The sequence below is a fragment of the Rhincodon typus genome, chromosome 9 (genome assembly GCF_021869965.1).
Source record: "Rhincodon typus isolate 14 chromosome 9, sRhiTyp1.1, whole genome shotgun sequence".
NCBI classification, from domain to species: domain Eukaryota; kingdom Metazoa; phylum Chordata; class Chondrichthyes; order Orectolobiformes; family Rhincodontidae; genus Rhincodon; species Rhincodon typus.
Window position 1 is genome coordinate 86,097,063 of NC_063340.1, and position 111,756 is coordinate 86,208,818.

General features: G+C 42.1%; 1 protein-coding gene and 1 long non-coding RNA gene across 2 annotated transcripts; one reads left to right on the plus strand and one right to left on the minus strand.

Annotated features, from left to right (window-relative positions):
- Positions 1 to 47,982: 47,982 nt before the first annotated feature.
- nmbr (neuromedin B receptor) lies at positions 47,983 to 93,123 on the minus strand. Its single transcript, XM_020519963.2, has 3 exons — positions 92,720 to 93,123; positions 65,115 to 65,463; positions 47,983 to 48,369 (listed from the first exon to the last, which is right to left on the minus strand). The coding sequence occupies exons 1-3, from the start codon at positions 93,121 to 93,123 to the stop codon at positions 47,983 to 47,985; spliced, it is 1,140 nt and encodes a 379-aa protein (XP_020375552.2).
- A 7,444-nt stretch (positions 93,124 to 100,567) lies between these two features.
- On the plus strand, positions 100,568 to 106,434 carry LOC125484061. Its single transcript, XR_007262935.1, has 3 exons — positions 100,568 to 100,719; positions 104,838 to 104,896; positions 105,049 to 106,434. It is a non-coding gene; the product is annotated as an uncharacterized LOC125484061 (long non-coding RNA).
- Positions 106,435 to 111,756: the final 5,322 nt, after the last annotated feature.

The window sequence follows — 111,756 nt, forward strand, 5'->3', positions numbered from 1 at the left end:
GTCCAACTGTCTTTCTCTCTCTTTGGGCTCTATCCTATCGTTTACTCCCTACCCCACCCACCTCCCTATTTTCTGCATATAAACTGACGTTTTCCCAGCCACCATCAGTTCTGAGGAAGAGTCACCGGACCTGAAACGTTAACTCTGTTTTCTCCTCCACAGATGCTGCCAGACTTGCTGAGCTTTTCCAGCAACTTTGTTTTTGTTCCACTTATTACCATCCCACTTACCTTTCCCCAGCCCCACCCCCTCCTTCTATTTATTTCTGAGTTCCCTTCCCCCTTCCCCTCCCTAGTCTGACGAAGGGTTTCGGCCCGAAATATTGACTTCCCTGCTCCTCTGATGCTGTCTGATCTGCCGTGTTTGTCCAGCTCCAAGTTTATTGACTCTGGCTTCCAGCATCTGCAGTCCTTCCTGTTTCCTAGGATAGAAGCCATACAGTGCAGAAGGGGCTGTTTGGCCCATCGAGTCCACAACGATCCTCTGTGGAGCATCCCACCCAGGCCCAGCTCCCCCCACCCTATCCCTATAACCCTGCATCCCCCATGGCTAACACACCTAGCCTGCACATCCCTGGATGCTATGGGCAATTTATCATGGCCAGCCCACCTAATCTACACATCTTCAGACTGTGAGAGGAAACTGGCGCACCTAGGAAATTCTCACAGACATGGGGAGCATGTACAAATTCTACACAGGCTGGAATCAAACTTGGGTGCTTTGGCACTATGAGCCACTGGGCCACCCCCTCAACTTCATTTTTTTGCCTTTCCCCAGTGATCCTTGATTCTACAACTGATTAAATAATCTGTCCATCTCAGCCTTGAATACACTTAATGACTCAGCCTTGAGAGCCCTCTGCAGTAAATAATTCCACAGATTCATTACCGTCCGAGATAAGAAATTTCTCCTCATCTGTCTTAAATAATATGACACCTTATTCTGAGATTATACCTTCTGGTCCTAGACTAAGACATAATTAAAAAAAAAATGAATGAAAGACCATTAGACATCAGAAACAGATATAGATTGGAAATCATCTTAAGCACGTTTAGTAATGATGATATGACAGTTGATAGGATACAGACAAAGCTTAATAATAAGTGAGCTGAATCTCAACTGATTGTCTCAAAGTACCAGCCAACTGAATGAAGCATATTAACACTTTGAAAGTTAAAAATTGCCTTTGTTGGTGGAGTTTAGTGTCACGTAGCAATAAAAACAGTTCATTGAGGTACATAATGCTTTCCTGTTACTGGATGTAATGTAATTAAATCTTTCACTTGAAAGCTGCCAAGACTGAATAAACACAGGCTTCTCAAAAAATTGCAACAGCATACTTAATAGGACTTTATGTCGACTCCAAGTGGTTAGGGATCAACATTATGCTCCACTACCGCACCTTACATGTGGAATAATTTAGATAGAGACCGAAAAATAAATTACATGGCTCTTAGGAGCTGGAATGTACTGGACAAGGTAATGAACTATATTTTGACATAGAAAAAAAAGTCATTGATCAAAGGAGATTGATTGCGTGGATGATATTATCATGGTAATTATGAACAAGCTACTACAAAATCAATTTATTTTCTTTACTACATTATATGCCTTCTGGCAAGAGAGCTTTGCGATTTTCAAAGTTTCATATATTAACAAATGCTGATCACTAGATCAAGCCATACAAGGAAGAACAATTTCATGTTGGGAGGGAAAATGGTTTAATGTGTGTACTCGTCAAGCTGAGGGATGTCAGCAACTGTTTACACATAGGTGTGGGGATGCTTTTGGACACGAGCTGCTGGAGGATAAAGATCTGATTGGGAATCAGGCAATGGAAGACCGTGAGGGAGAATTGGTGTGAGGAGTGAAGGGTATCCTGTGCTAACACTCAGTCTCTGAAGGCTAGATACATCTTAACGATTTGAACCGGGTCAAATACGTGTTCCAAAAGTTCACCATTTTAACCCACATCTGCCGTTCTCAAACTGAAGTAAATTTACCATCAGGCCCAAAATGCTATGCTAGGCCATGCTAACGTGACCTGATAGTGGACCACCAAAGATTGATGCCTCTGACTTTGTACAGCAGATAACAATGTTGATGACAACAATTTAGTTTAATAACTTTTTTGTCGAACAACTCTGTGAAATTTAATCTCAATCGAGTCGATAGCATGAGCACAAGGTTCTGAGTTCAAATCCTAGGCTCAAGCATAAAAATCAAGGTTGATACTCCACTGCAGTACTGAGGAAGTGCTGCACTGTCAAAGGTGTCACCTTTCAGATGCAAGTTTGCAGCAAGGCCTTATCTGCTCGATCAAGTGGTTGTAAAGATCATACACTTGCATTTCCCACCATGGCATCCAATGGAATCTGAAGTCAATGAACTAATATGGAATCACAAGTTGCTCACAGCAATGGTGACCATTGAACCATGTTTCAATTGTTGTAAAAAACATGTCTGTTTCACTATGTTATGGCCCCAGCTGATCGTAAATACAGGACATGTTGTATTTCAGAGTGAAACCTGGCTTGTTAGGCCATTAGTTTTATTTCTGTGATGTTGTTTTTTTGTGGTATTCAGTCACTGAACATATTCACAAAAGGCTGCCAATGTTCTTTTAACAAATAAAATAATTAAATTTTATTGCACATAAAAGGGAAGAAGAACACGTTGGTTTTAACAATGCAATAGCTATTCAATGTGGATATATTCAAAATAACAGAAATAAAGATTCAACACCCTCACTCTCAGTAACATTCTTGCAGATACTCAAACTTTGGTGATGGGTCACCGTCTCTCCACTGTAAAGTTTATTTTGTTCAGACAGCACGGCTATAATTCGTTTCAGGAGATTTCTTTTTACTGACTTCTAAATACATTCAGAGCAAATGTGGGTTTTTCATGCCCTCAGCTGCCAGCAGCTTTCTGTTTTTGCAGTTTTCATCCACGTCACTTGGCACATTTTCCCCAGCCCCAACTGTCTGGAGACTGCTAAACACGTAAACAAATCTTCAGAAAACCCAGCACCACTCACTGAACTCAAAAATGAAACTAAAACTCTGTCCCTTCTTAACACACACAACATAGAAATACAATCAAACTGAAAGTGATACACAATTTCTCCACTTTAGAATCAAAATTCCCAATGGATAATGATATGTTATGATTCTTCATCACAAAGGAAAATCTGCCTTCCTTACCCAGTCTGACCTACAGGTGATTCCCAACTCACGGTAATGTATGGAACTCTTCGCTTCCCTGTGAAATGGACTGGAAAGCCATTCAGTTCAAGGACAGTTAGGGATAGGTAACAAGTGCTAGGCTCAGGTAGCATTGTTTGTGTCACATAAAAGGTATTTTGCAGAATTTATCCCTTAACCAATATCATTACACAATATATCAGCTCATTATCACATTGCAGCTTTTAGGAGTCTATTCAGTGCAAATTCACATCTACATTTCCTACATTACAGCAGTGGCTGCACTTCAAAACATGTCTGTAAAGAACATTAAGGTGCCAGTAGTTGTGAACATCACTATATAAATGCAAATCTTTAAATTTTCAGCATTCTATTTTCAAACACTTGTGCTGTCCTTTCAATCCCCATACAGCAGTTGCAACACTTCAAGTGCGCTTCATTGGCTTTGGAAGTGCTATATATTTATTTAGAATAGTTAATTTATTCTGCACTTGCATTCCGTCACCATATTACGTACTCGTGTTTCTACCTTGCTTTTTATTCAAAAAAATAAAATCCCTATAGTACAGAGGCAGGCCATTAAGTCCACATGAACCCTCCAGAGAGCATCTCACCCAGGCCCATCCCTACACCTCCCATGGTTAATCCATTTAACCAGGACATCTTTGGACTGTGGGAGAAAATCCATGCAGATGGAAGGTGAATGTATAAACTCCACACAGACTGTCACCTGAGGTTGGAATCAAACCCAAGATCCTGGTGTTGTGATGCAGCCGTGATAACTATTCAGCCACCAGTCCTTGCCTTGAGCAGAGTTACAAAGACATCTGATTGTACACTGTCTGGCATTCATATCTGTATGGCTCCACATGTAAAGATTATCTGCCTGTGCACATGCATTATCTCACAATACCACTGAAATGAACATGAATAATGAAATTAGGTTATCAGACAATCACGGACCCTTCTGTACTTAGCAAGATGGGTTGATATTATTTCAAGCAAGTTAGTTTAATCATTGTCTCTGACATGATTGAGTCACAACAATAAAAACAATTTAATATTCCTTATGAGATAGCAAAAACTGCAGATGCTGGAGTCAGAGATAACACAGTGTGGAGCTGGAGGAACACAGCAGGCCAGGCAGCATCAGAAGAACAGGAAAGCTGATGTTTTGGGTCGGGACGTTTCTTCAGAAATATTCGTTATCTTCTTTTTTATGGTTATGAGAAATGCGTACAATATCCATTCCAGATCTGACGCCATCCATTCCATCACCGCCACTGAGCCAAAATGTTGGAGCTCTCTTCCTAACAGCATATTGTGGTGCAAATACATTACATGGATTGCAGCAGCTTAAAGAAAATTATCAGCAGGTGCTGTAATTCCATAGATACAGCGGGTGCTTCCTGTTGCAATTTCCCTGAGTCCCATCAGAAATTAAAGACAGCTTGATGTGATCATCCGCATTTGGAATTGTGCCAAAATGGAGGGTGGTTAGAACAATGGGAGCACCCAAGTGGAATCACTGAGGTCATCCTGCTCCTTCTGTAATATGACCTGCTTAACAGGGCTGACATGATGGGCCAAATGGCCTCCATCTGCATTGTAAAAATTCTGAGTTGAAGCTTTGAGATACCAATGATGTCATGGTTGGTTAGGACAGAACTCTTTTCAACATGCATACATACATACGCAACAAACTGGGACCACCGTGAACCAAAGACTGAAGCCTTCAGCTCAGACCTGTATGGGAGTTAGATGTTCAGCAGCCACAGAGATTAGATATGATCATTTTACATCTCTGCAAACTAGCTTCCTATTGACGCCCAACAATTCTCCATTAGATGACCTGGCCTAGACTACAAATTGGGTGTAGAGCCTTTGCCAACATTAAACACATACCAAACACATGAAGTCAGGATTTGTTTTGTCACAAGGACGTGAGTAACAGTGAAATTATTTTTTTTTATTGCGACCATTTGTGTTCCCCTCATAACAGCTCACAAACTTTCAGGCTGGTCAAATCGAATTTCTTGCCTTCACAATCCCGTTTATATGAATTGAAGAGAAATATTTCCTATCAATCTATAGATGTAATTTCAAGGATTGTGAAATATAAGAAGCATAGTGAAAGTTTTCTAGAGGTTAGAGACAAGCTGAAAGACAGTTTGTAGCAGATGAAATTGAATAGAGAAGTAAGAAGCATGCAGTGAGTCAACATAAAGGTTGCAATTGTAAAGGAAGATGAACAGAGGGACCTGTGGGTATATGTGCATATCTTGTTGAAGATGACATAATAGATTGGAAGTGCAGTTAATAAACCATTTGGCATTCTGATCTTTAACAACATGGACACAGACCATAAAAGCAAGTAAGTTATGTTGAATCCAAATAAGCACTGGCTTGATCTCAACTGAAGTACTACATCCAGTTCTGGGCATCATGCTTCAGGAAGTAAGTTAAACCTTTAAGTAGGATGCAGGAGAGATTCGCAAGAATGGCTTTAGGAATGAGGAACTTCCAATGCGATTGAGAAGCTGGGACTGTTCTCTTTGGAGCAGAGGAGATTTGGTCAAGGTGTTCAAAATCATGAGCAGACTGGACAGACTAGATAGGGACAATCTCTTCCCATTAGTGGATGGATCAAAAACCAGAATACACACATTCAAGATGATTAGGGCCATGATCAAAAACTTTTCTCACAGCAAGTGGTTAGGATGTGGAATGCACTGCCTGCGGGTGTGGTGGAGGCAGGTTCAATCAGGGTTTGCAACAGGGCTGAATGGCCTACTTCTCTGCTAATGCCCATTCTGAGGCTCTACAACAGTGAAAACTAGGAGAGCACTGGAGTGCTAAAGAAACAATGAAAGAATTGGAACGATGCTCCCAATCTAATCCGATGGGACACAATCATGGAGTCATTGAATCATAAAGCACGGAAACAGACCCTTTGATCCAACCAGTCCATAGTGACCATAATCTCAAACTAAACTAGCTCCACCTGCCTGCCCTGGCCCTTATCCCTCCAAACATTTCTTTTTCATATAATTATCAATTTCAATCACAGAAACTCATCTGTTTTAACCAAAGAATGTTGCATTTAAGCACTTGAGAGAGAAATTCCTTTCAATTCACTCAGTTCCCTTGACAACTAATACCAGCTTACTGTTTTTTATGGTAATTTTTGTGAATGATTATAGAACTACATTTGTCTGAATGTGAGGTTCTTTCATGGAAGTTGACATAGATTCTGGTTTTCATGCAGCTTATCAGGAGATGAAAGGTTTTAATGCTTTAATTCACTAAACTACATCAACGCATGTGCTTAGAAATTCATAGCTTGACGAAAGCAGTTGAGTCTTTTATTTTTTGAGCACTAAGTTCTGGCAAACATGCTGCAAATCTTTCCACCTCTCTCTTTCCTCTTTCAAGAAGCTCCTTAAAATTTATCTCTTCCACCAAGCTGTTTGTTCGCTATCCTTGACATCTCTGTAGGTGGCTGGGTGTCAAATATTATTTGATGTTGCTCCTTTGAAGCCTCACAGACATTTTACTGCCTTAAAGATGCTACATCAATATATGTTCTTGTTGTAATGTTCCTTCCAACACATGATAGTGGATTTCCATCACAGCATTGTGGTATCTGGAAGCCTTTCCACACCAAAAAAGCACTGCATGTCAAGTGCAAATTTCCTAATTCTGTTAGACAGATTTGATTTTAAAGGTGGCGGAACCAATTGTAGGTATGGTAGGTCAAACATGATACAATTAAATACAATTAATAGACACAATAGATTGAATGGTGTCCTGATTTTAGAGAGCAGTGATTGTCCTTATAGATCCACACAACGGCCCTTTAGTGCACTGTAAAATTTAGTAGCCAGAAAAAGAGGTAAAAGATCAGCTCCTCACTTTCTGATTGATAATGATTCATTTTTGATTAGTCTGGCAAAGGACTGGCACAGACGTAAATTCTGAAAACCTCTGTGGCTTTCTTTGTCTTCACACAGACACGCATGTACAGGCTGAATGAAGCAGTACTCAGCATATATTAATCCTTATAACATGCTGTGCCTTTCACCAAATACTGGAATATCTTAACCTTTGATTTCATACAAATGTCAGCAATGTCTCACTGGGAGAGCTGTAATCTTTCTGCAAGAGAGAAAAAATCCTATCCCACACTTCCGTAATGTGAAGAGAGGAACTAATCTCAAAACAGAGATTAATTATTTGAGAACATTTTTTGCTGTCCATTGTAAGATTTGAACTTTATACCCTCTGTGATAAATTGTAACTTAAAAGTAGCTCAGATCTAACTCTTAACTTGCAGGTAGGTCTGGGAAGCTTCTAATCTCCATGAATTTATTTTGCCCTTGTTTGAGCATATCCACCGGCACTGGCTGAGATGTTAATGTCATTGAAGTGCAGGCTTTGGAAAATCAGAAACAACTGTGTTTCTAAACAAAACAAGAACAAACAACTGCGGATGCTGGAGATCGAAAACAGACACAGAAATTGCTGGGAAAACTCAGTGGGTTTGGCAACATCTGTGGAGAGAAAGCCGAGTTTCGGGTCCAGTGACCCTCCTTCATAACTCTGTGTCCATAATTTTAGACCAACATTGATTCACTTGCATCTATCTAATACTTATAGTGCTTTGTTTTGCTTCTTTCATAAGTCATAATTTTTTCTCTTTGTCTACTACCTTTGTAATTTTAAAAACCTTCTGTCAGGTCACCTCTCATCTTTGCTAACAAGAAGACCCCTGGCTGTTTCAGTTCCCAAATAACTATATCATTGTTATAAATTTTGTTTTACAACTGCTTCAAATGTTTTGGCTTTTGACTTACGTCAATAAAACCCAAAGACTGGTAATTCTTTAGCACTGACAAATTAAGATAGATTATTTTTAATGTAATTGTTTTGTAATGCTTTGCCTGCAGTTACTTTTGATTTTGATAGATTTAGCTGCTGTGAGGACTACATTTAGTTCTGCGACTGATGGCGTCGTAGAGTCATACAGCACGGAAACAGACACTTCGGTCCAACTAGCCCAGGCCGACCAGTTCCCAAACTAAACTAGTTCCACCTGCCTATTTTTTTCTCTTTCTCTTAGAGTCATAAAGTTTTTACAGAACCAGTAAAGGCCCTTTGGCCCATCATGTCTGTACTGGCCATCAACGGTGAACTTTTCTAATCCCATTTTCCAGCAGTTAGCCCATGACATTATATGTTATGGCATTTCAAGTTCTCAGCTAAATCCTTTCTAAAAAAAACTCTGGAATAAATGCCAAAAGTCTTATGTCATTCCTTTTGCTTACTTAAAAAAAAATCCATATTAAACAGGATTCTACAAGTGCATTAGGACAAAGGGGTAACTAGGGAGAGAATAGGGCCCCTTAAAGATCAACAAGACTGTCTATGTGTGGAACCGCAGGAGATGGGGAGAAAACTAGATGAGTATTTTGCATCATGGTTTAGTGAGGAAAAGGATATGGAAGATAGAGAACTTAAATGTCCACATTAGAGAGAGGGAGGAGCTGGACATCTTAAAATGCATGAAGGTGGATAAATCCCCAGGACCTGATCAGGTGTACCCTAGAACTCTGTGGGAAGCTAGGGAAGTGATTGCTGGACCCCTTGCTGAGAGATTTGTACCATCAAAAGCCACAGGTGAGGTGCTGGAAAACTGGAGGTTGGCTAAAGTGGTGCCACAATTTAAGATACATTTTAAAGAAGAGCTAGGGAACTATAGACCATTGACCTTACATCAGTGGTGGGTAAGTTGTTGGAGGAAATCCTGAGGGACAGGATTTACATGTATTTGGAAAGGCAAGGACTGATTGGGGATAGTAAACATGGCTTTGTGCGATGGACAAGTTGGATTGAAGGGTCTGTTTCCGTGCTGTACATCTCTATGACTTTAAGTGGAAATGGGTTTCTTGAAATTAGTTTAGAAGGCAACAGTCTGTTTAGGGTCAGGGATGAAGTCTCAGGGTAAGGGGAAAGCCATTTAAAACTGAGAGGAGGAGGAATTTCTTCAGCCAGAGAGTAATGAATCCGTGGAATTCATTGCCACAGAAAGCTTTGGAGGTCACTTTATTGAGTGTGTTTAAGACAAAGATAGATATGTTCTTGATTATAAAGAGGATCAAGGAATACAGGGAGAAGGCAAGAGAATGGGATCAAGAAATGTATCAGCTATTAACAAATGGAGGTATTGTTTTGATGGGCTGAATGGTCTAATTGTTCTCCTCTATCTTATTGTCTTGAGGTTGGGTCACCTACCTCAACACCACTTTCCTGTGCTATCCCTTAAAGTCAGTAGTCCTGACCATCTCACTGATGGAGGAACCCACAGCTCTCTGGGGTCAAAAATTCCAAAGCTTCACCAGCCACTGAAAAGTGAAGAAATTCCCCTTCATCTCTCTCTGAAATAGTTTGCCCCTTACCCTGAGACTACGTCGCTGGCCCTAAGCAGAATTTCATTCTCAATTAATTTCAAGCAACCCTTCACCCTGAGGCTATGCCCTCGGGTTCTAGTCTCTCCTACTCATGGAAACATCTTCTCCATGTCCAATCTATCCAGTCATCTCAGTGTTCTTTAAGTTTCAATAAGATCTCCCCTCATCCTTCTAAACTCCATTGAGTACAGACCTCCAGTCCTCAACCCCACACCTATGACAAACCATTCAACCCTGGGATCATTCTTGTAAACTTCCTCTGGACCCTCTACAATGCCAGCCCATCCTTTCTTAGATACGGGGTCCAGAACTGCTTACAATATTCCAAAGGCAGTCTAACCAAAGCCTTATACAGCCTCAGCAGTATGTTTCTGTTCTTGTTTTCTAGCCCTCTTGAAATGAATGCTACCATTCAAATGCATGCAATTCTGGTCTTCCTGCTATGGGAAAGATGTTGTTCAACATGTAAGGATGCAGAAAAGATTCACAAGGGTGTTGCTAGGGTTGGAGGGTTTGAGCTGTAGGGAGAGTCTGAATAGGCGGGGTCTATTTTCCCTGGAGCGTCAGAGGCTGAGGGGGTGACCTTATAGAAAGGTTTATAAATCATGATGGGCATGGATAGGGTGAATAGCCAATGTCTTTTTCCCAGGGTAGGTGAGTCCAAAACTGGATGGCACAGGTTTATAGTGAGAGGGGAAAGATTAAAAGGGACCTAAGGGTTAACTTTTTCACACAGAGTATGGTGCGTGTATGGAATGAACTGCCAGAGGAAGTGGTAGAGGCTGATACAATTATAACTTTTAAAAGGAATCTGGATAGATACATGAATAGAAAGGGTTTAGAGGGACATGGGCAAAATGCTGGCAAATGGGACTAGATCAGTATAGGATATCTGGTCAGCATGGACGTGTTGGACTAAAGGGTCTGTTTCCATGCTGTACAATTCTATGACTCTATGGTTCTAAGACTTTATGTAACTCACAACACTGATTTACAGCTGATTATGACTTATATGTGTAAAAAAAACAGGTGTTGGCAGTGATTCTATGTAGCTCTGAAATCAGTGAAGTTCCTTTCCAATCTTTAGATGTTTTAACAATGATCTTAAATGGTACTAAGACTCACCTCACCTTGAACGTCGGCACCAAATGTAACTTCAGAATCCAGCCCCAAGCTTCAGCCTATCACTGATTCCAATTCACCGCAATCCGCTTTCAAGTTCCAGTTGCATTTGAGCTGCTTAATGAATAGCCTAAAACTGAAAGCCTTAATTTTGTATTAAATGAGCTTTGTAACTAATTAATGACTAATTAGAACAGTAATTAATTGGCAAAAGTATGTCAAGAGACATACAGATGAGTATTAGAGATAATAAGGTGTAGAGCTGGATGAACACAGCAGGCCAAGCAGCATCAGAGGAGCAGGAAAGCTGACATTTCAGGTCTAGACCCTTCTTCAGAAAATGGGTATTATATTAGATGAGTATTATATTGGATATGATTTGTAGGATTGTCAAAAGCATTCTAAGGGATAACTATTTGATTGATTGATTTATTTATTGTCACATGTACAAAAGTACAGTGAAAAGCTTTGTCGACGAGCAGTACAGGCAGATCATAGTAAGCAAGGACGTACAGATCAAAAAGACTTAGGCAGAGGCATACAGGTTACATTGCAGAGCGCATACGCTAGGCGAGATCAATGTTAGCAAGATCAACATTATTTGAGGTTATAGTCCATTCATCAGTCTAATAATGGCCAGGAAGAAACTGTTCCTGAACCTGCTGGTGTGTGTGTGTTCTGCCTGCCAGAAGAGGTTACACACTTCAATAGGTTAAACAGAATAAAATGTAATTTTTAAAAAGCAGTCAATTAAAAGTTGAGGTTACCATGTAACAGAAATATGCTGTTGTTTTCTTCTCTACTTTTCAGTTTTGGTTCTTGCCTCAAAATTTTCTGAGGTGTGTTTCATATCCTTCACAGTATGAGACCCCAGTACGACAAAACAATTTTCATTCTGACTGATATGAGTACTTAACATGCAGTAATGAATTGCCAGGTGAATAAGTTTTCAACTATGTCTAAATGCTTATAAATTAGGAAGCAAAATGTGACATAGATTTTGTAATACGTTGTTACTGCTTGGGAGCTTAGATGTGAAAGTAAAAGAAAAATAGATTTTTGTTTCAGCTCTGTGAAGATTACTTATTCTTTATAACAGGTCAAAGAGTCATTATTGAACAGTGAGTTCAGGCAGCCTTTAGAAGTCATCATGTGACTCAAGTTAAAGGACTACCTGGAGAGTTAATTGGTTGAAGTATTTACTAAGTTGAACTGTTTTGGCATACAGGAAAATGGACCAGGGGCCACAATCAGACTTGTTCAGAGGAGAGGTCATACTAGCAGATGGGCAGTATTTGTTTCAGTTTTTGTTTAAGTCTCCAGACTGTGACAGTTTAGATTATAGAAGTCTCCAGGCTGTGAGAACTGGTAAAAATCTCTAAGCTCTCAGAAATGGAAATAAGTGTCCACACAGCCAGCACTAAACAGAAGTGTTAGGTGCTTTCAGCAATCCAAGCAGAAGGGCAAGAGGTAAAATAAACATGACATTTCACTGGGATTGAATGTCTTAAAGAACATTGTTGGGGAAAGGATTAAATTTTTCTTTTTGCTGTTTATGTTAAGATCCTTCTAAATTATCTTTTTTATGCAGATTTGAATTTTGTTTTCTTGTTGTGTAATAAACTTGCGTCCTTCTGTTGAAAGTACATTGGCAGCCTCACATGAACATGCTCAGAGTCTGACCACCACGATTAACAAACTGTAAGAATTAAACTTATGATCTTTCAAGCCAGGTTTCACTTTGGGATCTAACTTGTCCAGTATTACCATTAGCTGGGATCATTAAAAAATAACACAAGGGGAAATAACAGAGAGGAGCTGGAGGGATTTGATGAGTGAAGAACAAAAGGCATAATGGATGAGAGTAGTGCTCATGGTGATGTGTTGATGAGTTGAAAAGTGGAGACAATGTGTACTGTGACAACAAGGTGCAGGGCTGGATGAACACAGCAGGCGAAGCAGCATCATAGGAGCAGAAAGGCTGACGTTTCGGGCCTAGACCCTTCATCAGAAAAGTATCTGATCTCAATTCAAACAGAAAATATCACACCATTAGGCCTTTTATTTTGGGTGAGATGATTTATTTATATTCCAAATAAATTCACTGAAGCAACAAACAGAGGTAAAACATTATAGACTGAGCATAGTGAACCGCTGAATTCATTTCAACTGAGCTGATGCTTTCAGAAGTCTTCCTAGAGCAACAATTTCTTTTAATTCCTCTCTCTGAGGCCTTGAAAAGGAACCTGATGATGCAAGTGTAATCTCTGATTGTCGATTCCTTTACAGCTGAATAGCAAAGATGCAGGAAACAAATGAAGGAAGATCACCAAGCTTGACGTGTTATCTTCCTTTCAAGTCGTGTAACTAAAATGCCAATTGTCTTCCCACTTGGCAGACCATGAGATGATGACTTGCAATTCTGCACCGAAACAGCCTGCATATTTCAATGTCATACAGGGAGATTGGACCGCCCAATTCTCTCAGTAAGCTCCTGCAGGCCAGAGATGGTCTTAGAATCGCAGAATCATCACATCCCTATAGTGTGGAAGGAGGCCGTTTGGACCGATCTTCCAAAGAGAATCCCAACCAGACACGTACTTATCCTGCATATTCCTGGAATCTATGAGCAATTTAGCATGGCCAATCCACCTAACTTGCACATCTTTGGACTTGATTTTGTGATGCTGGCTGAGGGAAAAACATCAGTCAGATCACCAGGGGAAGGTAATTCAGAAGGCATATGGGATCCTTGTCTTTATTAACCAGGGTATACAAGAACAGGGAGGTTAGCTGGAGCTGAATAAAAAACTGGTTAGGCCACAACTGGAGTGCTGTGTGCAGTTCTAGTCACCACATTATAGAAGAGATGTGATTTCAGTAGAGGCAGTGCAGAGGAAATTTACCACTATGCTGTCTCAGTTGGAGAGTCTGAGCTGTGAGGATAGGCTGGTGTTACTTACTTTGAAGCAACAAAGATTGAGGGGGGCCCTGATAGAGGTGTACAAGATTAAGATGTGCTTAAATTAGGTGGGTAGGAGGGCAACTAATCCATGGGTAAAATGATCAATAACTAAAGATACATAGATTTAGGCAAGGAGGTAGAAAACTAAGAGAAAAGTTGAGGAGAAATTAAATCAGAAATAAGGCATTTTAGTTTTTCAGTGCTTAGGAAGTGACAGTCATTGGATTTTCTTGATTTAGGATGGAAGTCAGAAATTATCTGATGGACCCAACAATTTCTGTGCATGGAATAGTGGCTTAGTGGTCAGCACTGCTACCCCACAGCACCAGGGATGTGGGTTTGATTCCAGCCTTGGGTAACTATCTGTGTGGAATTTGTACATTCTCCCCGTGTCTGTGTGGGTTTCCTCCTGGTCCTCTGGTTTCCTCCCACAGTCCAAAGATGTGCGGGTTAGGTGGGTTGACCATGCTAAATTGCCCATAGCAACCAGGAGTTTGTAGGCTAGGTGGATTAACCATGGGAAATGTGGGAATAGGGTGCTGGGACTGGGGGGAATGCTTTTCGGAAAGTTGGTGCAGGCTTGATATACTGAATGACCTCTTCCCGTGCTGTAGGGATTCTATGATTTATGTTAGGGCAAAACGTCTGAAACTTTTTCCTATTTTGAGATTTGAGAATCGTCATGACCCCTCAGTGAGAGTCGTGTAATGGGGCACAGGGGTCAGGCTGTCAGGGAACGTAAATGGACAGTGTTGGTGGGGTGGGTGGTAGTGGCTGATTGGGTAGGGGGGAGCGATAGAAAGTGTATGAGAGTGGAAACTCAGAGCTCAATGGCAACCATTGTTGCTTCAGAGCTCAAGCACCGAAATTTCAGGTTGCAAACCTGCTCATGGTCTCAACCCCCATTTTCGGAAGATCCTTCTTAGTGCTGAATTTCCCTGAATAGTCTACTGTTCTGAAAGAACATTTCTGGTGGGAGTCTCATAGAGCAAAAGGGACCTCCTACTGTAACGAGGATGGGGCCAGTCCAAGATGGGTGTGGTGAGGGCCAGGCCTTGCTTTTCCCTGGATTCTATGGAATCTTACTCGGGAACTAGAGGACGATGACTTCCAGGAGAGTTAACAAAGAAGACTGACCTCACTACAGAAAGATAGCCTTTATTGTTATGTTTTGATGGACTGCTTTCTTTCATATATTGATCCAAAGCCTTCAATGAATACGATCCCTTTCTCGAGAGACGGGATCCCTGTGCCTCTATGTCTTCCACAGGGGACTGATGGCTCTGCGGTTCAACATCTCATCTGGAAGATCTGGCTCTGACAGGGGAACATTCCCTTACCACTGCACCCACAAGACAACCTGGGTCATGTGCCAAGATCCCCAGGGTTACGACCTGAAAACAGACCTGCCTGATCCGGAGGCGAGAGTTCTATCTACTGACCCATAATTGACACCAGAAGACGGGGAGGTCTCAGTCTACACCCTGGTTTTGTTCCTCGTGTGCCAGTCCAAAATGTGATATGTGTGATTTACAAGGTCTTTGTGGCATGAGGTCTATAGTTTACCATTATTTTTATTGTTCTGTGAGTGCACGTCAGGGTCAAAGTTGATAGCTAACAGCTCCAATTAGTCTGTGACTGATGATGCCATCACAGAATATTGTTGTCTGTGATAGACGATTACTGAAATCCAATCTGTTACAGACCTCAGTGCTTTAGCACAGGTATCTGCTTTGTATATAAATAGATGGTAAAAACATAACTAAGGTGCATTATGACAGAATCATTTAAACTGCCAACTCTAAACTGCCTTGGGGGACCAGTGAAGGTGAGGATTTACAGCAACCTGGCAGACATGTCAAAATATATAGTCATTGATGGAATTTATTGCTATTCTAAAGAGTATATTGCAGATTGGAGTCCCCAGCATGATAACATTGGATGCATCAGCTCAACATTGCTTGAGGCTAGAAGGCTGACAAGACTTTACAAGAGTGCCAATCACATGTCAATATCAATGGCCTGGTAGGATGTTTCAATCCAGTGTGTCCCTAAAAGATCCGTTAATCATCTGATCGGGATTCTGAAATACACTTTGACTGAGAGGATTTTAATATCCAATGTTTAAATGTTTACTGCTCCTTATCTGAAAGATTTGGAAAATATAAGAATTCAGATGTGCTTCTGAGTAGGAAAAGGATGACGGATGCCGAAATATAAAATTGTAATATGGTAGTATTATCAGGAATGTAGTCCTTGAAAGCAGATTTTTTTATTTTATTCATTTGCACGATGTGGGTTTCACTGTTTGGCCAATAATTGTTGCCCATCCCTAGTTGCCCTTGAGAAGGTGGTGGAGAGCTGCCTTTTTGAACCGCTGCATTCCATGAGCTGGATGTAGACCCACAAAGGTGTTAGGGAGGGATATGATCCAGTGAATGAGAAGGATATTGACATCTAGACAGCAACATAAGTAGGTAGGGGTGATCTGTAGGTGGATGTAAATAGATATAAGGTTAGAGAATGCAAAGTACAGATAGGTAATTACGGATAGAGGTAAAAATGTAGATAAGTTGATATAGAGATGGATGATGGTTAGATGGTTGGATGAATGGATAGATGGACAGACAGACAGAGATAGCCATATAGAACTTTAGATGGGAACATAGAGGTAAATGGTAGTTAGAGGGAAATATAGACAGAGAGTTAACTTGATAGATTGACAGACAAGGAGTAATATTATTCATTCATATGTACTCAGCCTGAAAGCTCATGGTGTGTTAATGCTTCATCGTGAGCTGTTTCCTTGGCAGCTTGTCACTGCCATCTATTCTCAAAGACATGAGGGCAAAGAACAGCTACCTCAGTTAGATTGGGAATTGAGCCAGCGCTGTTGATGTTGTCCTGAGCCACAGATGAGCCAACCGAGCAAAGTGGCTCTTCCCCGGTCACCTTCACCCACAAGCCCCACCTACCAAGCTCTAAGAAGGTTATATTACCCGAGAAACTGACACGATATTATCATGGAGTGAGACTGATCTGTGCGAAGGAGAAGCCGGGTGTGTGTGAGAGTATGTCAAGGTCCAGAAAGAGGTTTCCACTCCAAGCACAAGGGGGGCACTATAGGTTGCATTTTCCCAGCCACTGAACACAATGGGCATTACTGAGAAGGGACATCACTGAGAAAGGGCATTACTGAGAAAAGAGAATGACTAAGAAGGGGGCATTACTGAGAAGAGGGCCTTAGTGAGATGGGGGCATTACTGAGAAGGGGGCATTAGTGAGAAGGTTTGGAATATCACAGGAGGCCAGTAATGAGGACATTCTCTATGTCGAGATAAAGTGTCCCATTTTCCAACAAGTGCTGAATGATGAGATGATTCCTGGTTATAAACAGTGGGAGACCTATTTGTATGCAGTAGCATGCATTAATATCACATTATTACATAATCCTGCCTCACTGGGATGCATTTCCCAAACACACAGCCACCGGAGAGGAACTAGATGGCTACAATTCTTGGCATGGAAGTCAGAGCAGGCACCTGGCAACTCTAGCTCACTGCTCGCTCCTCCAGACCACCACCTTGAAAGCCAGGTGTGAACATCTCAGGACATGCTCCATGGGCAGTGACTACTTACCATTCACAAAGACCTCCAGGTCCCTGTTGAACAAGTGAGTAATGCTCATTGCTCTCATTACAAGTCTTGAACAATTGACAGGAACTGCACTAGGCAGCAGTGGGCAGCCTGTGCTGGACCTAGGGAACAGTTGGGATTCAATGATGGTGCTGGGGACAGGAATCTTGGGAGATCATGGCAGTGCCCAGTACATACTCTGGGGCAAATGGGAGAATATGACAAGTGGCGCGCCATAGGTGTATGGTGCCTTGTCAATGAGGTGAGTTTGGGATTGTGGGGGGATGAACATGCTAGAGAAACCCTCCATGAAACTCACCAGAAATCACACATAGCCGATTTCTGGTAATGTCCAGCCTAAACTGTAGAATCTGCAGCTGCACTTTCACTTCAATTGGCCCATATGGAAATCTCAATCAGAAACAAATTAAGGCTTAACTGCTTGGCTGTCATCCTGTTCATGTAAATCCTGACAAGTATGGCCTCAACTCATTGAAGCTCTATCTTCAGTCTTAAATGGGATCCCATTAGCTTGGGCCGGGCTCCCATGATACAGACTATTGTGGGTAGGCGAGATTTAAAATTGAGGCCATGTATTGACAGTCAATGGGCCGGTAGAAACAGTGACAGGAAACAATGCACACAGGGGAGCCAATGGTCTCCTAGTATTATCACCATATCATTGACCCAGGTAACGATTCAGGGACCTGTGTTCAAATCCCACCAAGGGCACGAGATGACAGCATGGTGGTATTATTATTAGAAACCAGACAAATGTTCTGAGGACCCAGGTTCAAATCCTGCCACGGCAGATGGTGGAATTTGAATTCAATAAAATAATCTGGAATTAAGAATCTATTGATGACCATTGTCGATTGTGGGAAAACAACCATCTGGTTTACTAATGTCCTTCAGGAAAGGAAATCTGCTCTCCTCACCTGGTTTGGCCTATATGTGACTCCAGACCTACAGCAATGTGGTTGGCCTTTGACTGCCTTCTGGGCAATTAGGGATGGGCAATAAATGTTGGCTGAACCAGTGCTGCCCTTGTCTCATGAATGACTACAAAAAAAAAGGTGTAATTTGAAGTCAATAAAGGTCTGGAATTAAGAGTCAAATGATGGCCACAAAACTGCTGTTTGTTGTACAAATCCTGTCTGGTTCCCTATTTCCTTTACTGAAGAAAACTACAACCCTTACCTGTTCTGGTCTTTCTGTGACTCCAGATTCATAGCATTGCGTCTGGCTCTAACTCTTAATTAGAGATGGACAATAAATACTGGGCTGGTCACGTTCTATGAACTTCTTTTATTCACTTGTGGGATGTGGGCATCGCTGGCTGAGCCCAGCATTTATTGCCTGTCCCTAGTTGCCCTTGAGAAGGTGGTGGTGAGCTGTCTTCTTAAAGTGCTGCAGTCCACAGGCAGTGGTTGACCCACAATGCTCTTTGGGCAGGAATTCTGGGATTTTGACCAGTGAATTTGAAGGAACGGTGACATATTTCTAAGTCAACGTGATGAGTGCTTGGAGGGGAACTTGCAGGGTGGTAGTGTTCCCATGTATCTGCTGCCCCTGTCCTTCTAGATAGAAGTGGTTGTGGGTTTGAAAGGTGCTGTCTAAGTATCTTTGGTGATTTTCTGCAGTGCATCTTGTAGTTAGTACACACTGCTGCTACTGAGCGTCCAGGGTAGAGGAAGTGGATGCTTTTCAATGTGGTGTCAATCAAGCAGGCCACTTTGCCCTAAATGGTATTAAGCTTCTTCAGTGTTGTTGGAGCTCCATCCATGCAACTAGGGAATATTCCATGACACTCCTGAATTGAGCCTTGTAAATGGTAGACAGCATTTGAGGAGTCAACAATAGATGCTTGCTGCAGTATTCCTAGCCTCTGATCTGCTCTTGTAACCATTGTGTGTATGTGGTAAATCCGGTTGAGTTTCTGGTCGATGGCAACTTGTAGCATGTTGATAGTGAGGGATTCATTGATGGTAACACCATTGAATGTTAGGGTTTGTAGGGGAGTGGTGGTGTGGGGGGAGCAGGTGGTGGTTAGAGTTAACTTAAAAATGGGTAGATACACTGATTGTTGGGGTGAGGCGTGGGTGTGCAGTGGTAATGTCTTTGCCTCTGAACCAGGAGACTTGAGTTCATGTCCTATTTACTCCAGCGATGTGTCATAACATCTCTGACAGGGATGACTGAAGATGTCTGGTTGCACAGATGGACCCAAAATCCTGAATTGCAGTTGACATCAGTGCAATCAGGGTAAAGGAATGGTCGACAATATTTGGTTTTAGAGCAAGATATTTCTCATGTTAATATTTCTCATAGAAGTCACACCAGGAGAGTCATATCTCAGGTCTGCATCTGTTAGGGGAATCAGTAGCAATGGGGGTCCCAGAAAGATGGATTGATAGACACTCACAGTCATAGACCTACAGGAATGTAGTTAGCATTGCTATCCAGGCAACCATGACAGAAAGCATGGCCACCCAACATTGGGCGATTAAAACCAGGAAGGCTCAAAAATGCAGACTTGAAGGAGCACAGGTTTCTCACAAGGCTGGAGAGCTACAGAAAAGGAGGAACAAGAGGAGGCCCCTCGGTCCTTTGAGAACCTGCTCCGCCATTCAATAAAACCATGACTATCTGATTCTAAGCTCGACTCTGCATTCCTGAATAGAACGAAGAGCTGGAGGAGGTTGCAGAGATGGAGGGTGTGGTGGGTGGGAGGGAGGTTGCAGAGATAGGGGTGCTGTGGGGATTGGGGTTAGGGTGTGACGGAGCTTGAAGCAAGGTCATGGAGGCATTTGAAAATAAGGATGAAAATTTTGCAATGGCAATGTTGCAGGTTCAGGAGCCATCACAGGACTCAGGCACAGAGGGTGGTGGGTGACTGGAACTTTGTACAACTGAGGCCACAGGCAAAGAATTGTGGTTGGGCTCAAGCTCACAGCAAGTGAATGTGGAAGGCCAACCAGGAGAAAATGGTGGTATTGTCTGCAGGATACACATTGATGAAGAAAGGTCTTCACATCTTCCAAAAATATGCAATGGGATATCATCCATCCTCCTGAAATGGAGGACAGGGCCTTAGGCTCAGTCAGGCCTATTGGCCTGGAGTATGTGCTCCATGTTCATGATGGGAAAATCCTTAACAGCATTAAGGCACAAAGCCTCGAGTTAAGAAAGCAACTGATTCTGAAGTGCCATATTCAACAACATGTTTAACGTTACCAAGGATTCTGCTGAAGTTAATTTGGGCAAGTTCCTCATAAAGACAACGGGCTCATGTGTAAAAGGGAGCACATCGTATAATAGGCAACAGGATTATTAGGCTGAATGTATTAAAGCTGTGGAGACAACAATTGAACTGATCTGCATATTGGACAGGAACTGTAAAGTAGGTGTGTTTTGGGGCAGGGTGGGCAGGATTTTTAAAAAAATATATCTTTGTTCTTGCTTGTAAACATCATTGCAAAGGCTTGCTTTGATCACTCAGTCCTGATTTGGCTTGAGAATGTGGTGGTGAGCCGCTACAATCATTACGCTGTAGGTGCACCCCACAGTCCTTGTTACTGCACTAGTTTCACACAACTCTTTACAATCATTTCAGAGAGAAGGCAGAGACAAACATTCTGCTGTGGATCCAGGACGTCATGTAGAACAGACTGGATAAAGACTGCACAAGTCCTCTTCTGAAGACCATTAGAGAGTCAGACAGGTCTTACAACAATCCAGTAGGTTCATGCTCACGATTAATGACACTAACATTTTGTTCCTCATTTAATCATTGAATTCAAATTTTCCTCAGCTACTGTTTTATGGATTTGAACCCATATCTCCCCATAGGGCTGCGTAGTGGTTAGCACTGCTGCCTCACAGTGCCAGGAACCTGGGATCAATTCCCTCAGGTGGCTGTCTGTGTGGAGTTTTCACATTCTCCCTGTGCCTGCGTGGGTTTCCTCCAGGTGCTCCGGTTTCCTCCCACAGTCCAAAGAAGTGCAGGTTAGGTGAATTGGCCATGATAAATTGCCTGTGGTGTTCGGGGATGTACTGGCTAGGTGGATTAAATAAGGGTTGTAGGGTTGGGTGGGTGAGGGTTGCCTTTGGATGGATGATTTGTGGATGGGTTGGTGTGGGCTGAATGGCCTGCTTCCATACTGTAGGGATTCTATGATTAGCGCAGGCTTCAGGGTTACTAGTCCAGAAAAATACCCAGGAGTAAGCTGGAAAGATGTTTAGGTAATAAGGAGACAAGTCAAGAAGGATGGGTATGTTGGCATCATTGATTTTGCTGCCTGAAAGCAATTGCGTGCAAAGTACAGAATAGAATTGTATACTACATCACAACTTCTTCTCCCTAGGCAATCCCATGGAATAAATGACGTCACTCTTTGATTATGAGATGGCTGAGAATCACAGGGCACAAACTGCAGGTTCTGTGACAGGTGGAACAAGGGGCTTGGACAGATGAATTATTTGAAGGCTTGTTCACTCCCTTGCTTTCACCTCCACACGTTTGACAAAGTCTCTTGATGTGTTTAGCTCCTTCCTGAAATTCAGTTCCTTCCTGCCTTCTTTATGTTGGTCAGTAACAGAGCAGGGTCTCTCACCAGGGGATATATCACCTCCTCAGGGAGGCTTTAAGGATATCCATTACACTGTCCTCCTGGGAATCTATTGCCGTGACTGAGCTATGAGCTATTACATAACACTACCAGTCAGCGTTTCATTGCACGAGTGGGAACGACAGTGTGGCACAGTGGCTCAGTGTTTAGCACTGCTGCCTCACAGCACCAGGGACCAGGGTTCAATGTCTATGTGGAGTTTGCGCATTTTCTCCGTGTCTGTGTGGGCTCCTGCTGGGTGCTCCAATTTCCTCCCACAGTCCAACGATTTGCTGGCTAGATGGATTAGCCATGGTAAATGTAAGGATAAGGTGGGATGCCCTTAGGAGGGTTGAAGCTGACTAGATGGATTGAATGGCCTATTTCCACACTGTAGGGATTCTATGATCCTGGGCCTATCCCTCTAATGCTGGTGCAGTGCCTGACCCAGCTCGCATTTCCACAGCACTGAGCTTGACAGCTCAAAATGGTCTGTAACAAATGAAAGGGAGTCCTGTGTTAACATCGCCAAGTCTAGCTCTGAGAACTCAGCCTGATTATCAATCAACCTTGAGCCACAAGGTTAACAAATAGGTGATTAAAGATTTATAGCCATAGGATTAACACATGACTAAAAGCAAATTTATTACTTTTGCAATGGCACTTTACTTTTGTCTGGTTAACATGCAAATCAATACTTTTCACTGTATCTCAGTGCATGTGACAATAATAAATCAAATCAAATCAGATACTTGCAACATAAATGAGTTCCATCTTGTCTGCTGTTTTCTGATCCATTAAAAATGCTTATCCAATCTTTCATTCAATTTTCTTTCTCAGTCTTCTTAATAGTTTGTCTGTTGTCAGAATTATACAAGCAGAACCTAATGGACATTGGTGTGTCTTTTGTCCTACTTGCTCTTTGAGGGAAGTTATTTATTTTCAATCGTTCCCACAGCACCCCACTAAAATCACAGTACAGGCATGTTGGGGTAAATCCACCCTGCCTTTCATAAAAAATGTTAATTATTCATGGTTATTTCTGTGAGTTTTTAAATTCTTTCATGTGTAGTCATGGAAGGGTAAAACCACAAACATATATTTCACACACGTGGTCAAGCGGACATTCTAAATTGATCCTCAGCCAAATTATTCACTGCTATTTCAAAAGCCTATTCAGATTATTTATTTTGATCTGATATTTGTGAGTGCTTTTGGGCTACTATTATTAGTGCAAGAGCAATGCAGTACTCAAGCCATGCCACACTGTTGGATCATCATCTTTTGGATAAAGTGTTGAACCTTCTCTGTCCTTCTGGGTAGATGCAAGAAAATCCTAGGGCATTATTTCCAAGAAGAACAGGAAAGTTATTTCTGATGCCTTTGCCAATATTTATCCCACTATTGACATCACAAAAATAGATTGTTCATTGGGGTATATGGTTCACGGGAGTTTGCCGTGCACAATTTTGCACCCATATCTCCTATTTTACAACACTTGAAAAGCATGTCACTGGCTGTATCATATCTCCAAATTAGATGCATTGAACTTTTAAGTGCAATTATTTTTTTAAAAAGGATGTTCCAGACAAGGGATGGTTGAAAACATAGAGGTAATGGCTGTTTATGGAAATTTTTGTTTGTATTACATTGAGTCCAGACAGGAACTCTGGAATATCACACATGAAGAGTGTCAAGGGAGCCCCAGGCAGTAAATTTCAAAATGCTGCACACTGAATTGTTATCTCCTTGGTTACAGATAATTGCCACCTATCAGGAGAAATCCACCTCCTGTGGATGTGGTCTCAGACTTCAGATATGCCATAAATTGAAAGAGGGGCATTTCTGGGGTGTTGTTCATGTTTTGGACATTTCAACAGGTTTATGTTGGTGAGGCTCTGGTCAGAGAGGCAGACAAAGGGATGCAGAATTCAGTTTGCTGTTCAACTCAATTTAATTAACAAGGCATTGCTTATTAAAAACACCATGTGAGCACTTGCTAAATTCCCACAATATTTACTCTCTAGCTAACTCTGTCTCAGAAAGGATATATACCTACTACGATCTACATGTTTGATCTGGGCTGTTGGATTCTTCTTTCTCTCCGATGTAGGGATTGCTCTCTTCCATGAAGGTGGGTCTCACAGGTCAGGGCAGATCTTTATCTCACTGTCTCTCCAATCTTCGCTGAGTCTTCACGGAGAATCTTCACTGAGGGGCTGCCTACTGGGCTTTGCAAAATGTTCTGTGGCCTTTGACCAGGAGGGTCATTAGTGTGGTTCAAATCATCCAATGGGATCATGCCAACACCCTTCACTGTTGCATGCTGGGAGGTATAAAATGCACATCCTCAGGCAGTCAAGATGCCAGACTGTCTGGTTGATACAACTCCCTCAGGCTGGTTGTAACTGGTTCCTTTTGAACCTTTGGAATGTTTTTGAACTTGGTTTCCATTATTCTCTATAGCTGATAGCTGGTGGCTGTCATTTAATTTAGTTTCACCAATTTTCTGTCAGACCTGATTTCTTTGGCTGTGGATCAATTTTGAATGCCCACTTGACCACATGCACGAAATACATATTTGTGTTTCATCCTTCTAAGAGTACACATGAAAGAATTTGAAATTTCACAGAATTAACCATGAATAATTAACATTTCTGTTTTGGAAGACAGGGTGGGTTTATCCCGACATGCCGGCATTGTGATTCTAGCAGAATATTGTGGGGACAATCTGAAATAAATAACTTCCCTCAAAGAGTAAGTAGAACAAAAAACACTCTAATGTCCGTTAGGTTCTGTTTGTATAATTCTGAGAACAGACAGCTAAGAACAAAATGTTAAGAAGACTGAGAAAGAAAATTGAGTGAAAGATTGGATAAGCATTTTTGATGGATCAGAAAAGGGCACACAAGATGGAACTCAGTTATGTTCCAAGTATTTGATTTGATTTGATTTATTATTGATACATTCACCAAGATGAAGTGAAAGTTATTGTTTTGCATGCTAACCAGACATGGTTTCTTTGCCTTAAACTTACTTGCCTGTTAATGTGATAGCTTGGGGTTCAAGTTTCACTGTGATAAATAATGCTGTGTAAAGTGATACATCTGAGAACTTCCACTGGACACCTCTATGTATGCAGGTAACAAGAAATAAAATCTCTCTCTCGTTCTCTCTGATTGCTGGAAACAAATCATCAGCAAAGCCACTGTTGAAGGAAACAGGACAAACTCCTTTCGGCTACTCCAAATCTCCAAACAGCTATTCAACTGCTTAAGTCCATGATCCCAGAATCACCCTCCTTGACAACTGTAGCATTTCACAATCTGTTCATTACAGACGAGTCAAAGACTGATTCATATATCTTGTTTTACCTTGTAGACTTATCTCTCATTTCTAACCCATGTGTTTTATTATCTTTTCCTGGGTTTTAGTAACTAACATGTTCGCTCTTGCCTTAACAAGAAAGCCTGGTTGAATCAGATCCTTTTAAAAAATAAATACATTTGGAATGGGTAAAGATACTCACAGGGGAAGGGATCCTTTCTAAACGAATCTTGTTGCAATAAATCAAGGGAGGGGGTTTTGGAAAGTAGGGGAGACAGATCACCCTCCTCACCGAGTATAATCATTTGGGTGTGATCCACCCAGAATTGTAACGAATTGGAGATCCCAACCAGGGAGCTGTTGTAACACCTGTCAAGTTCTTTGTGGCATCACGAGGTTGTGAAAGGCAGCACATAAATGCACCCATTTCACCTTTCTTCTCATTTTGACATCATTTGAAAATATCCTGGGATTGAAAAGAAAAACCATCATGCATTCAAAAATTATCCTCTGGTGTTTGGTTTTTAACTTGACAGTTCCCATAATATCCGATATTGATCTTTACAATGCAATCGAGGTGCTTATAAAGAGCTTTATCTCAGCTGTGATAGTAGGAACTGCAGATGCTGGAGAATCCGAGACAACAAGGTGCAGGGCTGGATGAACACAGCAGGCCAAGCAGCATCATAGGAGCAGAGAGCCTCTCTGCTCCTCTTTATCTCAGCTGTGTTGTTCTTCTTGAGAAGACTTAGGGGTTACAAATCTGGAGCAACAGAGGGCCGTTAAGAGGCTTGAATAAACATAACAGCTTTGATAATACGGGGAAAGCTGCTGATACAATCCTACGGCCTTGAGTCCCCATCTTCTGAATTTTGCAATACTGCAGACTAATCAGCGTAGTGGCTCAGTGGTTAACACTGATGTCTCACAGCACCAGGGACCTGGGTTTGATTCCAGCCTCAGGCGACTGTCTGTGTGGAGTTTGCACATTCTCTGTGTGGGTTTCCTCTGGGTGCTCTGGTTTCCTCCCACAGTCCAAAGATGTGTAGGTTAGATGGGTTAGCCATGGGAAATGCAGAGTTTCTGGGATGGGTCTAGGAGGGATGGTCTTTGGAAGGTCAGTCTGGACTCGGTAGATCTAATGGCCTTCTTCCACACTGTAGGAATTCTACAATAATCAAAGCATAATTTTCCAATTGTGTGGTTCCTGCACCATCATCATTCTGATTGTGATGCCATCAACCACAGAGCGAAAAGATGTGACCAGTTGAGGTAGGAAATTCTAATTGAGTTGTCTACAACATGGACTGATAGGGTGTGGGGGCAAGAGAAACAGAGTGAGACCCATTGGAAACCTTATTTCAAAGATCCTGTACATGTATAATAATCTGAATGGCTTCTTTCTTCTCCATTGAGAGTTGTGATTCAAGCTGTGAAAATACGTTTGTTTAAATAGCACCAACAAGAATGGTACAAACATGTTAACAGGGTTGTGAAAACACAGACAACGATAAAATGTGTTGAGCTAAAGATAATGTGCGAGGCGAATGATAAGGTGTTAACTCACTTCCTCAAATAAAGCTGAGTCCAGTCTCTCTGTACTTAAGACTGATTCCACTCAGTCCTGCAATTTGAAACACTATGGCTGAAAATTAGTTCAATGATTTTAGGGCCCAGGTATCTTTTCCCATGTTCTGATCTCATCCCCACACACCAGGCCTTGCCATCGAAAACTGGAGGAACAGCACCTCATATTCCATCTTGGAAACCTGCAACCCAATGGTCTCAATGCAGACTTTACGAGCTTCAAAATCTCCCTACCCCCGACCTCATACCAAGACCAGCCCCCTCTCGTCCCAGCCTCCTTGACCTATCCGTCTTCCCTCCCACCTACCCGCCCCTCCCTCTTCACTGACCAACCCCCATCCCAACTCTCTACCTACACTCACCTTTACTGGCTCCATCCCCACCTCCTTGGCCTGTCCGCCTTCTCTCCGCCTATCTGCCCCACTATCCACCTTCTATCACTGCCTCCCCCTCGCTCTATTTCAGAGCCCCCTTCCCCTCCCCCATTTCTGAAGAAGGGTCGAGTCCCGGAATGTCAGCTTTCCTGCTCCTCTGATGCTGCCTGGCCTGCTGTGTTCATCCAGCTCCACACCTTGTTATCTCATCACATCGGCTGCTTTCATAGCCAACCTTGAATGGCCCTTATTAGGACCTCCTTTTTCTCCCAGGCTCACTATTATCGATTGCTTTGTCTGACCAACTGCTATTTTCTCTCTCTGTCTGGGGTCCGCTTCCCCTTCCCCTTATCTTCAGCATATATACCAACCTTTTTCTAGCTACAACCCTGAAGAAGGGTCACTGGGTCTGAAACATTAAATCTACTTTCTCTCCACTGATGCTGCCAGACCTGCTCAGTTTGTCCAGCTAATTCGGTTTTGGAATCAGAAAGTTAATGTCTTTTTACTCAGCATATATACGGAAAGCTAAAAATACTGCAGGTGTAGAAGGGAGGTTTGTGCTCCCCTCTGGTCTCTGTTCACTATCTGCAAGTTCCCTTCCGAGCCACTCAAAATCCTGGAACTCACTCCCTCACAGCACTACAGGTGTCAATGAGACAGTTCACCATCACCTTCTCAAGGCAATTTGGGATAGGTATAGCCATCAGTGCCCACAACACACAAACAGATAAAAAAGTAATACAAATTAAATTAAACAACTAGCTCCCCTGCCTTTCCAAAAGGCTAAGTTGTTCCATGTGATACTTAGTGCAGTCCTGTCTCACCTGGGTCAGATCCTTGGATGTTTTGTATTGCTCTTTATGTGTAGGGGGTCACTGGCCATGCCAGTAGTTATTGCCCATCCCGAAATACCCTTCAGATGGTGGTGATGAGCGTTCTTCTTGGACCATTGCAGTTCATGTGACTTAGATACACCAACAGCTTCTTTCCTCTTTTTTTGGTACAACTCAGTGATTTGCCAGGTCTTTTCAGTAAATCTGGAGTCACTTGTTGGCCAAACAGAGTGAGGAAAGCAGATTTCCTCCCTGGGAGACACTAATGAACCAGAAACACCTTTATGACAACCCGGTAGTTTTGTGAAAATTATTGAAGCGCACATTTCTTCATTGGATTTAAAGACTCGTGCCACGGTGGGATTTGAATTTGTTTTTGGAGCATTAGTCTGCACCTCTGGATTCCTAGCCGCATTCCTTTTAATTTTCTTTCTGACTGCACGAGCCTCCGAAGTCTGTGAACGGCAGGAGCTCATGGAACATGAAGTCAATGCCATGATGAGTGTGCCAATGTTGATCACCCTGTACCAAACCTTACAGTGGGTGGTTTTGTTGGTTCCTCATCCAATATCATAACCTACAGCACTGGAGGAGGCCAGTCAGTCCATCAAACTCGTGCTAGGTCTCTGTAAGAGGCACTGATTTATCACATTCCCTTCATCAGCACCCTGCAATTTTGTCCCTTTAGCTGATATCAGCTGGGATAGGACCTCTGGGAGTTGCCACTGGCCTAAGAAATGCTGGCTACCCTGAGAAAGAAATATCAACTTGCTTTCCCTTCAAGGAAGATCGCCACAATCAAGCATCAGGACAGCATCAGGTTACAATGAAAATGCCTCATGGTTCAATAACCTGTCAAACTTCAACAGTGAAATATGCACATGGAGGTTGAAGGTCTCAGTTCAGATTTTGCAGGCACCTGTAACCCAGCCAGCATCAGGCAGGGACATGCATCAGGGCACAGGCGTGATGGGTTTTCCTGGTGAAATCACTCCACAGAGGCCGGTATCCCATCACCAAGTCACATCTGCACAGTACACTGGCTGTGGCCAACCAGCTCGGAGACAGATGCTGAAGTGAGAAAACTCCGAATCCCCAGTTTGTTTGTTTGTTTATTTTCTTCTTACTACTTTCCTCTCCAAACTACAGTAGTAATGCTTATTATTTTTTCACCTGTGTTGTGTGTATATAAGTGCAGTGACTCAGTAAAGACACCGTTATGCAAATAATTTTATTCAATATATCTGCCACCAGGAAGAACACCCATGTGACCAATGAACCAGTATCAAGCAAAGCCTGATAAGGGCAAGACACTCCTGTTTATCTATCTGTCAGCCAGGGCTCCTGATTGGACCAGATTAGCAGTCCCATTCAGGGAACTCATGTACTATGAGGGTCCATCTAGCTGACCTTGTTATAATCATTACATGTGGCACTGCATGTTTGGAGAAATCAGAAAACGAGGTATGCGCACACAGATTCAGAGATAATCACAAGCACAGATGAATGTGCATACAGATAAACACCCATACACACATCCACAGACACAAACGGAATTATACATATGCGCACAAACACACCATCAGAGAAATGCTATCCATTTAAATTATAATCAAGTGAGCTTTCCCGACCCAGTCACTTGACTTGATCGAAGCACTGCCCTGGAAATATTTTGCCATGGCAAGATTTCACTTTCATTTTTCAATGGGATGTGGGTAGCACTAGCAGGGCCAACATTTCTCACATATCCCTCATTGACAGCTTGCAAGTTCATTTCAGAAGGCAGTTAATAGTCAATTACATTGCTGTGGGTCTGGAGGATGAATTAAGTGAGATTGCCTTCCAATTAGTGAAACCAGCCTGTTTCTGCAACAGTCAATAACAGTTCCATACTCATCAATCTTGATGATAAACTTTCAATTGCAGATTTTAGGCTAGCTGCTATGGTGGAATTTTAACCCATGCTCTTAAAGCATTAGCTTAGAACTCTGGTCTAGTGAAATTACCATTAAGAACAAAGAACAAAGAAAATTACAGCACAGGAACAGGCCCTTCGGCCCTCCAAGCCTGCGCCGATCCAGATCGTCTATCTAAACCTGTCGCCTGTTTTCCAAGGATCTGTATCCCTCTGCTCCCTGCCCATTCATGTATCTGTCTAGATACATCTTAAATGACGCTATCGTGCCCCCCTCTACCACCTCCGCTGGCAACACTTTCCAGGCATCCACCACCCTCTGCGTAAAGAACTTTCCATGCATATCTCCCTTAAACTTTTCCCCTCTCACCTTGAAATCATGACCCCTAGTAATTCAGTCCCCCACTCTGGGAAAAAGCTTCTTGCTATCCACCCTGTCTATACATCTCATGATTTTGTAGACCTCAATCAGGTCCCCCCTCAACCTCAGTCTTTCTAATGTAAATAATCCTAATCTACTCAACCTCTCATCATAGCTAGCGTCCTCCATACGAGGCAACATCCTGGTGAACCTCCTCTGCACCTTCTCCAAAGCATCCACATCCTTTTGGTAATGTGGCGACCAGAACCGTACGTAGTATTCCAAATGTGGTCGAACCAAAGTCCTATTACAACTGCAACATGACCTGCCAACTCTTGTATTCAATACCCCGTCCGATGAATGAAAGCATGCCGTATGCCTTCTTGACCACTCTATCGACCTGTGTTGCCACCTTCAGGGTACAATGGACCTGAACACCCAGATCTCTCTGTGCATCAATTTTCCCCAGGGCTTTTCCATTTACCGTATAGTTCGCTCTTGACTTGGATCTTCCAAAATGCATCACCTCGCATTTGCCTGGATTGAACTCCATCTGCCATTTCTCCACCCAACTCCATCTGCCATTTCTCCACCCAAGCTAAAATCATTCTAATATTGTTCTAAGCTAAAATCTCCCCTCATATGTAGCATAGAAATTAACCTGTGTTATCATGAAATAGTTTTTTTTTTGGCTGGTTTAACTGAAGTGTTAGCTGATTAAGAATTTGAGCTGAGCATCTTTCACTTGCTCTGCACAGCTGCAGTAGTGTGTGCCATATGCAAAAACATACTGCAGCAACTCATCAAGACTTCTTTCAAAGCACCTTCCCAGCTCTAGCTTCTAGGAAAACAAGGGCAGCAGATACATGGGAACACCACCATCTGCAAGTTCCCCTCCAATCCACTCACCATCCTGACTTGGGAATATATTGCCGTTCCTTTACCACCGCTGAGCCTAAAGGTGTGCCTCCTGACTCAAGAGCATTGTGGAAACATTTGCACAACACATACTACAGCAGTTCAAGAAAGCAGCTCATGACCATCTTGTCAGGATCAACATGTGATGATTATATGGTACTTTATTTTCTGATAAATAGATTAACCCAATGCTCACAGATTGTATATAAGTGCATTGTTCATTCAAACTTTGTTTCAAGGTGCATTATAAAAAGATTTCTCAATCATACAACAATTCTGAGGAAAGAGACATGGTTCATGGTTAATAGGAAGTGTGTGTTAAGGAGAAATTGGAAAATCTTATCATATCTTGCTGAATAAGCAGTTAAGACACACACTGAGAAATAATTGAATAATTCATCTTTTTATTCAAATTGGTATTGTTTTATACAGTCAAGCAATTTTTGCAGAATTCAAATGCATTTCCACATGGCATCACAGCTAGAAATTGAACCCAAGCTCAAAATGATACACTGGCTTTGGCCACAGTGACAGGAAACCCATGGTATACAACACATGCTGTTCACATCATCGAAAAAGCGCAGGAAGCAGGAATGAAGGGAAATGTGGTCTGCTGAATGTCTTAGCGCAAAGAGAGTTAGCAGTATGGCCATCAGCTCAGTCAGAAATACATTCATTAATTTGTGACAGCAAGATCCTACTATCAAGAAGTGAAATGAACAACAAGATTATTAGTTTTAATTAGCATCGATTAGTTGATGAATACTGACTAGGAGAACAGGGAGAAACATCCTCCCCCAACCCACCCTGTTCTACTTTAAAATAGCAGTTCATCTCCACCTGAGAAAATCAGATGGAGTCCTGTCTTTGTGCCACATACAGGATTTGGCACCTTTGACAATGTAACACTTAATCATCACTGCCATGTAGTGTCAACTTAGAAGACACAACTCACCAATGCTGACAAGCATACAACATAGTTCAAGTCAACATATTTATATACAGTATTAACAACTGAGAGAATCCACATCTCCTGAAAATTATAAACTTCACATTTCACCAGATCACAAGCAATATATACATTTTATTTATTCCCTAATGCTTGTGGAATAGAGTGACCAGACACCTCAACTCAGATAGTTTCACTCTTGTGTTGCATTCTTTCAGAATAAGTGTTGAGTCGTATCACTTCAATAGTCTGTGGTATGGTTCCTGAACCATGTTCTCAGTTCTTTGCTTCAAGAAGATTTGTAGACTTGGAGCAAATTAACTACACAGAAATGAACCATTCAGCCCCACACAAATCTCATCACATCCTCTCTTCGTCTAACTCTATTCAGATAGCTTGGGGGTTGGTTAGCTCAGTTGGCTGGAGTGTGATGAAAAATAAAGCCAACCATACAGCTTTAATTCCCTTAGAAGTTGTGGTTGCTCATGGAGGTCCTATCTCCTCACTTTACCTCATGCTTGGCAAATGGCTATCTTTAAACTATCCATAATCCATTGTCTCACTCTCTAATGGAGAGAGATGCTTCTGGATCTTTGTGGACTATGTCTCCTTTGTGTGCATTTCCAGCTTTCCCTTAAATCTATCAATTCTATTCAGCAGAATGCCTCCGTTTGCTAGTGGGCTCGATATTCTCACCACTCTCTCAGGAAAGGATTGCTCTTGAATTCCAATATTCCAATATTAGATAAAAAATTTGTGTTATGACTCATTGACATTGGCTCAGCCACTGAAAAGCAATCAAGTTAGGCTTTCATCACATTGGATTGAATTCTGTTCTATTTACAGACCCATTGGGAACCATTGCCCCAAGGTTATATCTATTCTGTTCACAATTATACAATTCAGTGCCCTTAGCTGTAGCAATTAAGGAATGTTTTGTTGACTTGTGTGTTCTCACCCTGATGGCAAGGATGGGGTAAGATTGCTTATATTGGGCAATGGAGTCTTAGTTACTGCTCCCCCAACATTGAGCTATATTTACACTTTCAGGTTAACCTCCTGACCAGCGTGGATCATTAGTCAGGCTAGTGCCCTATGCATTGATTTATGCAAACTGTGTGAACCAGTTTTAAAAGTGGATCATTCTTCGACACAAACAGCTATTTTTAATCAACCTGCTTAGAGATGTTATTACACACCTCTGGAGAGGTGGGATGTGAACCTAGAGCTGCTGGCTTGGAGCAAGGGACACTACTGCTGTGCCACAAGAGATCTAGCCTTTGACCCAGATAAATATTTTTAATCAACCAGTTCAGATAATTTGTGACACATCTCTGCAACAGATAGGCTTGAACTTCCAGTTCAGAGGTAGAAGAAACAATACTGTGCCTAAGCCACAGAGAGATATTTTCTAATCAGCATGTTCAGAGATGTTATTACACATATCTGGAACAGGTTGGACTTAAACCTGGGCCTCCTGGCTCAGAGGTTGGGACTCTACCATAACATTACTAAAGCTCCCATTTGAGACAAACACTACCATAGACCAAACGTACAATACCTGAAATCTTGTGAGATGGACCGAGCTTTATTCAATGCTGTTAATGAGCAGGGATCATCGCTGTGAAAATGTGAACTGATGCCCAGAATGAAACAAAGTTGTTTTTAAATGCCACTCGTGGTTTTGAACACATAGAACATGGCACCTCATGGACAGTGTATTAATTCAGAGACTGGAAGACGTCCCATTGTTTTATGTGACAGCTCGATCTCTCACTCAGTCTATCTTCACAGTTTCTCTGGCAGAAGGTTACCAATTTACCCTGAGTGTGCGTCTGAATCAATAAAGTCTGACCAAGGTTCACTCAGGTATCTTGTACCTTATTACTGCCACTTGAAGATAACAGTAGCAGCAACAAATTATTGAACGACAGATGTATTTTTGATCATTAGGACTGTGGAGGCTTTTCAGAAAAGAATCAACACTGAAAAAGAAAGGAAAGCTTTGAACTTACATTCAGAGTATAGACTGGTTGTACAAAGTATAAGGACTGCATGTTCAATTTGGAAATGTGAACTGGAAAATGTGAGTTTACATTATTAGTTTTCGTTTTCACAGATTCATGGACACTTAGAGCAGGGAAGGAGGCTATTTGGCTCATCACATCCATACTGGCTAACAAAGATCTGCCTGCTCTCAGGGATAGTAAGAACAGCCGATGCTGGAGTCAGAGATAACACAGTGTGGAGCTGGAGGAACACAGCTGGCCAGGCAGCATCAGGGAAGCAGGAAAGATGACGTTTCGGGTCGAGACCCTTCTTCAGAAAAATTGGGTCCTGACCCGAAACATCAGCTTTCCTGCTCCTCTGACGCTGCCTGGCCTGCTGTGTTCATCCAGCTCCACACTGTGTTATCTCTGCCTACTCTCATCCCATTTTCCAGCTCGCGCCAATAGCCCCTGGAAATGCAACTGCATACCTAAGTCCTGCTTAGATGTTATGACAGTTTCTGACCTAACCACCCTTTCAAACAGTCAGTTGCAAATTCCTACCACCCTCTGGGTGAAAAGGTTTCTCCTCAATTGCCCTCTTACCTTAAATCTATGCCTCCCTGGTTATTAATTTTTATTTATGCAGTCACAGGATATGGGCATCACTGGTTAGGCTAGCATTTATTCCCTAACCCACAGAGCAGTTAAGAGTCAGCCACATTGCTGTGGGTCTGGAATCACATGTAGGTCAGACCAGTTAAGGATGGCAGTTTCCTTCCCTAAAGGGCATTGGTGAACCAGATGGGTTTTCCCCAATGATCAGTATGGCCATTATTAGACTCTTAATCTCAGATCTTTTTTAATTGAATTCAAAATCCACCACCTGCCATGTCAGGATTTGAACCCAGGTCCCCAGAACATTTCCTGGGTCTCCAGCTTAAAAGTCCAGTGATAATACCTCCAGGTCATCACTTGCCCTTGACTAATCCCTCTATTAATCTACTACTCAGTCTCAACGTTTAATGCTCCAAGGAAAATAACCCCATCCTTTCCAATCTTACTTCATTGATCAGACCATCCGGCCCAGGCAATATCCTGGTGAATCTCCTGAGTACCCTCTCTGGTGCATCATATCCTTCCTACAGTGTGGTGACGAGAAATACTCATAATACTCCAGCTGTGACCTTAGCCACATTTTATGCAGAGAAAAGTGGAACTGTGTAGCCACTTAACAGTTACATCAGAGCATATAACTTTCTTAGAAGCTGGATTTTGGAACTTTTGTGGGACCTTCTTGATGCCAAATTTCTTTAAAATAGAAAACTAGCTGCCCAGCAACAGGGTTTGTATTGGTTGCAAGTTATATTCCTTCTATTTGCAGAGTCCTGCTGGAGAAACTGCAGTGAATGTGTCAGCATGGTATTATCACATCAGTCATGTGTGTGCGCACCCTCAGAGCAACTGCACAGCAGTGGTTGTAGGTAGACATTTATCACTAAACGGCAGGAGAGAGATCAATTAGGACTCAGAGCTTCAATCCTGCCTGCAGGAAAAATCATCCTCTCTTTTCAATGGTAGATGAAATAACACTCAAACACTTCATAAAAAAAAATTTCCAAATCGAGCCAAGACCTAGGCCTAACTGAACGGCTACTGAATTGAAGATCATTGCATTCAACAATATGATAGTGCTGCTAAAAGAACAAACTAAAACTGAGAAAGTAACCTGATTTTCCTTTTAGGATTGACTTGGATCCACAGATTTTCTGCTTTATCGCTTATATTTTCCATCCATGATATTCCTGAAAAAAACCTCTGTCTTTTCTGTCTTATCCATCATCTGTGTGAACAATTGTGTGAATGTTTAGATTTAAAGGAGATATAATTTAAGTCTGAAAATTAGTAATTAATAATCCAGTTCTGTCATATGTTGCAGGATAGTGTTGTGGTAATAAATATTTGCTTTCATATTCATTGATGAAAGCTAGTGTGAGGCTCTTTTTATCTTAGATTGTGGTTAGTGTCAGGGATTGATTCACCTAGTCATATTTCACATTTATGATGCCCCATGAAATGGTGAGGCTCGATTTCCAAAACGTTATTCCTGCCAGAGTTATGACAAGACAACAAGGAACACCAAGATAGGTAACTGCCCACTCATGATTGTTTACTTGTGGCTTGAGCCAACTTGTCTTATTGCTTTAGATGGTTGTTTTAGTGGCTGTGATAAATGTTGTTGGTAAAGTGCTTCACCCTTAGTGTCATTTGCGTGGTTGGTGTTCTTGGATGAAGTTTGCCATTGCACAAGGTTTCAGATGTTCTGCAGCAGTGGTTGTGTCAAAGAACAATATTTCTTTGAAATTGATGCCAAACTTGTCATACAAATTTGGGTGTGGTGAGTTGGTTTGGCCCTGGAATCACACTGGTCATGATGTCATCCTGAGTGTGTAAATATAACCACAGGTGATAAAATAAGGCCCCATTTACATCAACAGAAGTTGCTGGAAAAGCTCAGCAGGTCTGGCAGCATCTGTGAAGAAAAAAATCAGAGTTAACGCTTCAGGTCCGGTGACCTTTCCACAGAGCGTTCCTGTTCTGAGGAAGGGTCACCAGACCCGGAACATTAACTCTGACACTTTCTTCACAGATGCTGCCAGACCCACTGAGCTTTTCCAGCAACTTCTGTTTTTGTTTCTAATTTACAGCATCTGCAGTTTGTTCAGTTTCCATTTACATCAAGCCTGTTTCTTACACCATAAGACCGTAGACTTAAAAGCTGAAGTAGGTCATTCAGCCCATCGATCCTTCCCTAGCATTCAATGAGGTCATGGTTAATCTGCTAATCCTTTTTCAGGTCAAAGGGTGGCCATGGGTACCTACATTGGCCCCTGTCATGCCTGTCTCTTTGTGGGGTGCATGGAATATTCCTTGTTACAGTCCTATTCTGGCTCCCAACCACAACTCTTTCTCCAGTTTCTCGTCCAGAATTGAAAAAGTTTATCAATTTCACTTTCAATTTCCACCTTGTTCTCACCTTCACTTAGTCCATCTCTGACACCTCCTTTCCCTTCCTTGACATCTCTTTTTCAATCTCTGGAGATAGACTGGCCACCAATATCCACTGTAAAACTACTGGCTCCCACTTGAATCACCCCTTGACAATACCATCCTCGCACTTTAGTTCCTATAGAGACTCTACTCCATTCTTCCAGTTCCTCCATCTGTTCTAATTATGTCAACTTCGACAAGGGAGCCTCTAAAATATCCACCTTCTCCCTCAACTGATTATTCCCCAGCAGCATAGTCAACAGGGACCTCAGCCAGCTCCAACCCATCTCCCACTTCAGCACCCACCTCCTGTCTTCCCTCCCACAACAGCGATAGGGCTTCCCCTTGTCCTTACCTACCATCCCACCTGCATCCACATCCGGAGGATTATTAGCCACCATTTCTGTCACCTCCAGTGGGATGCCACCACCGGATACATAGTCCCCTCCCCTGCCTTGTCCGCCTTCTGCAGGGACCGTTCCCTCCGGGACACCCTGGTCCTTCACTCCTACCACCTCACACAGCTTCACGGCACCTTCCCCTGCAACCATAGAAGGTGTAACACCTGCCCGTTTACATCCTCCTTCCTAGGTGCCCAAGGTCGCAAACACACCTTCCAGGCGAAGCAGCACTTGACCTGCACTTCACTCAATCTAATCTACTGCATTCGCTGCTCACAACGTGGCCTCCTCTTTACTGGGGAAAGCGAAGCATAGACTGGGTGACCACTTCGCAGAACACATATATTCTGTCCAGACATAAAGACCCTGAGCTTCCAGTTGCCTGCCACTGCAACACACCACCTTGTTCCTTAGCCAACATCCCCGGCCAATATCTCTGTCTCATGCTTGCTGTAGTGCTCCAGCGAAGCTCAGCGCAAGCTGGAAGAACAGCACACCATTTTTGGCTTGGGAACTCTGCAGCCTTCTGGACTCAATATTGAGTTCAACAATTTTAGGGTTTGAGGCAACTTCTCTCATGTCCTTACACTAATCCCTGCACACCAGACCTTGTTATCACACAGTCTGCTATTACAGACACCCATGGTTGACCACTAATTATCCCCATTAGCAGCTATTCATTCTCTTAGCCTGATCATTATCCATTCATTTTTCTGTCCAACTGTTCTTCTCTCTTAGTTCTGAAGAAGCGTCACTGGACCTAAAACGTTAACTCTGATTTCTCTCCAAAGATGCTGCCAGACGTGCTGAGATTTTCCAGCATATTCTGCGTTTGTTTTTGATAACCCTAAATTCCTCGTTCCTGCTTTTTTTGCTCCATAATCCTTGATTCCCTTACTGATATGAAAAAAAATGTCTATTCCAGCTTTGAATATATTTAATGACAATGCCCGTACAATACTATGCCGAAAAAGTTTCACAAAAAAAAATACTGTGTGAAAAAAGATTCCTCCTCATCTCTGTCTTAAACTAAATGAACACTCTTTACCCTGAGATTATGTCCTTTGGTCCTAGACTCCTCACAAGGGGCAACAATCTCTGCACATCTACCGTAGGAATCTCGGAAATAGCAAGAACTGCCAATGCTGGAGTTGGGGTCGAACATAGTGTGGAGCTGGAGGAACTCAGCAGGTCAGGCAGCATCAGAGGAGCAGGAAAGTTGACGTTTCAAGTCTGGACCCACCTTCAGAACTCTAGGAATCTTATATATTTTCTCTCCACAGACGCTGAGTTTCTCTAGAAATTTCTGCTTTTGTTTGTTCTCACTCTTCATTTGATTAATGACGAGTGATTTCAATGGAAATGTCACTAATGTTTCTATTTGAACATTGTTCTGATATTCCTCAAGGAATGGACCCAAGATGAAGCCAATGACTTGAATTTATATAGCATGAGTCAAACTACCAGGACGTCCCAAAGCACTTTCTTAACAATGATGGACATTCTAAGGTCTGGCCATGAGTGAACCTCAGGTAACATAGAACCCATGCACACAGCAAATAACAATGAGATACTGGCTGAGGGATAAACTATTCTGCTTTGAATAGAGCTGCGGGAGCTTTCATGTTCTAGCCAAGGTCAGAGGCAGAGTTTCAGTTAAAAGACAGCACCTCAACAAAGGAGCTCCCATCATTTGTATGGCAACTGGGATTTGTGCTCAGGTCTCTGGAGGGGAGTGCTTACATTTTCAACTTGCTGACTCTAAGCCAAAATAGGTACTCACACTCTTCAGAAGAAGAGTCACTGGACTCAAAACATTAACACTGCTATCTTTCCACAGCTGCTGCCAGACCAGCCGAATTTTTGTTTATATGCCACATATACAAGTGTGGGTTTCACAGATGAGCCATGATGACAGCAGTTTGACATTTTCTGCTTCTCTACCCAAACCCAGGAGAAATGATGGTCATGTGACTGATTAAGTGCAACTCTAAATCAAGAATAAGTGCTTTGTGACAGAAGGCGTTGTGACAAAATGGTGAGTTCACAATCATTGCTGGCACAACACAACAAGGGAGTTAAGCATTGTTAGTCTTTTTTTAATAATGAACTTGGCCCTTTTCCCTCGACTGTTTGCCCATGTCCCTTTTGGGATCAAGGGTTTATGGAGGAAAGGCAGGAAAGTGCATTTGAGGATTATCAGATAAGCCATGATCTCATTGAATGGCAAACTAGACTCAATAGGCTCAATGGCCTAATTCTGATCCTACGTCTTATGGTCCTTGCAAACTAGTCAACCCCCTGCTCTGAGGAAGGATCACCGGACCCAAAACGTTAACTCTGATTTTTTTCTTCACAGACCTGCTGAGCTTTTCCAGCACAGAGACAACAAGGTGCAGGGCTGGATGAACACAGCAGGCCAAGCAGCATCATAGGAGCAGAAAGGCTGACATTTCGGGCCTAGACCCTTCATCAGAAAAGGGGGAGGGGAAGGGGGTTTTCCAGCAACTTGGTTTTTATCCCATGTGTGGAGTCGGCACAATGAAAGGATTAGTCTGCTGCCTCTGATTACTTGTATCTGTGAAAGAGTGAACACATTATTCAATGGTATAATGTAGCATTAGGAACAGGAACAGACCATTTGGCCCCTCAGACCTGTCCTGCCATGCGCAATCCATTTGATCACGATTGATCTTCACCTCAACTAAATTGCCCAAAACTCAAATTGATCTGAATTGTAATTCTAATGACAGCTTGGAAATATACAGCAGCAAATTTTGCTCTATAATTTCAATACATTACAGTTCATTTAGAAGGGTGAACAGAATCAGATGATCGAATATGCATTACATTAATCTTTTGAAATCAAATTGGAACTGTAAGTGCCTATTCTCCAGAATTAAAATGGTGCATCAGCAGAGGTGAAATATGTTTCTTCCACAGTTTGAAGAGTCAGATCATTACTGATGAGAATTAATTAAGACAAATTGCTACTAAAATGGAAGATCTATCAACTTTGCTTTCAGACTGTAATAGCATGAATATGTTATACATGTTCATTTGTTCATTTATCAGAGGCTCATGTAAGATGACTATTATATTATTGCTGTTTCAAAGTTTTTAGGCTTTGATTTTTACAGATCCCCTGGCGCTCTCCAAAGAAGAGTTGGAGTTTTGTCCTCTGGAACATATTTATACCTCAACTAACAATTCTGATATAAAAAAAGAGATTACAGGTAATGTTTTGGTAATTGCTTATGGGATCTTGCTGTATGCACATTGGCTACCATGCTTCCTACATTGCAGTGCTGATTATAATTCATTAGCTTGGAGGTGCTTGGAGCATGATGAGGTTGGGAAATGTGTAACATGCATGCGAGCGATCCCTTTGTGATTTCAAGGTGTCCTTGCTGGGGAACTGCACTTAGCAAACTGCCAGCTGTTTGACCAGTGTTGTGGGATGTCATGTACATGAATCATGAAAAGTTGGCATGCAAGGTACAGCAAATGAACAGGAAGGCAAATGGAATATTGGCCGTTTTTGCAACTCAAGTCAGATGTCTAGCTACAGTTGAATAGGAGAGCTGTTGACCTCTGTGCCATGTGCCTGTTCAAAGGGATGCACATTGAGGTAAGCAGCAACTGCACCTGGAGGGACATCAAGTCTTCTTTGGTCTTCCAGTGCAAGGCATTGTCCTTGACCTAGTGTAGAAGACTGGCAAGGTCCAAGGCTATGTGCTGAGGGAAGTCAACTTTATAAGACATCTGAAGGAACATCTGAGAGCCAATGGAATGAGGGAAGAGGTGAAGGATTTATCAATTAACAGTAAATTGGGTGAGAACTACTTGCATAAACATGGACAGTCATCCTCATCTGATCAATCTCAACTGATCTCAACTTAGTAGACTCAGGCCTGGTTAGTACTTGAATGGGAGACTGCCTGGGAATACCAGGTGCAATGGGAAGAATTATACAGGGCAGAAAAAGGGCTTTTATGGTGCAATGGTAGTGTTACCACCTCTGAGCCTGGAGGCCCAGGTTCAAGTCCCATCTGCTCCACAGGTCTGCCTTAACATCTCTGAATAGGTTGGTTCCATGAATGAATTTTTTTTAAAAATCCAATAACTTGTCATGACAGAAAATGTAGTGACAAGTTATTGGAATTGTTTCATTCATTCATGGGATGAGAGCATTGCAGGCAAGGCCAACATTTATTGCCCATCCCAGAGGGCAGTTGAGTCAACCACATTGCTGTGGGTCTGGAGCCACATGTAGGCCAGACCAGGTAAGGATGGCAATTTCCTTGCCTAAAGGGCATTCGTGAACCCGATGGGTTTTTCCAACAACAGACAATCATTACACTTTTAATTCCAGATTGTTTTAAAATTGAACACAAATTATACCATTTGCTGTGGTGATAACCAAAACCAAGCTCCCAGAACAATGCCTGGCCCTCTGGATTAACAGTCTCCTATTAGGCCATCGCCTCTCTGATGACAGAAAAGTAATTAGTGACATGTGAGTTTAATGGAGTGTGCTTAACTGAAATAAACCTGTCACATCAAATCATGGATTTGAATTCTGTTTGAAAACAATGATTAAAGTCTACCAATGGACACCCTAATGTTTTGCGCAGCAGGTATGGTAAGGAGTGGAAGCTACCTCTTGGCTTTGTGTATCCATGCTCAAGCCCTGCCTGCTGTGTGTACAATAGTCTCATTAGCACATAGATGGCAGCTACTCAGCCTTAATTGACTCCATAGCACTTAGAGGCACATTTTACAACTTTAAAAAGGGCTACGAGCGTCATTGTAAGAAAGGAAAGAAGGAAGCTTTCACATCTTCTTAAGTCCCAAAGCACTTTACAGGCACTTAAGCAGTTTTCCAAGTGTAATTGCTGTTGCAATGCAGAAAGTACAACCATCAATATGCCAACAGCATGTTCACACATACAGCAGTGTCCTGGGTCAGTGCGACAAAACAGAGAATACTGAACGTGCTCATTAGCACCCGTGGTAAGAAACAGCGCAGGTTGACGATTTTTCATCAAGAACTGAAGAAAGATGTAGATATCAGGGTTATGAGCAAATGAGATGGGAAACTGAGGAAGATATGGTGATCCAGTGGGAATGTCACTGGACTAATACTCTAGAGGCAAAAAAAAGGTCTGAGGAAGTGTCACTGGAGGGCTTGGATTTTCTCGGTCTTTTAATAATCTGTAGAGATGGGGAATTTCAAGACTAGGGGACACATTTTTGAGGTGAGAGGAGACAGATGTAAAAATTAAATAAGACATAAATTTTTTACACAGAGTGGTTCACGTATGGAATGAACTTCCTGATGAAGTGGTGAATGCGGATACAGTTACAACATTTACAAGACATCTGGATGGATATATGAATAGGAAAGGTTTGGAGCCAGGAGCAGCAGGTGGGACTAGTTTGGTTTGGGATTATGTTCAACAGGGACTGGTTGGACCGAAGGGTCTGTTTCCGTGCTGTATGATTCTATGACCCGAAACATTAACTCTGTTTTATCCTTCACAGATGCTGCCAGACCTGCTGAGCTTTTCCAGCAACTTTGTTCCTGATTAACAACATCCACAGTTCTTTCGGCTTTTAATAATCCAGAGGCCTAGGCTGATGCTCTGGGGACAGGAACAGAAATTACTGGAGAAAATTGAAATAACGGCAGATGCTGTAAATCAGAAACAAAAATAGAGATTGCTGGAAAAGTTCAAACAGTCTGGCAGCTTTGGGGAGAGAAATCCAAGTTAATGTTTCAGGTTCAGTGACCCTTCCTCAGAACACAGTTAACTCTGAGTTCTGTCCACAGATGCTTCCAGACCTGTTGAGCTTTTCCAGCCATGTCTATTTTTGCTTTTGAGTTACTAGAGAAACTCAGCAGGTCTTGTAGCATCAATGGAGATAAAATAGTGCTGACATTTCAAACCCCTCGTATAGGGGTTGTGAAACTTGAGAGGGTTCGGAAAAGGTTTACAAGGATGTTGCCAGGGTTGGAGGGTTTGAGCTACGGGGAGAGGCTGAATGGGCTGGGGCTATTTTCCCTGGAGCATTGGAGGCTGAGGGGTGACCTTATAGATGTTTATAAAATTATGAGAGGGAACAGGGATAACCCCGGAAATTAGAGACCACTTAGTCTTACGTCAGTGGTGGGCAAATTATTGGAAAGGGCTCTGAGAGACAGGATTTATGATCACTTGGAAAGGCACAATTTGATTCATGATAGTCAGCATGGATTTGTGAGGGGTAGATCACGCCTCACAAACCTTATTGAATTCTTTGAAGAGGTGACCAAACACGTGGATGAAGGTAGAGCAGTGGATGTGGTATACATGGATTTAAGTAAGGCGTTTGACAACGTTCACCATGGTAGGCTCATGCAGAAGGTAAGGAGGCATGGGATAGGGGGAAATGTGGCAGATTGGATTCAGAATTGGCTGACCCTTAGAAGACAAAGGGTGGTAGTGGACGGAAAATATTCAACATGGTGCTCAGTTACGAGTGGTGTACCACAAGGATCTGTTCTGGGTCCTCTTCTATTTGTGATTTTTGTAAATGATTTGGATGAAGGAGTGGAAGGGTGGATTAGCAAGTTCGCGGACGATATGAAGGTGGGTCACGTTGTGGACAGTGCGGAGGGCTGTTCTAGGTTACAAAGGGACATTGATAGAATGCAGAGCTGGGCTGAGAAGTGGCAGATGGACTTTAACCCTGAAAAGTGTGAGGTGATTCATTTTGGAAGGACAAACTTGAAAGCAGAATACAGGGTTAACAGAAAGATTCTTGGCAGTGTGGAGGAGCAGAGGGATCTTGGGATTCATATCCACAGTTCCCTGAAAGCTGCCACCCAGGTGGATAGAGTTGTTAAGAAGGTATATGATGTGTTAGTTTTCATTAATAGAGGGATTGAGTTCAAGAGCCGTGAAGTTATGCTCCAGCTATACAAAAGCCTGGTTTGGCCACATCTGGAGTATTGTGTCCAGTTCTGGTCGCCTCATTACAGGAAAGATGTGGAAGCATTGGAAAGGTGCAGAGGAGACTTACCAGGATGTTGCCTGGAATGGAGGGAAGGTCTTATGAGGAAAGGTTGAGAGAGCTAGGGCTTTTCTCTTTAGAACGACGAAGGATGAGAGGTGACTTGATAGACTGTAAAAAATGATCAGAGGTATAGATAGAGTAGACAGCCAGAGACTTTTTCCTTGAGTGGAGGTAGCTTTTACCAGGGGATATAGTTTTAAAGTGAAAGGAGGTAGATATCGGGGAGACGTCAGAGGTAGGTTCTTTACTCAGACAATGGTATGGGCGTGGAATGCATTGTCGGAGAGGGTAGTGGAGTCGGCCTCATTAGGGGCATTTAAGCAGCTATTAGATAGGCATATGGATGATGGTATAAGGTAGCGGTGGATGTCAGATAGACTTTAGGTTTCGGGTAAAAGTTCGGCACAACATCGTGGGCCGAAGGGCCTGTACTGTGCTGTACTGTTCTATGTTCTATGTTCTATGTGTGGATAGGATGAATAGTCAAGGTCTTTTCCCCAGGGTAGGGGAGTCAAAAAGTAGAGGGAATAGGTTTAAATTGAGAGGGGAAAGATTTAAAAGAGATCTAAAGGTCAACTTCTTCACTCAGTGGCAGGGCGTGCATGGAACGCGCTGCCAGATGAAATGGTGGAGGCTGGTACAGTTGTAACATTTGTTGTGAAGTTGGATAGAGTACTTGTGGTTTGGGAGGCAGAAAGTTAAAATTTGCTGTTTGTAAAATGCTGGGGGGAAGCATTGTGTGGTCCCATTAAAAGATTATATGTTTTTTTCTGTGCTTAGAGATTTGTAAAAAAAGGTCTGTGAGCATCAGCTCGAAAGTTTGCAAATACACAGACAGCACCCAAATTGAAGCATTTGTATCAAAAGGCCATACAGTTAGCAGGCCAAGCAGCAGTTTACCAAGACAACAAGTTTTTGAATTTAGCCAATCAATTTGAATTTGAGATACCAAAGCCCAATTAAATTTAAATCCGATGGCTTTGACAACTTAGGACCAATCCTATTGTAAGAAATTGACGTGCCATTAAATGGGGCAGTTGGGCAAACAGGAGAGCCAACTGCCATCTACCAGAGTTAACATCCCTCAACTTTCAAGAGAGAATTGCCGGCTCTCAAAGTCTCCTCTAAGTTTTAGAGAAAGCACCATCTAAAGAACAAAAGTAGCCATGGCACAACTAGTGAATATTCCTGACAGAAGAATTGATGGAAAGAACATTCTGAAAGACACATAACCTGGCTGTAATTTTGAGACACTAAATTCTACTCTTCTTTTATATAAGTGGGACTTGTATTTATTAGAACAGCACACTGTTAGAATCTTGTTTTATTCAGGAATAGTTAATAGTTAGAAGGGATTTATTTGATTTGTTAATATTTTTGTTTATTTGTTCGCTGTTAGAGTTAGATAAATAAAATGTTACTTGTTGAATGTAAAGTGAGTGTCAGGGATTTATTTCTAAAAAAATTTTTATCTTAGCTTTAAAAACATTCAATGATGAAGCCTCAACTACTTCACTGGGCAGGGAATTCCACTGATTTGTAACTCTTTATTTGAAGAAGGCCTTCCTCAACACAGTCCTACTGGTTCTAGTTTCACCCTCCAGTGAAAACATTCTCCCTGCTTCTATCTTATCTATTTGCTTCATAATTTTACAAGTTTTTATAAGATCCCCCCCTCATTCTTCTAAATTGCAATGAATATAATCTCAGTCTACTTATTCTGTCCTCATAATCCAACCCTCTCAACTCTGGAATCAACCTAGTGAATCTCCTCTGCACCCCCTCTAGTGCCAGTACATCCTTTCTCAAGTAAAGAGACCAAAACTGTACACAGTACTCCAGGTGTGGCCTCACTAGCACCTAATACAGCTGCAGCATAACCTCCCTGTTTTTAATCTCAGTGAAAGGCAAAATTACATTTTCCTTCTTAATTACCTGCTGCTCCAGCAAACTGTCCTCTGCAATTCATGCACAAGGACACCAAAACATACTAAACCGAAGGAAATACAAGAAAATTCCAGTCTCATTTGGAAGGACTGGTTGGGACCTTGAATGGTGAGAATAGAAGAGTAACTGGACAGTTATTGGAACTCTTGCTGTTGCAATGAAAGGTGCTGTAGAGAAGGGAGAATAACTGTGTAACAAAGCAGGATGTCATTGAGTGAAGCATCCCTTCAAAATGCTGAAGGGAAAGGAGGGGAAGGTGTGCTTAATAGTGGAATCACACTGAAATGGCATTAATGAACAAGATGGGTTTTTACAACGATAAATAGAACCCTTTCATGGTCGCTGGTGAGATGACTAGTTTTTAATTCCAGATTTAGTAATTCAATTTCAAATCTACTCACAGCCACGGTGGAATTTGAACCCATATCCTCGGGAATTTAGCCGAGACTCCTGGACTACTCATCACCATCTCCTCTCATTATTGCTCATCTTCAAATGGATAATCATGGGACCTTGCTTGTATAACTTGGCAACTACATTTCTTTCATTTCAATAGTGTCTATGCTTCAAAACAACACACGGCTGGCTGTACAGTGTTATGATGAGATTGCAAAAGGTGCTATTTGAGACTTTGTTCTCAGAGTCATGGAACAGACTTTCGCCCCTAGGAGGCAGTAGTGGCAGAATCCAATGACTGCCCCCTAGATTTCTGAGGATTCAGCAATTGGTCATTGTCAATCAACAAATGCCAATCAACAAATGCCAAAATGCAATAATGAACATATCACAGGGAAAATGCAAAGCTGGAGCATTAATTCCAACCAAGCTGTTTCAACACCACATGTTTAAACTTCTGCAGGTCAAACACAAGGTTAGGAGCAGGGATTTCTTCTCAAATAAAGCATGTACCACTCACAGGGTAGTCTTGAAGCAAGGTCTGATTACTCTGATGCCTATAGAATTGAATTCTGAGTCCTCCTGTGACATTGAGCCTAATCCACGGAGATTAGGGGGTGAGACATGCAAATTCATCTCACACGCATCTCCAATCACCAGAAAGTGAGAGAAAATTTTCAAGTGTCACAGCTTGAAGAGAGAAAAAGACAATGTGTATCGATCCAAAGCATCACTTTTTTTTATCCTTCCATAAAAGTCAAATGGCTTTCAGTTTGATCAGGTGGACAGGTGATGGGTAGGGAGATGCTGTTTACCTCATGAGTGAACTTACACAGAGATGTAGTACAATCGAAGATCATTTTATGCCACTGACTCCTGTTTGAGGCTGTGGCCGTTGCTAATGGTGTTCCTGTTGCTGCTTCGTACAGATGTCATCCTCATGGCCGACGTGCTCTGGAAGTAGCTGCTGGAGATGGAATGCGATCGTCGCCTCTGGCATCGGAGGTGACTGTTGAAATGCCTCCGGAAACTCTCGCTCAGAAGGTACAGGGCGAAGGGGTTCACGCAGGAGTTGGAGAAGCTCAGCACGCGGCCCAGCACGGTGACCATGAGGTGCCCGAGTGATGGGTCGATCTCGCCGTAGTGGAAGGAGCGGTACATGTATAGCACGTGGTTGGGGAACCAGCAGAGGGCAAACAAGCCCACAAACACCAATACAATCTTCGCCAGGCGCTTTCGGGTTTCCATCTGGGGAGGGAAAGAGTGAACACAGGGAAAGGTGAGCTCAATGGGAAGAACACGCAATGCCTAGCAATGCCAACAGTAATGCCTCTTCATGCACAGTCAACTCAATAGACCTCTCCGGCTCCAACCATGCCAACTTCAGCAGGGAGCGGGGATAACAATCATCCCCAGTTGGCGAGAGGTTAAATCCAGCATTGTATTCCTTTACAACCAAGCCCAGCCCAGTGAAAATCATCCCCAGAACCCTGAACTTTCCCTTTCCAAGTAGTCACCCTGCCTCCTGTACACTGAAGCATCTCCTCTTGTCAGTCTAGTATTGAAGACATCCCGATAACTGAAATGTCCCATCCCAACCATGAGAAAGCAGAATTATCATTGCGAAAAGAAAACTTAACCCCAAGAATTTTCAATGCCAGTTACAGTCAATATAGTTTTCCTTAGATGTCTCAATTCACTGTCAATGATAAAATATTCAAACACAATTGAGCAGATTTAAGCAGAAAATTGCAAAGCCTAAATGATCACTGCAAATGGGCATATAAATCATTTCATTCATATCCAATGATGCATCAGTTAGTCAAATTCTGAACGAAGTGGTTTTATGGTTCATGGCTGAGTAGGCATGTTTATCTATCAGTCGCTTTTTGTCATGTTCTTATAGCAATTTCTTCTGTCCTCAGTTATCGAAATTACCAAAAGGACTATTCATCCCTTTGGGTTCATTTCCTTAATCATCTCTCCTCCCATGACCTACACTGTTTATTTTCCTACCACTGGTTGATTCTATCTGTTGTCCAATCTTTACAAGTCTCAAACTCCTTTCTTTGTTCTAAGCTACAATTCCATGTGGTAAAATTGCAGTGAGGGTATCAGTGAGGAAGATCATTGAATCTATTCCAGCTGATCCAAAATATCTCGACAGGCCAATTGTCACTCCATCCTCCCACCCCATCACACTATCTTACTGTCCCAGCGTTTTGTTGCCACAAAGTGTGGTTGTTAGGAAGAGTTCCAGTGAACTCTTCGATCTGCATTCTAATGTACAGAATGCAAATCTTTTAATTATAGCTCCCTAGGTACAGATCTTCAATCTACTTTTCCTAATATCTCAATACTATGTGACTGCTGATGTCCAAGTTGAGTCAACTTCTACATTTAGTATGTACATGCTCATTCTACTAAAATTGGGATTATAAAGGTCTCCAGGATAGTTATCATTCCATTAATATGTTGGTATGATCTGTCACCCTTACGTCCAGAAGTGCCAGACTGTAAAACCAAATTGAGCTTCTAAATTCACTGCATTAATGTATTGCTGTCAAATATTAAGCCAAGAAATAGCTCACAGGGGAATTCACTGCAAGCAGGTGTTTATATTAGGTGTGGGGAGCTATCTGTTCAGTAAAAATCCTCATCATCAAGGATAAAACATATTCATTCTGTATTATTCTTCACAAATGATTCAGCCAGAGTAAAAGTCTCATCCAATTTTGTGATCTTCAATCCACCAGAGACCAATCTTCTTCAATGAAGGAGAGGATTATAGCTGTGTGAATGTGTGTGTGTGGTTGTGTCTGTGTGAGTTGTTTGTGTGTGTGTGTGTGTATGGTTGTGTCTGTGTGTGTTGTTTGTGTGTGTCTGTGTCTGTGTCTGTGTGTGGTTGTGTCTGTGTGTGTTGTTTGTGTGTGTGTGTGTGTGTGTGTGTGTGTGGTTGTGTCTGTGTGTTGTCTGTGTGTGTGTCTGTATATCTGTGTGGCTGTGTTGATGTGCGTGTGTATGTTTGTGTCTGTGAGTGTCTGTGTATGCTGCCTGTGTGTGTGTCTGTGTCTATGTGTGTGTGTTGTATGTGTGTGTGTGTCTGTGTGTGTTGTCTGTGTCTGTAACTGTCTATATGTGTTACCTATGTGTGTCTTTGTGTGTGTTTTGTCTATGTGTGTTTTGTCTGTGTGTGTGTCTGTGTCAATGTGTGTGTTTGTATGTGTCTATGTGTGTTTTCAACATCAGGCTCTTTTTCATCTTCACTTTCCTGTGCACCTCATGAACCATGATCCTATTTAAATGAGGGAACAGCTCAAGGGACCAAACAGCTGACTCCTGTTCCTGTTTCCTGTGGTCTTATGGATTGCATATTTAGTTTGCAGAGCGAAACATTGCAGAAAATGCAGGGCAAAGTCTTCCAGAAAGCTGGCAAAACACCCATATGGCCTCTTCGCAGGAAGAGTGAGCATATCATATGCCAAACAGGCATTTAACAGCTTGTGATGGGCCTTCAACTGGGATCAAAGACCCTAGGGGAAGTGGAGATTCTGCCCCCTGAAAGCTGCTGGTCAATCAGAGCTCACTTCATGGCAGAGCCCCTGGAGAGCCAGTACTGCACTTACCTGAAACATCAGATCAATGAGAGGCGCAGTCACAGGTGAATGATGGCAGGAAGAGGGTGCAGAGTGTTATGGACCAAACCAGACCCCCACAAAATATTTTAACAAGGTAGCCTAGACCCTAACCTCTTCTTATTTGAAAGGTAGATGTGAAGTGTTGTATTCCAGATGCAATACGGCTGGTCAAACTACTCGACGCTAAGCAAAACACAATTTATTTAAACTCTGTAGTTAAAACACAAACAAAAGAAAGAGGAACTTAGAATAACTTAACTATTGGAAAACTTAACTGAATAATAGATACAGTGACCGCTAATAATTAACCGTTCCAATTTTGTAACATCCCATAAAACAATTCTTGCCAAAAATACAATTTCAGACATAGATTCTCACATGCAGTTCTCCAATCCAGGAGGAAAACCATCAGGCGAAGATTCAGAGAGTGTAACATCCAGGAGATATTCACTGAAGCTTCCAACTCTGTTGAGACCGCACTGGCTTCTGATTAAAACTAAAAATATCCAGAAAACCCTGGTCTGTGACAGTTGGCCAGACCCAGGCTGCTTCCATTGTTCCAACCAACAAACAATGTCAAGGTCTCACAAATTGTTTACTTTCTTAGAGACAGCTCTGCACCTCTGCCTTACAACTTCTCTTCAACAAAAAAATAGGATAAAATAACCTCTGAAAGTGACAGGATCATCGCAAAACAGAGGAGGCAGAGTCTTCCCATTGCTCTATTGCTCAACCAGATGCTGAGTTCTTTTAAATGGGGGATTCTTGTTATGTTGTACACTCAACATGACACGAGGTAGCATGGGGGCTCAGTGGTTAGCACTGTTGCTTCACAGCGTCAGAGACCCAAGTTTGGTTCCAGCCTTGGGTGACTGTCTGTATGGAGTTTGCACATTCTCGCAATGTCTGCGTGGGTTTCCTCTGGGTGCTCCGGTTTCCTCCTACAGTTCAAAGATGTGCAAGTTAGGGTGGATTGGCCATGCTAAACTTCCCATAGTGTCTGCGGTGTGTAGGTTAGCTGGATTATCCATGGGAAATGCAGGGTTACAGGGTAAGGGGTGGGTCTAGGTGGGATGCTCTTTGGAGGGGCAATGTGAACGAGATGGGCTGAATGGCCTGCTTCCATACTGAATTGATTCTATGACAAATATCCCACCCCTGCCAGCCATTAGGTCAAGAACCAATGGTGGCAGGTGGAAGTCCTTAGGTAGTCATTAATTGACCACTTGAGGATCTCAGTGTTGGCAGGCAATGAAGCCACTCATGGGCCTTACCCAGGGTAGAGGTGAGAAGGTTGTGGGGTCACTACACAACTCACTCTCGTCTGATTAAATGCTCTATAGGAGAGATCACAAGATAGCTCCCTCATTAACCAGCACTTGAGGGCATCTAGACAAACAAACACATGGGCATTCCCAACAAACACTATCCAGCATTCAATATAATTGAGGATTTGGAATCAGAATGTGTGACTCACAAAAAGGTTCATTAAGGCCAGAACTCAGGAGTTTATTCCTCAGATCACCACAAAGTTGACCGTTGAAGAGATTATTACAGCTCCTTCACCAGCTAATTAAAATTCCATGTTTAAACATGCACTAGAAAAAAAAATCTTTCACTCAATAGCCTCAGGACATCTCAATCACAATCTTCAGCCAACGGGCCCCTTCTCGACTGTAGATATCCCTGTACTGTAGCAAGCATGTCAAGCTACATCTGCATAGCAAGACTCAACAAATAGTACTGCAATAAATGACTAGACACAGTAACCAGTTCCAGATCACCTTTGAAATCTCAAAGAGCTGCTACATCTTTAAGCATGTTCAGTTTAGATGAACGGCCATTGACCTGAAATGTAAACTGTGTTTTGTTGTACATGGGTCTGAAAGGGTTAACAGGGAGGAATTCCACAAGCATCGCCCATCATGATGATGTCATGCGGACTTGTGAGCGGCTTAGAATCACAAAGAAGTGAGAACCAACAACTAGTCTACATCAAAATCTCCGTAATAATATCTACCATGTCAATGTAACCTGTAACTAGTCACTAATAAGCATTAAAATAGATCTGGTTAACCACAAGAGGCCCTTCTACTTAGACCAGGGAAGGGCTTTCCTCTCCCACACTAAACCACATAGATCTCATAGTCTCCCAAACTTCAAGAGGACACTGGCAAGAATCGTCATCATGATCAGCAGCTTGTAAAGAGGTCATTACCCAGAGAACAGCAGATGCTGCCAGAGATCTACAAATTATCATCAGTACTCCTTCCGTTTTTATTTCTGCCGTGGATATTGGCCAAGGAATAAATATTGAACCAGGAGATTAGGGGAAAACTCTCCCCTCGAAAAAAAAACACCTGAGACTTCAATCTCGCCTTTAAAGACAACACCGTGCAATTTGTCCCTGGTAAGCCTTGGTTTTGAACTCAAGTCTCTGAAGAGGGTGTTGAATGCTCTGATGCAGGAAGGTGACCCACTGGGTCTCAGTCAACATTTATGCCAACACAATAATCCTGTTGGTCGTGGATATATTTAAAAAAGCCACATCAAAGGGACTAGGAAAACTGCCTGAGTACTGTTCTGGCATTAAAGGGGAAATGTCACATTCTAAGTGGGGACAGCTTCATATTTTCCTTCTACCTGTCAGAGTTTTATCCACTTACTTACTCAATCTTCCTCTGTCCATCTGAGAACTCCTTATGCTGTCTTCACAACATATTTTCCCCCCGATCTTGGTGTTGTCTATAAATTTAGGATTATAGAATTCCTACAGTGTGAAAGCATGCCATTCAGCCCATCAAGTCCAGACCAACCCTCTGAAGAACATCCCATCCAGATTCACTCCTCTACCCTATGCCTGTAACCCTGCATTTCCCAGGGCTAGCCTGCACGTTCCTGGATATAAGGGACAATTTAGCAAAGCTAATCCATCTAACCTGCACACCTTTGGACTGTCGAAGGAAACCAGAGAACCAAAAGGAAAGACACAGGCAAAATGTGCAAATTCCGAACAGACAGTCTCCCGAGGCTGGAATCAAACCCAGGTTCTGTAAGGCTGCAGTGCTAACTACTGAGCCACTGTGCCACCATCCCCTCACTCTCCTCGTCTAAGTCACTGATCTAAAGTTTAAAAAAGCTGACACCATTCGTCACATCCTGCCAATCAGACAAAAACCCTTTTATGCATACGGGGGGGCCCCAATTTACAAACATCTAACTTATGAACACTTATTCTTACATGTGATCCCATAAAGAGGTGTAATTTTAAGGATCCTACTTATGAACATTTCCTGTACATTATGAACAGCTACTTTATATTGTCCTGCATTGCATTCCAATTTGGGTACAAATCAACCTAAAAATGTACTCAAGAATGGAACACGTTCATAACCAATGGACTGCCTGTACTAAGTTTTTGCTAGCCAGCCAATCTTCTCTCCATGCTGCACCCAACCCACCAACAGCTTTTATTTTCTACAATACCGTTTAACGTGATATCCTATTAAATGCCTTCTGGAAATCCAAGTGAAGTGCATTTGCAAGATCCCCTTTATCCACAACTGATGTTGCTCCTTCAAAGAAGTCTAATAAATTGATTAGACGTGACCTCCCTTTCACAAAACCATACTGACTCTTCCCGACCACCTTCAGTTTTTTGAAGTGCACCGTCACAATGTCTTTAACGATCAATTCAAACACCTTCCCTACAACTGATGTCAAGTTAACTGACCTATAGTTTCCTGTTTTCTGTCTCCCTTCCTGACTAGAAAAATTCTATTTCTTACTTTCCAAGCTGATGGAACCTGTCCTGAATGTAACAATTTTTGTGAAAGGTAACACCAATGTATAGGTAGCACCTCTTCTAAGACCCAAGAATGATGCCCATCTGGATCCAGAGATTTAATTGTCCACAGCTCCATCAGTTTCCTTGGCATCACAACTCTCATGATTGTAATTTGACTAAATTCCTTTCTCCCTTCCACCCCCTAATTTATAGCTATTCCTTGAATGTTTTTGTATCCTCTATAGTGAAGACAGAAGCAAAATATTTGTTCATTCCATCCACCATTTCCAACCACTAACAATGACACAATTTATCATGTTGCCATAGCTGTCCTGCTGATATCCCATATTGTCAGTGACCTCTGCCTAGTTAAACAACAGAAACTCCATTGATCTCTGGTATGAACATCCAAGTTAACGCACACCACTGCTGCTCTGCTGGAACAAGGAGATTTGTTCTTGATGATTTATTTACTAGAACGCAGCCTTCTCTCCATTCCCTACGTGTTCTGTCTCAAATCAATTGGTTCATAATCTTTAAACAGAGCTGCAGCTCTAGAAGTAGCTGGCAAACACCATCCATCAGGCACTGCTTAACTTGAACTTAACCTGCATCAATCATTCTCTCAGTTATAATGTAACTGCCAATTGAGAGTTCAGAATTTTCTCTCGGCTGATCTTAGCCTTACAAAGATCGCACAAACTCATGCAGAAACAGAAGAAAAGCAGGTGACCAGGTTGTCCCATATAGCAGAACAGTCCAACCTTCAGGTTCAACACCACGTTACATCATTTCAAACTGTAACCACACTCTCCATTTTGTCTCTCTTTTTATTCATCTGTTTTGGTTTTAAGTCTTGTTGTTACTTTTGCACTGCAATTGTTCCCCATTCAGCTAGTGACACCTCCTCCAGTCCATAGCAACAGGTGTAGGCCATTCAGATCATCGAACATGCCATTCTAGATCATGGTTGAATCACTTGAACACCACTTTCCTGCATTATCTCCATGTTGCCTTGATATCATTCATCTATGAAAATCTATGGACTGAGACTCCACAGCCATCTGGGAGTTGAGAATTCCGAAAGGTTCACCAGCCTCTGAGTGAAGAAATTGCTCCTAGTCTCAATCAAACGCAACTCAGACTGTGTTTCCTGATGTAAGACCGCGACCAATGGTCCTTCGAATGTTATTTTCCATTGTGCTGACCTCCAAGTTCTGTGTGCAGCAATGCACAAGTAAGAGATGCCTTGGGTTTGTTTATTGGATAGATTCAAATGCCAATGTTTGTTTGTTTCTGTTTCCTTACTTTCCATTCCTTTTGGCCCTGCACCATCACCGTTCATCATTTTCTTGTCTTCCCCACTGTCACTGACTCACTATCCCACTACATAAAGCTCTTGACGCTTTTACCCTTCGATGAAAGGTCATTGACTTGGAGTTTTAACGTTGCTTCTCCCTATGTGGATGCTCCCAAGATGTATATTTCCAGCATCCTCTCTGTTTTATTCAGATGTTCAGCATCTGCAATACATTGCTTTTGTAACTACATCCTCGTCCACAGGTTGTTTTAATCCTTCACTCCAATCTTAGGCTGACATGAGGTTTTGTCCACATCCTCCTATGCTTTTCCAGTAAAGCTCAATACAATCTCCAGAAATAGACTTCATCTTTCAACTAGACAGGTTAAAACCATCTGAACTCTCGATTTAAATTTAACAAACTAAGAATCTTACCAGTTTCAATAAGGTCACCTCTTTTCCATCTAAAGGTCCAATCTCCACAACCTCTCCTCATAAGATAGTCCCTCCATACTCAGGATCAACCCATGAACCTTCTCTAGGCTGCCTCCAATGTCAGTATTTCTATCCTTACATAAGGGCATCAAAACTGTTCACAGTATTCTAGGTGTGGTCTGACTCATGTTTTGTATAGTATTAGCAAAATCTCCCTGTTTTTAGTTCAGCTGGCTAGGTGGCTAAGTTGTACTGCAAAGTGACACTATGGGGTTAATTCCCACTCTGGCTGAGATTACCATGAAGGATTCTCCTTCTCAGCCTTCTCTCTCACCTGAGGTGTGGTGACCCTCATGTTAAATCAGCATCAGTCATCTCCCTGAATTGAGGGAGCAGCTGTGTGGTCCAGCAAAATTATAGTCATTTTACCTTCAAAGTGCGTAAAGATGGCAGATTTCCTTCCCAGTGGATCTCGATGAACCCGTTTGTTGATCATGGTAATCCGGTAAACCCATGTCACCATTATTGATACTAGCTTTTTAATTCCGGATTCAATTCAGCATTTGGTTTCAAATTCCCCAGCCTCTGTGATGGGATTATGAACTCAAGGCTCCAGATCATTCGTCCAGTTCTCTGAACTACTATGTCAGCAATGTAACCACTATGCTCCCATCCCCTTGCTGTTATAGCTGTCCTACAGAAAGGTCCACTCATAAAAAATCACCATCCCTGAGCCAGAAGTGTAATGATAAGGATGCTTAAATATCCGAATACAGAACATTTTTTATCGCATTAGAAACAGCCCAGTCGTGTTTTACACTGAGCAATGTTCCCTTAAGACACAGCTGGCTTTCGAAAATCCCATCAAGCTTTGCTTCTTGACTAATTCATTCTCCAGGTCAATATCTTCAACGAGTAACTCCTCTGAGCCCCCAGAGCTTTGAAACAGGCTGCAATGAAGCTATCACATGCTGGGATTCAGTTTAATCAGAAGCAACCAGTTCAGAAGTGTGTACTTGGCTAATTCTTACACAAACACAAATATAGGTATGAAGACCATCTAAAGAAACCAGGTAAAGTGAGGATCCATCCCATCCAGACCCCTCCAGCCCCACCCTGTCCCTGTAACCCTGCATTTCCCATGGCTAATCCACCTAGTCTACACATCCCTGGACACTATGGACAATTTAGCATGGCCAATCCACCTAACCACATCTTTGGACTGTGGGAGGAAACCAGAGCATCCAGAAGAAATTCACACAGACACAGGGAGAACGTGCAAACTCCACACTGCACTGTGTACCATCTACAAGTTCGACTGTAGTAACTCACTAAAGCTCTTCAAACAGAACTTTCCAAACTCATGATCTTTATCATCTTGAAGGTCAAGGGCAGCAGATACATGGGAATACCACCACCTGCAAGCCCCCTTCCAAAGCATTCACCATCCTGACTTGGAAATATATCATCAAAATCTTGGAACTCCCTTCCTCACAGCACTGAGTGTGTACCTACACCTCAAGGAATACAATGGTTCAAGGCAGCTCACCACCACCTTCTCCAAGGCAACTAGGGTTGGGCATTAAATGCTGCCCCAGGCAGTGACAGCTACACCACATGAACAAATAAAAAATATTAATGCTGATATGTTTTACAGCAGAGTTGACAATAGGCTGGAATCTAAGCTTGGATATTCCCTCAACACCAAGCTGATATTTTATTACATTGAGTGTATAACTGTGTCCAAGAGGTCAATGCCAATATTCTGGAGTATAGTACAATGAGGGGGTGGGGGGGAGTCTCATAAAAATGTATACAGTTCTAATAGGACTAGACAAGGTTAACATAAGAAGGGTGGTCAGAGGGTCACAGTCTAAGGAGACAGGGTGGGACATTGAAGACTGAGGAAAAAACATCTTCACCCAGATAGTAGTCAGTCTGTGGAATTCTTTGCCACAGGAAACAGTTGATGCCAAAACATTGAATATTTTCAAGAAGGAGTCAGAAATAGTTCTTAGGGCTAAAGGGATTTAAGGGTATGGGGAGAAAGCAGGGACAGGGTACAGAGTTAGATGATCAGTCATGATCATATTGATGGGGGAGCAGGCTCAAGGGGCCAAATGGCCTACTCCTGCTCCTGAATTCTGTATTCCTATGTTTCTATATGTATTCCCATCTCTCTTCATCTCACCCTAACAGTATAAACCTCTATTCTTTCACAGGTAGTAGGAACTGCAGATGCTGGAGAATCTGAGATAACAAGGTGTAGACCTGGATGAACACAGCAGGCCAAGCAGCATCAGAGGAGCAGGAAGGCTGACATTTCGGGCCTAGACCCTTCTTCAGAAATGGGGGAGGAGAAGCGGTTTCTGTAATAAATAGGGAGAGAGGGGGAGGCGGATAGAAGATGGATAGAGGAGAAGATAGGTGGAGAGGAGACAGACAGGTCAAAGAGGCAGGGATGGAGCCAGTAAAGGTGAGTGTAGGTGGGGAGATAGGGAGGAGATAGGTTAGTCCAGGGAGGACGGACAGGTCAAGGGGACGGGATGAGGTTAGTAGGTAGGAGATGGGGGTGGGGCTTGAGGTGGGAGGAGGGGATAGGTGGGAGGAAGGACAGGTTAGGGAGGCGGGGACGAGCTGGGCTGGTTTTGGGATGCGGTAGGGGGAGGGGAGATTTTGAAGCTTGTGAAGTCCACTCATATTCATATTCCGCTTGGAAACCCTGCAGCCTAATGGTATCAATGTGGACTTCACACCTCCCCAGTGAGAGATAGACATTCAGGATGAACATCAGCCTTCCTGCTCCTCTGATGCTGCTTGGCCTGCTGTGTTCATCCAGCTCTACACCTTGTTATCTCTAAACTTCTATTCTTTCAGCCCTCCTGTGCTTATCTAACTTCTCCATAAATGTATCTATGCAATTTGCCTTGATTTGCCCTTTCAGTAACAAGAATCATAAGCAGCTTTGTGAACTTGACATTTCCTCAAACTCGTAACCAAATGCTATTCCAGTTTATCTCTATAAAATCCTTTCAATGTTCCCTTCTCAGGGATTCCAGGGAGCGGATAATGGATGATTCTGATAGAACAGGTCAACTGTAGAGACAGCAGGGTCATTCACAAAGTCACTTCTAATCAAACAGTCTATAATGGGAGGAAGGAAATTAGAGGGTAGAAATGTTCAAATCCATCAGGAAATGGTTGGACATCAAGAGTAACTGAATTGCCCAAGCAACTCAACATTTGGGTTTTCAAAACTGCCGTGTTCTGGGGCATTTGCTGCCAATAGACTTCACATTTCCATCTCTCTTCTGGCCAGTCTCCCGCCTTCGACCTGTTGTAAACTTAAACTTCCCCAAAAGTCTGCTACCTGAAACTCATGACAAAATAGGTCCAGATATCACCCGCTGTTCACCTATGTTGGCTCCCAGTCCAGCATTTACTCAGTTTTAACATTCTTATCTTTGTTTTCACGCCATCTAATGGCCACACCTTCCACACCAACATCTGCACCTCTCTCAACATTCTCTGCACACCCTGCGATTCTGCAATGTTTGCACTATGCTTTCCATTCTAGCCTCACAACCCCACACTCCTCATCTAAAGTAACTTCAACATTCTGGATCTTAACACTAGAATTCCCTTGCGAAACCTCTTTGTGTGTCCACATATCTCACTTCCAATACGTTGTTGGTCACCTATCCCATTAGTTCATTGTAGAGCACAGGGTATGATCCTGCCACTTTTGGGGTTAACAGTCTGGAGAAAGTTCCATTTCAAGCTACTTCCACCACATCATCTGCCTCATTAAACGACATAGGAACCACACTGCACACAATTTGTTCCCCTTACTGAGACTTGCTACCTACCTTTCAATGTAAAATGACATTTTCCTCATGTTTTGCGGTGTTTCCTCAGACAGATAAGGATCAGCTAGAAGGAGTCCCCAGTGAGAGATAGACATTCAGGATAGATTCCTGACTCTGGAATGTCTCCAGTAATGCATGAAGGGAAATTGTTTTATAATTCACCCTTCTATTATCTGAAGATGAATGTTCAATTCAAAGAAATAAGACAGTTTTTTAAGAATGATTCACTGTACAGTTTAGTGACTAAATTTTATTTTGCAATGAGTTCCATTTTCAGTTTTACAATCACATAATTAGCAAATGTTTTGGATTTGATCTATCCCTGTAAAATCCCATATACTAGACAAGAGCAAATAAACCAACCCTTATTAACAAGGTGGTATTAAAGGATTGAATTGGATATCTTATTCTAGTATGGATGGAGTAATGGACCCAGTATAACAGTTTATACAGCCACCTTTTTATTTTAGTTCAGCCCTGCCTGAGGATGAAATTAGTTGAAGATCATATTGTTTAAGAGCCATAAGGCCTTTGGATTGAGTGACAATTTCATCACATCATTTTACGCACACACTTTTAAGTTTTTATGAAAACGTTTACCATCTCAGCCTGTACCTAACAACTGTACAGTCAATGAAGTACTTAGAATCATAGAATCATGGTATCCTTTTGTGAAATGTCATCACAGCTGTAAGGCAGGAAACTCTGCAGCTATTTTTCACACAGCAAGACACCACAAATAGCAATGAGATAAAATGACCAGGCACTCCACAGCCATACAATTTAGGAATAGGATTAGGTCATTCAAGCCCTCAAGCTGGCTCTGCAATTCAATAAGATCCAGGCTGATCTGATTGTAAACTCAAATGCACATTCCCTCTTGGTCTTGATAATCTTTCAACCTCTTGCTTAACAAGAATTCATCCTATCTGCCTTAAACATATTCAAGGACTCTGGCTCCCTCACCTTTTCACGACAACAGTTCCAAAGGCTTACCGACCTCTGAGAGAAAACAATGGCTCATCTCTATTTTAAGTGGGTGACTCATGTTTTTTAAACAGACTACTGGTTCTAGCTTCTCATCTAATAGAACTGTCCCCAAATCAATGTTTTAGTGATGTTCGGCTGAGGTGTGAAAATTAGGCAGGACTTGGGGCTGCCCAATGTGCCCTAAGCACTGCAAGGAATATTCTATGTCCAACTGAGACCAGACAGGAGGTCAGGTTTAGCAGTTCACTGGAAGTATGGTACCTCCAACAATGCAGTTTTCCCTCAGTACTGCACTGGGAGTGCAAGCCTGGATTGCATGTACAAATTTCTGGAGTGGGATTTCACCCTTTCTGACACAAAGGAGGGAATGAGAGTCCCTGAGGTATGGCAGACACTTGTATTCATTTTTCAGACAGCTTCCAGTGTTGCTCATTTACAATATGAAAACAGTGCAGAACCCTAAGCCAGACGTTCTCCTTTCTTGTTGCATCTCGATAGAATTTGCAGTCTGCAGTCTGAATTACAGTTTCAACTGTTTATTGGGTATTTTGACTTAACAGTACAAATAATAAGCTCAGTGCAAACAAAGCATGACAGGCATGTTCACCCCATCTTGTGAGGTAAACCTAACAACATTGCAAAGTCCCAGTAGTGAATATTCATGAGCTTTATGTGCTACTAATTCCAATCAAGCCCCTTGCACCTGAATCTATTGCCATCTAAGATTTTTTTACAATGCATTTGGGAACCCGGTTTTTGTTACTGTTTTTCCAAATTTGGCTCAATTCCCAGTTAACCTCAAACATGATACTGACCAAATGCAGCCCCGTGGTCTTTGAAAAGGTAATGGTGGAACAGTGGTCATATCACCAGACTGGTCATTCAGAATTGAACCTAATTCGCATGGGGCAGGCGTTCAACTCCGGCCAAAACAGCTTGTAGAGTTTAAATAAATTGACGAGAAAGGTCTAGAATTGGATGCTGGTCTCAAGAATGGTGACAACAGAAGCTATCGTCAGTTCATAGAATGGAATCCCTACTCTGTGGAAACAGTCTACACTGACTCTCTGAAGAGCATTCCACCCAGACTCAACACCTTACCCTGTAACCCTGCATATCCCACGGCAAATCCACCTAACCTACACTTCCCTGGACACTATGGGCAATTTAGCATGGCCAGTCCACCTAGCCCGCACATGTTTGGACTGTAAGAGAAAACCAGAACACTTGGACTAAACCCACAGAGACATGGGGAAAATGGGCAAATTCCACAGAGGCTTTTGCCCAAGGCTGTCATTGAAATCAGGGCCCTGGTACTGTGCAGCAACAGTGCTAACCACTAAGCCACCAAGCCATCCCACAGCTGTTAAAAACCCATCTGGTTCCCTTAAGGCTGTTCTAGGAAAAAGATCTTCCTTCCTTTGTAATCTGGCCTACATGTGACACCAGACCCATAGCAATGTGACTGATCCTTATCTGCCCTCTGAATGGCCAAGCAAGGGCACTTTGCTCAAGGACAATTAGGGATGGGCTTGCCAGTAATGCCCACATTACATGAAAGAATTAAGAAAATGAATTAATGAAAATTGAATTGTCTGCCCTTATGATTTTTTTCTCTAACTTTATCTTGCCCTAGCTTGATGTGAGACTCACTGGTCTATAATTTCCTAGATTGTCCCTATTTCCTCTCTTGAACAGAGAAACAACATTAGCTACTCCCCAGTCCTCAGGGATCTCTCAAGTGACTGGCTGGAGAGGGCACAAAGATCTTGATCAAGGCCTCAGCAATCTCCCCTCTTGCCTCTGTCAATAATCTGTGGCAGATCCCATCAGGCCCTGGGGACTTATCCATCTTAATGCTCTTCAAAAGACCCAGCACTACTTCTTTCTTGAACTCAAAATATCTTAGTGTATTAACAGGCCCCACATTAATCTCACTGTCCTCCATGTCCTTTTCCTGGGTGAATACCAACACAAAGTACACATTTAGGATATTGTCCAGAGATAGTAGGAACTGCAGATGCTGGAGAATCTGAGATAACAAGGTGTAGAGCTGGATGAACACAGCAGGCCAGGCAGCATCATAGGAGCAAAAAGGCTGACGTTGCGGGCCTAGATCCTTCTTCAGAAAATTTCATCCAGCTGTGTTCATCCAGCTCTACACCTTGTTATCTAGGATATTGTCCATATCCTCTGCCTCCGAGCACAAGTTCTCTCTGTTATCGTTGAGTGGTCCTACCCTCTTCCTAGTTATCCTCTTGCTTTTAATGTATGATAAAATGACTTGTGATTCTCTTTAGCCCTACTCGCCAAGGATATTTCATGGCCCCTCATTGCTCTCCTACTTTCCTGATGGAGTTCTTTTGTACTTAATATTCGTCATGGACATATAAGAAAGGCACTATTAAATAATCATGGGGACTTCAATATGCAGATGGACCAGGAAAATCAGGTTGGTAGCAGATCTCAAGTAAAGGGATGTTTACAAAATGGTATTTTTGGAGCAGCTTGTGGTGGAGTCCATTAGGGAACAGGCAATTCTGGATTTGGTGATATAGAATGAGATGGACTTAGTTAGGGAGCTTAAGGTGAAGGAGCCCTAGGGGCATTGACCATAACTTAATGAAATTCACCTTGCAGTTTGAGAGGGAGAAACTGGAATCAGATGTAACAGTGTTATAATTGAGTAAAGGAAGATACAAAGACATGAGGGAGGAGCTGGCCAGAGTTGATTGGAAGGGGTGCGTGGCAGGGAAGACGGTAGAGCAGCAATGGCAGGAATTTCTGAGGGTAATTTAGGAGGCAGTGCAGAAATTCATCCCAAGAAAAAAAAAATTAGTAAGGGGAGGATGAAACAACCATGGCTGACAAGGGAAGTCAGGGGCAGCATAAAAGCAAAAGAGAACGCATACAATGTGGTAAAGATTAATGGGAAGCCAGAGGATTGGGCAGCCTTCAGAAACCAGCAGAGGACAAATAAAAACAAAACAAGGGGAAAGAAAATTAAATATGACGGATTCTCTGATGGTTAATGTATAGGTTCAGTTGGCAGTTAGGAAGGAAAATACAATGCTGGCATTAATTTTGAGATGGCTAGAATACCAGAGCAGAGATGTGCTACTGAGGATATATAAAGGTCTGGTCAGACTGCATTTGAAATATTGTGAGCAGTTTTGGGCCCTGTATCTAAGGAAGGATGTGCTGGTGTTGGAGAGGGTCCAGAGGAGGTTGACAAGAATGATCCCAGGGATGAAGGGCTTGTCATATGAGGAACAGTTGATGATTCTGGGTCTGTACTTGATGGAGTTTAGAAGGATGGGGGATGGGTTCTGATCGAAACTTACAGAATACTGAGAGGCCTGGATAGAGTGGATGTGGAGGAGATTTTTGCACAAGTAGGAAAGACTGGGACCCAAGGGCATAGCCTCAGAATGAAGGGACGACCGTTTAGAACTGAGAGGAGGAGGAATTTCTTCAGCCAGAGGGTGGGGAATCTGTGGAACTCATTACCGCAGAGGGCTGTGGAGGCCAAGTTATTGAGTGTATTTAAGACAGAGGCACTTAGGTTCTTAATGAGTAAGGGGATCAGAGGTTATGGGGAGAAGGCTATAAAATGTGGTTGAGAAATATATCAGCCATGATCGAATGGTGGAGCAGACTGGACAGGCTGCATGTCCTAATTCTGCTCCTGTATCTCATTGTGTTATAAATCTGAGCTGCTGTGTTTACAAATCCAGTGATCTTATTCCAATTATTGCAAAGCACTGAGGTGGATGATCAGCCAATGATTGTATTGAATGGTGGAACAGGCTCAAAGGGCTGAATGGTATACTGTTGTTCAAATTTTCTATGTCGCTAGTGTCACGAATGCCCAAATAGGTCTTGGCGTACCCATGTAATGTTTACATAAAGATCAGTGGCAGGACAAGTGACCACTCTATTGAGACAGGCAATGGTGGTCTCTGATAACCTACCTGTCGCCTGACATGCTCGCTGCTTTCTCCTGGCATGTCATGGGCACTCTTGATTAAGCTCTGAGCGATGTGAAAGTAGTAGATGCTGATGATGCCAAGGGGAATGAGATAGTACACCAGGAATATCATCACCGAGTGGATTTTTGCGTGCAGCTTGTCGGAGAGCGGGTACGGGACACAGGCACTGAAGCTTTCATTCTCCCCGTTGTGATGCTGCACCACCTGAGAGTACACCGCTTCTGGAATGGCCAGGACCATGGAGATCATCCAGATGGTGACCGCCTTGAGGCATGTGTGAAAGATTGCACTGGACACTTGAATGTCCATAGGGTTTACGATTGCCTTGTACCTGCAACAGCAATAAGTGCACAAATGTTGGCTTTAGTCAAAGTAATTTACAGTACTGGAACAGACCATTCAGCCCAACAGGTCCATGCCATTCAGATGAGTTTCTCCAACATTATTTTGCTTTATTTGCCAAGATATTTTTCCATTTCTTTCACTTTCCTGTTTATCTGATTTCTCCAAGTCTATGCGATTCACCTCAACTTGAACATTGTGATAGCAAGTTCCACACTCTTACCATTTTCTGAATAGATAGATTTCCCCCAAAGTCCTTTCATCTATTCCTTCATGGGATATGGCTGTCACTGTTAGGACCAACATTTGTAGCCCATCCCTAAGTTCCATTGGACTAAGAGTCTTGCTTGGCAATTTCAAAGGGCAGATAAGATATAATCATATTGCTGTTGGTCTGTTGTTACTAAAGGCCAGTTTGGAAAAGGATGGCAAATTTCCTAAAGAATACTAGTTTGGACTTATTGATGACAAACTAAAGTTGATTCCCTACAACGGAAATAACTTCTCCATGTCTATCTTTACAGAAACTATGATCATTTGAAATGACGTAACCTAGGTTTTACAATGCAGAAGCTGGTCACTGCTCACAATTGGTCTATGCTGCTTTCGTTGCTCTACACTCATCTCTCCAGCATGACCTTATCTTAACTAATCGGCTCATCCTACTGTTCCTTTATCCCTCTTGTAATAGTATTGCCCTTGTCCTGGAGTTTCCAAGAATTAAAGATTCATCTCCCAGTGATTGTTGTAAGCAAGCTGTGACACTAAAATAGGGAATGGTTTCTTAATTTCTTTGATTTTTCTTTTGTTTATCAGTTTCAAAAATATGAACGGTGGGTTAAAATCTCAGTTTGATTGGGCAGGCCAGACAGAAGTAAGAGTTTATGTGATGTAACTTCCAGAAATATGTTCAACCAGAGTTGGCAACCATTGCTAACTTTATGTATGCATAAAGGCATTGAACATTGTATAAGGTCATTGTTCTGAAGGAGCTCATGTTACATTTACTCCACCCATTCATACATATAGTCTGTGGGTGGAGACAAGGAGTTCTACTCAAACTTTCAGAGGGAGTAGATGTATCAGGACAAGCTCCGTAAAGTCCTAGTCATTATACATGACCACATTTAGTTGTATTCATTGCTATCATCATGCAACAAACATTCTTGTTATCTAAGAACAGAGTCTCTTCTGTCAATGGTAGACAAACAGGAGGCTGGAAGAACACAGCAAGCCAGGCTTGGAGGAAATGAGCAGTCAACATTTCACGTATTACTCTTCTTCAGGACTACTCTTCTGTCAATACTGTATGGTGGTATATCCACATCCTATTATCATTAAATAGGCCTAAGTCAAAGCAAAGACAAAGGAGAATTGGTGACAGCGGACTGTGCCAAACAGCCCTTACCCAGTACCATAGACTGGCAGAGATGGCAAGGACGTTTGCTTAGCTCGATTGGATGAACAGCTGGTTTGTGTCGTAAACTGATGCCAACCAAGTGGGTTCAATTCCTACACTGGCTGAAGTTACCACAAACTACTCTCCTTCTCAATCTCCCCCCCTTGTTTGTGATGTGATTACTCTCAGGTTACACCACTGCCAGTCATCTCTGTCCAATGAGACAGCAACCCACAGTCCTCAAAGACTTTTTAAAAAATATTCTCTTGTGGGATGCTGGCTTCGCTGACTGGGTGAGACTTTATTGTCCATCCCTAATTGCCCCTTGGGAAAGTGGTGGTGAGCTGCCTTGTTGAACCACAGCAGTCCATGAGCTGTGTATAACTTTGGCAACTTTACCTTTACCTGAAGAGACAAATGTCATAAAGCGTCAATGATCATCATCTGGGAAAGTATTACACTGAACGTGGATGGTCCATGTCTCAAGTAAATTCAGCAGCTTTCAATTCATATTTTTAAGTACTTTGAATGTGTCGGTGAATCAAGTAACCAGGTCAAGAACGTTGATTTCAACGCCTATCCACTTTCAAGCATCTTGATGACTGGGCTTTCAGCATTCTCTCCTTGTTAACTGAATATAAAATAGATCTTAATGGAAATGAAATCACCTTCTTTTGTCAGATCATTTCAATTTCTTATTCCTCAGACTGAATCTTTGATGGATAAAGGACATGCTTTTTACAGAATTCCTACAGTGTGGAAGCAGGACATTTAGCCCATTGAGTCCCTATTAACTCTCCGAAGAGCATCCCACCCAGACACACCACCTACCCTATCCCTATAATTCTGCATTTCCTGTGGCTAATCCACTTAGCATGCACCTCCCTGGAAACTATGAGCAATTCAACATGGCCAATCCACCTGCACACAGAGTCATAGAGTCATAGAGATGTACAGCACGGAAACAGTCCCTTCAATCCAACTCGTCCATGCTGACCAGGTACCAAATTAATCTAGTCCCATTTGTCAGCATTTGGCCAATATCCTTCTAAACCCTTCCTATTCATGTCCCCATCCAGATGCCTTTTAAATACTGTAATTGTACCAGCCTCCACCACTTCCTCTGTCAGCTCATTTCATACACGCACCACCCTCTGTGTGAAAAAGTTGTCCCTTAGTTCCCTTTTAAATATTTCCCCTCTCATCTTAAACCCATGCACCCTAGATTTGGATTCCCCCAACCTGGGGAAAAGACCTTGTCTATTTACCCTATCCATGTCCCTCATGATTTTATAAACCTCTATAAGGTCACCCCTCAGCCTCCAATGTTCCAGGGAAAATAACCCCAGCCTATTCAGCCTCTCCCAATAGATCAAACCCTCTAACCCTGGAAACATCCTTGTAAATCTTTTCTGAACCCTTTCAAGTTTCAATGCATCCTTCCTATAGCAGGGAGACCAGAATTGCACGCAGTATTCCAAAAATGGCCTAATTAATGTCCTGTACAGCCGCAAAATGACCTCCCAACTCCTATACTCAATGCACTGACCAATAAAGGTAAGTATACCAGATGCTGTCTTCACTTTGAGATAGTGAGAATTGCCGATGCTGGAACCTGAGATAACACAGTGTGAAGCTGAAGGAACACTGCAGGCCAGGCAGCATCAGAGGAGCAGGAAAGCTGACGTTTTGGGTTGGGACGCTATATAAATGACAAAAGCAGTGGACCCAGCACCGATTCTTGTGGCACACCGTTGGTCACAGGCCTCCAGCCTGAAAAGCAAACCTCTACCACCACCAGAGATAGCAGGAACTGCCGATGCTGGAGAATCTGCGATAACAAGGTGTAGAGCTGGATGAGCACAGCAGGCCAAGCAGCATCAGAGGAGCAGGAAAGCTGACGTTTTGGGTCTGGACCCTTCTTCAGAAATGGGGAGGGGAAGGGATTCTGAAATAAATAGAGACGGTGGGGGGAGAGGCGATGATGAAAGGTAGGTAAAGGAGCAGATAGGTGGAGAGAAGATGGACAGGTCAAGAAGGCGGGGGTGAGGCTGGTAGGTAGGAGGTGGGGGTGGGGTTTGGTCGGTGAGGTGGGAGGAGCGGATAGGTGGGAGAAAAGGCAGCCAGGTCAAGGAGGCGGGGATGAGGCTGGTAGGTAGGAGGTGGGGGTGGGGTTTGGTCGGTGAGGTGGGAGGAATGAATAGGTGGGAGAAAAGGCAGCCAGGTCAAGGAGGCGGGGATGAGCTGAGCTGGTTTTGGGAAGGATTTGCTTACCTTTATTGGTCAGTGCTTTAAGTAGAGGAGTTGGGAGGTCATTTTGCGGCTGTGCAGGACATTAATTAGGCCACTTTTGGAATACTGCGTGCAATTCTGGTCTCTCTGCTCCTGAAAGGATGCGTTGAAACTTGAAAAGGCTCAGGGTTTACCAGTCCACCGATCTCCGGATTCAACGCATCATCCTCCGCCACTTCCGCCACCTGCAAACTGACCCCACTACCAAGGACATTTTTCCCTCCCCACCCTTATCTGCCTTCCGGAGAGACCACTTTCTCCATGACTGCCTCATCTCATCCACACTCCCCACCAGCCCCACCACCCCTGGTACTTTTCCCTGCAACCACAGGAAGTGCTACACCTGCCCCTACACCTCCCACCTCACCTCCATCCCAGGCCCCAAGAAAACCTTCCACATTAAACAGATGTTCATCTGCACATCTGCTAATGTGGTATACTGTATCCACTGTTCCCGATGTGGCCTCCTCTACATCAGGGAAACCAAGCGGAGGCTTAGAGACCGCTTCGTGGAACACCTACGCTCGGTTCGTGACAAACGACTGCACCTCCCAGACAAGAACCACTTCAACTCCCCCTCCCACTCCTTGGATGACACGTCCATCCTGGGCCTCCTCCAGTGCCATAACGATGCCACTCGAAGGCTGCAAGAACAGCACCTCATATTTTGCTTGGGAACCCTGCAGCCCAATGGTCTCACCGTGGACTTCACAAGCTTCGAAATCTCCCCACCCCCGACCTCATCCCAAAACCAGCCCAGCTCATCCCCGCCTCCGTGACCTGTCCGTCTTTTCTCCCACCTATCTGCTCCTCCCACCTCACTGACCAACCCCCACCCCCACCTCCTACCTACCAGCCTCATCCCCACCTTCTTGACCTGTCTGTCTTCCCTCAACTGATCAATCTCTATCCCAACTCCCCACTTACACTCATCTTTACTGGCTCCATCCCTGCCTCCTTGACCTGTCCGTGTTATCTCCACCTATCTGCTCCTTTATCCACCTTCCTTCATCGCCTCTCCCCCTCTCTATTTATTTCAGAGTCCCCTTCCCCTCCCCCATTTCTGAAGCAGGGTCCATACCCGAATCGTCAGCTTTCCTCCTCCTCTGATGCTGCCTGGCCTGCTATGTTCATCCAGCTCTACACCTTGTTATCTCTACCGCCACCACCTGTCTTCTACCTTCGAGCCGATTCTGTGTCCAAGTGGCTAGTTCTCCAGGTATTCCATGTGAACTAACCTTGCTATCCAGTCTACAATGAGCATCCTTGTGGACGGCTTACTGGAGTCCATATAGATGACATTCACTGCTCTGCCTTCATCAATCCTGTTTGCTACTTCTTCAAAAAACTCAGTCAAGCTTGTGAGACACATTTTCCCATGCACAAAGCCATGGTGACTATCCCTAATCAGTCCTTACCTTTCCAAATACATGTAAAGACTGTCTCTCAGGATTCCCTCCAACAACTTGCCCACCACCGATGTCAGGCTCATCAGTCTATAGTTCCCTGGCTTTTCCTTATCACCTTTCTTAATTAGTGGCACCATGTTAGCCAACCTCTGGTCTCCCAGCACCTCACCTGTGGCTATCGATGATACAAATACCTCAACGAGGGGCCTAGCAATCACTTCCCCAGTTTCCAACAGAGTTCTAAGGCACACTTGATCAGGTCTTGGGGATTTATCCACCTTTATGCATTTTAAGCCATCCAGCATCTCTTCCCCTGTAAAATGGACATTTTTCAAGAGGTTGCTAACTATTTCCCCACGTTCTATGTCTTCCATATCCTTCCAATGCACAATACACATTTAGTATCTTCCCCATCTCTGTGGTTCCACACATAGACAGCCTTACTGATCTTTAAGGGGTCCTATTCTTTGGACTGTGGCAGGAAACCCATGCAGACATGGGGAGAATATGCAAACTCCACCCAGGCAGTTGTTCAAGGGTGGAATGGACCCAGTGTGCCTGGCGTGGGAGTCAGCAGTGCTAGCCACTGATCCACCATGCCGCCCTTTGTATTCAAGGTCATGGGGGGTCTTGACAGGTCAGACTGAGAGGAGCCACTCCAATGAGTAGCAGGCTCAAGAACCAGAGGTGCCAAATGAGATGATTGGCAATAAAGACAACATGATCTCAAATCCTTCGTTGCAGCAAGTGGCTAAGCTGTGGATTGCACTGCCTGAGAGTGTGGCAGCAGCAGCTTCAATCGTTACTTTCTAAGGAGAATTGTGTTGGAATCTGAAAGAGAATAAAAATTGCAGGGTTACACGGGAAGCTCAGCATTGTGGTCTGAGACCAACTACGTTGCCCATGGACAGAGCTAGCAGGTGCTTACCAAGCTAAATGCCTCCCCTCTGTACTGAGGTCTTTCAGATTCTATGAAACGTCTTGGAAATGCAGTCAATGTAGGAAGCACAGAATGAAAGGATATAGGTTTATAAACAAGTCTAGTAACAGAACTGCAGCCAGTTATCTGATTGTAGGTGCTTGGTATGCTATCTTTCACTGCCTTTGTGGTAGGAGTTAATTCTCCCCTGCCCCATAGTTTGAGGTTCACTGGTGCCTCATTCCTGACAAGCAGAAGGCTTCAAAACCAATCTGGTAGCTCTCCACCGGCAGTGCAATCTCTCTCTCGTACCCGTTCTGCTCTCTGTTCTCTGTTCTTGCAAATTCTATTCAGGATTCCATTGAACTCACTCTGTCATTCCTCTTAAGTAGAAAATATATCATCCTCTTTGCTCTCTGCAGACTTAGTATGCTTCCGACATTGCCTCCAAAAAGAAAACACAACAGCTCAGTAATAGCGAAAATTGTATTTCGATCTAATGTTGGAAACAACGACGCTGCATAAATGTTGCTGAAAGAAACAACAGAACAATCTGTCAAAAGAGAAGGAAAGACCCAGACTCTTCCAAAACAAAACTGGGCATTGGACTGGAGAAGTCAAAACTCTAGGAGGACAAATCAAAAACAGGAGCTATAGGGAGAGGCTGAATAAGCTGGGTATATTTTCCCTGGAATGTCAGATGTTGAAGGGTGACCTTATAGGGGTTTATAAAATCATGAGGGGCATGGATAGGGTGAATAGCCAAGGTCTTTGCCCCAGGGTAGGGGAGTCCAAATCTAGACAGCATTGGTTTAAGGTGAGAGGGGCAAAGATTTAAAAGGGACCTATGGGGCAACTTTATCACTTAGAAGTTGGTGCATGTATGGAATGAGCTGCCAGAGGGGGTGGTGGAGGCTGGTATAATTACAGCATTTAAAAGACATCTGGATGGGTATATGAATATGAAGGGTTTAGAGGGATATGGACCAAATGCTGGCAAATGGGACTAGATTAATTTAGGATATCTGGTCAGTGTGGATGACTTGGACTGAAGGGGCTGTTTCTGTGCTGTACATCTCTAAGGATCTACGACTGTAAGAAGTGCAGGAATCGGTCAGCATCGGTAGATGGGGAACAGAGTTAACTTCAAAATCATGACCAGAACTTTCTGGTGACAGTTCATTGACTCATCTCCTCACTCTACAAAGGAAGCCAGAACACCTCATTGTTTCAAGCATTTTTGGGTTTTATTTACGATTCCCAGAATCTTCAGTGTTTTGCTTTTGTTCCTGGATGACAAGGTTTGGTGGGATCGTCAAATTTTTCAACATCCCCAATTTCTCTTGACATTTTCCGATCAACCTATCCAGAGACATGTCTGGAGCAGGTGGGATATAAACCTGCGATAGGTCTCCTGGTTGAGAGGTAGGGATACTACCACTGCACCACAAGAAAACCCCCATGTTGATTTCTCTTCAATTTCTGGCTTATTTATTTCACCTGAAATTCTAATCTTTTTCTGATCTCCCTGAACCTCCCCTTCTACAATCTTTTATTCTGTTCTGCCTATGATTTAGTATTCAGAGTCCAAATCTAGTTGCCATTTGAGGGGGTACTGGTGAATTATCTTCTTATTCATTACAGCCTTTCAATATCCCAGGTTGAACCTACCTATCTGTTTCTCAATTTACTTAATTCTCACCTCCTCATTCCAAGCTTGGGAGCCTCTAGAATTATTGAGATTTCCTAAGGGATTCTCATTCCGTTTACAAATCTTCAATCGTTAACTAAGTCAAAACAATCAAGTATTTGAGTATTTTAATAAGTATGCATTCAATAAGCTGAGCTTTTCTGGGGCAAAGTTAATGTGTTGCATCCAACAGGCCAAGTAGGTGGTCGATGCAGGGTAATTAAAATTATCTCCTGTCCAAACACTAGGGCACAATTTGCCAATAATTCATATTTCAATTTACTGCTTGCAGTTAGTTAAATTGGTTGTTGGAACATCAGATGTAATCAGGGAAATAGAACAGCTCAAAGAGAGTGAGCCACATGACTTTTTATATTAAGCCAAGAGTTATCTTACATAAAACAGTACATAAAACCTCACTGAGGTGGACACTGCTTGTTCTGTGATGCGCTGAGTATACAGTGGCTAGGGGAATCTGCCTCAATAGGAGTTGCTATGCAACGGAAGATTAAAATGATAATTTTGTCTCTTTGGAAAACTGCCAAATTCTGGGCTTTACATGTGAGGAAGGCTCTTGCAGAAGGAATATACTGGAATAATCTATCAATGATGAAGCTTTTCAGTAGGGTGGAGAGACAAGAGGAGCTGGGGAGGTCTTCCTCAGAGCAGAGAGAAGATTTAATTGAGATGTTCAAATTGCTGAAGGGCTTTGATGGATTAAATAATCATGAAGTGTTTTCATGGGCAGGAAGTTAAGACACCAGATCCCACAAATTGAAAATATTTGGCAAAAGGGCAATATCTTATGGTCTTATGGAATGCTTAATTTATGGTGTGACAAGTTATTGTTGCTTAGGATCACCTTAAGGGGAGTGGAAGTAGAGTCAACGACAACACTCTGACTTGCAACGGAAAAAAGAAGAAAAATCAATGCAGAGCTGCAATGATGCTTCCTTCAAGACCCAGCACAAGCTTGATGGGATGACTAGCCTCTTTCTTTGTTTGCTGATCCTAAAATTCAAAAAGCAGATCCACGTTCCAAAAGTTGAACACTACAGGAACAAGCTTACATGTTCTTCCTCTATATTAACCAGATTTATGCTGATATTACATGAAAAAAATACTTTAATTCTGTTTAAAGAACATGCCAGAGATAAAAAGAAATGCATGGTGTGATTTGTAAACAATCTGTTCATTATCAGAGAGTTCTTATTTACACAGCCGATCTTTTCTTATAACATGGAAGAGCCACTAAAATACTGGGGCACGCATTCTTGAAAATCTGCATCAAGAAGCCCAAGAAATCATTAATTGAGGTTCCCTATCAGTGGATTATCTCTGGTTTAATCACCAATCTTACATCTAAAAGCAACTGACACTTCAGTCTAGCTTATTGATAGTGACCACCCCTGACATCAAGGCCACATTTGACCAAGTAAAATTTGATCAAGAAGCCCAAGTAAAACTGAAGTCAATGGGAATCCTTGTTGGTTGGAGTCATACCTGGTACATAGGAAGATGGTTGTGGTTGTTGGAGGTTACTTATCTCAATTTCAGGGTATCTCTGCAGGATGCCGTTATGGTTTTGTCTGAGTCTCAAACAGCTGTGTTATCAATAACTTTTCTGTCCATCATAAGGTCAGAAGTGGGGATATTTGCTGATGATTGCACAATGTTCACCACTATTCACAACTCCTCGGATACTGAAGCAACCCAAGTCCAAATGCAGCAAGACATGGACAATATTCAGAATCAGGTTGAAAAACGGCAAATAACATTCTTGCCAAAAAAGTTCCAGGAACCATCACCCCAAGACATTCAGGGTATTACTGTGGCTGAATCCCCTAATATCAATATCTTGAGGTTACCATTAACCAGAAGCTGAACTGGACTCTCCACATAAATACTGTAACTATGAGAACAAACCAGAGACACGGATTCTTTCCATAAGGAAATCACCTCCTGACTCCCCATAGCCTATCCCCATCTACAATGCACATATCAGGAATGTGATGGAATACACCCAACCTGTCTGAGTGAGTACAGATACAACTTGAGAAGCTCAACACCACCCAGGCCAAAGCAATCTGTATGAATTGCACCATATTTACAAATACACACTCCCTCCACCACAGACTCAGTTGCAGCAATGTGTACAATTGACAGGATGCACTGCAGGAATTCACCAAGGCTCCTTGGACAGCACCTTCCAAATCATGACCACTTCCACCTAGAAGAACTGGGGCAACAAATACACGGAACAGCACCATCTATAAGTTACTCTCAAAACCACTCACCATCCTGACTTGGAAATATATCACAGTCCCTTCAGTGTCGCTGGGTCAAGTTCCTAGAACTCTCTCCTTGACAGCATTGTGAGTGTACTTCCATCAAATAGACTGTAACAGTTCAAGAAGGCAGCTCACTATCACCTTCTCAAGGGCAACTAGGAATGGGCAACAAGAGCTGGCCAGACCAGTGATACCTATGTCCTATAAATAAATAACTTGGATAATCAAATAAATGAATGTTTATTCTTATTCTTCATTTAATGGCAAATGATTCTTTTTCAATAAATCCAAGATTTCTAACTCCAAGACAAACTTGAACAATGGTTTATTAAGTTGTGGATACATTAAATTAACAAACAATTAGCAGATTTAAGTATAGAGAGGATCCCCCAGAAATTCAAATGGCAAAGTTTATAATGATCATTGCTGTATCATGCAAATCAGTATTAATTGGTGTTTAAATTATAACTGAGGTCAGTAACTGAGGTTTTTATCATTGCAAGATTAATTTAGGATTGGAAACTCATTTAATACATTAAAATCAATGTGCAGCTGCCTAGAAATGTTCCAGAGCTGATTTCTTACAATCTTATGGTTACATTAGCGGCTTGGTTGCTTTGGGTAATGATGGTATTGTGAAGAGCTTTGAGTGATGGACCTGTCTCCATTGAGGATTTTCAGTGTCTCTTGGATTCTCCGAAACCTTTGTATGCACTAATTACTGTATCTACAGTAGCCACTTTAAATCACACTCACTGCAGTCCGAGCAAAATGCTTAGTCAATACCTATCTGTACCCGTAACTGACCTCTTTGAAAAATTCAATCAAATTGGTCAGACATGCTGACTGTTCTGGATTAATCTCTGCCTCTCCAAATAGTTTCTTCACCACTGAGCCTGTACTGACTGGCCAGTGGTTTCTTGGTTTACCTTCTTGCTCCCTTCTTAAATAACAGTACCACATTGGCTATTCTCCAGTTCTCCGGCACCGCTCCTGTACCCATCGAGGAATTGGGAATTGTTGCCAGCACCCCTGTTACTTCCTCTCTTGCCTCACTCAACAACCTTAGATACATTCACCCCTGGACATTTTTTTTTACTTTCAAATCTACCAGACAACACAGAGCCTCCCTCTGTCTATGGTTATTTCTTCAATTGTATTATAGACCAGCTCCCTGAATTCCATACCCATATCATTATCCTCACTGGTAAACGCCAACACAAAGAACCTTACCTACATCCACTAACCCCATGCACATATTGTCACTGTGGTCCTTAATGGGTTCTACTATTTCCCTTGTTATTCTTTTACCCTTAATGTAACACAACTTAGGATTTTCCTTTATTTTACCTGCCCATATCCTTTCATGTTAGGGATTGTTATCTCCAACATCATCATATCTCATATCTTCCAACATCAGTGGGCAATGATACATTTACACATGCAAGTTCTCATATTTTTAGTTAGTTACAGTCTGTTAGATTTTTGTTAAACTACTGACTAAATTTGGAGGACGCTTTATAGATAATTAACAAGTTATTTCCCTACAAGAGTTTACAAGCTGTTAAAGTCACTTTAATTCGTGACATAATCTAAGAATTTAAACATGAAGCAAAAATGAGACAGGAATAGAAGGGTTTGCTGATATTAAGGAGATGAAAATGTCTGGTAAGAAACTCATGTCGAGCAAAATCTGAATTGAAATACTGATGATACTGTAAATTCCAACTGAAAACAAAAAAATACTGGGAATACTCAGCAGGTCAGACAGTATCAGTGGAGATAGAAAAAGAGATGTAAATTGGGGTGGTGGGGGGCATGAATTTTTACTTACAATAGATATTTCTCAGGCAGGCATCTGGATTTGTAGGTGTGAGGGAATTTACAAACTAAAGGCCGCCAAGTTTTCACCTTGACGTAGCAGAGGGTAGAAGCAGTTCCTTGATGTTCATCCAGAGTTAGAATTGGAAACTTGAACAAAAGAGAAAAAAAACCCAACCTTATATTCTCTATTAACACATTTGAGATTCTGAGTTGGGTTGAGTCTGTGAATGGGGTTGATAAAGGTTGCAACAGTTTTGGTTGTCAGCAAATACTAACTTTTTTTGAAACATGGTTATGACGAACTATGTGCAAGACAAACCTTTCCCACACTTCGGAGACAGAATCATCTTCTGGTGGCTGTTGATCTGGCACCATTTCCCATGATAATGTAGACTATCTTTTTTATGTATTTACATTAAATTTTTACACAACACATCTTAGGCCAAGGATCATCCATCGCAGCTTTGGCCACACTTCTGAGAGCTTACATTGTTCTGAAATGTTACATTGGAGCAGGAGTAGGCCATTCAGCCCCTTAAACTGTTCCACCATTCAAAGAGATCATGGCCTAACTTCATATACCTGCCTTTAAACCAATAATCCCTGAAATTTTCGCTTAACAAATTTTTATCTATCATCTAACAGCTGATACAACATTCACTGCTATTTGTGAAAGAGGGTTCCAAAACTCTACCACCCTTTGTGTGTAGAATTGCTTTCAAACATTTCTCCTGGCTCTAATTCTCAGCCTGTGCCCCTAGTTCTAGAATCCTCAATCAGTAAAAATATTTTATCTTTATTTAGCTTGTTTTTTCTCTTAATATCGTGAAGACTTTGATCAGATCATCCCTTAACATCAATTCCAGAGTAAACAGGACTAATTTGTATAATCCTATGACTCGCCCCACAATCTAACCCCTGAAGTCTAGATATCATTCTTGTAAACCTGTGTTATACTCCTTCCAAGGGCAATAAATCCTTACTACATTGCTGTTCCCAAATCTTCTCACAGTACTCCAAGTACCCAAAGCCTTTATAAAACTGCAGCATAACTTCTGCATCCTTGTAGTCCAATCCTCTAGGTATAAAGGCCAACAGTCCATAAACTTTCTTGGCTCGTTCATGACATTTTGGAGTTCTAGAATCATAGCATCCCTACAGTGTGGAAGCGGGGCCATTCAGCCTGTCAAGTCCACACCAGTTCTCTTAAGAGCATCCCACTCAGACCCAGCAGCCTACCTTACCCCTGTAACCCCACATCTACCGTGGTCAATCCACCCAAACTTGCACATCTGTAGCCTGTGAGTGGAAACCCATACAGACACGGGGAGAATGTGCAAACTCTGCACAGTCACCCAAGGCTGGAATTGAACCCAGGTCCCTGGCGCTTTGAGGCAGCAGTGCTAACCACTGAGCCACCATGCCACTCCATGCACCAGAAACCCCAAGTCCCTTTGGGCATCCACAGTATTTAACTTCACACCATTTAGAAAGTACCCTGATTGATTCATTTATTGGTTCAAAACGGATAACCTCACGCTTATTTCCATTGAACTCCAGCTATCAATGCGTCGCCCATTCACTTAGTCTATCAATATCCCTTTGTAATTGTATACTATCATTTACACTGTCTGCAATGCCCCTATCTTTGTGTCATCACAAAATTTCTATTCCATTATTCACGTTGTTAATAAATAAAGTGAACAACTGAGGCCCTTACACGGAACAAAAACAATGTTGCTGGAAAAGCTCAGCAGGTCTGGCAGCATCTGTGAAGGAGAAAACAGAGTTAACATTTCCGGTCCAGTGACCCTTCCTCAGAACTCAAGAAACCTTACACAGATCCTTGTGGGGCACCACTGGTCACATCCTGCCAACTTGAATACGTACCCATTATACCAAACCCTGTCTCTCTCACTGTAGATTCTGTTTAACCCACTGAGCACTTCCAGGCTGTGCCCATATGCATCACGATGTGGACATTGTCCAGACTTGAGCTCTTCGGTGGCAAATAACATTGGCAGCAAGTGCCAGACAATGAGTATTGCCATCAAAAGAGAATATATCCATTTCCCCTTGAGATTCAATGGCATTACCATAACTGAATCCATCACTATCAACAACTTGGAATTACCAAGTATCAGAACCTTAGTTAGACCAGTCATATAAATACCATGATGACAAAGACAGGAATTCTGCACTGAATAAGTTAGCTCATGACTCACCAATGCCTATCCACCAAATAGGGGTAATGAGTCATGGCAGCACCGTCAACAAGATGCACAACAGTGACTCATCAAGCCTTACTTTAGCAGTAGCTTTCAAACCTGTGACCTCTATCTCCTGGAAAGTTGGGGGCAGCTGATACTCAAGTGCATCACCAGCTACAATTTCCCCTCCAAGTCACACAGCATCCTTACTTGGAACTGTATTATCATTCTTTTACTGTCACTGGGTCAGACAGCACTGTAAGTATCATTATGTGCCATGGATTGCAAATGTTCAAGAAGGCAGGTCACCATCGTCTTCTCAAGGGCAGTCGGAATCATTGAACGCCTGCAGTGTCGAAGGAGGCCATTTGGCCCATCAAGTTCACTTCAACCCTCTGGAGAGTATCCCAACCACACCCAGCCCATCCTATCCCTTTAACTCTGCTATTCCCATGACTAATCTACCCAGCCTGCACATCCCTAGACACTATAGTCATGGCCAATCCACCCTAACCTGCATATCTTTGTACTGTGGGAGGAAACCGAAGCACCTGATGGAAACCCACGCAGACACAGGGAGAATGTGCAAACTCCGCACAGCCAGTCGCCTGAGGGTGGAATCGAACCCAGCTCCCTGGTGCTGTGAGGCAGCAGTGCTAACCACTGAGCCACCATGCCACTTATAATTAGGGTTGGGCTCCACAAATCGTGGATGAATAGAAGTAAATCCCATTTTTATTACTGACCAGAACAATATGCACCAACACCTTGTTTTCCGTCTGGAACCTTTGTAAAAATTGTTAGTGTGATACAATTTAATAATGAAGAAATAAAGGATGAATTATTCATATTCTATTAGCCTAAATTGCAAATGACAGTGACTTAATTTTAATAAGCCATGTTCTATGTATCAGAAATCCTGGGAGAAAATGCTGAATCTGTTCTGTATATAAGACCTTCATCAGAATTGATTCTGCACCTAACCGAGAACTAATGGACTTACTGTGCAATTCCAGCGCTTTCTGGTTTTATTTAAAGCAGTTTATATTTTGTACAAGACAGATATTAAAATGAGCAGTAAATAAATCAGAGGCCCCAATGAACTCCTCCTTTCTAATACCTGTGTGACTTGAAAAAGCAGTCACAGAGGATCAGAGACAGAAATTTATAGAATATAGATCATGGAGTCATTCAGCACAGAAACAGATGGTTCGGGACAATCAGTTCATGTTGAACATATTCCCAAACTAACACATGCCTGCTCCTGGCCCATATCCCTCCAACCCTTTCCAATTCATAGATCCATCCAAATGTCTTTAGAGCGTTGTAATTTTACCAACACCCACCACTTCAACAGAAGTTCATTTCACACGTGAACCACCCTTTGTGAAAAAAAATTGCCTGTCATGTCTTTTCTAAGTCTCGCTCATCTCATCTTAAAAATGTGCCCTCTAGTCTTGAAATTCTCCACCGTAGGGAAAAGACAGCTGCCATCAACTCTATCTATACCTCTCATTAATTTATAAAATTCCATCAGGTCACCTCACAACCTCCTATGCTCCAGTGAAAAAAGTCCCAGCCTATTCAGACTTTCTTTATAACTGAGGCTTTCCATACCTGGCAACATCCTGGTAAATCTCTTCAGCTTGATCATATCCTTCCTATAACTGGGTGACCAGAACTGGACACAGTATTCCAGAAGAGGCCTCACCAATGTTCTGTACAACCTCAACATGATGTCCCATCTCCTATACTCAAAGGACTGAGCAATGAAGGCAAGCATGCCAAATGCCTTTTTAACCACCTTGTCTCCATGTGACACACCCCAGGTCCCTCTGTTCTACAGCACGACCCAAGGCCATACCGTTAATTGTATAAGCCCTACCCTTGTTTGTTGTACCAAAATGCAATACTTCACATTTATCCAGATTGAACTCCATCTGCCATTTTTCAACCCTTTAACCCATTTGATCAAGATCCCTTTGTAATCTTAGAACATCTTCTTCACGGTCTACAACGCCACCAATTTTGGTGTCATCCACAAAATTACTGACCATGCCTACTATATTCTCATCCAAATCATTTATGTAAATGACAAACAAAAGAGGACTCAGAACTGATCCCTGTGGAACACCACTGGTCACAGGCCTCCAGACTGAAAAGCAACCCTCCACCATTACTCTCTGTCTCCTGCTGTTAAGCCAATTATGTATCAAATTGGTAAGCTCACCCTCCCATGTGACTAACTTTACTAACTAGCCTACCATGTGGAACATTGCCAAAGGCTTTACTAAAATCTAAATAAATACTGTCTACTGCTTTGCCATCAACCTTTTTGGTAATTTCCTCAAAAAACTCAATCAAGTTTGTAAGTCACGATTTTCCTAGCACAAAACCATGCTGACTATCCCCAATTTTTGACTCTGTAAATGTCCACAAATCCTATATCTTATAAGCACCTCCAACAATTTACCCCCAACTAAAATCAGACTCACTGGTCTTAGGTTCCTGATTTTTCCTTACATCCTTTCTTAAACAAAGGTACAACATTAGCCACCCTCCAGTCACCAGGCAACTCAACCACAGTTTTAGATGATGCAAGTATTTCTGCAAGAGGTCTCATAATTTCTTCCCTTACTTCCCACAACATTCTGTGATCCATTAGATTAGGTCCTGGAGATTTATCCACCTTTATATTCTCTAAGACCTCCCGAACTTCCTCTTCAGAACTGTTTTTAAAGCATCAAAGTTTATTTCTCTGCATTCTCTAGACTCCATTTCTTTCTCCACAGTGAAAAAACAGAAGTGAAATATTCATTTAGTATCTCTCCCATCTTGTGTGGTTCAACACAAAGACAACCTCCTTGATCTTTAAGAGACCCTTACCCTCTCTCTAGTTACCCTCTTGCTCTTAATGTACTTGTGGAATGTCTTAGGATTATCCTTAACCTTATTTGCCAGTGCTATCTCATATCCCCTGGTTGCCTTCCTGATTTCTCTCTTAAGAATGCCCCTACATTCTTTATCTTGATTAAGAGATTCAATTGAATTAAGTTGTCTTTATTTTAAAAAGATCTCTTTTATTCTTGACTAGAACCTCAATATCTTTATTCATCCATTGTTCCTTAATCTTGCCAGCCTTACCCTTCACTCTAACAAGAACATAATGCCTCTGAATGCTCGTCATCACACTCTTGAACACCTCCCACTTGTCAGACTCCTCTCACCTGCGTACAGTCTACTCCAATCAACTTTTGAAAGTCCTTGTCTCATAACATTAAAATTTGCCTTACTCCAATTAAAAACTTTCAAATTTATGGAAGGCTTATCCTTTTCTATAACCATTTTAAAACTAATAAAATTATGATCGCTAGACCCAAAGCGTTCCCCCACTTATACTTCAGTGACCTACCCTTCCTTATTGCTCAAAAGAAGGTCTAGTTTTGCTCCTTTCCTAGTAGGAACATTCACATATTGATAAAGAAAATTTTCTTGAGCACATTCGATAAATTCTTCACCATCCACACCTTTAACACTATGGCAGTCCCAGTCAATGTTTGGAAAATTAAAATCCTCCATTATTACAACCTTATTATGCTTATATATATCTGAGATCTCCCTACGTATTTGTTTCTCAATTTCTCTTACTATCTTACTAATCCTATCAATGTGATCTTTCCTTTCTTATTTGTAATTTCTACCCATATATTTTCATTGGACAACTTTTCAGAAATATGTTCCCCAGTTACAGCAGTAATGTATTCCTTAATTAAGAACACCCCCCCCATCCCCCACCTTTCTTGCCTCCTTTTCTATCCTTCCTATAACATCTAAAAACTGGGAACATTGAGCTGCCAGTCTTGTAATCGGGATAAAATTCACTTGTTTGATGTGGAATTAGAGCTGTGCTGAGGATGTGTTGGGGGAATAGGAGATGGAGTGCAGTTCACAATCTGAAATGATCCTCTGGGAGAAATGTTGGATACAAGTTCCATTTGGGATTCCAGGAATGTTCTCAGATTTCCTAGTAATTTCAAGTAGAGATGGAAGATTGTTCTTATTTTGCTGTGGTTATCTCTAGTGAGCAAATATTTGTGTGTGTGTGTGTGGGTGTATGTGGGTGCGTACCTATGTATGTTTCCCTGTTCTCAAGTTGCTTCTGTTGCTAAAATGGACCAGGTTATATATGCATTGCTTGTTGTATTCCATTCATGTCTTTGACAGTTCTTACTATGGAATCTGTGTCTCTGTCAGTGCACATTTTGTTTGAAAATGCCCCCAGTGATAAAATTGCTACAGGCTGTAATTGATATAAACAGTGTCTGAATCTGCCCACAAATTACTGTCATTTGTAGATGACCTGTTGTATTGATAGGTATTTGGAGCTAGAATTTCATAAAGAAGGAAGCCAAGGCAATTATAAACAGAAAACAGCATTAATTAAATTTTGAAAATTCAAGCTTAAAATGTAGATATCGCTGGAAGGGCCAGCTAATGCCCATCCCTAGTCAGCCTTGACACATTCCTTGGGAAGATGGTTCACTGCCTTTTTGAGCCAATGCAATCCATAGGGTGCAGTTATGCCCATAGTGGTCATAAATCTGCTGCTATTGTCCTCCTAGATGGTAGAGGTTTGATAGGTGCTGTTGAAGGAGACTTGATGAGTTCCTGCAGACCACACTACATTTAGTAAAAAGTGCTGCCACTGTGCATCAGTTGTAGAGGTGGTGAATGTTTAGATTGGTGGATGGCGTGGCAAGAAAATGGGCTATTTTGTCCTGGATGGTGTCTAGCTTCATGAGTGTTGTTGCAGCTGCACTCATCTCTTTCTTTTAATATATTCATTAATGGGATGAGGGCGTCACTGGCTAGTCCAGCATTTATTGTCCATCCCTAATTGCCCAGAGGGCAGTTAAGAGTCTGGAGTCACATGTAAGCCAGACCAGATAAGGATGACAGATTTCCTTCCCTAAAGGGCATTAATGAACCAGATGGACTTTTCCAGACAATCGGCAATAGTTTCATGGTCATCATTAGACTCTTTAATCCAGATTTTTAAATTGAATTCAAATTCAACCATGTGCCATGGCGGGATTTGAACCTAGGGTCCCCGGAATACAAGCTGAGTTTCTGGATTAATAGTCTAGCTCTCGGCCATTGCCTACGCAAGTGGGGAGTATTCCATCACACTCCTGACTTGTGCCTTGGAGATGATGAACAAGGTTTAGAGAGCCAGGAGGTGAGCTAATCTCTACAGGATTTCTAGCTTCTGACCTCCCCTTGTAGCTGCTGTAGTTATATTGTGTATGCAGTTCAGTTTCTATTCAGTGGAAACCCTGGGATGTTGACAGTTGTGAATTCAGCGGTGGTTATATCATTGAATATCAAGGGATGATAGTTAGACTCTCTCTTGTTGGAGGTGACCATTGCCTGGCACTTGTGTAGTGCAAATGTTATGCGCCAATTATAAGCCCAAGCCTGGATGTTTTCCAGGTATTTCTGTATTTGGACCTGGATTTCTTCAGTATCTGAGGAGTTACAAATTCTGATCACCGTGCAAACATTGACAAACATCCCCACTTCTGACCCTGTCATAGGGTAAAAGCTTCTTGGTGAACAAACTGAAGATGGTTGTACTTAGGACACAACCTTGATGAACTCCTACAGAGATGTCCTGGAGCTGAGATGATGAGCCTCCAGCAACCACAACATCTGTGCTAAGTATGACTCCAATCAATAAATCTGAAGAGCGAGCGTAGATAAAAGGAAGTAAACAGCCCCCTGCATTGTTTCATATTTCTCTGTTTATATGAACTGTATAATGAACATTAATGATGGAAACATTATGTGAAATTGTCAGACCGATATAATCCACTTCCCAGAATACAGAAGGCAGTTGATGAGAAGATAGTGGAGGTACTAGCCTGAAACTTGTTAAAAATTAAAATTGTGCCAAGGGACAGATTACATAATGTCTGAGCCCTGTTGAAAGTATAGGCCAATTGGTTGAGGATAGAAAAGTATTGAGGTATTAATCATTTCTGGGATCTTGATCCCCCTCCGCAGACAAATGTCATTCTCAGGTCCCCACCTCTGGTTAACTCAACTGCACAATAATGAGAAATGGGTATCTTGGTTTTGTTCTTCCCTCCCTCTCATGGAGCACTGAAACACACCTTGATTATTTCACATACACACAGGCACACACACACACACACATACACACACACACACATACATACACACACACACACGCACATACACACACACTCACACAGACATGCTCTCACGGATCAGAAAACAATTTGTATAAACAACATGAAAGACTGACAAACTCTGACATCCGGCAAAATAACATCAGAGTCTAGGTAACCAGCAGGTGCACACAGCTGCAATCCATATTCCACATTCCAGAAAAATCAAAGCTTTATCAATTAGACAGGAAGATCTCTGAACTCAGCAGTTAATGAATCTTTTGCACAATGAATTTACTTCTAATAAAAATAACAGGGAGGATGGGAAAGAACAAAACTGCAGTCTATTTACTGTTACAGGACTTCTCTAAACACCTCACTTAATTAAGTAACAATACATTAGTTTGAAACCAAGAGAAAACATGCTCAATGGAAATGGACCTGGTGTGAAAATCTTTCTTTATCTGGTATCTTGGCAGGGCAAACACCAGACACTGAGCTAAACACAACAAGGAACTGCAGATGCCGTAAATCTGGAGCAGGAACAGAAATTGCTGGAGAAACTCAGCAGGCCTGGCAGCATCTTTGGAGAAAAAGCAGAGTCAACAGTTCAAGTCCAGATTCCAGCTCTGAAGAAGGGTCACTGGACTCAAAATGTTAACTCTGCTTTTTCTCCACAGATGCTGCCAGAAACCGAGGTGTAGGGTGAGCTAGCACACCAAGCACACACACAGTGTTGAGATAATCACAACTGAGTTGGCTGGGCACGTAGTCAGAATGCTTGGCAATCAGTGACTGAAGTGAATCTTCGATGGGAAGTTTGAGGCCAGGGGTGCGCTGTCTTGGCAGGTGAAGGAAAACTTACAGGGATATTTAGGAGTATTGTTAGTGACCTCAAATCCTGGGCGAAACTCATGCACTCTTGCTGCATTTGGTGTGACCCAAATAAAAAAGTGTGGCCTTCTTCAAAAGCAAATGCATATCACAGACAGAGAGAGAACACTAGAGGAGGAAATCCACAACCAGCAACTTCTCTGAAACTCTGAGACAGCCTGTCCTATTTGCTGCAGATGCTTCCAGGCATGGACCTGTCTTAACAGTCCCCTTTGCATCCATTAGAACCTTACCAGCACCCCTGAAGATGGGTGCGGTCATTTTCGTCCTGAAGAATGAACAAGGTGACTAGATGCAGTGACACGTGCCACAATTAAAGCAATGTACAGCACAAGCACTGCTAAACAGGTGCCTGGCTTCCACCTAGTTTCAAGTACTCCATTCAAAAATCTACCTTTTAAAACACAAATATTTATTTATACAGTGAACCCTACACAGAGGCTTTTGCAACATTTTATACTGATGTTATAGTTGTTACAGTTGTATGGGACTTTGGTTCGACCACATTTGGAATACTGCGTACAGTTCTGGTCACCACATTACCAAAAGGATGTGGATGCTTTGGAGAGGGTGCAGAGGAGGTTCACCAGGATGTTGCCTGGTATGGAGGACGCTAGCTATGATGAGAGGTTGAGTAGATTAGGATTATTTACATTAGAAAGACGGAGGTTGAGGGGGGACCTGATTGAGGTCTACAAAATCATGAGAGATATAGACAGGGTGGATAGCAAGAAGCTTTTTCCCAGAGTGGGGGACTCAGTTACTAGGGGTCACAATTTTAAGGTGAGAGGGGAGAAGTTTAAGGGAGATATGCGTGGAAACTTCTTTACGCAGAGGGTGGTGGGTGCCTGGAACGCGTTGCCAGCGGAGGTGGTAGAGGCGGACACGAAAGCGTCATTTAAGATGTACCTAGACAGATACATGAATGGGCAGGGAGCAGAGGGATACAGATCCTTGGAAAACAGGCGACAGGTTTAGATAGAGGATCTGGATCTGCACAGGTTTGGAGGGCCGAATGGCCTGTCCCTGTGCTGTGATTTTCTTTGTTCTTCTTTGTTCTTTGTTCTTGATAAATGTAGCTTGCACTGGTGTTGTAGTGGCAGAGTGTTAGACAGGCAAGGGAAGACTCTTCCAGATCCCTGCCACAACAAGTTGTCAGTATTGGTGGAGGCATCTTTTTAATCCTGAGCAGTGGTAGCAAAGTACAACTGAGTGTTGTCACAATGTGTGCAGAAACCAATCGTGTGCCTATGTCAGTTGTCACTGCATATCAACAAACAGAGAATTCACAAAGTGTTATAATTCTAGGATTCACGGCAAAACATGAGACATTAGGGCTAAAACATAAACAATGGATCACATTTAGAACATCGCCCAACAGGGGGAATGTGTAAACACTAATGATCATAGTTACTTCAACAACAAAAACCGAAAGAACTGCAGATGCTGTAAATCATTGGGCCAGACGGTTTTTTTCCTCCAAAAATCAATAATGGTTTCATAGTCATAATTAAACTCTTAATTCCAGACTTTTTTTATTATTGAATTCAAATTCCATCATCTGCTGTGGTGGCATTTAAACCCAGGAATGTTACCTGGGGCACAGGATTAAAAGTCCAGTGATAATACCATTAGACCATCATCTCCCCACTGAGGTGTCTCTGGTGAACAAACAGCCAATATTTATCAGCAAGAGTGAGGTTGTAAGTGAATGAAAACTGGTGTGAGTTAAGATGTGGGTAAGTTTCTGGGTATCTTCAAGTTAATGAAAGCTAAAATGTGGAATCTTCTGAGGAAAGGTCGTCGGACACAAACTTCAATTTTGATTTCTCTTCACAGATGCTGCCAGACCTGCTGAGCTTTTCCAGCAACTTATGTTCTTGTTACTTCAACAACAACTTGCTTTAGAATGCCTTTACTTTAATGAAATATCACAGGTAGGTTGCAGTCGGAAATTTGACACCAAATCACACAATAAGATGTTGGGAGACAATGGTTAAAGAGATAGGCTTTATAACTTGGTGTTTCTGAAATAAGAAGAGTGAAATAAAGGAGGTGAAGTGGTTTGGGTGTTTTTGGGGTGTGGCTTGGGGAAATCCCAGACATTAAGACCTTGGCAGCTGAGGCATGGTTGCAAGTGGTCCGGTCATTAAAATTGGGGATGGTCAAAATGTAGGCTTAGATCTCAGAAGATTGCTTGACTGGAGAAATTTACTGAGATAATGGTGGGTCCGGGTCATGGACAAATTTGGAAATAAAAGATGAGCATTTTAATTCATTTGTGGGACCTGGGCATCACTGGCTGTGCCAGTATTTATTGTCCAGAGGGCAGTTAAGAGTCAATCACCAAAATATTTCTGGAATCACATGTAGGCCAGACAAGGTAAGAGTGGCAGTTTCCCTCCCTAAAGGGCATTAGTGAACTGGGTGTTCTTTTTTCTACCTCCCTCAACCCCATAGTCATCATTAAATTTTTAATTCCAGATTTTTTTTAATTGAATTCAAATTCCACCATCTGCTATGGTGAGATTCAAATCCAGGTCCCCAGAATATTGTTTCAGAGATAGTAGGAACTGCAGATGCTGGAGAATCTGAGATAATAAGGTGTGGAGCTGGATGAACTCAGCAGGCCAAGCAACATCAGAGGAGCAGGAAGGCCGACATTTCGGGCCTAGACCCTTTCCCCAGAATATTACCTGGGTCTCACGATAAACAGTCCAGTGATAATCCCACTAGGCCATTACCTCCCCACTGAGGTGTCACTAGTGAACAAACAGCCAATATAGATCAGCAAGAGTGAGGATGTAGGTGAATGAGAGTTGGTGTGAGTTAGGATGTGGGTAGGTTTCTGGATATCTTCAAATTTGTAGAACTAAAATGTGGAAGATCATTCAGGAACGTATTGGAATAATTAACTCTTTGGGCAACAAAGTCAAGTGTTAGAAAGCTAATCAAAAACTACATATAACAAATGAGAAACGTGCAAAAGGAAGCAACAGGATGAATATGTTGTCATTTGTGTATTAAAGGCAGAAGGAATGTAATGAGAAAACCAAGCTGCAGGTAAATAAATGACCATACACTTCCATCACAGATTCATTCATACCTCAAAACAGGAAGGTACTGAAAGCATGAACAGTTGAAAATTGTAACAATGATATTGCACAACAGCTTCGATGTGTTAGCCTGATGTTTCTGTCCACTTGATCACCAACAAACTGTCCTGGTTCACCCATGTCGACATGATGGTCAAGAAAGCACAACAACGCCTCTACTTCCTCTGGGAGCAAAGGAAATTCAGCAGGTCCACAAAGACACTTACCAATTTTTATAGATGCACCAGAGAAAGCATCCTATCTGGGTGCATCACCGCATGGTATGACAACTGCTCTTCCCAAGATCATAACAAACTACACAGAGTCATGAACACAGCTCAGTCCATCACACAAACCAGTCTTCCCTTCATTCACTTCATTTATACTTCCTGCTGCCTCAGCAAAACAACCAAAGTAATCAAAGGCCCCTCCCAACCCAGTTACACTCTATTCCACCCTCTTCCGTCAGGCAGAAGATACAAAAGTTTGACTACATATATGAACAGATTCAAGAACAGTTTCTTCCCTACTGTTAGCACACTTTTGAACAGACCTCTCAAATGTTAATGTTAATTTCTCTCTCTGTGCCTTCTTTGCAGCTGTGACATTGTATGCTGCACTCTGTTCTGCTACCCTGATGCACTTTTTATGGTATGAGCTGCCTGTATAGCACACAAAACAACACTTTCCACTGTACTAAAACAAAGTTGCTGGAAAAGCTCAGCAGGTCCGGCAGCATCTTTGAAGGAAAAAACAGAGTAAATGTTTCAGGTCCAGTGACCCTTCTTCAGAACAGGAGTTCCGAGGAAGGGTCACCAGATCTGAAACGTTAACTATGTTTTTTCCTTCACAGATGCTGCCAGACCTGCTGAGCTTTTCCAGCAAATTTGTTTTTGTTCCTGATTTACAGCATCCACAGTACTTTCGGTTTTTACTTTCCACTGTATCTCGATACATGCGACAAAAACAAATCAAATCAAATCACATCAAAGTTAAGATCTCACTTGACAATATATAAAATCAACGAGCTGAGCACAAAAAAAGCCATTCGGTTCTGTGTTTATGTGTTCATACTTCACACAGCCTACTCCCACTCTTTCTCCAATTAACACTATCAGCATTTCCATCTTTCCCTCCTCCCCCACGTGCTTACTTAGCTTAAGTAAATCCCTTAAATGCATTGGAGGAAGTCACACAAATGCACAAAGGATTTGTACACTGATATTGATGATAGGGATATCTAATCCACAAAGCTACTGTCTAAGCTTTAAATAGGGTACTGTTACATGTATAAAGGTGTTGTCCTCTGGATCTGGCAGCCAATTGTGCTGCATGGAGCAGTGGTGTCAGGAAGCCATCACAACCCACACAACACCCCCTCCCCTCTGCCCACCCAGTCCAATGGATACATGCACTTTTAAAGTTCAATATCAGATGTGGGCATCACAAAAAAATCAGCATTTATTGTCCCATTCCTAATTTCCCTTGAGAAAGTAATGGTGAGACAGGTTTTTTTTTAATTTCAATAGAGCTGAATGAGTTCCAGACAATGTCACAAGTCAGTTAAGATTCTACCACATTGCTAGAAGCCTGAAGTCACTTTATTCCATACTGGGTAAGGATGGCAGATCCCCTTCCAGTGTATGATGGTTTGAATTAGATTTGTTTGTAAAGAGCTGCTTATTTTCAAATAGCATAAGGCATTTGGAAGTGATGTTCATCAGAATAATTACACAAGAGTAGCTGGCAGATGAATCAACGTCTCAAAGAATGGAGGGAGAATGCAAAAATGGGAAATGTATCTTAACTTGTGATGAAAATATTACTAAGTGCTATTAGAGATATGGTAGAATAACATGCTGGCACAATTTCACCTGTGGTGTCCCAGTGTGGCATCTACTGAATATTTATTGCACGTGTGAAGATGAGCAACTTGCATTTATATCATGCTGTGATCGTAATAAAATGTTCCCAAATCTTCAAGAGGGGGCAGAACAGGTTCTTATTGAAAAAAAAATTAGAGGTGACCAAAAACATAGTTACAGGAGTAGGATTTGAAAAGGCTTTGGAACAGAAAATTGACAATAAAAATGGAAAATGCAGGAAATACTCATCAGGTCAGACAGCATCTGCAGAGACACAGGGTTAACATTTCATGTTGCAATGACCCTCTTAAAATAATCTCGCAGAGGGCACATAAGGAAACTGCCCTCTTTTTCTGAAACTAAAACAGAAAGTATGCAGGAGAAACTCAACAGGTCTGGCAGCATCTGTTGAGAGAAAACAGAGGTAATGTTTCGAGACTAGTGACCCTTCTTCAGAACTTCTTTCTGAGTTCATTTAGAGGTTATACTAACTGAATGAAGCAATTGAAATGCCACAGTATTTTTTTTTATTTTAGCAATTGTAATTATATTCATAATTGGAAATTCTAAACATTTTTTCCAACTAATGAATGCATATGCTACAAAAATGGTCAGTTATTCAAAATCTGCACTGCTGCACTGTATGGGATTTTAGATTGCACTGCCAATCCAAGTCTGCTAGCTTTGTTCTAATTGTATCATACAGATAACTTGAGAGGCTTCTAAAGGGGGATGTAATAGCATGGAGTATGATAACGTTGTTTTTTTCATCATTGAAGCTCCCGCTGTGATGAATACGAAGATGGTTCCATACATTTGAGGGCTGTCAATTATAAAAAAAAGTCCTTTCACCTTGGTAAAGATATTGAAGTGCCATAATCCTCTGAAATAATGTAATTTGCCTGCTTTCTTGTAAGTCCCATTTTCTTTCAAATTTTAAGAGCTCAGAGCTACTATTTGCTGATAATTGTCTACTGCATTCAACTTCCTTCATTTTATTATCACTGGGATGAATACACCAACAGATAGAAGGGGAATTTGATCAGTTGATGGATTGATAGACCAAAAGACTGGTAGATACATACATATGAAAAAACACAGAAAGTGTCTGATAAAGTCAACGCTAGACAATTTCAGCTGGAACTGACTAGTGTCCCACTTACCTGTCTGCACTGAGAGCTGTCAGGGTGAACACTGACACTCCCACTGAGGTGAGTTGGATCAGGGGGATGAGTTTACAAGCCAGTGTTCCGAAGATCCAGTCCTCAAAGAAATACCTGGCAGCGTCAACGGGGACACAAGTGACTAGGAGCAGCAGGTCGCCAGCCGCTAAGCTGGAAATGAAAATGTTAGGCACACTTCTCATGGCACTGTTGGCTACAAAGACCTTGACCAAAGTGATGTTCCCCAGCAAGCCCACTGTGATGAGGAGGAGGTAGATTGGGGGGACAATGCACCGGATCACGAAGAACGCAGTGTCAAGGTAAACAATCTCTTCTGTAAAGTTGTTCCAAGTTGCTCCATCGGGTGAGAGGAAGGTACTGTTGTCGAACAGTTCGCCATCCATCTTCCAAAAGTCCTGGCTCCCGTCCCAAGGGGAAAATAAATGCTGGACTAGGCAGTCTTATGCTCTTGCTACAATGGTCTCAGCTCCACGCCCTCCTTCTCCACATCCACCACGCCCCCCGTCCCCCACCAGCCCCCGTGAGGTCAACTCCTTTCCAACTAGTCAATGGTCGCGATAATCGGCAAATTGGGTCACTGTCCTTTGGTCCACTTGACAGCAAGTTCCCTGAAAGAAAGAAGAGGAAGACAAATTGACCAAAATTCTGGCAACACTTTCACAAGAATAACAATCACCCAGGACTTCGTGTTTCATTCTCTAGATATCCTCAATCATCTATGAACAAAAGTTAAAAATAAGTGCCGGAGGGCTTGGAGATTACCTCGGACTGACGCCCACTTAGCGGCAGTGAAAGGAGCTGTCCTGAGTCTGCGGTGCTGAAACTGTAGGGAGAGCCGGCCATTCACCGCTGTCCAGTCTCAGCAGCCGTGGAGGGAGCTGTCCCCAGACTGCGGTGCTGAAACTGTAGGGAGATCCGACCGCTCCCAGAGTCCAGTCTCAGCGGCTGTGAAAGGAGCTGTCCCCAGGCTGCAGTGCTGAAACTGTAGGGCGAACCGGCCGCCTGCAACTGACCAGTCGCGGATGCTGTGGAAGGAGCTGTCCGGTTTGCGGTGCTGAAACAGTAAACATTCACTCCTGCTTTCAGCTCTGAGATTTTCCCTTTCCCTGTCTGACAGGTTCCTCTGTTCAATGAGGATTTTCTGACTCCCTTCGTCTCAATTCGTTATTTCCCCGTTTCTGACTTTCCACTGTTCTTCTTACTCTCTGTTCCTGTATGCCTTCCCTTCCACTTTAAATCTCCTCTTGCCACTAATCTCTATGTTGAATGCTTTCACACCCCTCCTATCCTTTCTCTTTCATTTCACACTTATTCAGATTCTTCCTCCCTACTCAATCCTCTCCCTCTATACCTTTGTATCCGTGTCTCAGACACTCTTATTTCTCTTCGCCCACTCTTAATTTCTATATTTGAGATTCAGCCGTAGGTTCTGTTCTTTCTTATCCCCTCTATCTGTCTTTACGCAATTGTCATTGATCAGTGCTCAGAGCTGGCAGTTATACCTGTTTCTTCCATAACAGAGTAATCATGTTATCAAAAAAGGAAATTATATTTTATTAGAAAAAGTCACAGGGCTCATGTGAAACGTGATGAAAGTTATTGCTGAATCCAGTGAGAAGGTCATTCAGGGAACACTTCCCCCTGTACAATAAAAACTCTGTATTGGCATATCAAATAACTCAAATCCATTGTTATAATCCCACTGTTGTTATTCTTTTCACTCCCAGGAATGTTTGACTATCCAATACGTTCAGCAGCTCCAAACCTATTCTATTCTTGGACAAGGAGGTATTTCTCATTTGATTGCCTAAGATCACATTTTCTGAAACTAAAGTCCCAATATCCTCTTCTAAAGGTTCCTGGGAGGACCACATTTCATCGGGTAATAGGTGTGATGCCATCAATGTTAAGCACACACTGCCCTAGTAACTAACATGTGGAACAATGTGGAACTAATAAGTAAAGTTCTTCAAAATGAGCTAGTTTGTTCCAGACAACTTCCCAGATAGCAAAAACATGCAATATTTTATTTGCGCAGAGATAGTAAGAACTGCCGATGCTGTAGTCAGAGATAACACAGTGTGGAGCTGAAGGAACACAGCAGGCCAGGCAGCATCAGAGAAGCAGGAAAGCTGAAGTTTCTGGAGCGTTTCTGAAGAAGGGTCCCAACCCGAAATATCAGCTTTCCTGCTCCTCTGATGCTGCCTGGCCTGCTGTGTTCCTCCAGCTCCACACTGTATTATCTTTATTAATGTTTTATTTGCGCCTGGTTCTGCGCACCAGCGATCATTAATCTTGAACTCCTCGAAGAAACGGCAATTACACAGGGATCCACATTAAACATAAGAATGTGGAATCTTTGTGACCATTCTTTATTTGACATTAGAATAACATGGGTGGTATCAACAGTGTGCAGAGTAAAGTCAAGGATCAGAGACTCTACGCCAATACCAAGATCTTGAAAATGAAAGCATGCTAAATTGCACAGGCACTGAGCTCTTTTCATCCTACAATGTTTCACATCTCTGCCTCTTAAAGGAAATAGATGGCAACAACATGTGAAAACCCGCTGGTCAAATTTTTGATAGCTCCTCAGGATTTTCTACCTTCACAGCCATGACTTTGAGACCACCAGCCAGTGACCTCAAACTGAAAAGTTGCTCTTTGCTCATGTAAGTATTCTTTTACATCACTTTTCTTTAAAGTTAATGGTGAATTCATCCAATTGGGAATTCACAGCTGCTTCTGAATTTGCTTATTGTGATCAATTAGGACAAGATACAGTTGCTAGGATGTCAAAGGCAGACCCAAACTCAGAGATAGGTTTTCCTGGAGGATTATCTAGAATATGAGACTGTTATACCTGGCGATGAAGCTAACCTCCTTGACACTTTCCTACTGCAAGTAGTAACCAAAAATAAAATAGAAGAATGTGAATTAATGGAGCTACTGGTGGGAACAGTAGGGGACACGATTGCTTAATGGCATTATCCCTAGACTGTTAATCAAGAGACCCAAATAATGCTCAGGGGACCCGGCTTCAAATCCCGCCATGGCAGATAGTGGAATTTGAATTCAGTGCAATATCTGAAATCAAGAATCTAATAAGAACCATTAATCAATTGTCTGAAAAAACCATCTGGTTCACCAAAGTCCTTCAGGGAGGGAAACTGCCATCTTTACCTGGTCTGGCCTACATGTGACTCCAGACCCACAGCAATGCAGTTGACTCTAAACTTCCGTCAGAGCAATTAGGGATGGGAAATAAATGCTGCCTAACAAAAAACACCCTCACCCTGTTAGTGAATATTTTTTAAAAGAAAAGGCTTCTTTACAGTTTCCAATTCTGAAAGAACAGATTGGACACTACAGCCACTTTATTGACATTACAGTTAGTACCAATCCTATGTCACCATCCTCAACAAGTTGGTGGCAGTTATAGATATTTTCTAATCAACCAGTTCGTACACACCTCTAGAGCAAGTGGAATGTGAACCCAGGCCTCCTGGTCCAGAGGTAGGGACATTGGCACTGCATCACAAGAGCCCTCTGGGAAGCCAATATCCTTGTTCAATGTACCTACATTTCTGTCTGAGTTCTACAGTTTGACTGTCTAGGCACTTGTATTTGCAGAAGCCTTTTTCTGTATGAGGATCCTGTGGTACTTTCTTTTTAAAAGTTTGTAGAGAGTGTAAACCCCTGCATGGAACTTCTTAACCTGCTTCTTTGTTCTCTATAACATCTGAGAATGTTCATTCTACGGAAGTTTTGCCAAGACTCTTGCTTCCTTCGAGGTTTTACTGTTGATTAGTCTGCTCCTGGCTCAAAGATGGAAAGGATTGAGTATAGCTAGAATGAAGGATATTGCACAGAGTTCTATTCCCCAGCTCAGCTGATGATTATTTCTTGTTCCTTACTTTCTGATCGTAAACCTACTTGCTCTAACTTGCATTTTTTTACATTTTATCCTTTGAAAGGATGTAGGCATCTTTGACAAGCCATTATGTGTTGCCTATCCTTAATTGATCTTCTCTTGAGAGATTTGCTCTGTCATTTCAGAGAGAGGTTACCTGTCAACCACATTGCTTTGGGTTAGGAGTCACATGTAAGCCAGACCAGGCAAGGATGGCAGATTTTCTTTCCTTAAAGAGAATTGATGGATAGATTTTTTCAAAATGGCAAATCTGTTTTCAGTCCATTTAGAAAATGGCCCTTCCTGATTATCATTGAATAAGATTTCTCTTCAAAGTTCCAGATTGAGTTTAATGAATTCATTTTTCACTCTCTGCCATGCTTGGGATTTGAACCTATATCTGTAGAACATTAGAGATAACAAGGTGTAGAGCTAGATGAACACAGCAGGCCAAGCAGCATCAGAGGAGCAGGAAGGCTGATGTTTTGGGCCTAGACCCTTCTTCAGAAATGGGGGAGGACAAGGGAATTCTGAAATAAATAGGGAGAGAGGGGGAGGCGGAAAGAAGATGGATAGAGGAGAAGATAGGTGGAAAGGAGACAGACAGGTCAAAGAGGCGGCGATGGAGCTAGTAAAGGTGAATGTAGGTGGGGAGTTAGGGAGGAGATAGGTCAGTCCAGGGAGGACGGACAGGTCAAGGGGGTGGGATGAGGTTGTTAGGTAGGAGATGGGGCTGGGGCTTGAGGTGGGAGGAGGGGATAGGTGGGAGGAAGGACAGGTTAGGGAGGCGGGGACAAGCTGGGCTGGTTTTGGGATGCGGTAGGGGGAGGGGAGATTTTGAAGCTTGTAAAGTCCACATTGATACCATTGGGCTGCAGGGTTCACAAGCAGAATATGAGGTGCTGTTCCTGCAACCTTTGGGTGGCATCGTTGTGGCACTGCAGGAGGCCCAGGATGGATGTGTCGTCTGAGGAATGGGAGGGGGAGTTGAAATGGTTCATGACTGGGAGGTGCAGTTGTTTAGTGCGAACTGAGCGTAGGTGTTCTGCAAAGCGGTCCCCAAGCCTCCGGAGGTTTGAATATTGCACTCTCAACATCACTGAAGCATTTTATCTTGACGTTATCATGTTTCTGTTGTGGTGCATTGCTGTTTGAAAATTGACTGCAGCATTTCCTAAATTACATTAGTGACTACACCTAAAAAGTACTTTGTTGCGTGTAAACCATTTAAGGTTGTCCTGGTGTCATTAAATGTGTTATATAAATACTCAACTTTAATTCCTGTTGATCCTGAATGCAAGCCTCACCTTCTCAATCCATGTTCCAAGGATTGTGCCTCCTATAAAAACTCATGAATGCACACTTAACTAGTTAGTGACTTACTAGGAACTTGCAAAAGAATAGTTTGCAACCAAGAAACCCATTAGTGTCTTCTGAATTGTACACAGGACAAATGCGATATTACCTTGACAGATATTATCTGCATTCATGAAGGATTATGCTCCAGTGAAACAGTTTATCAAGTGATTTCAGAACTGACCTTGATGTGGTCAAATGATTAGTAGAGCAATAATGTATAAAACAGGTATTCAGTTTTGCTGAATCTAATGTATTTATGCAAATCTAATGTATTATATGACAAAAAATGGAGTTTGAGATGCATGTGACAGATGCTGAATTGATAATACAAGCATGAAACAGACTGAATTTATAAGGATTAGAGGCAAAGTGAAAACGGGATGAGAAGCAAACAGAAAGTATAAGAAGAGACTGACAGCTATAATACAAGGGCATCCAAAAGTCTTCTATAGGCATTTAAATAGTAAATCAGCCCTAAAAGGAGTTTGGAAGATTAGAGATAAAAGAAATGGGGATTTATGCATGGAGGAAGACGGCTGAAGTACTACATGATTATCATATATCTCTAGAAAGAGATGCTGCTGAAGTAATGGTGAAAGTAAGGAAATTGAGATACTCATGGGCTAAAATAAGCAAAGAGGGAGTATTAGATTAATTTATTTGAAGTTAATAAATCCTCAGGACCTGATGGGATGCATTAGAACATACAGGGAGAATTAAGGTAAAGTCACTATATTACAAATAACTCGTGGCGAGTTTATCCTGAGGGTCACCACACCTCAGGTCAGGGGAGAGGTTGAACAGGCAGAACCTGTATGGTAACCTCAGCTGGCATAGGAATTAAACCCATGCTGTATCACAAGCCAGCTGCTCAGTTAATTGAGCTAAATAAAAACAGGAATTTTAGAGGCAATGGCCATGATTCTCCAATTGCCCTTCGATGCAGGGGTGGTGCCAAAGTATTAAAGGCTTAAAAATGTTATACCATTGTTCAAAAAAATGACTGAGAATAAACCAAGCAAATATAAGCCAGTGAGTTTGACACTGGTGGTGAAAAATCTTTTAAAAACTATAATTTGGGATATTGTGCAGTTCTGGTCAGCACATTACCAGAAGGATGTGGATGTTTTGGAGAGGTACAGAAAAGGTTTACAAGGATGTTGCATTTTATGGGGGATTTTAGTTATGAAGAAAGGTTGGATAGACTGTGAGACAACAAGGTGCAGGGCTGGATGAACACAGCAGGCCAAGCAGCATCACTGGAAGACAGGAGATTGAGGGGTGACCTGATAGAAGTTTATAAGATTGTGAATGGCATGGATAGAGTTAAAAGTATAAGGTTTTTTCCCATGGTGGAGGAGTCAATTACTAAGGGACACAGATTTAAGGTACGTGGGGGGATATTTAAAAGAGATGTGTGAGTTTTTCACGCAAAGGGTGGTGAGTGCCTGGAACATGCTGCCAGAGGAGGTGATGGAAGCAGACACAGTAGCAGCATTCAAGAAACACCTGGATGAATACATGAATAGGAAAGCAATAGAGGGATACAGATTCTGTAGGTAGAGTCAGTTTTAGTATGGAAGGGCTAAATGTGTCAGTGCAGGCTTGGAGGGCCTGTTCCTGTGCTCTTTGTTCTTTGTTCTTTGTTCCTTGTTTTGCTTTAAAAAGAAACAGACCCTTGGACAAACTTGGACTCAATAAGAAAAGCCATCAGGAATCTATTAAGGACAGAAATAAGCTTTGATTAGAAACAAAAGGTCTTGGATAATTGTCCCTTGCTAATTGACAATTGAATAAGTGATTGAGATGAGATAACCATCAAGCCCTAGAAATAAGATATATAAATGGGTACTTGAGAAGAAATAATTTTGGACAGAAAATAACTTCTTGCGGTGGGCCCATGCTGGTTTCAGTCTTACAGTTTAGCTCAAGCCAAAAGAGAAATTATCAGCCACAAAAATTACCTTCTTTCTGACCTGAAGCCACCAGATAGTCATAGTCTGCTGAGACCACCAACCCAGAGATCAGCAACTTTTCAGATCTGGTAAATTTGTTACAGTTTTTGAGGTTTTTTTCTGCATATTTACCTTGTATGCCACATCTGAACTGTTGCTTCCTAATCAACTACTTTAAAATCACTTGTGGTTTCAAACAATTCAAATCTTACAGAAACACTTTTGAAGGCACTTTGATGTGTTACAGCAGTGCATTTTCTGACACTGGACACAGGTGGTGAAGAGGATGAATGTTTAAGCTAATGGAAATGGGTGCCAATCAAGGTAGTTGTACTGTCTTGTTGGCATCAATATGCTTCAGTGTTGGTGGAGCTGACTCATCGAGACAAGTGGCAAGTACTCATGCTCCTGACTTATACCTTTATTTAAAACAAATAACAGCAGATGCTGGAGATCTGAAACAAAAGCAAAATTTTCTTGTGAAACTCAGTGTGTCTGCCAACCTCTGAGGGGAGAAAGCAGGTTTAATGTTTTGAGTCTGTTCTGAGAATGAGTCTTCAGATTTGAAGCATTAACTCTGCTTTCTCTTCACAGGTGCTGCCAGAACTGCTGAGACCCAGCAGCAATTTCTGTTCTTATACATTGTAGATGTTTGACTTTGAGGCGTCAAAGGGTGAGCTACATGCATCAGAACTCCTGGTTTCTGACCGGTCTGTGTCATCACAGATGAAATGGTGAATCTACATTTTGAGGTAATAATATATTTCTCAGCACATGTAAGGAGTTTGTTTTAAAGTTGACGTTTAGAATGAAAATGAATGCACTTTCATTTTATAGTTTTGAAAGTATTATGTTCCGATAAAGTCATGGAATCATACAGCATGGAAACCAATCCTTTGGTACAACCAGTCCATGCCGATCATAATCCCAAACTAAACTAGTCCTACTGCCTGCACTTAGCCCATATCCCTTCAAACATTTCTTATTCATGTACCCACATCTACCACTTCCTCTGGAAGTTCATTCCATACATGAATCACTCTGTCAAACAGTTGCCCATCATGTCTTTTTTTTTTAAATCTTACTCCTCACACCTTAAAAATATGCCCCCTAGTCTTGAAATCCCCCCACCCTAGGGAAAAGACACCTACCATTCACCTTATCTACACCCCTCATGATTTTATAAAATTCTATAAGCTCACCTCTCAACCTTCTATGCTCCAGTGGAAAAAAGTCCCAGCCTATTCAGACTTTCCTTATAACTCAATCCCTCCATTCCTGGCAACATCCTGGTAAATCTTTTGTGAACTCCCTCCAGCTTGATAATATCCTTCCTATAACAAGACAATCCGAACTGGATGCAGTATTCCAGATGAGACCTCACCAATGTCCGATGCAACCTCAACATGATGTCCCAACTCCTACACTTAAAAGATCTGAGTATTTCAGTTTAGTGTGTTAAAAGCCTTCTTAAGCACCCTGTCTACATGTGACAGAAACTTCAGAGAATTATGTACTTGTACCCCTAGATCCCTCTGTTCTACAACACTACCCAAGGCCCTACTTTTAATGGAATAATATTTGGTATACAAAATAAATGGTCAGTGTTACAATTACCTCATGTTGTTTAACTGTTTCACTGGGAAACTAAAATACATTCCGCATCATCAGTGCTATAACGTCCACTTACGATTGAAGTTGAATTGAAGAAAATATATGCCATAAAATCCCAAAACTAGCAACAAGATAGTTATGTAAAAAAAGCTTGTGTGCCTTTGTGTGTATGTGAGAGAGTGTGTGAGAAAAACAAGATTTCATTTATACCTCTAAGTGCATGTATTTTATAACAATGTAATGGAGGTGAGGCAAATCATTAGTTTCTGCTGGAGCAGACTAAAGTTAAGAGGTGCATGATAGATTCTGATTTTTATAAAGTGGTGTGTGGTTCTAGAAAAAAAGCTTGATCATTAATCATTCCAAGGTCATGAAAAATTAAGAGTATAAGAAGTAGAAGCAAGAGTTTCTCGAGCCCGTTCCAACTTTCAATAAGATTATGGCTGATCTTTTGCCTCAACATCACTTTCTAAGTTGTTCCTCATATTCCTGGATTCCCTACCTATCTCAAAGTCTTGACCAAACTTAATGATCCACAATCCTCTCAGGCAGAGAATCCCAATTGTTCATCAATTTCTCACTGCAGTTATTTCACTCCATGTCTGTCTTAAATGATCAACCCCTTTTCCTAAAACTGTTCCATGTTCTGTATTCTCCAGTCAATGGACCCAATGTTTCAGTATCCATTGTGCCAGATCCCTTCAGATACTTAATAAATCTGAAAGAACTGCCGATTCTGATCTACAGCAACAAAAACAGAAATTGCTGGAAAAGCTCAGCAGATCTGGCAACATCTGTAGAGAGAAATCAGGTTTAACATTTCCGGTCCAGTGACCCGACTGAAGACTGAACTTGACCCGAAATATTAACTCCGATTTCTCTCCACAGATGCTGCCAGACCTGCTGAGCTTTTCCAGCAATTTCTGTTTTTGTTCCCCTCGGAAATGTGTGTCTCCATGAAACCACATCTCTTTCTTATAAACTTCCGAGAGTGTGGACACAATTTATTCATAGGACAATGCTCTCATCCCAGGTTCCAATCTAGTAAACCTTTAATATATTGCCTTAAGGCAAGTATAATCTTCCTTAGATACAGATAGCAGTATTTCAGATGTGGCATCAAATGGCCTAAATAAAATTTGGATTTCATTATTCATGTACTTCAGTTCTTTTGCACTAAAGACAAACATACCATTTGACTCATAGATAGTAGGAACTGCCGGTGCTGGAGAATCTGAGATAACCAGGTGTAGAGCTGGATGAACACAGCAGGCCAGGCAGCATCAGAGGAACAGGAACGCTGATGTTTAGGGTCTGGATCCTTCTTCAGAAAATGACCCTTCTGAAGAAGGGTCCAGACCCGAAACATCAGCTTTCCTGCTCTTCTGATGCTGCCTGGCCTGCTGTGTTCATCCAGCTCTGCACCTTGTTATCTCATACCATTTGATTTCCTGATTGCTTGTTATATCTGATAACTTTCTGTGTTCCCTATACAAATACATAGGAGTCTTTGACATCAGTATTTCAAAGTTTTATAACATTTAAAAATATATTCTGCTTTCCAATTCATGAACAACCTTACAGTTTCCCACATTATTATCCATCTACTGCCACCTCTTAACATTTCACTTAGCCAGCCTGAGTACTTTGCAGGCTCCTTGTGTCCTCCTAATGGCTTACATTCTCATTTAGCCTAATCAACTCTGTGGAGAGGTTATTACATACCTCTGGAGCAGATGGGATTTGAACTCAGGTTTACCCAGGGTAGGAATCCTACCATTGCACCATAATTGTCCACACATCATTAGTAGACTTAGATACATTGCACTCAGCCTCACAGAACATAGAATAGTCATCATAGGAACAGAACCTTCAGCCCATGATGTTGTGCCAAACATGACACCAAGTTAAACCAATCCCTTCTGCCTGCCCGTGATCTATATCCCTCCATTCCTTGCTTGTTCATGTGCTTATCTAAAAGCCCCTTAAATACCCCTATCATATCTGCCTCAACCACTGCCCCTGGAAGCGAGTTCCAGCCACCTACCACACTCTGTGTTAAAAAAACCTGCCCCTTACATCACTTTTGAAAATTCCCCCTCTCACCTTAAATGGGTGCCCTCAAGTATTAGATATTTCAACTCTGGGAAAAAGATTCTGGCTGTCAATCCTATCTATGCCTCTTATAATTGTATGAACTTCTATCAGGTCTCCTATCAGCCTCCGCCACTCCAGAGAAAACCACCCTAGTCTGTCCAGTCTTTCCTTATAGCTCATACCCTCTAATCCAGGCAGCATCCTGGTAAATGTCTCCAAAGTTTCCATATCCTTCCCATAGCGTAACAACCAAAATTGAATGTAATCATTTTCAAAATCATTTAGATTTTACAAAGCACTGATAATTGTGGCACTGCATTGATCACAGCCTGTCAACTTGAAAATGGTTCAATTATCATTATTACCTGCTTTTTGTCAATTAACAATTCCTCCATTTATGCTAATAAACTACCCCTGCTCCCCGAGCTCTTAATTATCTTGCATTCTAACCTTTTCGGTGAGACCTGTCCATTTGCCCACCTACAATGGCTACGAATTTGAATATTTCTAAAATCTGTCAAGATGCTCAACCTACTACTGATACAATGAAAAATGTTTGTCGTCATTATATTTGTCTCAGTTTTAGATTCTTCCATTGTAAATGTCTACTAAAGCAAATTGTCACACAGCAATCCAGCTATTGAATAGAATCATTGAGTCCCTACAATGTGGGAACAGGCCATTCAACCCATCATGTCCACACTGACCTGCTGAAGAGCATCCACCCACCCTATATTTCCCATGGCTAACACATCTAAGCTACACATCCCTGGATGGGGCAATTTAGCACGGCCAATCCAACTAACCCGCACGTCTTTGGACTGTGGGAGGTAACCGGAGCACCCAAAGGAAACCCGCACAGACACAGGGAGAATGTGCAAACTTTACACAGTCGGCCACCCCTGGGTGGAATTGAACTTGGGTCTGTGGCACTGTGAGGCAGCACTGCTAACCATTGAGCCATTCTGCTGTTCCAAATTGGATCTGCATAATTCTCTCAACACTAACCATAAATAATATTTTTCTTAACTGAAATTTCTAATGTCCAAAAAAGCACACCAAAATTTAAAACATAAAATACTTCACAATAATATAATCCCATATATTTGGTGAGTTCTTGTGTTTCGTTTAATGCCCCATTTATTGTCTTTATTTGAAGGTCTCAGTCACTTCTGAAAGCTTGAGCTTGAAGTTGAAATATTTTCCTGAAAGTGAGAGGTGAGTTACAATTGTGCAGTCTGACTCGAGGACACTTCAGTACTATTCAGTTAGCAATACTGAGGAATATTTTGTTTAGCTTCTTGTCCTTTCTGTCAATGGCTTACCTTATTTTATTGTTGTGTAGCTTACGTTAATATTTTCTTTTGCAGAGGGACTGTGTGCCTTTGCTTCCGCATATGGCAAGAGTACGAGAAAATGAGATTTTTCTGATTACACAATTTTATATGCTCTATGAACCTTTCAGGAAATAAATGAAAAGGAAATATGGAAGGTTAATTGTTAGGGAAAGTGAAAGAAGGACTGAGTTCAGAGGAGGCAGAGGGAGAGAGAGACTTCAATCAACAAAGTAGAAATGAAACTGGTATCGAAGAGATCAAGAGGAACAAAAGTCAAGATGGGGAGAGAGGAAGAAGGAGAAATAAATCTCATCTCTGCAGATAACTGAAACTGCAAGGAATATAACAAGACCAGCAGCACTGCTATAAATGATACTAGTGTTAAAGCTGGGTAGCTCTTTCAGGAGCTAGTACAGACACGATGGGTCAAATGGCCCCCTTCTGTACTGTAAAATTCTATGATTTAAACTCTGTCCTGCTCACACAATTGCACAACAAAGATGCAGCAAAGGTATTGGAAATAACAGTTTCACATTAACAAATGCAATAACAAAACATGCAAATATTAGGTCATATGAGTATTAGAGCCCAGTTTGAGGGTTCTGAAATCACTCTACACAGGTGGTTTCCTGTCACCAAATCACCTTTATTTGCCAATGAATAGCCCTTGACTGTAGTACTGCCTCATACAGAGTCAGCTACTGGAATGTTCACACAGGTATTTCTCCTATAATGCAATAGTTGTGTTGTTATGTGATGTTGCAGCATAGGAAATCGCATTATAGGGAAATCGCCGTACTGTACAGTAGAAAGTTTGCGTTAGTCAAACAGCATCCGCTATTCATCAACCGCATGACAGCCAATTCGCGTTAACAAAACACACATTATAGCCGAAATACCTGGATCCCTGACACTCAGCTTTTTATCTGTCGGCCAGGGCTCCCTGATTTGAGCAGATGAACAGACCCAATCAAGAAACTCTTATTCTATGAGGTCCGGCTGGCTGAACTCATTACAATCACTACAGGTTTCTTCACTCAATAGTTAAAATTCAGGCCAGTCCAGGGGCTGCAAACAGGACATGCAGAACTCCCTCAAAGTTGAAAATATTGCAGCAATATGTTATTTGAAGATAGCGACAGCAATATGTTATTTGAAGATAGCGAATCAGTGTGATTTTTAGTTAAATGCAAGGCTTTATGAAGACTTAAGTTTCCAGTCTGGTCTAGCTGTTAGCCTAGAGTCCTGCCAACTGCTGCTGGTTTCATAGCAGACTGGCTTAAGGGTTTGTAAGTGCAGTATTAAAACTCTTCTAAGTACAGGCGCATTTTGGATCCTTGCCCATTGATGAGTCATTTAGGCTAGCAACTGAATTTCCATCCTTCTGGTTACAATCCATTGAGCACTTTAGGAGATCGACAGTGGCCTTTAGCATTTCTGCAGGTGTAATGAGTTTCAATGTGTCTGTTCTGTGATTGATCCAGGCTCAGAGACAGTGGATCTGTGAGTTCTTTGTCTTGCTATTTTGGAATGTATTCAAACAATGATAAGTACAAGGTTCCACCTGTGTGATTAACCTGCTGCAAATGTACTACTGCGGCTTTTATTTAACTTGTCATTCACGTGATATGTAGCCATCGTAAAGTCCATTTTTAAAACAAAAAAGTAGTACCGGTTTTCGAACAATTTATACACCCTTTCCTGTCCTATGGCCATGATTCGCACATTTCAAAATAACTTGCCGAGTGCTTCTCTCATTCTTCAGCAATATGCTTCAAAGATACTTAATGAGTGCTCTCTGCTAGAAGAAGTTTTCTCACAAAGATTGCTCACTTTCGCTTAAAGCAATTATCTTTGGCTAAAATACTGGATTCTAAGATTCTTCTGAATTCATTAAAACAAACCCAAAACCCAAAATGTTTATTGTCATCATTTCTGGATTTTTACAGTACCATCAAACTTCTGACAATCATGTGTCAACTGACAAAGACCCTCGTAAGTACTAACTTCCTGGAAAGTACCTAGTAACTGCTAACTTTATTTACTGACAAGAGCACAAGAGCACTAGGCCACTTGTCCAGTTATTCCCTGTCAAGTGTATTATATTTTATACCCTTTCTGTGGGCAAACTTTACAGCTTCTAATCAAGGTCAAAGCACCTGCATTGAAACAACAATGGATATTTACCCAAATATTTTCAATCCTTTACCAACAGGAGAAAATTCTCACAGCTTCCCCCCAACGCCCTAATGTTCACCTATCCTCTATATTTATAACTCTTCACCAATCAGAAGATACACATGGTGTCCTTTGACCAACCGAACATTAATTTCAACCTCAAACAAAAACAGAAATTGCTGGAAAGAAGACTAAGCCGTCTGGCAACATCTGTGGAGAGAAAACAGAATTAACATTTTGGGTCCAGTAACCCTTCTTCAGAATGGATTTATTTGAACATTATATTTACAATTTTAACATAAAGTAATTCTAATAGCCAATCCATATTGCAGTTTTGATTTGTGTCACTAGTAATGCTAATCTCACGAAAAGCCAGATTCAAAATATTAATCCCAACCACAATCTCAGTTTACTCCTGTATTTTTCTCCGAAAGGTGCATTACAGAACTTGATACTTTAGAGCAACTGAAAGACTTCTTAACAGCATTCCAATAATGCTGGAAAATGGGATTATTATAGTCAGACAGTTATTTTTGACTGGTGTGGATTTGATGGGCTGAAGGGCCGTTTTCTGTGCTGTGGATCTCATTGACACTATATAAATTCAGGCTTTTCATCACAAATCTTATTTGCAGTAAATTTCATGACTTCAGCCTTATTAATGGTACAACATGGTGAAGTCTAACAAGTAAACACAGAAAGTAAATGGAGCAGCCATTAATTGCCATTGAATCAATGTCATGATTAGAATAGAACTGGAAACAAGCAAAAGATAATTTATGTTATACATAGGTACTGGAGAGTGATGGGAAGCATTTTCCATACTCTGTGGAGCTTTCATGCATGTCAATTGCTTATCATCCAAAATCCAAACTCTTCTGAGCAATCTGGGCAACAACCAGCTCCAATGAGAGTCACCAGGTATCTGAATGAATAATGTCTTGTACCTGAGAGATTAGTTTCTATCTATCTATTACCCATCTGTGTGAGATTTTGGTAGAAGAATAAGAGGTGATCTTATTGTCTAAATCGAAAGAAACTTCAAAATGTTTCGGTGTAAAGGAATCTGGGTGTCCTCAAACACGAGACACTGAAAGCAGGTACAGCAGGTGATAATGGAGGCAAATGGATTTTTGGTATTTATTGCTACAGGAACGGAGGAACTGCAAAAAAAAAAGACCCTTCTAGCAGTAGTCAGGATGCACAAGAGATAATAAATGAAGAGATAGAAAAAGCATGGAAGAAAGGCACCATTGCAATCATCATGGGGGACTTTAACATGCAGGCGTACTGGGAGAATCAGGTTGGTGACTGGTCCCAAGGAAAGAAATTCACAGAATATCTACAAGATGGTTTTTTGGAGCAGCTTGTTGTAGATCCCAATAGGGATCAGGCAATTCTGAATTTGTTGCAGTATAATGGGGCAGACTTGATTAGGAAGCTCAAGATGAAGGAACGCCAAGGAGCAGTGACCATATTATGGTAGAATTCACCCTGCAGTTTGAGAAAGAGAGGCTGGAATTAAATGCAACGGTGTTATAGTTGAGTAAAGGTAATGACGAAGACATGAGAGAGGAGCTGGCCAGAATTGATTGGAAGGGGACCCCAGAAGGGAAGAAGGTGGAACAGCAAGGGCAGGAGTTTCTGGGGTTAATTTGAGAGACACAGCAAAAAATTCATTCCAAGGCAGAAGAAACATAGTAAAGGGAGGATGAAACAACCATGGCTGATAAGGGAAGTCAAGGACAGCATAAAAGCAAAATAGAATGCATACAATGTGGTGAAGATTGATGGGAAGCCAGAGGATTGGGAAGCCTTTAAAAACCAGCAGAGGATAAGTGAAAAAGCAATAAGTTGAGGAGAAGATGAAATATGAGAGCAAGCTAGCTGGAAATATAAAAGAAGATTGCAAGAGTTCTTTTAGGTATCTAAAAAGACAAGGGGGAGGCAAGGGTGGATATTGGACATATACTTCCTTGAATTTATCGAGCTTGACATTATCAAATGTTGATATCATCTACCAGACAGGTGTTCTTTTTCTCCATTGTGTTAGAGCTAACTATGTCATCTTTTCTTGCCCAAGCTCCTAAAGTTGTGCAAACATTAGTCTGATGCACAAAAATGATTACAGAGGGATGCAGCAAAAAATGGGCCATTTATTTCAAGTCATCATGCTGGCCAACATAATCCATTCAAGTTTCTTCAATTTTTCTTCATTTAAAGCATTATAAATCTGTATTCCTTTTTCCCTCACATATCTGTCTACCTTCCCAATAAATGTAACCATACTATTTGATTCACACATTTCCTGTGATAATCAGCTTCACATTTTCAGCTTTCTTTGAGCAACAAAGATTCTTCTGAATTTACCTATTGAATTTTTCAGTGAAAATCCTAATCAATAGACTGTAGTTTTGATCTTTTGGACAAGAATGAAGTGGTTTGTTTAACCACCCCTGCAAAACCTCTCATAATATTAAAGTCCCCTATAACCCCTCAGCCTTCTTTCTTCAAGAGCAAAGGGACCCAACATGTTCATTCTTTCAATTTTTAAATTGTAAATTTGTAAACCAGGGATTGACTATGTAAGAGCATTATGGACAAGAGCATTATAGACATGTGCCCACATGCCAATTAAAAATAACACACCCACTCACAGCTGGGATTACACCTGTATCCAATTCAATGCTAAATAAAAACTGAAAAAAATTGTGGATACTGTAAATCAGAAACAAAAATAGAAATTGCAGGAAAAGCTCAGCAGGTCTGACAGCATCTGTGGAGACAAATCAGAGTTAACGTTTTGGGTCGAGTGACGCTCTCTCATGAAAGCCGCAAGAAAGGCCCTGAGCTTCCAGTTGCCTGCCAGTTCAAAAAGACAACCCTGTTCCCTGGCCCACATCTCTGACTCAGGCTTGCTGCAGTGCTCCAGCGAAGCTCGGCGCAAGCTGGAAGAACAGCACCTCATTTTCGATTTAGGGAGCCTGCAGCCTTCTGGACTCAATGTCAAGTTTAATAAATTTAGGCCTTGAGTTCTCCCATGTCCTAACTCCAACCTCTACACACCAGGCATTGTTATCATAGAGTCTGGTGTTATACACAACCCATTGTTAGCCATTAACAGTCCTCATTAGTAGCTATTCACCCTCCTAACTAGATCGTTATCCACTTCTTTGTTTGTCTAACTGTTCTTCTACCTCTTTGAGCCCTATCCCCATCTATCGTTTACACCCTCCCCTCACCCTATCTTCTACATATAAACTAACATTTTCCTAGCTACAAACAGTTCTGAGGAAGGGTCACTCAACCTGAAATATTAACTCTGATTCTCTCCACAGACACTGCCAGACTTGCTGAGCTCTTCCAGCCATTTCTGTTTTTATTTCCAATTTGATGCTGTTCAACCTGCTGTGCAAATATGGGATTCCACTGTAGCACTCGTTTGGATTTCTTACTGTTTGAGTGTGATCAAGCTGTGAATGATATCATTGTCCTCCGTGAGTCCTCTTGTGAATGAAGAGTCTGATGTGGGATCAGCAAGGACATACTGTTCTCGCTGGTTGGGGTTCAGTTGATGGGGGAGGGGGCGGGGGTGCGCATTTCAGCAGCTGAACCACCTCTGAACTTCCCCGAGGTACATGGGATGTTGGGGTTTGGGGGCGGAGGTGATCCATGAACCAAGTTTCAAGGCTTGCCTCAGTCAGACAGACAACTGTAGGGTTCTTCCAGGACAGAAGTGGTCTGTGATGCAGACTATTGGAAAGCTCTGTTTTAGAATATCCTCATATCATTTGCACTGACCACCTTGATGTTGTTTGTCCTGAGACAGTTTCACAAATAAGACCTGCTTGGTGATTCTATTGACATCTTCCAGGCACAGGTGCAACTCCCTTTGGCTGTGTGCCTCATAAAAAATGTACATTACAAATCAACAGAATTGGAAATGTATCAAGGCATCTCAGAGTGGAATACTTTTTGTTATTTCCAGTTTGAGACAGTTTTGCCCATGGCCTGCATACCTGACATACATGACATTGTATAAATATTAAATCTATTACAATTGCATCAGCTGGAACGTTCTGTTAAGTTGAATTTTCTTACAAATAAGTGTAATGATCAAGTTGAAATGTTTTGAATAGAATAGGACAGAATATCCTTTATTGTCACATGTACTCAAGTATAGAAGTACAGGAATACAGTGAAAAGTTTATAATTTCACCCCACATGGTGCCATCCTTAGGTACAAATCTTAGATACAAAATAGAGAAATAAAGGAAAAATAGTTACATTACTTCACAGTTATTCAGAGTATAAGTTAGAAAAATAAAAAATAAAGTTAAAAAGATAAGTATTAAAGTCTTTCCATGATGGGCCTGCAGTGGATCACCACAGGGGGCTTCCACATGGGATCTGACCGGGTTCTCAAACTGCTGACCACCTGCACCAGTCCCCAGCCCACTGCCCGTTCCTGCTCCACTCTGAGCCTCCAGCCCACTGCCTGTCCCCGCTCCACTCCGAGCCTCCAGCCCACTGCCCGTTCCTGCTCCACTCTGAGCCTCCAGC

Bases quoted from the DNA above. Each gene is read 5' to 3' on its own strand.
- nmbr (XM_020519963.2), bottom strand. From the start codon at position 93,123: ATGGATGGCGAACTGTTCGACAACAGTACCTTCCTCTCACCCGATGGA. The intron at 65,464-92,719 runs GTAAGTGGGACA...TTGCTGTTGCAG, and splicing joins ACAGCTCTCAGTGCAGACAG to GTACAAGGCAATCGTAAACC. The intron at 48,370-65,114 runs GTAGGTTATCAG...TTCCCTCCCCAG, and splicing joins GCGAGCATGTCAGGCGACAG to ATGGAAACCCGAAAGCGCCT.